This window comes from Heterocephalus glaber, unplaced genomic scaffold (assembly GCF_053883595.1).
Source record: "Heterocephalus glaber isolate CG9 unplaced genomic scaffold, H.glaber_assembly_v1.0 deba00001600, whole genome shotgun sequence".
NCBI lineage: Eukaryota > Metazoa > Chordata > Mammalia > Rodentia > Bathyergidae > Heterocephalus > Heterocephalus glaber.
In genome coordinates this window covers 35,368,395-35,512,573 of record NW_028258372.1, presented here as the reverse complement: position 1 = coordinate 35,512,573, position 144,179 = coordinate 35,368,395, and the positions used below count along the sequence as shown (strand labels likewise).

Genomic DNA, 144,179 nt, shown 5'->3' with positions numbered 1-144,179 from the left:
ATCCGTTTTGTGTATTCCATTTGTTTCCTATGTTGGGATTCCATCTTGTTCCTCAGCTCCTCTATTTTTTTAATCTGTGTCTGTTCTAGATTTATTAATGAATTATTGTACTATGAGCACAATCTCTGCTGTTATCTGAGAAAATATTTCTGATTTCATTTTTACCAGGTCCTCTTTTGTTGCCAGTTCAGGGAGTCCAGGTGGTTGATTATCAGATTGTTCTATCATGTTGCCCTTTGGGGTTGCCTGAGGTGATCTTGAAGTCTGGTTTTGAGACTTAATTATGTGTCTTCTCATTTCAATAGATGCAGCCTACTTTACCTTTGTTGAGGCAACTTTTTGCTCAGCCAGTGGTCTTGAATTCTCTGCAAGCCATGAAGCAGTCTTTAATCTGCTGCTTACCAGTTCACAAATTCCTGGGTTCAAAGTGGTGGCCTTCTTGATCCCTGAGCTGACTTGTTGTCTGGGCAGGCTTCTGGTTGGGGCCTATGCACACTTGGAATTGTATCTGAGCCTGCCTCTCACTGGGGCCCCTATGTAGCTTTTGTCTGGGAGGGCCTTTGGCTGGTGACTGTGCAGCCCAGTTCCTGTTGTCTGCACAGGCTTTGGCTAGGGTCTCCATGCACTTATCAGTGATATCAGGGTGAGCCTCTGGGTATTGCTTGTGTGCCAGTGTAGCTCTTTTCCAGGTGGGTCCTTGGCTGTGGCCAATGGTATGGCAGGTCTCTGGCTGAAGCTTCTGTGCCTGTGCAGTTCTTTTCTGAGGAGGCCTTTGGCTTGGCCTGGTGTGCAGGAGCCTCTGGTGTTGGGGTGGAGCTCTGGCTGTTACCCACCTGCAGCCACACAGGTCTGGGCCTCACAGCTGCTCCCTAGGATCTTCGCACACTGACCAATGGAATGGAAGGGCTCTCCCAATCATTTTGTAGCTTCTACTCTGTATCTCATTTGTACTTCAGGTTCACTTGGTGGGAAGGACTTTCACCAATTCCAGAAATATCATCTTTCTCCTCAGGCCATTTTTCTCCCAAGATCTCCCAAGTGTACAGAAAGTGACATTCAAGGTATGTTATGTCAAATTGTATACCCTGTTGGAGATGCAGAGGTCAACAGATTCACCACATGGACACACTGGGCCTCAGAGGTCCTTATGCTTCAGTGGACTGCCAGGCATGTGGGCTCTCTCCTCACGAGGTCATCCCACAAAAGAGCTCCTCAAGGCACACACAAGGAGACTCCGAGGTGCAGAGGCAAACTGCTGCCATGTGGCAGCACTTCTCCAGTGGCCCACTAGAGCATTGGGAGGTTGAGAGCACAGTCAGGACAGCCCTAGCCTTTGCACGGTCTCCACACACAATCACCCTCCAATTGCTTCATTTTAAACAAAAAGAAAATGAGACCTGGAACTGTTAAGTAATTGGTGAAAGGGACCAAAAGTAATAGACAAAGCAAAATAAAATCCAGGAATTTTAACTTCTGCATTGTTGGCATTCCTTTTCAGTGAAGAATTCTGTCTCCAAATCAACATACTGTCTTCACAGTTCTTTGTCCATGTCCAATTCAGACCACTTCATACAAATTTAGTTCAAATCAATAATACATGTTTCATGCTAAATAGGAAAATAGTTAAATTTCCAATTTGAGGGAGATAATGATTCAAGCTAAAATTTAGAACTTTTAAGATATTTCCAGTTATTTACTTCACTTGATAGAAAATATGATATTCATCTACTTATTATTTAATTTGGCATAAGAGGTATACTTTTTATTAAAATGTCAAAAATTCTTAAGTAAAATGATATTTATTATTTAGAAACCCTTTGGGCAACCATAACCATCTGAAAACTATTTTCCATAGGATCTAACAACTTTTAATTAGGTCTTTTTCCATTTCAACAGATGGTCAGAAATATAAGTAGTCAGAATAAGTATTGTATATGTGTGTTGATTGTGAAAATCTGGCATGCAATTTTCAACTTAATCACTCACATATCTTTCAATGCTAATTGCTTTGATCATGGTTAAAGAGATAAAAATGGCAAACACAGCTCTTAATTTGGTGGCTACATATAGATGCTGAAATTTTTGTGAAACCTTGTAGTTCTCTCAGTGGTGAATCTATATTCACTTTTTTAAAAAATACTTTATTTCAATTTATTCACCTTTAAACTTTTCATATTCACTTTTAAACTACAGAAAAGTACACTTAGAATATACATAGACCTCTGTATATTTCAAGCATATGCTTTTATTTGTATGTTACCATAATCCAGGAACTGCCAGACAACAAAGTTGGCTTTCTAGTATGAAATGTAGCCATATTACACTCTTGCATTGAATGAGCTGAACATTTATATAATTCAGATTTAATATTTTTATAAGAAATAGATTTATTTTAGGTTATTGAAGATTTGAATATGTGAAGTTTAAGGTCAAATTGATTACATTGTTGGACCAATTTGTATTAAGGTTTGAACAAAGTAATAGAATGGAGAAATGGCTCTTTACATTATTTTAGCCACTCTAAATAACTAAATTAGTTTGACCATATGGTACTCAAATGTCAGTTATTAAGTATTCATTGATGAGCCATAATACTAGATAAACTTAACCATATTGGCTATTTGGTCCAATTTTAAACACCGCTATTCTTCACCACCTATACTATCTTTTTTAAAGAAGCCAGTGATTGATCTCAATTTTATTCTCACTTTCAGTATAACTAATATGAGTACAGTTAAGATATTAATCAAAGGCCAGTATGATTATTAGTGTCAGCAGATACCTTTTTATGCATATTAATTATATAACTCTTACTAATATAACTAAATGCATGCTAATATGAAATTTGGTACAAAGAAAATTGTCAAATTTTCCACAAGTTCTCCAATTGGTTTCCAACAATTATAATCTTCAGTTTTTAAATAATTAAAGAGCTTAATATTTCAATAAATATTTGATATTAATAATGAGAAAATATCAATTTTTACCCTTAATTTCCATGCATTGATTAGGATTAAAAATTAATCTCACTATTAATGCTTGAAATGCTAGTTAATCAGATGGAAAATAAGATTTGGTGTGTTACTTTTACTAAATCAAAAGTTATTTAGTTTTTATGGTGCACAATACTGTGGAGCATTATGGAATAATGCATGGGACATATTTAAACAAATTACAAGAATTATTCTAGTAAACTGCCATACACTAAAGAGAATAACCATACTAATTGATCTTTTCTTTGGAGAAATGAAATTAAAAAGTTTATTGGCATGGTGGTTTCCTCATCTTTTTCCAAATGCAAAGAATAATAATCACCCATTTTCTTCATTCTTTTTCCAGTTTGAAAAGTAATATGAGAGGAAAGACTTGGCAGATTATGTGGAATATAAATTACATTTACTAATTTTTCCTCCCACCCGCCTACCCTTCAAACAGAGCCATTTCTTGATTGGTTATTTGAGTACAGTAGTAATTCAAATGCAAATAGAGATCCTCTTTTGTACTTGAACTCACAATGACCCACTTCAGAGCTCTTAATAAATGGGGCATGATGTCAATTCTTTAGAACCAAACAAAGATAACCATAGAGAATCTTCAATTTTAAACATGGCTTTCATGTTTGCAAGTATGTAAAACTTTTATGTCTCACTATTTGGGCAAGATGTAGGATTAGAAAAAGGTAGCTATTGTTCCAATCTTTTTAACTTTGACTGAGTTGAGGTTAAACTGTAAAGAAAACTGGAATAAAGCAAATCCTATCCACTTTATTAGCAGTGTGTTTTCTTTATCCCACACCCTCCCTACCTGTACAACATGTCATAACACAGTATATTCATGCCAAAAGAGTTGCAAAGACTGACTGTGCTATATTGAAATGGAAAGTGCTTTCTTATAAGATATATGTAAAGCAAAGTATGAAGCATATTAATTTTATTGATCATATAATACTGATTTATAAGCATTTGTTCTCTATAATTTGACAAGACTACTTTGGGATATATAACCATAGAGGATATATAAGTATTGATAAAGTTTTGAATCAGATTAAGAAAATATACATGATTTTTCCTAGTAAATTTTGGGGCAGAGTTGATGACATAGCTTTGCGGGAATGCAAGTGCACATAAATAAAATGGTGGCATAAAAAGAGCTAGCAAGATAGCCCATTATAATATAATAATGTATTTTATGACAGTTTTCAAATGGATAAGCTTCATCTAGTCTTTTATCAGACAGAAGAGAATGTGAAAATCTTCTACTTGATAATGTACATAAGAGAAACAAGGAAAATGGTTAATGTGAACATCTCCTATTTAATTTCCAAATAATCTATTGCATGCTAAGATTCATTATTTTTCTTATAACAAAAGCTATGACAAGATTTTTAGTTTTTGATTAACATGGGATTATTCACATACTTGTGTGACATAGTGTAATATTTCAACAGATATATGCAGCATGTACTGATCAAGGCAGGGTAATTACCTTTTTATTTTCTGTCCTGTTTCACATAAACTATGTGATAGTTTATTGTGAACTTGAGTCATTCACTGTGGAACCCTGGACCATTCTTTCTAATCACATTTTGGTACCAATTATCAAAACTCTCTCTACCATTCACAACCTCTAATAATATTTTACATTCAGATATACTTTTAAAATATTCCATCTATGAGAAACAACATGTAGTATGTGTCTTTCATTGTGTGGCCTTTTTCACTTAACATAATGTCATCTAATTCCATTCATTTTCTTGCAAATGATAGAATCTTGTTCTTTTTTACAGCAGCATAATATTCCATTATTAACATACACCACATTTTCTTAACTCATGCATGTGTTTATAGACTCCTAGATTGTATATTTTAGCTATTGCAAATAGTAGTGACACAACAAATATGTTTCTTTGATATGCTGATTTCTTTTCCTTTGAATATACACCTAGCAATGAAATAGATTGTTCATATGGTAGATTTATTTTTAGCTTTTTGAGGACCTTCTACACTATTTTTTCATAATGGCTGTGCTAATTTACTTTCTTATAAACAATATATGAGTTTACTTTTCTTCACATCCTCTCCAGTATTTTTTTTTTTTAACAATAGTCATTCTAAAAGGGTTAACATGATGACATCTTTTTAAAGTTCTGATTTGCATTTCTCTGATGGATAATGATATTTTTTCACATTTTAAATGGCCATTCATATTTCCTTTTAAGCTACAGTTTTATTCCTATTAATTTTACAAAACAATGGCTTTATCATTTGTATTTATTATTTTGAGAATTATCTATACATATTATATGCCATTTTTAAACCAGATGATTTGGTTTGGGTAGATTTTTTAAAATTATCTACAAATTCTGGATCTTTTGTCAGATAGTTTGCAAATATTTTCTCCCATTCTGTAGATTGTCTCTTAATTCAATGGTTTTCTTTGTTGTACAGAAGCTTCTTAGTGATATAATTCTATCCATCCAATTTTGCCTTTGTTGCCCTTTCTTGTGAATCTTATCCAAAAGGCTTTGCCTATACCAGTATCATAAAGTGTTTCTTCTATGTTTTGGGTTGGTTTTTCCATAGTGTCAAGCCTTATATTTATGTATTTGATTCAGTTTGAGTTGATTTTTTAATATCATGAGAAGTAGGGTCAAGCTTCAATCATCAGCATATGGATATCCAATTTCACAGCAACCATTTATTGAAGAGGGTGTCCTTTTCCCAATGTGCACTCCTGACATCTTTGTTGGGAAGATGCATGGGTTTATTTCTTGAATGTCTATTCTGTTCCTCTGTTTTCTGTGTGTGCATTTCTAAAAGTACTATGCTGTTTCATTACAGTAGCTCAGCAGCATATCTTAAAATCGGGTATTTGATACTTTTACCTTTGTTCTTTCTGCTCAGTAGTGTTTTGCTTTTGGGGGGATTTTTGTGGTTCCATATGAAATTTATGATTTTTTTTCTATTCCTGTGAAAAATGTTTTTGAAATTTTGATGGAGACTGCATTGAATCTGTAGATTGCTTTTGATAATATGGCTATATTAGTGATCTTCTATTTTATTGTTTCCTTTTTAATTTCTTTTATTGGTGTTTTGTAATTTTAATTTTAGAAAATTTCACTTCTTTGGCTAAATTTGTTCCTAGGTTTGTTTTTCCCCACATTTTTGTAAGTATTATTGAATGGGATTCTCTCATAATTTCTTTCTCAGTAATTTTGTTATTAGTGTATTAATGAATTTTTGTATGTTAATTTTGTTCTCTGCAAATGTACTGAATTTACTAATACTTAATAGTCTCTTGTGTAGTTTTAGAGTTTTCTATACATTGAAACTTAGCTGAAATAGAATTAATTTGACTTATTCTCTTTCCATTTGTATGCATTTATTTTTCTTGCTTACTTACTATAGTTAAAATTTACAGTATTATAATGAATAAGGGATATGCTTTTTATATTCTTAATCTTACAGGAAACATTTCTCAACTTTTCTCCATTTGGGTGTAATACATAGCCTTTATTATGTTGAGGCATGTTTTTCTCTCTATATTTTTTATGAGATTTTTATTATGAGAGGATGATGACTTTCATGAATGTCTTTTTCTGCATCTGTTGAAATGATCATGATTTTATCCTTTATTCTCTTGATGTGATGTACTACCTTTATTCATTTGTATATGTTGAGTTATCTTTAAATCTTAGGGTAAATCCCACTTGGTCATGGTAAATGATATATTTGATGAGCAGTTGCTTTTCATTTACTAGTATTTTGTTGAGAATTTTGGCACCAACATTCACCATTCTTTTTTTGTTTTGTTGTTGTCGTCATTGTGTCACTTTTGGGTTAAGGTAGAAACGTGATTTTGGCTCCATAGAATGAGTTTTAAAGGATTCCCTCCCTTCTAATTTTTAGAATAGTTTGAGAAGAATTGGATTTAGTTCTTCCTTAGTGGTTTGACAGAATTCATCTATGATTTTAGGCTTTTTATTATATTTTCAAAAGTGTAAATCTTTTCAGACTTTCTCCACCTTCATGGTTCTATTTTGATAGGCTATATGTTTCCAGAAACACATTTTTCTAGGTTTTCCAATTTGTTGGCATATACAGTAGTTATTCACAATAGTCACTAAGGAACATTTGTATTTCTGTGGTATCAGTTCAAGTCTTCACTTTCATTTCTTATTTTATTTACTCTGAACTTCTTTCCTTTTTTTCTTGGTTAGTCTAGCAAAAGGCTTATTAATTTTTTATATCTTTTCAGAAATTAATTCATTTCATTAAATATCTATTTGGTCCATTTTTTCTCTGCTATAGTTTAATTTTACTTGTTCTTTGTTGATTTTGTTTTTATCTGCACCATCTGTTCATTGATAAAAGAACCTGAAATCACATACTATCATTGTATTGGTGCTTACCTCCCTCTTTCAAGTTAGTACTGTTTGTTTTATAAAGTTTTGTGCTATTGAATTAGATTTGTGTGCATTTACATTCATCTATTATCTTGTTGAATTGATCTTTTGATAGTTATCTAATTACCTTGTATCTTTTTACAATTTTTGTCTCAAAATCTATTTTCTTTGACAAGCACAACTACTCCTCCTCATTTTTGGTTTTCCTTTTTATGTAGTACCTTTTTCCTTCCTTTCACTTTCAGCTTCTGTGTCTTTACTTGGGAAGTGAATTTCTTGTAGGCACTTGGTTTTTGGTGGTGTGTTCAGTTGTTATTTATCCACTCATAAAATCTACATCATTTCTTTGTGGAATTTAGCATATTTAATTCAAGCTTATTACTCATAAGGGCTTAGTCTTATCATTTTGTTGATTTTCTGCTTTCTTTGTCTAAAATACTTTGTTCTCTTCTTTTTGTTGTTGTTGTTTGTCTTTGTGTTTGATGGTTTAATATACTGATGGGATTTTATTGATTTTTTTCTTTTTTTTGCATCTACTCTTCTAGTAAGAGTCATACTTTCTCATGCTTTTCTGATAGTATTTATTTTTCTTTCACGTCTGGATGTAGGGTTCTCTTAAGCATCTTTTTGTGAGGCTGATCTAAATAATCGCTTCAGATTTGTTTTTTTTTTTGGCAGAGGGTGGCAGTGGCTGGAACATCTTTATTTCTTTTATTCTGGGCATATCTTAGTTGGCAATTTTTCTTTCAGACTTTGGAGTATGTCATTCCATTGGCTTAGATGCTTTCTGCTGAGCAATCTACTGTTAGTCTAATTGGATTTTTTTCAAATATGATTTGGCACTTCTCTCATTTTTAGAATTTGCTCTTTGACTTACTCATTTCACAGTTTGAATATAATTTAATGCCATCATCTTTTCTGGCCATGCCTACTTGGGATCCTGTGGGCCTTCTATACCTAGATGTCCCTATTTTTTCCAAGATTAAGGAAATTTTGCCTTATTATTTTATTAGTTTCTTATTCTTTTTCCTTTTTCTTCACCTTTGGCATTTAAGGCTGTTCTATAGGTCCCAAAGGTTGTCTTCATTTTTTCTTTTTTCTTTTTCTTTTCTTTGGGTTTTTAAAAAACTTGACAGGATATTAAAAATTACTATCTTCAAGTTCAGATATGTTTTCTTCTGCACAATTTAGTCTGTTGCTGAAGCTTTACTGTATTTTTATTTGACTAAGTTCTTCATTTCCAAAATTTGTTTCTCTTTTATATTTTTTTCTTGCTTTTTTCATTCATATAAAATTGTTTTCCTAACTTTTTAAAATTGTCATTCTGTAGTCACTTGAATCTCTTTGAGTTTCCTTGCAATCATTCTTTTGAATTCTTCATCAGACATTTCTTCAATGTCTTTTTCTTTGGTTTCTCTTACTAGAGAATTATTTATTGTATTATTCTTTTGAAAATGTAATGTTACCTCATTTTTTTCCATTCTTCTTATCCTATGTTGAGATTTGCTCATCTTGTGAATCAATTGTCTTTGCCAGTTTTTTTTAAAGGTCAATTTGCAAAATGATTTTCTCTCGACGATGTCCTAGGGTGCTAAAGGAGTAAGTCCTGTGAGTTTGATTCCAGCTGGGTGCCAGTGTAATCTTCCTATGGTTTCTAGCTACACTTGATGACCTTGAGCCTGGTGAAAGAGGCAGCATGGGCAGAAAGCCTTCTGTTTCTGGAGATCTGTGGGGAAGGAAGTACTTTAATATCCCAAGTCAGTGTGAAATACACAACAGTGGAAGTGAGAAGTCCACCATGTGGCCACTCCAGCAATAAGAGTGGTGATGCTAAGTATGCAGAGGAGCAATTGTGGGCTTTTCTTCAGCAGGGATGTGTAATGAGGGTATGATGTGCCTATGTCTGAGCAGACTGGAGGCACAGGTAAACTGTGAGCCATCCTCAGGAGAGGCCATGGGAGAGATTTTAGTGTGGAGTGCATGGCCTAGGGCCCAATGGCAGTGAGTATTGACGATGGAACAGTGGCATGAGATCACGCTACAACATATTGGCCCTTAGGGTTGGGGAGCAGGAGACAATACAGGTTCTTTCTCTGAAAGTAAAGCTATGTACAGACTCTGAGTCACTGCTGCATATGTACTCTGAGCCTGTGAAAACTGTAGAACTCTCCTGTTCCTAGGGTTGCTTGTATCCATGATGATGGAGCCTGCTGGGACTGTCTTGTTCAATGTTTTCCCTGCAATGGAGAGTTTCCTGAGCTGAGGAACCAAAGCTGTAGTTGCCAGTGTCTTCAGATCTCCCTCAATGGGTTTCAGTGTGACTCACTTTGAAATGAAATTGTATTTCTGCTCAGGTTCTTGGTGGAGGAGGAGGCAAGTGCTGGGTACCTCTATTCAACCAACTTGACATTTCTCAGGAAATTCAAGGTCAGTATTTTCAAGGGCTATAGTTTATAACAGCACAACTAATACTACAACTATAAAACCTACATACAAACTATGCATTTGTGGTATTACATCAGAGCAATAAAAGAAAATGGAGTTTTAAATGGTGGTCTTTTAAAAAATCATTCTATTAGAGTTTATAATCCTCACACTCACCAGCCTTGTAAAAATGTCACATTTGATAAATTTATGTTTAATAAAAGGAAAAATCTAAACTTCAAAATAGTTATTTTTTTTCTGACTGGTAAAGTGTCTTTCCCCCCTTTTCCTCATGATAAGGAAAACCTTAGATTATTAAATTTGATGTATAGTAGCTATTATTATGAATATCCAAATATTGATCTTTGGTTTGAAATGCTCATATAAAGAAAAAGTCTACCAAGCACTGCTCATCTATCCAGTTCTTCTGCTTGACTGTAAATAGTAAATAGTAAAAATCTTATGAGAAAAACTACTTCCTGTTCCCTGATGTCATCCCATACATCTTTATTCTGTGTCTACTTATATTTCATGACTTAACCAGGGAGATCTGACTTGACAGTCTCAGTAAGAGAACAAGAACAACAACATTTTAAAGAGTATGAATGAATAAATCTACTACCTAAAACAAATAAAATACTAATATAACAACTAAATATCTGATTCTATTCCCCTGCAGTTAAGAAATAATTTTTTCTGTCATATCTGGTCTTACCTATAATCAGAGACACCATGTACAGACCACTTCCCTACAGATAATGCATGCTCTTTATTTACACTTGATTGCATTGATTTATATGCTTGTTAAGTCGCGCAGTTCTTACATCATAGAACAGTAATTTCTATCGACTGGCTATTGCTACACTTGAGAATCATTAATCTTCTCCTAATTGACAGCTCATTGGGGTCCTCTGAGATCACAGATGGACCTTAAGCTTCTAGTGTCTTGAATTTAGCTCTTTAAACATATTTATTTTCATTAGTTTGTATTTTCATTAATTTTTGTTTTTTAAACTTACTTTCTTCTGATTATTAATAACCCCTTCCCAATTTATTTCCTTTATACGTCTCATTGAGTAAAGTATGTTAGTTTGTGTGAGTTAAGATTTCAAACAGACTCAGAGTAGCAATTTTTGGCATTGTTTCTGATTTCTTGAGTCCTCTGCCAAAATATAACTAAATTTTTACTCTGAATTTACTAATTATTCACCATTTACCTAATAGATCTATCATCCCAAATTTTATCATACTTCTGCAGAGCAATAAAGTTCTTTATAGACAACAAAGGCACAACACTACAAATCAATTATCAATTCAGTTGCTGATTTCAGATGTTTTATTAATTGCTTATTTAACAAGAATATGTGTTTTAGCATTTTTATTGCTTTTTGATACTTCATTAAGAAACCCACTTAGCATTGTGGGTTGTGGATGAATTTTATTTCTTATTTCACTGGTTACTTACTGTATCTTGTAACATATGTGATTATACTAACAGCAAAATTTCTTAAAGGTATCTTTAAATATTTATTTAAAATTTTAGATTCAGCAAAAAAACTGATGTCCTTGGAAGTCTGTTGCTGTAAGAATTGTGAAGTATAACTTATATATGTAATTAATTTTTAATAAATGCATTGTAAAGATAAGTATGAGGAAATTAACTTTTCATTAGTCTACTGTGCTTCCCATGTAGTAGGTGTTTCTACCTTAATGAGAATTTTTGAATTGAATACCAAACATGAAACTGTGTTTGCTTCTTTTCTAATTACCATGATATTCAATGGATTCTGTGACCATGAGTAGACACTTTCTTTCAGAAGCTGGTATAATTTTTATGTAAATATATAGAATTAATAAATTAAGAAAAGTCTAAATTTTGCATATCACCGAGGTTGTTTCTACAGCTTTACAAAGGAGAATTGGTTTCAAAATCAGGTTGAGAATAGACAAAATAGTCTGTATACTCTGCCTTTCCAGATCTACACATTTCTACACATTTGTCACACCCGGTCCTTTTTAGTTGTTCTTGAAGGGCATGGGTGTACCCAGGGCCTGTGTAATATTTTACCAGCTTACATGTATACCATGCATAATATTACATGCCTATGAACTCATTTAGAATGAATGTTTACATGTAAATATAAAAACAGATCTGTAAAAAAACACATCTGTAACATGGCTTTCATTAGTATAATTTTAAAATATAGAAAAAAAGCCACAGCCACAAGATTGAATTTAAAGCTTAAATCCCTTCATTTATTTTAATACTTTATTTTCCAACTGTGTGAAGAAGAGACTCTATGTTAGAGAATTGAACTGCAGAGAGGACTCCCATTAGTAAAGAATTTAATCTTCTTTCCAAAGCAGCAGCCCCAGTGGCGGGTTCTCATAGAGGCAGAGGGAATAACAGACAGAGCAAGAGGCACCTACAGTGTCCTGCAGGCTTCCTGCACACATTTAGCTTTATCCCTTTCTAAAAACCAATAGATGACATTTAAATGTACTGGATTTAAACATTCTCTATCCAAAATAAAGTTTTACATTAAAAAACCATATAGCTACTCTTTCTTAAACACTGGTAATATTATCCTTATCCTCATCACAGTGGACGTTTTTCTATCCCTATTTCACAGATAAAGTAATTCAAAGGAGATTTCTTCATGAGTCAGACATATAATATATGCAATAGAGGATATATTTAGGAACCTGAGCCAGGTAAACTGGTTTCAGAGAGTACATTTGATTTTCTGCTTAATAGCTATTGAAATTAAATTAGGAGGTGACTAACCATATGCATGATAATTTTCCAAATCACTGCTCTTGTCTTTAGAGTCTTTGTGTATGATTGGTACTGAACTTGCCCGGGCTGGATTTGAACTTGTGATTCTCTTGCCTCAGTCTTCCAGAGTGCTGGAATTACAGGCAATGCACCACCATATCTGGCTTGTCTTTAAAGCCCTTCATAACTTATTCATTTATTCACTGAATGCATTATGGATGACCTGATAAACTAGGCACCATGATGCACTTGTTCCTCTGCCCTGAGAAGTATGTCTGTGTTTAATTCTCACTGAAGAAAATATTTAACTTAACAATTGAAATCTACAAATTCCTATTCTCTCAATATAATCCAATATATAGTAATAAAAGGAATGGATATGAGCTGATAACTCTCTGAATATTTATCACAAAGTCTGAAAAGAATACATATATTCTTAAGCCATGCAATTGATACACCGTAAGTCACAATTATATCAAATATTTTAGTCATAAAAAGGAATATATTTGTGTCTTTAAGAAAGGATCATATTTCTTTTAATAGAATGATCTGACAATTTTATTATGAATTTTGTTACTTAAGTGAATCTCCTGTTCCTTTTTCTGCAAATAAAGTGCTTTTAGAAATAAATTACTTCAATTTGTGTGTAATGGATGAACACATTAAGCCCTGTACTCTAAACTGTTACTCATAACTGCAAGTCACTTATTTTTTACCCAAGAATTGTCTCATAAATTTTGAAATTGGGCACTGGCCTCTAAGTTCAGTTATACTTCTCACTATAAATTCACATTAAATCAATGTATTATACTAAGTTAAATGTTAAATTATTGACAATTGTGAAAATTTTCTCTATCAACTATTTTATAGTTTTTAATTCCAACTAATATCTTGCTTAATCTCCAGGATTGTATTAGACAATGAATTTTGTTTCAGGGAAGGAAATAGCTACATTTTTATGGTCAAAGATTTAGAAAGCTGTCAGTTCACTCAAATGTTCTTGTAAAACTATTCTAAATACTAAAGCAAAGACCTCAGTGATTCCCTTCCCAGTAAGTCTGAAAGAATACCGTGGCACTAATTTGCCAAGAAAGTGGTGAATTGCAAACTGAGACTGCAATTGTAGAATCTGAGAGGAGTTAACTTGGCTGTGATGCAAAAATCAGAAAGCCAGACTCAAGCCCCCACAGGAAAACTGCTTTAACCCTGAAAATGTAGTCTGGTCATTGGAAATAAGATGTCATTAATATACAAGAAAATAGAATCTAGACCCTGATATGCCAGTACTTGTAACACCGTCATGATCTCTGAATGTCACAAAGCTGACCTCCACATCTCCGTTACTTGCCAACAGGAAATGTCAAACACAGTATGATGGTTTCAGGCTTCCGGTACATCCTATGGAAGGAGCCAAATTTGCATTACTAATTTATTTGCAAAGGGAGATTGAGAAATGTAGTATTTGACTTTACACATTCTTCAGAAAAGAGGTACACAAAAGGCTGGTGGAATACTACTCTGTCAGCTTTAAATGAGAGATTGCGGTAGGTAGTGAGTGAAATAATTTCTAAATATTGTCTTGTGAGAAGGGGAAAAATAGTGTTCCAATGTAGCAGTCAACTTTAGCGACAGGAATGATGACAAATAGCAAAAAGATTTTTTAAATAGTATATGTGATTTGAAGAGTGTATGTTTTCATACATTATTAAACTATTCAAGCAAGGTAGGGCTTATGCAAAACCATGTCAGTTTATTTTAAGATGTTTATATGTTTTTGGTTGTACAGGAATATTAGAATGAAATTATAGAGTATATATAAATATATTTTTGGAGCTGCTGAATGTGTTATTATCTTAACAGTTTTTCTTCTATCTCCATGTTGTTTTACCAGGTTACGTCTTCCATTTCCTTGCTTTAAATAACAATAGTAGTAGTTGCTTTAAATAGTAGGTGCGATACTGACTCTCAAATTAATATCTCCAGCCAAGATTTCCTCTTTGCATGTCAAATTTACAAACCCACACTCACATTCAACCTCACCTCTTGACTGTGTCATTGACATGCTCCTAAAATAGACATCTGATGAATCTATCAATGGAGGGTGAGAACTGAATCTGTTTCTTTCTTATTTCTCATCTTGGTGGTAAATGGTACTGCCACCCATTATTAAAGAAAGAAACATGAATCACTCACTTGAACGCTACATTAAGCATATCACCAAAGAATTATATTAATCTGGCTAAAAAGATATTTTAGCTGGATTTACTCTCTCAAGCCCGCTTCTTCCTAAATTCCTTCAATCCAATAAGTACAAATTCCTTCACCATCTAGCTGGTTCCTCAGGCTAAGTGTTGAGGAATCACACTCATTCTCTTTCCCTTGCACCATCCCAGCGAAGTCCTGAATGCTTAATCCCCAAAGTACACCTCAAATTCACCTATACTTTTCTGTCAATGCTCTTCCTTAATTTAAGCCGATGTCATATCTTCCTTGCTCCAAAGAATTGCACTTGAATCTTTCTTTCCAGCTTCTACTCTTCATTCAGATAATCTATTCTCAAGGCACCCAAAGTAAAAATTTTACCAATTCATGAAGATGAAATTTAAAAATCATTCAGTGGTCTAAAAAGCTGCTTATAATCCCTGTGTGCCTAGACCTCCTACCCTTTCCCATTCCACTCTTTCCCTCTATCACTGCAACACAGTCACATTGGCCTTGGATAGTTCCTGGCTATAGAACCTCTTCTTGTCCAACTTTAAGCCTTCTATCTTTTTTTTTTTTTTTTGCATTTTTTTTGCTTAAATTATTTTATTGGTACATTTTAGGTTTACAATATGTTTACATTTAATATTGGGTACTTGTACCTGTAGATGTTGCATCTTGGTTCTTATTTTTTCCACATTCCCTTCCCTCCCTTCACCCCCTCCACCCTTTCCTATTTGCGAAGACTTTGTTTCCATTTTTTCCTTTTCTCATGATTTTTCCTTTCCCTTCTTTCCTTTCCCTCACCCTTCCCACTTCCCCTACCCCTTTGGACCTTTTCTTCTTATTTCACATTTTCAGTTATTCATTCTAATCCTTATTTACACTTTCAGTTTCTCACATCAGAGAAACAATTTGGTAGTTACACATGTGTGTCCTATTCATTTCTCTTAAGAGTATGGCCTCAACATGCATCCATTTAGCTATCTCTAATTTCTCATTCTTTATGGCTCAGTAGTACTCCATTTTATAAAAAAGCCACATCTTCTTTAGCCAGTTTCCAGTTGATGGGCACTTGGCCTGTTTGCAAACTTTAGCTATTACAAACTGTGTCACTATAAACATGGATGCACATATATCACTGTGGTATGATTTTTTTTAACTCTTTTGGGAAGATATCCAGCAGGGAAATAGCTCGGTCAAATGGCACCTCTAGTCCTAGTTCTTTGAGGTATCTCCATACTGATTTCCACAGTAGTTTCACAAGTCTGCACTCCCACAAGCAATGGAGAAGGGTTCCTTTCTCCCCACACCCCTGCCAGCATTTGTTATTGGTTGATTTCTTGATAGCAGCCATTCTTTCTGGGGTGAGGTGGAATCTCAGCATTGTTTCCATCTGCATTTCTCAAATGACCAGTGATGTTGAACATTTTTTCATATGTTTATTTGCTGCTTTTACTTCTTTGTCTGAGAAATGTCTGTTCATTTTGGATGCCCATTTTTGAACTGGGTCTTTGAATTTGGGGGGTCTAATTTTTTTCAGTTCTTTATATATTCTAGATAGTAGTCTTTTGTCTGAGGTACAGATGCTAAAATTTTTTTCCCACATTGTAGGTTGTCTCTTAGCTCTATCATTGGTTTCTCTTGCAGTGCAGAAGCTTTTTAATAAGATGAGATCCCACTCGATTCTTTGTGCTAGTTCCCATGCTACTGAGGTTTTGTTCATAAAGTCTTTTCCTATGCCAATGTCTTCAAGAGTTCTACCTAACTTTTCTTCCAGCAAGTTTAGTGTTTCTGTTTTAATATTTAGATCTTTAATCCACTTCAACCTTAGTTTAGTGCATGGTAAAAGATAGGGGTCTAGTTTTAATCTTTGGCAGGTTTAAATCCAGTTTTTCCCACACCATTTATTAAATTGGGTATCTTTACTCCAATGAGGGTGATTGGCTCCTTTTTCAAAGATGAGGTGGCTGAGGGTGTCTGGAGTTGTTTCTGCATCTTCTAATCTATTCCACTGATCCTTGGGTCTGTTTCTTTTCCAGTACCATGCTGTTTTTATCACAGTAGCTTTATAGTATAGTTTCAAGTTGGGGATTGTGATACCCCCAGTCATGTCTCTGTTGCCTAGAATTGCTTTTGATATTCTGCCTCTCTTCTGGTTCCAAATGAATTTTTGGATTGTTTTCTCTAGTTCTGAGAAATATATTGTTGGAATTTCAATTGGCATTGCATTAAATCTATATAGCAGTTTTGTAAAGATGGCCATTTTCACTATATTGATTCTTCCTACCCAGGAACAAGGGATGTCTTTCTATTTTCTTATATCCTCTTCAATCGCTATTTTCAGAGTGCTGTAGTTTTCTCTGCAAATGTCTTTTTTTTCCTTTGTTAGGTTGATTCCTAGATATTTCATTTTTTTGGATGTTATTGTAAAAGGAATTGTTTCCTTAATTTCTCTCTCAGTGAGTCTGTTATTTGTGTACAAGAAGGCTATTTTTTGTTGAGTGTTGACCTTGTATCCAGCTACTCTACTGAACCTGTCAATTAAGTCTAGAAGTCTTTTGGTGGAGTTTTTGGGGTCTTCTATGTAAAGTATCATATCATCAGCTGTTGGGAACAATGCTACATAATTTTAGGGAAAAATCATTTGATTAGGCCTAGTTTTCCTGTCTACAGTGCAGCTATGACATTCCAAGACATAATTTTATTTTGGCCTTGGTCACAACTGAGACCTCAGTGATCCTGTGATGTGGTGATGTTCCAGGACAAGACCACACCTGTGGGAGACACCCTGGGAGGAACCAAATCTTTATCTCTGTATAGTTCCTGGGAGGAGCCAAATCTTTATCTGTATAATTCCTCATTGTTTTTAGATTTCCACTGTCCCCCAGTCTTTTGTTATACTTTGTTTATCCCAATGTGAAGTACTAAACTCTGTATTTTCTTTGTTATATTTGTTTCTCCCCATGTACTGAATAAAAGGTGCTGCAAGCTAGAGGGTCTTTGTCTTTGCTGCCCAGAGCAGCACTGATCAGACTCAAAGCTCAGCTTCTTCTCAAAGTCTCATTTTTCTACCTTTCCTGTAATTTACTATGTGTTGTCCTGGCTCACAGGAGACTAGGACTTATTGTAGAGGTTCTAGTAACATCCCCTTTCCCTGTTCCCTACATTTGGCACCCAACTTGGAGGTCATGACAGTTAACTTCTTCCTTTCCTATCTTTATTCCTTTTATTTCTTTCTTTTTTCTAATTCCTGTGGCTAATGTTTCCAGAATTATATTGAACAAGAGTGGTGATAGTGGGCATCCTTGGGTTATTCATGATTTTAGTGTGAAAGTTTTCAGTTTTTGACCATTTAGTATGATGTTGGTTGTTAGTTTTTCATAGATAGTCTTAATCAGGTTGAGAAAAAGACATTCTATTCCAATTTTCTGTAGGGTTTTTTTTGTCATGAATGGGTGTTGGATTTTGTCAAATGCTTTTTCTGCATCTATTGAGATGATCATATGGTTTTTGTCCTTGGCTCTGTTAATATAGTGTATTACATTTATTGATTTATGTATGTTGAACCATCCTTGCATCCCTGGGTAAATCTGACTTGCTCAGGGTGTACAATCTTCTTAATGACCCTCTATATTCTTTTTTCCAAGTATCTTGTTGAGGATTTTTGTGTCTGTGTTCGTTAGGGAGATTGGCCTGTAGTTCTCTTTTTGGGTTGGTTCTTTCCCTGGTTTTGGAATCAAAGTAACACTTGCTTTGAGGAATGAATTTGAGAGCCTTGCTTCCCTTTCAATTTCCTTGATGAGTTTAAAGAGTAATGGCAATACTTCTTCTTTAAATGTCTTGTAGAATTCAGCAGTGAAGCTATCAAGATCTGGGCTTTTCTTTGTTGGTAAATTTTTTATTACATTTTCAATTTCATTCATTGTAATTGGGGTGTTTAGAATTTCTATATCTTCTTCATTTAACTTTGGCAATTCATATGTATCTAGCAATCTGTCCATTTTTTCTGTGTTTTCCATTTTATTAGAGTACATGTTCTCGAAGTAGGTATTGATGATCCTCGGGATTTCTGCTGGATCTGTTGTGACTGCCCCTTTTTCATTCTTAATTTCATGGATTTGAGACCTTTCTTTCCTTTTTTTGATAAGGTTGGGTAAAGGTTTATTGATTTCATTTATTCTTTGGAAAAATCAACTCTGATTCATTGATTTTTTGTATCATTCTCTTAGTCTCCATTGCATTGATTTCTGCTCTGATCTTTATAATTTCCTCTCTTGTAAGAGCTTTGGGTTTGTCATGCTTTTCATTTTCTAGGAGCTTGAGGTTCAGCATTAGATTGTTTATTTGAGCTGTCTGTTTTCCTAATATGGGCATTCACTGCTATGAATTTCCCACATAGAACTGCTTTCATTGTGTCCCATAAATTCCTGTATGTTGTACTGGTATTATCATTTACTTGTAGAAACTGTCTAATTTCTTCTTTAATTTCCTCTGTGACCCATTGGTTGTTCAGGAGAGTGTTATTCAATTACCATGTGTTTGTGGGGGTTTTGCGGTTTCTTATGCTATTGAGCTCCAACTTTATTGCACTATGATCTGATAATATACAGAGGATAACTTCAATTCTTTTACATTTACTTAGACATGTCCTGTGAGCTCGTATGTGGTCTATTTTAGAGAATGACCTGTGTGCAGCTGAAAAGAATGTATATTCTGATTTAGTGGGGTGAAACACTCTGTAAACATCTATTAAGTCCATTTATTCAATAGCTTGGTTCAGTTCTAGAATTTCATTGTTGATTTTTTGTCTAGATGATCTGTCTATTTGTGATAGTGGGGTATTAAGTTACCCCACTACAATTGTATTAGTGCTTATTTGGCTTTTCATGTCCATTAATATTTGTTTTGTATAGTTGAGGGCATTTGTATTTGGTGCATGTACATTTAGGATTGTCATCTCTTCAGACTCTTGGATTGTTCCCTTCACAAAGATGTAGTGACCATGTTTGTCTCTCTTAATTAGTTTTGGTTTAAAATCTACTTTGCCTGCAAATAATATTGCTACTTCTGCTTTTTTCTGGGTTCCTATGGCATAGAGAACTGTTTTCTATCCTTTTACTTTCAGTCTATGAATTTCTTTTTAGGGATGTTAGGTGTGTTTCTTGTATACAGCATATTGTTGGATTTTGCTTCTTAATCCATTCTGCCAGTCTATTTCTTTTGATTGGTGAATTGAGGCCATTAACATTGATGGTTATAATTGATAGATATTGACTCATCCTTGTCATGATGTTTTACTGTTGCTGGCTCTTTTATTTTTTATTTTTCTCCCTTTCCCTTTAGTTTCTCACCTTGCCTGATGGCTTACCTCTGTTGGGCCTCATGGAGTTGTGACCTTCATTGTCTTTTTCTAAGATATTCTTTAGAATTGTTTGGAGTGCTGGTTTGGTGTTCATGAAATTTCTCAAGTGTTCTTTGTCATGGAAGTATCTAATTTCCCCATCAATTTTGAAAGATAATTTTGCATGATGCAACAGTCTAGGTTGAAAGTTATTTTCTTTTAGGGCTTGAAATACTTCACTCCAGGCTCCCCTTCTTTTGAGGGTTTGTGTTGAGAAGTCTGCTGTGATTCTAATGGGCTTTCTTTTATAGGTGATTTGTTTCTTTCCTCTAACTGCTTATAAGATTTTGTTCTTCTGTTGGGTTTCTGGGATCCTGACTACTATATGTCTAGGTGTAGATTTTTTTAATTGTGGCTAGTTGGAGTTCTATATGCCTCACTTATCTATATGTCCAATTCTCTACCTCTGTCTAGGAAATTTTCTATTATTTCTGTGAACAGATTTTTTTTATGTCAATTGTACTTTCTCCTTCTTTTTCATGGACTCCTATCAGTCTTATGTTATTCTTCTTTACATCATCTAGCAGCTGCTGCATTCATTTCTTGTGGTCCCTTACTATTTTTAAGAAATCTCTGTTTTCATTGTCCTTAACCACAATCCTGTCTTCTATATCTGATATTCTATCTTCACATTCCCTTAATCTGCTGTGAATACTTTCAATGGAGTTTTTAATCTCCTGGATATCTATTTGAATCTGTTTCATGGATTCCATTTCTTTTTTGTTGGGCAATCATGGTTTCCATTTCTTTCTTATGCTGGGCATTCATGGCTTCCAGCGTGGTTCTGAGCCCATCTATTTTTTTTAATCTGTTTCTGTTCTAGAGCCTCTATTCATGTCTTTCACTCTGCTCACCATCTCTGAAGTTATCTGGGAGATTATTTCTGCTTTGAATTTTTCTAGAGCCTCATTCTCCTGTTTTGTTACTTCCTGTGCTATCAGTTCAGGGTGGTTGATTATAAGACTTTTCCACCTCATTTCTGCCAGAATTTACCCTTGGTGGGGTGGAAGTCTGAGTTTGTGCCTTGCTTAAATGTCTTCTCATTTTTTTTTTGGTACTGTCCTTGGTTTAATTCCTGGGTTAATACTTCAAAATTGCTTATTGTAAGTACCTTTGTTGCTTGTATTTAGAACCCTTATAGAATGATTGCTTCTCAGAGGTGTCTTCCAGATATAGCTGGTCTTTAAGTTTTGAGTCTCTAATGACTGTAAGGGTATCTCATTTTCATTATACCAGGAAGGACAATTATTAGATCAGTCACAACACCTTAACCCAAGTGATACAGTTAGCAACACCATAGCATCAAGCACAGCTTAGTAAATGACAATTTGTGGTAGTTATTAATCTATCACCTTTAATTGTATGAATTAAATCAAAATAGAGGACCAACCCAACATATGTTTATAGTGAATAAACTCTTCAGTATAGCAACTTTACCCTTCGGGATGAGGAGTTAGAAGAAGTTGGGGAGGGAGATATAGCTAGGTAGAAGGATAGGGGAAGGTTAGCAGTGAGGCCAGAGGACACAGGAAGATCACGCAAACTCTAAAAAACTGTTGATGACAAAAGGAAAAGACAGAATGAAAGAACAAAGATGAGAACAGAACAACCTAACAGCAATAAGGAGGCTAGAAAGTGTATTTACTTTCCTTTAAAACTAATGATAATAGAGAGAAGGAAAAAGAGAAGAAAAGGAAAATAAAGAAGAAATCCAAATTAGGGCCAGAACATGAACAAAAAGGGGGATGAAGAACAATGTGGAACAGTGAGAGAGCAAGTGTGAGAGAGAGAGGAAGAAAAGAGAAAAGAAAGAAAAAAAGAATAGAAAAACAAAAATTTGAAAAGAGTAGAAAAAGAAAAAACTTAAAACTAAGAGCAAAAAAATACTAATTTTGAAAATAACTAATAAAAAATAAAAATGAAGGGCCTCCTTCAGGGTATGTCTCTGCTGTCACAATAGACATCATGAGCAGCAGTGTGCAGATATAAGTTAATGAGTCTCAGCACGCCAGTAGCAGACCTGTGAGATTCAGGCAGATTTCTGCATGCAGATCTCAAGTTAAGCTCCCTGTCTTCCTGCAGGGTTAAACTCTGCAAGGGTCTACTGCAAGTTCCAGCTGCCCTTCCCCTGAAGATAGTCCAGGTTATGATGAGAGGTGATGATCCCTTCAACTTACCAAGTTAGGTGGTCTGGTGTGCCTTTATTGCAGAGATTCTCTTCACTTTTCCAGTGGGCTTCAGTTTTCATCAAGGAGCCTGGGAGAGGCCCTTTTTCTGTCGTTCACTTCTGCTCTGTCTTCTGGAGCTCAGGACAATGGCCTTTATGATCCGTTGTGCCTCTGTAGTGTGGAACCAGGTAGCAGCACAGCCCGGAGGCCAGGGCAGGGGAGGGCTGTAAGCTGGTGGCTGGGGTGGCAGGGTGAGGGCAGGATGGATCAAGGCTCCACACGGCAGGCCGAGGTCCTCATTGTCCGCTGGCTTCTAAGCCTTCAATCTTAATATCTTCGGACTCAGTACCTAATATTTCAGAAAACCCTTACCACTAGTTCTTCAGTGAGAGCTTTTTTGACCACCACGTCTGCTATTGAACTCATTAAATTTGCTTATTTCATTTCTGCTTATTTCCTTCTTGACTGTTTGCTTATCCGTCTTCCACATCGGACTTTATAACTGCCTATAGAAAACTGTGTAATGTTATTACTCATCATGTATTCCCAATGTTTAACACAGTGCCTAGTACATAGTGAGTGTTCAGGGTCTATTTATTACAGTATTTTCAAAGTGAAATGCTCACATCTGAAAGTGTAAACAGGATTTTATGCTGGGTTCCATTTAGGAAAAATAAGCAATTGTCATATATGTAGATATATATCATAAATACACATTGATTAAGTATAAAATTGGGAAGACATTAGGCATCATTAATATTCATACTGATGTATGTTAATACACTCTGTCAGACAACCTCATGGCTTTTATGGTCAGTGACAGCATAGATTCAATGGAAGGTAAATGAGCATTTCACAATGCTAGCTGGTTACAACGGATACTGTACATACTCTTGCATATAAGCACATTGTGACATGGTTTTTTTGGTCTGGTTGTGTAGATTTATGGATTATATTCTCAAGTTTTAAAAACACAAATGATTAAAAATGGATACATGACCAAATTTGCAATCAAACATGTACTGAAGATACAAAAATAGAAGTAGAGCAAACACTAAGGAGAGTGCTAACACTTTTACTGTTTAGAACTATTCATAGTTAACCAGTTGAAGTAGTGACAAACTAATAAGTCTGAAAAAGAGAGCAGACAAACAGTGTTATCAAGATAATAATTTGAAATATAGATTTGCTTTTATTATGTTATGTTGAGATTTTTTCAGAATTTGAATGTTCTGACATCTAGCTTTGAATTCAGTCTTTAAACCTTCCTCTTTGAAAGTCTCCTATTTATATATATAAATCTACTATATATATACTAAAATATATGATATTTTTCTTCTAATGAAAGAATACATTTACCTGAAAAACCTAAAATATTGATAAACAAGTAAAATAAAAACACATCTCTTGTCTCTCCATCTCGAGATAATATCCATTCAATATTGCTGTCTCCACATAAAAATGAGATAATTTCAAACTGACCAACATATGTTGATGCAAACACAGCATATTTTTCAAAAATGCCAGGAAAACATGATTACAATTTTAAAAAATTCAGCTTATCCATTTTAAGTAACCTATATTTAAAAAGTTAGATAACTTTATTAAATGCTTATTATACCCAGGTTCTCAGCTAAAATATCCACAAATATTTTCCAGCTTAATCCTTAATTCATCATTCATTGTTCTTAAGTGAGGGATCTGATGCTTAGAGTGTTGAAAAAACTTGCTGACATCCCTGAGCAGGTGAAAAATGTCAATCTTCCTTCACAAATGCAACTTTCCTCTACTTTCCACTACAATTATCTAGAATGAATGTGATTCACAAGGACAATTTCTTAAATCACAGGCATTTTATCTGTGAAGGGCATCAGATTCTAGGTCTTCTCACAATATTCTTTAGAAGCTAAAGGTAGTTATAATCTTCTGGGTTTCAATTTTCTCATTTATAAAATAGCATAAGGTTACTTATACTTTAATGTTGTTCTGACGATGAAATGAGATAATATATATGACAGCACTTATACCTAGGTATGGATACAAGAGTTACAAAACACACGTGTGTGTCTTTGTGTGTATGTGGTATATACAGAGCAGCAAAACAAAAATAGTGTACAATATGTACCTGTGATACAAGAAATCTTATATCTTATGTAAATGTTTTTAAAAACTCCCAAACCACCCATGGATAGTGTTTTAGGTGTTGAATTTCTCAGATAAAGAAAAGGAGGCTTAAAAAGGGAACCTGTGTGTACTCAAATGTTAAGAAACAAAATAAAATACCAACAAAGCAGAACCAGGACTCAACATAGCCTGGCTGACCCCAAGCTTTGGGTATGGCTGAAGCTGATTTATTAAACCTGAAATAGTTTATTTTTACCAGAATAATGTTGAAAATGTATTGTGTGGGGCTGGCATGACAACACATCTTGAAAACAAAAAACAAACCCAAAATCCCTAAGATCAATATGCATAGTTGTAAACATGCACATAGAGACAGACACATGCACAAGCCCCACGAAACTGTGTCTATAAATCATGTTTTTTCTGAATACATATTTTAAATAGCAAGTTATCTTACAAACTTTACATGATAAAGTTTTACATTTTCAAATTGTTTAAATGCTGCATAGACTTATTCTGCTGAAGAAAAAACAAAAGCCAAAGCTTTATTTTATTGGCACAGTTTCACAGGGTTGTTATGTGCCACATGTTCGTGGGTTTTGAAACCTTCCTGCAGGGGAACATTACCTCACTGTAAGTATTTTTAAAGACTGTTTATAAAGCAAACACAGATACTGTGGACTGGAGTGTAAAATTTTATAAACATGTACATATATATTTATACATTTCAAGTATAGATGTATTTCAGGTAACACAAGACTTTAAAGAACTCGACATTCTGATGATCCAGTTTTAAACTATGAGTGGGCGGGGAGGGGTACACATTATTTGCCTGTGTGGTTAAGGGACTGCATTAGTCAGATTTCTTGAGGTCACACTGCATTACAAACAAGCTAAAAAAAATTCATTGGTTTACGACAACTATTTATTATTCACATAAATAAATTGTTCAGACACAGCAGTTACAGGTCGGCTGCTGTCTTTGCCTCTGGCTGTGAGTCAGGAGCAGCTCTGCTTCCCCCAGCTTTTTGTTCGGCAGGATTAGCCTTTGCCTGGGACATGGTAGAGGGCACATGAGCAGGGACATTGCCAGAAACTCGCTGTTTTTACAAGCTTCTAATGCTAAAGGCCTTCAGAGTTTATCACACTCACTGCCATTGGACTTACAAAAACGAGCCACCTAAAAGGTATGTATAATCCCCTAGTAAGGAAATGAAGGAGTCAAAACTTGGGAACAATAATTCAGTCCACCACAGGAACTTGGAAATAGTAAAATACATCCCTTTTTACTCCCAAGAAGCCAATAATACCTAGTTTATTAGTGCCCATGTAACAAATTGAGGAGCTGTGTCCCAAATGGGTTAAGTGGAAAATGCCAGAGTCTCCACTTTCATGTCTCCTATACCATAAAGTAGATGGTGTATTCATTTCTGTACTTCTTTCAGTGATTAACACTTTTGAGTGTTTATGGTACTGATGGATTATGTTTGATGAAAATAGAGCTAACATTTATTCATCAAATATGTTGTACTCTTTATGTTGGCCCAGGTGCTATGCTAGATGATGAGGATAAATCTATGAATAAGGCAGAAACATTCTTGGCTTTCAGTGAACCTATATGAACTGGAAAACATTACAGTTTTTAAATACAGAAGTTTACCCCCTTTCTCATAGTTTGAAATGTCTTTATGAATTTTTGTTAACATTAAGTATATTATTTGAAATGAAAAAAAAATCCTACAAATATTGCATTCCATTTTTTTCACAGAGAATGATAAACTTGGATAAGAGAAGAATATAAAATATAAATCTTATGAAAAGAAGACCATGATCTGGAAACCTTAGGTAGTTAGCCTACAGAATCATTGTCTTAGACTTTTTCTTCCTGTCATTCTCGACCCGTCTGTGTAAATCTTTGTAGTTTTAATCTTTCCAGGAACAGGTGATTAGTATTTACTTTCACATCCTCATACTTAAAAAGGAAGATTAATGATCAATAAAGTAGTCAGATGTTGGCTGTAGTGTGTCTAGAAATATCGTGGTGTCCTGGGGGAGACAGCCTGAATCAATGGCTAAAACCAAAGTAGAAACTCAGGTACTGATCATTGTCTTGTCACTAAATTGCCCCAGGGTCCAAGGCTCCAGTGTGGAATCTTTACAGAGAGGTGAGATTAATCTTCAAGTTGGAGGGAGCAAGTTGTAGAAGTTCTAATGTAGTCTTGTGAGGGAAGATAGGTAAAACAGAGATTGTAAATTGTTTCAGTTCAGTTCTGTCTTTTGCTCCTTCTTTGAACCACATATCTACTTCAATTGTTATGCATTTATTTACACTATATACTGTCTTACTGCCTCACAAATCCTGTCAAGCCACTGTAACCTATCTCAAGAGTGGAGCAGGTATTTAATGAGTATCAGTATAAGATAGGCCCGGAGCAGAAGACAGAGTAGCTACAATGGGCACTGCTTATATTCTTCTCTAGTGTGCTTCATCTGTTTCTACAATACTTCACAATTTTCTCTACAATTATATATGTAATATATATACTCTGTATAATATATATATATTAGAAGTTATTACCCACCCTACAGTGTTAAATGATGTCTTCCTCAAATTATCCTTACAATGATACATACAGAATCCACTCAAAAAATGTATGCACACTTCAGAAATTCACTGTACTAATCCATGTCTGGAAGCTCATGGCCACTACTTTGAGGACCTCTTGTATTGTAGAGACCAAAGGCACCTTGTATTAGTCTCATGATGTCTCAATAAATTTAATATTAAAATATTTATGAGTTTTTCTTTTCCTGCTGTATACATTTTTGGTCATCTTTCTCTCTCTAATTATAATTATTAGAATTAGAATTATTCCTCACCCTAATGATATCCCTACAGTTATATATTTACAGGGATGCATATATATGTATAAAATGTATAGATAAAAATATAATGACTATTTCAATTTAGAAAAATATATTACAGTTAAAGAAACATTGCCAGTAATCCCCCTCCAAATACTCCTGCTTGCTTCAAATACACATAGCTCGTGGCTCCTGCCACTTTTTGAAACAACTCTGGAAGTCTTCATGATTTAATTCAGTTGGACTCTTTAGGCATTAGTCTGACCTATAACATTAGTAGGGTAAACATTTTAAACCATTATAAGCACATAGAAATATATCTGTCCTGCTGGGTGTGGTGGTGCATGCCTGTAACCCTAATACATTAGGATGCTGAGGCCGGAGGATATCAGGTTCAAGTTCAGCAAGGGTTACACTGCAAATTATCAAGACCCTGTCTCAACATTTAAAAAGGAGAAGAAAAATACAAGAAAGGGATTGAGGATGTAGCTCATGGTGAAGGGTTTGGTTTCAATTCTCAGTACCAAAGCAATAAACAAATGAATAGATAACAGCTACCTCCCTAGCCCTGTGTTTTTCAGAGTGCTGGGATTGGAAGCATGCACCAGAACATCCAGATATGTTTTCTTATTTTAATATTTCATTGCCCCAAATTAATGCATTCCATTGTAACTATGCTGACTCAGAGCTGTGGCTATTACAGAAGGAAAAAAATAAGCACTACAGATACTTAAGTCCCTGGCAGAAATAGCAGTGTAACTGTGGCACATCAAAATTCTTTGTGTTCCCTGGCACTTTGCCTAGCATGTAGCAAACAAACTAGGAACTTCACTGTCTGTCCATAATTCCTTCTTTTGGGTACCATATCTCTATTTTAGTTAATTTTATTTCATTTTTATCCTTTATGCTCAAAACTTTCTACTGACAATGATAGCCTTTGTAATTCTGTCAATATTTTTCAGAATATTGAGGCAATATATAAATAGAACAAGAAAAAGTGAACTTGTAAAGTGAATAGAGATTAGAAGGCAGGATTCTAAATAGAAAAACACAGTTGTGATGAATGCCATTATATTGTATAAGTTAAATGTACCAATATAATTAATAAAATAAAATTGGGTGGTAACTGTGACAGAGACCTAGCTTTCAGCAAAAACAAAACAAAAAAGTTGTTCAGAGAAAATGATCAGAAATCTCTCTATAAGGCTCCCACTGCTTTCTTGATCCAGATATTAGTGTACACGAGCAGAGGAAGACAATTGTGAGGTCGGGGATAGGACAGCTACCCAGAGAGCTGAGAACTGACACAGAACCTGGAGACTTCACAGTGTCGATGACTCAGCGTGGGAGAGCGCACTGAGCAGCGCAGACATTGAACGAGCCGCCCCCAGAATAATTACATATTAGACGTAAGGCTGTTCCTCACACCAGAACTAGAAATCCACTCTAGAGCCTTCCAAGGCTCCAGCTCATCTGCCAACATAGTAACTGCTTCCAGAACTAAATTCAGCACTCCTGTTATCTGAGAAGAAAAGAACAATAGACTTCCTGTAATTAATCCACAATGTCAGCAAGAAGTCAAAAATTATTGGAAATGAGGAGAACTAATAAAATGTGAGCCACTAGCAGGCAAGGACTTTAAAAAATCTCATTAAAGTCTGTTTAAAATATAGAGAAGAAGAGTATAACAAGTGAAATGATGGGCACTCTAACTAGAGCCATGGAAACTATTGAAATGAACAAGAAAATTGGAATGAAAAATGATAACTGAAGTAAAAATTCATTACATATACTTAATAGAAGGTTGAGACTCCAGAAGAAAACATATTGGTGAATGTACAGCACAGAATTAATTACTCAAATTGACATTCGGTTGAGAAGAAAAATAAAACTATAAAAATGAACAGAGCCTCAAAGATCTGTGAGTCAGTAACAAGCAGTCTAACATATGAGTATATAAATGAACAGAGCCTCAAAGATCTGTGAGTCAGTAACAAGCAGTCTAACATATGAGTATATAAAGAAGAAGAAGAAGACAGATAAATGGGGGCAGAAAATATTTCAAATATTTTATACTGGGGAGACAAATTGCAACGAGTCCTTCCTAGAATGCAATCAACTTTTCCCTGTAATAGAAAGCTTCCCCTCTAGTTGTTTGGAAAAAAATTCTTCAGACGATGGTGTAGTTTTCTGTCTTCTCTTCTTGTCTTGTTTCTTATCACTGATGTTCTCACATTTTGCTTACTTTATAACCTTTGCTTAACTCTCGTTTTAATGCATTTTAGTGCACATCTGGACTGAGAACTGATACTGTGGCGATCATCTCATTAATCCTCACACGTAGTGCTCCATAAACCATCATCATTCTCTAAACCTTTCCTGCCTTTTACCCTAGTTAAATTAAGAAATTATATATGAGGAATCCACATCTATGTACTTTTGAGTGTTAGATGAAGGATTAAATGTATATACCCTTTGGTATTTAGAGTTGCATTTGGTTTAATATTTCGGTGGAGAGTTGACATTCCATGGGTTTCCCCTTAGTCTTGCCTAAAATATTAGCTTTTAATCTATCAGTCAGAGATGCGATTTACAATTTTGTTAATTTCTGAAAATATTTCAACTCCATACTCAGGAATTGAGTTGGAAGCCATGAATTCTGTTTGAAAATCCCATGAATTTGTGTGATGTGAACTCAGATTTTAAAATCCATTAAAAGACTGTCAGAAGCACTGGTCCCTGACTGAGGGTCCTAGAGGGATTCTTGATCATTAGGCATTCGTGATATCTCAGGTCCAAAGCCCAGTAATATCTGAAAAGTTCATGCATTTTTCTTTTCTCAGTGTATAATTCCCTAATGGATTAAAGTCAATCCAGGAGATGTTTGGTGGAAAACTTAGAATGTGCTCTTTGAATATTATTGCAGAGCCTTTCTTTAAGGTACTTGATTCTAGAAGCTATATACCTTGTGAATTGACTTACTGCAAAAGGCATGAGGGGTGAGAAATTTCTTGGTGTTATCTCAGGACTCCTACCAGGTGAATTTTCTTTCTGAAACAGATTTTTGTATACTGCCCATCTCTTTTGACTCTGGAAACTTTCTTCTGTCTAATTATCCTATGCAATCTAGTAAGCAAACTCATATTGCTGTCATGGTTATCTATCTCAATTTGTATTAACACTTCACCACCACTATATGGCATTGCCAATATCTCCAGTTATTTTTAAAATCAACTGTGATGTCCACTATCACAAAGCTTAGCCTGTAGAAAATTAGTACAAAATTATTTTTTAAAGAAGACTGTGCACCCATTACCATGTTTTTCCCTCAGGGTCTAGAGGAAGGAAAGGGGAATTTAGGGCTTCTAAGAGGGTATAACCTCTAAAGTCTTTCCATTCTTTCTCTACATTATCACAATAAATTTCTGCCACATCAAATGTAGTGAGTGTGGTCACTACATTTGGTTTGAATTAAACAAAAGTAACAAATAATTCAAACTATTCATAACTGTTTGTGGCTAGATTCCCTGGTAAGTGAATCAAAGTTGATAAATTCATTCTGATTTACAATTACTTCAGCCTTCCTCAGCCTATCACCTCAGAATTAATTCCCACAGGTATCCCCCAGAGATTTGCCTATCTAAGCCAGCCAATTCTTGCATTTCTTCTCTAAGGGGAGCTGCTTATCTGACACTGCACATTAGGTTAAGCAACCACACATTTCTCTCTCTGTCTTAAAGTCACAATGTGTCAAAACCCCAGCCTTACACAAATATGGAGCTATAAATGGCAACCGTGCTTTTTCACACTATTTTATATGCTTTATCTGAATAACCAAGGAATCATGCTGCAATCACTGCCAGATAGGTGTTCAAGTGAAACATTTATAAATACATCTTTATAGTTATTAGTTAAATGTTTAACTTGCCATTTACAACACATTTTAGGAATTATTATTTATCATTATATAAACAATATAATTATATTTCTATCTTTTATGTTATTTCCTCTAGAGTAAAAAAAAGAATTTCATCTTCAATTAAATTGTACCGATATTTTCTTACTTAAAGGTTAAAGTCTATTTGATGAACAGTGTTCAAAGCAATTAGTTCTCCCCTCACTCTGGTTCCCTAGTGCTTCTCTACTTCCACTTTTAAAGTTTAAAATCTAAGATTGTTTTCCAGACTTGTGAAGCTGTATTGTTGGAGAACGTTGCTCTTCTCCAAAGCTGTATCACAGCACATTCCCATGTTGTGTTCTAGTATATAAAGTTCTTGATTTCTACAATGCGTCTTAGTGCTTTCTGCCTCCTTATCTTTGTATATTATGTTAGTTTTTCATCGCTGTAACAAACTCTTGATCTAATCCACTAAGAAAAGATTTGTTTGCACTCACAGGTTTTGAGGTTTCATGGCATGACTGACCCCATGGCTTTCTATCCTTGGGGAAGCTGTGCTCATGGTGAGGAATTCAATCCAGATCAAAACAGCTCACCTCCTGGCCATGGACTAAAGAAAGAGGAAGAGACAGGTATCTCATAATGGCTTCAAGAGCAAAACCCTAGTGACCCCAAGATCTCCCATGAGGCCCCGCCTCTTCAACATAAGGGCCTTTGGAACCATAGCATGTGCGCTGCCTCACCTTTAATGGTCATCCCATCCTTGACCTCTTTTAATGGGCAGGTAGCACTGGGCACTCACTGGTCAATGTACTTCCATGCTGTATTCAATAAATTTGTATTATCTTCTCCTACCTACAGCTTAGTAGTGGTGAAGTTTTAAAAATATTAGTCCATAAAACAATGGTTTAAGTGGGACGAGGAAATGTGAATTAAGTAGAATTAAATAGAAAAATGAAGATTAAGCCTCTTTGCTATTTTAACATTACTATAACAAAATAGCTATAATTTTCAGAATTCAAGGAGGGTTCACTAAAGTTCTGATTACTTTTTTTTAACTTGCAAATCTGGAAATGTGTTTCTGTCTTGCTTTTCAAGCAGAACTCAATGTGAAACAGGTGTGCTGCTAAGGTCTTTTGCTGATCCTTCCACTTGGTAAATCCCTAGAACCAAGCTCCTCCCCTCCCTCTGTCCTCCTTACTGCTGTAGAAGTTGACCTTTTATCAGTTGTATCATGACATTCTCTGTTGGCTGTTCCCAGTGGATTTCGACCAACAATCTCCATTGATGGACTATTTGGGGTTCATTGATTGGAGATTGGGGAGGGGTAAAGGATGAGATCAGGTCATTTCTTCCCCTCTCTTCCTTCTTCTGCTCACATTTCCAGCAGTGACTGGAATCTCTACTTGTCTGCCTGTCTACTTGTCTTTTGCTTCCACATCAGAATTCACTGAGCCTTGTTAGCACAATGTTCTCTCCTTACCCCTGTAGGTCAGGAGGAGATTAATTTTTGAAAATGTCTAGCTGCTTCATATTTTCTTGGCTTTTCAGTTTTTAAAAAACTTTTTATTATAGTCTTTGAAGCTATTTTAATTGTATTCTGTTCACAGTATTTTATTTCCACATTTCTTGTCTGCTTACTAGTTTGTGGCTCACCTTCAGCTAATATAAGCCTTTACTTATCCTCTTTTTCCTCAAAAATGGATTAGTAATTTATCTCCTTGCTTCTATAATGGGAGAAAATCTTAATGTAGTTAATTTATTTATGACCTCTGGAAAAATTATAATAATTTATAGCTTTTCCCCAAAAATCTTGTCGTCTTTCTTGGGACTAGTAAAAATATAGATGAGTCAGGATTTTTTCTTTAAAAAAAAAATCTATAAGTTTACCATATATCTCCCAAGCTTAAATTTTACTTTTAAACTTCTTCCAATGTTGATTTACAATATATTATATATGACCAGTGAAAACTCCACAAGCTTTATTCTCCTTGCAAAGTTGATCAGGAGCAGGGCCAACTATATTCATGTTCAAAAGTTTGGGTCACTGATTACTTTTCTTTCCAAGCTATTAGCAAGTCCCAAAGTATGTCAGAATTGTAGCTTTTAATTATTATGCCAACATTATTAGTGATAATTTAAAAGACACACAATACCTGTTACCTGATAAACTGTACAAAACTTGATTCTTGAGCACTCAAATGAAATAGGACATGCAGTCTTTGCTTTTAACAATAGTCTTGGGCTCTAAAAAAAATCCAATCTGAAATATACAGAGTGATTTTGTTAATCAGTGGGGAAACTCATACCATTCTATGATTTTTAAAGTTACTTTTCTAAGATATTAAAGTCTTATCAGTTATAAATGTAGGGGAAATGAAAAGAAATAAGAAAATTAATATTTATTTAAAACAATTGTGATTTTAAACATTTAGAAATATTGAGAATTACAATGTTTATTTCATTGCAAAAATCTTATCTAGACAGTATTTGCCATCTCATTTAATGGAAGATGCTGAGCGAGCATCTCTTTTTATGCCTTATGTGACTGATATGTTCTTTTCTAAGTTTGGAAGAGCTTTCAACATTTTATTATCCTTTGAATTTTGAAACTCATGAAATATTGCTCTTAAAATAATTATATGGTGGCACTGTGGATCAAACCTACAGCCTCACACCTGCTAGGCAAGTGTTCTAAAATTGCTTCACATCCTCAGGCCTTTCACATTCAAATACAAACATGTACAAAGAAAGGACAAAGCAATCAAGAGATGCGTGGAAGAGCAAGGGAGGGAAGAGAAATGGAATGAAAAAGGGCATTAAGGTATGTTATGTACATGTACCAACTCCACACAAAGAATGTAAACACTGTACTACAAACATGTAATAGTAAAAATACACAAATAAATGTTTTAAAATGTCAAAGAGAATAACTGTCATATAAATTGTTTTGCGAGAGTTCCTCCTGCTAGAACGTCTCCATCTTTATCGTGCTTTTCTTCATCCTCTTCATTTATGCTAACAACTTTGCCCTCACTATGTTCCTTTGCATACACACAGTCTCTTTTCATAGCCAGGTATTTCTTCTATACTGCTATTTATTCAGATTTCACTTCTGGTATCATCACTTTTCATTACTTTCTGAAACATCATCTTTGTTATCCAATTCCTTCTTTCATTTCATAGTATGTCACATGGGTTTGTCATTAGGGTACAAGGAGGCAACACAACTACTACTTTTCCTGTCTGTGTATGAACTGAACAAGAGATACGCAGTGACCATACACCTGCAGACTGCGAAGGAGTGATGCGATTGACTACTAAACGGGACTTGCGTCTGTTATTTACAAAGCGATTTGTGGTCGAAAGAACTAGCAGAAAATTTTGTAGTTTGTCTAATTTTCCACAGATAACATGCGATGAAAAGGGAAATATGAACTATGCCCTTGGGCATATCCTATATCTAAACTGTGGTAGCCAAAATCAGTGCCTATTAAAACTTCGCAGAAAGAGGACTATTTGGACTGTTATTTGAATTTGAATGCACAAGGTTTCTTTTTGCCATCTGAAATTGTCCAAGTTCCTATTAAATGTCACACATATCTTGGCTTGTACAAACATCATGAAGATTTGTGAATTTCAAAGAAAACACATTGAAATGAAAATAGGTAATATTAATGTCTGTTTTTCTTTCCCAAACCACAGATGTTATCAGGGTTTACAGCTATTCCAACAAATACCCATCCTGGAACAAAATAGTATTCCCTCAATCACTTATTGTAGACTTATTAATATCAATGTTGTGGAAAAATTATTTAAAACCAAGAAATTCGAGATCTACTATCCAAACAGAAGTTAGTCTGCTTCTTCAAACTAATATTAAGACTCCAAGTAATTCACCATAATAAATATAACAATTAGGGGCCGGGGATTTAACTCAGTGGTTTCACCGTCTGCTGCGCAAGCGCAAGGACCCGAGTTCGATCCCCGATACCAGTACCAAAACAAACAAACAAGCAAACAAAACAAACAAAAAAACCCATAAATATAACAATTAAATCCTCAAAGTTCTGAATGGAATAGAGAAATTCAATAAATTATAAAGCTAAAATAATGTTGTATCTTAAGTAAATGAATTAATTATTCTTATGAGTTGGACAGAAAATACATAAAATAAATGTCAATTTCTAGGTCTATTTAGCTATTGATGTATTAATTACACTCACAAACAGAATTTAAAATTCTGTAACAGCACAAAAAATACCTTAAATTGTGTGTCTGAAACATCAAAATCTGAGGACAGATTAGAAGTACCACCATTACAACATTTTATACTTTTAAATGGTGTAAAAATGTTGAGGCTTTAGGCCTACTATTGTCACTGATGGCTTGTGTTCATACACTAAGAATCAAATGCTAAAGAATTACTGTCTTCCTTTGCCTATTAATTCAGTTACTTACTCATCCATTTTTATCCTTGATTTTATTCATTCCATTAGTAAATATTGCTACTGTTAATATACATTATGGATGTTGAATTAAAGACCTACAAATCTTGCCTGTGTGGATAGAGTTCATAGTCTAATGGGGCAGGTTATTAGTGAGGAAGCTTGTAGCAGTAGAAGCAGCAGCAGTAGTAATAAATATATAATTACCAACTTATTGGAAAAAATAGAGCAACATAAGTTGATGGAATAAGATGGGGGAAATATTTGAAATAAGGGGCTCCCCTCTGAAAAGTTGACATTTGCACTGAAACTGGAACCTGCCTTAGAGTAGTGTCATTCTGTACAAAAACACCTCCATATGTAAAATCACTGATCCGAACTAGACTCTGGTGCATATAAGAATATGAAAAGTCCATTGTCCAGAGAGTACTAAGAGGGAGAGCGGTATGGTACAAAGATGGAAAGTGGCTATAGACCTGAAACATGAAGAGCCCTTGAAGTTATATATTTTATTTTAAGCCCTTTGAGGATTTTCATAAGGGACAATAATATGAACCGATTGACATTTAAGTTATTCATTTGGATGCTTTGTAGAGGTGTAACAGGCATGTCCACAGTGAGCACAGAGGTCAGTGGAGTAGATCAAGATAGGCTGTCATTGTGGCAAATGTTGAGTTTAATATGCCAGTGTGATTTCAGCAGGAAGAGGGTACTATTTCCAAGTCAATGAAACCGAAACTTGTGACCGTCATCCTAGTTCTTGCTGATGTTTCTGGGTATAGCTTACTTCCAAGACAAAGGGAAGGTTACTCAAGGACTGACTCCATCTATTTACATCTGCAGCTATACATGGGTCATCAAATTTAGCATTTTTACTGCACCCCACCAATTATAATCTATTATCAGCTGCTGTAATGCATTCCTGACCGTGATTTGTTGGCCTCTTCTTCTAGTTGTGTATGGATGTCTGTGCCTACCAGGAAAAAATTCTTAGATTCTGCAGTTTGGTCAGTGTCTCCTAATACCAAGCTCATTCAATTGGGCCATTTGTTTTTATTACACTCTTAGTTACCTTAATACTTCAATGTGTCCAATCTTGCCAAATTATGTCCTAAATATTAGAATTCTTCTGTGTTCCTAAGTCCATTCAAAAATGACTGGCTAAGAAATTAGCACTTGTCATCAAACTCTTGAACAAAATTTATTTCCCTCCTTCAGATTCAACTCTCATTTTCTCATCACTTGGACAAAATTCCCAACACCCACAATTTAAAGGAGGAAAGGTTTATGTTGCCTCATATTGTAGGGAATTCTATCCATAGTCAGCTGGCTCCAAGCTTGAAAGGCCATGATAGAAGGGTCTGACAGAAGAAATTCCCTCATGTCATGGCAGCCGGGGAGCAGAGAGAAAAGGGAGGCGCTCCTGGTGGAGATAAACTCTTCCAGGCCACACCCCCAGAGACCACCTTTAACCAAGCTCCACCTTTTAACAGTGCACTCAGCTGCTAAATTTATTAGGGGATGAATCTCCATGATCCATTCACCTTCCCAAGCCCTCCCTCTTAGCACATAAGACTTTTGGGGAACATTCCAGATCCAAACCATAACTGCTGTAGGAAAATATGTGTTAGCCTTGTCTGTCCATCTTTTCATAGGTCAGCCTCCACTTCTCACTGTCTTTTGCTAAATTCTCCTAGATAATCTAATTCATTTCTGTAGCTTTAAGAGCCACATAAATATAAAGATTTTACAATATTTTCCAGCCAAGACAATTCTTTTAAGTGCCAGACTCTTGTATCTCCCTTGACATATCCTCGTAAATGCCTCACAAGCATCTAAAAAGTCACATGCTCATATTTGATCTTGCTTTCCCTCCAGCCCTCAACTAAAAAAAGCAACAACTGTCCTCTCTGCATATTCTGTTTCAAAAAACGATTTTCTAACACAAGCTTAGCTTGCAGCAGTAATTTCTGACTCCTTTGCTTCAAGAACACTGATGGTTTGAGTGTTTCCCCCCCAAAATTGGTGGGTTGGAGCCTAAATTTCTCAGTGGACAATGTTGCTAAGAGAGACCTAGAAGGTGTCTGGGTTATAAGGTTGGAGCCTTCAGGAATGGATTGATGCTTTTCACACAGGAGTGGGCTAGCTATTGAGAAAGTTTAGCCATCTTTTCTCTCTGGCATGAGTGCCTTCCTTCTCTTCTGACTTCTGTCATGTTATAAAGCAGCATGTAGCTGCCTAATCATAGACTTCCCAGCCTTCAAAACTGAGCTAAATGAACATCTTTTTCTTATGAATTATACAGTCTCAAGTATTCTGTTATAGCGAAAGAAAACAGGCTAAGTCACCTCCTAGAGAAAATAGGAAATTTATTTTGATAGTACCTTCAGAAATTATCTAGAATGTATTCACTTTTCTCCTTATCATATTGCTTTCCTCATAATTCTTATTGTTTCTGCCTTTGCTACTACAGTAGCTTACTAATTGATTTACCTGATTACCTCATTACGTTCTTCTACTTCATGCCAAAGAAAAGTGTACCCATGGTGCCTTTTCTCCAGAGGCACAAATAATCAAACACAGCAGGATTTCTATTTACATGTAGCACTTCCCTTTAGCTGATGCAAAATTTATTCAATGCTACAATTAATTCAGGGAGGAAGTTGTCACAAAGTCAAATCTCTACACAGAAGATAGGCATCCTGTGGTCCTGTGAACGTGTAAACATTTTTTCCCTTCAGCCTAAAGCATTAAAAATTCTTATAATTATTACATTTAAATTTATATATTCCTTACATTTTAGTGAGTTTCGGGAGAAGTGATAAAATTGAGTATTTGCTTGGCGTATTTCCATTTCCTACATTCTTATTTGAGGCAGCATGAATCTTTATACAAGTAGCAGATGATCCCCCTGCCACACAAAGTATTTTTGGGGGGAGCCTCTTTTATAAAGATATGAAAACCTAGTTATATGTCCCTTAACTGCTAAACTATAATCTAGACTTAATATGATACATTTAAAATCTCATTGTCAAAGTGAAGTTAATGTAAATGAAAATTTAAAGGACTAGTACAGCCTCCCTCATCCAACACAATACACGAAGATTAGAAGAGGAGGAGACACAGAGGCTGTTTCATTATTATTTTAAAGCATATGTGACAGTGTTCAGGTTATACTTAAACTCCAAATGACTGGGTGTATATTATTTTATATCTTAGCACATTTGCAAATAGCCCATACTATTAGAAAATCTATCAGTGTTTTGGTCCATGATCTGTCCATTAGAATCATTTTCCAAATCTAATTCCTATGCCACCTAAGCTCTTAATTTTTAGGCAAACTCCTACTCTATGTACTATTGCATAGTCTTTCTATTTCGACTTAAATTTTAGTTATTCTCTTCTACCTTTCTTTGTGTGATTCTTCATCATCATTTAGCATTTTCTGGGCACTCATTCTTGCTTATTATTGGAATTCACATCAAGTTTGCAAATCTGTAGTTTTCATTATTTAACCTCTATAAAACAAATCTGTATGATGATGTTTTCTCGATTGTATGGAAACATTTTTACTCTGTAAATTCTTTCAAAGTTTCTGGAGTCATGTTTAAAAGTTATTTCGGTCTCTTTATGTGGAATTCTTTTGATCGTAAAAATTTGACCTCGTTCAAAGCAAGAAGAAATTCCTTTCTTTTTTGTCATAATACAATGTGAGTTCCAGTTTTCTTTTAATGATATTCATTAGGCCTCTCCAGATTGAAGATAAACCTAAATTGAGAGGAATCAGAACAAACATGTGAATAAGCAAAAGCAAAACCAAAAAAAAATTTTCATCAAAATCACTATCAAAAGGTCCAAAGGTGTAGGGGTTTTGGGAGGGGAAGGGGAAAGGAAAGAAGAGAAAGGAAAAATTATGAGAAAAGAAAAAAAATGGAAACGAAATTATGTAAATAGGGAAGGGTGGAGGGGGTGAAGGGAGCACAGGTAATGGGGAAAAAAATAAGAACCAAGATACATCTTGTACAGGTACAAGCACCCAATGATAAATATAAATGTACTGTATATCTAAAATGTACCAATAAAAGAATTTTAAAAAAAATCACTATCAAAGTGACTTCACCCAAGTGAAATTTTAAAATATCCAAATAATCTTTTTTTCTATTATATTGTAAGATGTTTTGCTAATTTGTTCTTCATGAAAATTATATGTAAATAGTGGAGTGTTCCAGAAACAAATGTCTCACTTCATAAAATACATAACCAGATTTTCGAGTAGTTTACATAAATCCATATATACTGGCCTCAGTTGTATAGCACTAACAAGGAAAGGAAGAACAACTACAGAATGCACATTAATCTGTAATTTGTGACCCTTTCCTAGGCCCCTCGTAATGAAAACCTGAGATTTATTTTCTTACCTAGCAGCAAGAGGTAACGCAAGTGGCTCTCGGGAAGGCGGGCTCACAATGAGTGTTTCATATCACTGGCTAGTAATGCTACATATTATATTTAACCACCTCATCTCCTTCATATAGTTACCACATGAAAGAGCTTCAACAGCTTTTTTTTCTTGGCCCTGCTTATTATGGAACAGATATTACAAGGGCTAAAAGGGGTCGTACATTAACTGGATGAAATCCAATAATAGGAAAAGAAGAGCGGCACTCCTGGGCAAACGGAAAGCGGTGCTAAAGCGATCACATGACTACACATTAAGAAGCCTGAAAAGGTTCACTTTTTTCATGATGATTTAATATGGGTATGTCAGTAAAATTACAATTAAAATATTCTCTCATGAGATATAGATACCAGGTAACCAGAATTCCTAGAAAAAAGAAAACATTATTGCCCTTAACAAAGTTATTTTATGTTAAATATATGCCAGTGTGATTCTTATTTAAATTACGGTAGAAAGGTACAGTTGGTAAATGACTAATTGAATTATTTATTTGAAAAATAAGTGAAGGATGCTTTCTGGATTTTCATTTATATTTTTTAAATTTAATTTTATTGGTACATTTTAGGTATACAATCTAATGACACGCATCATTGGAAATTTGTACCTTTACGTAATCTCTCTTGGTTCTTATTTTTTCCCCATTTCCCTGCCCTCCCTTCAACCCTTCCATTCCTCCCTATTTACAAAGACTTTGTTTCTATTTCTTCATTTTCTCATATTAATTCCATTCCCTTCTTTCCTTTCCCCTACCCCTCCCACTTCCCCTTCCCCTTTGCCCCTTTTCTTCCTATTTAACATTATCTATTATACCTTTTAGTTCTTATTTACCCTTTCAGTTTCTCACACTAGAGAAACTATTTGATATTTACACATGTGTGTCCTATTTATTTCACTTAAGAGCATCACCTCAATGTGCATCCATTTAACTATAAATGTCTCTAATTTCTCATTTTTTATGGCTAAGTAGTACTCCATTCTATTAAAAACCACATTTCCTTTATCCAGTCTCCAGTTGATAGAAATATGTTTTTATTTGAAGTTACTATTAGTAATATGATAGGAATATTGCTTAGGAGAAAATTGAAAAGTGTTAAGTCACATTTCCAAATTTGTTGGAAATACTTAAGTAGATAACCATAGCCAAATCCACCAAAATTCTTGAATATAACATCTTTTTAGAACAGATACAAATAACATAAAATTCTTACCTAACACTGAGGAAACTAGAAAGGTAGCCTGAGGCTAATGAGTTTGGTAACCACCAGTTCATCCAACTGTAGTCACGGAAGTTGAACATACTTGCTTACAAATGAAAACAAAGTTGGTTTAATCATTAGTGTACCCTCTATCCACTCTCTGGGTGATTCACATACACTTGAACATGGAATCTATAGTCACAGAAAATGAAACTCAATTCATATTCTGCTAATTAACCTGAATAACTGTTGTGCAAAGAAAACTTCTCTAGGTACAAAAATCTTTCCATATGGTTCCGTGGATGCTGCATGGGGAGGGAGGCTGTGTGGAACAGCTTGAGAGAAAGAAGACACCTACTTAGCCATGTCTTTTCAGCAAAATCAACCCTGACTATCTACAGTCACTTTACCCCACAGTGGTCATTTTGGCTAAAATTAAATATGAATTACTGGGAAACATTACTATATATTTCTCCTCCACCTCCAGCTTTGTGAAAGTGCAGCCAACAGGAAATTGTACATATCCAAAGTACACATTGTGATGTCTGAAATCATCAAAACAATCAAGCTATTAACATATCCATAATTTCACATAGTTGCTCATGTGATGAAAATACTTAAGACCTACTTTCTTAGCAAACTTTAAGTACATAACATATTATTAAATATAGTCCTTACATTCTATCTTCAGAGGGGATTCACGCAAAACTCATAGTTTATCCTCTTTGCCCAGTACTTTATCTCCACACCTTGGTCCTTGCAAAACCACTCTTCTATTCTCTGTTTCCAGAACTTCAAAATTTTAGATTTCACATACAAGTGATGCCATGTAATATTTGTCTTTCTGCGTCTTCTTTATTTCACTTAGCATAAGGTCCTCCAGCTTTATACATGTCAAATTTCCTCCTTTATAAAAGTGAATACTACTCAATTGTGCGTATATAATATATAGTGAACACAATATATCATGAATATCACTTTAATAACATAGGAGTATAGATATCTTTTTGAAATATTGATTTCATTATATATATGATTTTATATATATATATATGAGATTGTTGTGTTATATGGTAGTTCTATTTTTAAGTTTCTAAGGAACTTCCATATTGTTTTCAAAAATGGCTATATCAATTTACATTCCTTCCAACAAGGGTTACCTTTTCCATATCCATGACAACACTTATCTTTTGACTTTTTGGTAGCTGTACTAACAGGTATGAAGTGATATCTCATTGTGGCTTTGGTTTGCAATTGTTCAAAAAAACTCATATGGAGAATCTTTGAAAAAAATACCTATCTAGGACTTTTGCCAATTTGTTCATTGTTTATTTTTTACTATTGAGTTTTATGAATTTTTAAAATACTTTACATGTTGTGGTTTAATCAGATATATGCTTTACAAATATCTTCTCATATTCCATACTTTTTCCATTTTGTTGATTGTTTCTTTTGTTGTTCAGAAGCCTTTTAGTTTGATATAGTTCTATTTTTTTTATTTCTTGCTTGTGCTTTGTTGCCATAACCAAAAAAAGCATTGCCAAAACCAATAAAAGGAAGTGTAACCTTATGTTTTCTTTTAGCAATTTTATAATTTTAAGTCTTATAGTTATGTCTTTAATTCATTTTGAGTTAATGTTTATCTATGATGTAAGAGTCTAATTTTGTTCTTCTGTATGTGGATCAATTATTCCATTTCTATATATGCTAAAGATTATCATTCCCCCAATGTGGCTTTTTGGTGTTCTTGTTAAAAATTATTTGACATAATATACCTGACTTTATTTCTAGGCTTTCTATTCTCCTCCATTGCTCTACATATTAGCTTTTATTCTAGTAACATACTATTTTGGTAACTATAGTGATATATCGTGATATAATTTGTAGCAAGGATGTGTAAGGCTTTCATATTTATTCTTCTTTTTCAAAACTACATTAGCTTTTGAGTTTTATTTTTGTGAGAGGTTTCATACCAATTTTAGAGGGTTTGCTTTTTCCTGTGAAAAATAGCAACCCAATGTTGATCAAGATGATATTGGCTTTTTTGATCATTGGGTTGTCTAGAAGTTTGAAATTCCTCCTCTAATCCATGAATGTGATGTATCTTCTTGTTATAGCTGGGTCTTTGATTTCTTCCATCAGGATTTCATAATTTCAGTGTACAAATCTTTCAGCTATTTGGTTAAATTTATTTCCAAGATTTTTTATACTATTCTTTACTGGAATTTGAAAAACATTTTTGGACAGTTTGTTGTCAGTGTACAAAAATGCAACTGATTTTTATATGGTGATTTTTGTATTTTCCAACTCACAAAATTTCTTTAATAATTTTAACAGTCTTTTTCTTGGTAGTTTTAGATTTTCTGTATATAATGTCATGCCATTTTCAAACAGATATTGGTTTTGTATAGCTGCTAAAATAAATTGTAACAAACTTGGTGGCTTAAAACAACACATTCATTCATAGATCAGAAGGCCGAAGTCCAGATTATTGGGCAAAAATCAAGGTGAAGAAGGCCATGCTGTCTGCAGGGCTCCAGGAGACCTCCTGACCACTTGTCTCCGGTAGTTGCTGACATTTCTTGATTTGTGCTCAGCCTGCTTCTATCATCACGTTGCCTTCTGCTTTGTATGTTGTATCTTTTGTCTGTCCCAAATAATTTTATTAGGACACTCGAGATTACATTGGACCTACCTGAATAATCCAGGACAATCTCCTCATTTTAAAATTCTTAATCACATTTTTACCACAGAAGGTAATATTCACAGGTTTCAGGGGTTAGAACTCCGTATCTGTCCACTGTATCATGTATCATTTTTTTATTTATATATTAATTGGTACATTTTAGGTATACAATACATTTACATTTATCATTGGGTGCTTGTACCTGTACATGAAGTATCTTAGTTCTTATTTTTTTCCCCATTACCTGTGCACCCTTCACCCCCACCACCCTTCCCTATTTACATAGGCTTTGTTTCCATTGTTTTTTTCTTTCTCATAATCATGTATTATTTTTAAAAAGGCCTAAATATTTGTCATAGCCACATTGAGAGAGCCTAGGTATTTTAATGATGTTTTGGACACCTGAACACGGTTACCCAGAACTATTAAGCTCCATTCAGAAGTAGCTAAAAAGAAGACCCAGGCAGCAACGTCACTCATATTGATAGTTTTTATTACTGTTGTATTTCAGTGTGTGAATCTCTTCTTTTTTAAAGACATATAGATAGATATAAATATAGATATAACTGTCTTTTGTAACTGTAGTACAATGTCATGTTTATTTTTAGAGTGGAGTTATTTATTCATGGAACAATTTTTTTTTTTTTTAGTATCCACTATGTTTTAGGAACTTTTAAAAGTTTTACCTGAGGAGTTTATGACAGATGTTATTAGTTGTATATTTTTATAAATCCAAAATAAGTGAATCAAGAAAATTTGCCCATATTCCTTGTACTCATGGCTTGAATTATCACATTGTCAAGAAAATGTTTCTTTAGAATGCGAAGTATGTCCTCTGTGTCTCCGAATCTTCTTTGAAAAATAAGAAAGCATAAACTAATGTCCCAGAAATACAGAGCTTTGTGGAAACAAAGAGAAGCGATCTAGTCAGACAGACAACATAAACCCCAATCAGCACAGCAGGTTTAAAACAAGGCATGTACTCATTTAGTTCATATTATTGTATCCTGCCAAGGTCTCATGGTTACTTCCTCATTTAATACGTGGAGCTTAACATTCAGCAAAGAATCACTCATATGAAAGAGGCAGTTTAGTAGGGTGAATAGGCACGAGTTTTTGTATGCATAAACATAGGTTGGCTTTGTGACTCTGACACATATGTAAGATTGAACACATCATTTGTCCTTTATATTCATTTATATTATGACTAGATATTGTAAGCCTACAAGTATTTAATGATATCTACTATTGATAAAGAACATAAGGCTATGGTCAGAGATGATGTGTACCTGTGTTTGAAGGACTTTTTAAACACTGTAATTATTTTTGAAGGGATTAGAAAAGGTTTTGGAGAGGAGGATTTTCAGCTTCTAAAAATTGAAGAAGTGGGAGGAATAAGGAGAAAGGGAAGCACACACAAAATGGAAGAAGAGGAGGAGGATAGAAGGAAGAAGAAAAAATATATGTGAGACTGTCATGATATGCTTGTATGACAGTAAGGGCAACCTAATTACACTAGAGTGGATGTTAAATAACACTAGAAAATCATGTTTTAGTTAGAAGAAGGCCCAGAAGCTGTAGATATTGAAACTCGGAAACAAATGGTTCCATGTGACATGACAGGAGATAAGGGACACAAAGACTTTCAGAAAAAGAGTGACATGATGGAAATAGTTGACAATTTGCATATATAATGAAAGTGTAAAGAATTCTAATCAGATGAAATTGGAAACAGAAAAATATATCTTCTGAAATAGACAATATAATGGAAAATTGTGACAGTATCCAAGTAAATAACACAATAAGAAAAAGATTGCAGAATATTGATTTAATGCATCATTTAAGCAAGAGAATATCTCAGACCTGCATTATCTATGCTCTATTTCCTTGTACCTTGAACAGCTTATCTATCTACTTCCCTCCAAAGAACAGGCACAGTTTTCTACATGAATTGTTTGCTCACAATGTATAGTATTTAACAGCATGATAAACCACATCTTAAAGAGAATTCAGCACTTTTAGTTGTGCTATGGGTTAGAATATCATGAATAAAAATGACTAAAATTAAATTCAGACCAGAAAAAGACAACTGCCATCATCATCATCTGTTGGAAACTTATCACTGCCAAAGAAATCATTTTCAATATGCACAAAAGTTTGTAAATTGCAATTTGACCCCATTGTATAAATTTCAATAGTCATCTGAAACATAGAAGGAACCCATTTAAAATAATTATGTTGATTCTAAATTGTGCATTCAAATGATATGTTCTGTTCACAGTTTGGGGATATGACAAGAACATATGCTATAAAAACAAGACGAGAAGTTGAAGTTAGTTATCAAGCCTATTGTTAATTTTAGAAATAGGTAAGGAAAATTTACCTCTTTAAAAAGGCTAAAATTTAAAACACCAGAAACGATATTCCTATATTTATATATTTATCATATTAGATATAAAATGAGCCTTTATTACAATGACAGCTCTGTGGAATTCTTTAGGATAGGAAAATAAATGTCATTCTCCATTAAAATGAACCAAATGCCTTATTTGGTCAAGACAGCATGCATAATTTAATTAGATGCCCTAATATTCTGGAAAATGGCATGAAAGGGCAGCTCAAATATGTCTAGCAGCTCTGAATTTTAGAGACATGATAGCTAAGTAGTGTGAGTCCTTAAACAATACTCCATGTTCACATCACTTTTGCTTCTCACCTTGAAGAGTGTTAGAAAATTCTAACTTGGGCATCTCTGCAAAGCCACAGGAACCCCTGGATGTGAAAGTTGGAAGGGAGCAAGCTTAGTGAACTTTGTAACACACATCTGAAGGGCCAAGGTTTGCAGCCATCTGAGCTGGTAAGAGCTGCAAGGAGTGCGACTTCGGGGAGTGGAGAACAGGAGCAACGTGGTTGTAATTGAGATTCTTTGGCAGGATGAGAAGTTTGATCTCATTTTTGCTTTGATGAATGTAAGCAAATGATAAGAGTGATATCTTATTATTTGTAAAACTCTCAACATTTGAACAATCTCTTAATTTATAGTTGGAAGGCAGAATGAGATGAAACCCCTCAGTGTTCTGTGTTTACCTCTCTCCTTTGAGAGTTGACAAGGCCCTTGCTCAAGGAGAGGATCACACATGTGAAATGTTGTCGATGAGGTAAAAACATCAAGAAAAAGCTGACCCGAAGAACTTAATGAAATGAGACCATTTACAGGCACCAGGGACCATAAAACCTCAAAGGGAAACAGTCATGAGAATTATTTTACAGAACACAATTTTTGACAGCTTTGGTGTTAGTGTTGACTGGATGTTTATTTCCTTCATGCATGAGATTGTTTTCTTTTTCATGGCTCTCATATACATAGTATACTAAATAGGGCAATATATACATATATATTCTAATAAATATATACATTAGAATATATTAACAATATTAACAGAATATATTAACAATGTATGCTGTATTTGTCACTTTGAGATGCATTTCAATGAGTCAACAATGGATTTGCTACATCAGATTTAGCTGCCTTATTATTTCTTCCCATAAAGTAAGAAAAGATCATCATTCTTACTTTCGTTTTCCTAACTGATGATAGTGCTGATAAACAGCACCTTCTCTGTAAATATTTGTTGACTAATTGTCTGATTCAATCTTACTCTATATATTATAAAAATTTTATTTAAGGCTCATATGGCACCTGAAACAAACAGACTTACCAATTACTCCAGAAAGATAGAAGTGATTCAAAGGAATGGAACTACTTTTCCATCAAAATGCAATGAATTACAAGAGTCAGAGGGAAAAGGAAGCCTATTTACATACAATGTGACAGTAATGATTAGAAGTTACCCCAAAACCTGTCTGTTTCTGTAACCAGGCTGTGTCATGCCTGAATCCTTGCAATCAGTGTCTTTTGGAATTGAAGGAAAGATGTCAGGAAACACAAGACTATAAACCTGAAATTAAAACTGAAATCTATTTAGCTAGAAATGTCTTAAGCTTTTCTTTCTTTATGGCAGAGTAGTACTCCACTGCATAAAAAAACCACATCTTTATCCATTCATCGATTGATGGGCATTTGAGTTACTTCCAAGATTTACAAACTGTGTTGCTATAAACATGAATATGCATATATTGCTGTGGTATGATGCTTCTACCAAGAAGGGGACTAGCTAGGTCAAATGGAACCTCTGGTTTTAGTTTTTTGAGGAATCTCCACACTGATTTCCACAGTGGTTGCATTGCTATGCTCCCACCAACAGTGAGGTAGGGACCCTTCATACTCACAGCCCCACCAAAATTTGTTATTGGTTGATTTCGTGACAGCAGCCATGCTTTTAGGAGTGAGATGGAACCTCAGCATTGTTCTAATTTGCATCTCTCGAATGACCAATGATGTTGAAAATTTTTTCATATATTTATTTTCCTTTTGTACTTCTTCATCTGAGAAGTGTTTATTCATTTCATATGTCCATTTTGGGATTGGGTCTTTAAATTTTGGGGGATTTGATTTTTGGAGTTCTTTATATATCCTAAATATTAGTCCTTTGTCTGAGGAACAGCTGGCAAAATTTTTTCCCACTCTGTGGGTTGTCTCTTTACTCTGTTGGTGGTTTCTTTTGTTGTGCAAAAGCTTTTTAATAAGATGAGATCCCAGTTGTTGATTCTTTCTGATACTTCCTGTGCGATTAGGGTTTTTGAGACCATAATCTTGAGTGAGATAAATTGGACACACATGTTTAAATCCCATATTGTTTTTCTGATGTGAGAAACCAAAAGTGATTTTTATTTGATCTCATATGTTTCACACATGATTTCAACTGAAAGACTGGTTCTAAGGTTTTAGCCATTGCTGGTTTTTGTTCACCTCCTACCTGGACCTGAAGCTCATTTTCCAGCATGCTCTTTCCTGAGTGCATTCACTATGCAATTGTTCTCATTCCTACTGGATGAGAAGCATATCTGTATCATTTGCTTTTCATTCCTTGACCCACCTCTAATGCCAAAGCTTAAACAAAAATTTCAATGAAACAAGCATGGGCTAAAGCATCCAACTGATGATCCTATTCCTCTCACTCCTATCTCTACCACTTTTAAGTATTAAGTGATGCAAAAAAACAAAAAATGGTTAGATGAAAAGTGCAACAATTGTTTGGGTGTAAAGGAAGAATAACCCCATTTTCTTTTTATCTTTGTTTCAAGACTTATGTTGTCTCCAACATATATTTTTCACAGACAAGTCGCTCCCTAATTTTAGTGTTTTCTATAACAATCTTTTAAATCTTATATCCAACAACACATTTTCGAACTGATATTTTCACTGCTTATTCTAAAGCTTTACAATTTTAAGCTTCACTGGTAGAACTTTCTAGTTAAATTATTAATCCAATTTAATTTAAATTTTCATAAGTTATTAAAGATGATTGCATGTGCGTAGCCAATTTTCAGATTTGGCAAGTTCTAATTCAAGACAGTGCTAATGTGCAGCCTTTGGGTATTAACTTTCCTTGAGTAAAGCATGAAATAATTTCTTTCATCCAAGACAAAATGTGGATGGCAGATGCTTTTCATAGTGTTTAATTAATTATCTCAATTATAGGCCACCCAAAAGTTGGAAGTAGAGTTGGAATTGAATATATAGATACAGAATAAAAGTAATGTGTTATCTAGTATGCTTATCAATTTTCATGACTAAAAATTTTAGTAGATAATTTGACATATATTTGAAAGCCATATATTCACCTAAGTTAAGAAGCTTGAGTTGTGGAATATTGTCTCTTCTATTTCTATTTTTTCAGAGTCAATAAGCTAATTACTTAAATTTAATTTGCTGTAAGATATTTGATATGATTAAAGTGTCAAGTCAATCATTATCATGGCCTCAGGATAGTTTTTAAAAGAAATAGGAAATAGAAATTAAATATTGTAAAAAGACCCAGAAAGTCTAAAAGAATGTTCAATGGAAGTTTCTGTATATCCAACTCCCCCCACAAAAATGTCAAAAGTTTTACAAACTTGACATTTCATTGTGCCATAACCACATAAGTACTCAACTTCTATTAAGAAAGCTAAATCATCTCAAATTAGTCACATGCATGATACCAGAAGAAATATATAAATAAAACAAGAATGGTACAAATAAACATGTAAGAGAGTTATTTGAGGAATATAAAATAATCTTACTTTTTATCAAAGCAGTTTCTCCCCAAGTAGTCACATTGCCTAAAATTTTCACCACTAGATATATGAATGAATAAATGTCTTATCTAATTATATTTACTCATATGGGTGCTGTCTAGTAGAACAACACTACTGGAAAATATTCTTTAAAAAACTAATCTAGCAGAACACTGATCATACATTTCAGAAAAGCAGCAGGTTATTTTCAAATTTATTTTGAAAAAATTAAATAAACAAAATTTATGCATCATGTTTGTGAACAGAAAAAAAACATCATTATCTAAGTGAAAGCATACCCAAGATACACTTGTGTATGAAAGACAAATATAACACTGTGAATAGATAAATGAGATAGCAGGAAGTGGGAGTTAGAGTAGGGATTGTGGAATTGGTCAGTTGGATTTTTACAGATGTGATTTTGCTAGTATATGGCTAATGAAGACATAAAGATTGTTGTAGTCCTTCTAAAAGGTCTCACCTGCATAAAGTCTGCAACATGTATGGGCAAGTGACAGTAGGGTATGACAAAACATAGAGTCAGGCCAAGCACTGACAAAGAGGACAAGAAGGGGTAAAAAGGATAATGGTACAGGTGCATGGAACTTTTGCAAAAAGGGAAGTGGAGGAGGATGGGAGTGGAAGGGCATGGAAAAAGATAAAAAGAATTAAGATGTGTTATGTTCAGGTACAAACTCCCCACAGTGACTGCAAGTGTTATGTATTACAAACATGTACTTATAAAAATTCTCATTGGAATGGTTATTAAGCTAACATTAAGTGGTTGTTTTATAATATGATTTCTTCATCTAAGACTTCTGAATACTATATAAACTTGCTAATAAAAATGTGATCTTGGGCTGGGGATTTAGCTCAGTGGCTCTGCACCTGCCTCACAAACACAAGGTCCTGAGTTCAGTCCCCAGTACCAAAAAAAAAAAAAATGTGATCGACTGATCAGCAGCTCAACATCACCCAGGAGATGAGGAGGAAAAGTATATGATAAGGCTCAGATCTACAGAATCAAGATCTGCATCTTAACAAGACCCCAAGTCCTTGGTGTACACAGTAAGTGTGTGCCATGCACATTTTTGGTGGGCAACAACGCGAAATTCAAGCTCTAGTGAGATCATTTCATCTTATATATAACTATAATTTTGTTATTAAAATCAAAAATTAGGTAGTAATAATACTTTTTTTGGTTTATTTAATTCTAAAAATTAGAGTACCCATCAATAGGCTTCATATTATATGCATAGCTATTTCCTTAACATTAGAAGAAAGCAGGAAATATACTTTACTTCTAATCGACTAAGGCATAGGAAATTGGGAAATTCATCATCACAACAGTAGGCCAGCCTATTTTTCTTCCGTTCTCTACACAATGTGAAATTGGCCAGATGAAAATGAAAACCAAAATATCGAGTTATTGGCTTTGTCCTACATGAATTGTATGCATTTTTAGGAAACTATGTCTAAATTCCTTAACTTTTACTTATTTGTAGGAAATGTGCTCATCACACTTAATAGAATATAATAAACCCAGGAAAATCAAAACCATTTCAGCCATTTAAAGCTAAAAATCTAGTTCACTAGAAGGTTTATTTCTTACAGAATTTAGTGAAAATAAAAGATCACTTCTTTCGTGTGTCTGGCTCATCTTCTATAATCTGGCCACACATCTCAGTACTTACTCATTGCAAAATTCAGAAAGTTTAAGAAACTTCCTGCTCAGATAGCTCTCATTTTCATCTGAACCCAATTTTCCCCCATGACAAATCAGACCACCCATGACAAACAAACAAAAGTACTACCGAAAGCTAATTTTGTAATGAAAACAGTTTGTTCGTAAATGTGTGAAAAGCAAAAATTTTCTATTCTTCTTCTCCTTTGAAAATTGAAGTTTGAAGCCAAATTAAAAGCCTTAATTTAATAATTTGTTTCCTTGACCAAGATACAATATATTTTACAATTTTAAATTAGTTGTAAGTTTTGGAGATGCAGGAGCATGATGGTTTCCCTATGTTGCATTGTAACTTTTCAGAAATCATGTAATTTTGCAAATTTCAGTTTTTCTGTATGTGTTAACAGGGTAAAAACACTCGTCCCACCTTCCTCATTGTGTGTGTGTGAACATCATATATAACAGTGGGAGTTAAAGAGCTTTGAGATGTGTCAAGTGCTGCATAAATACCAGATATTGCTATTGGTGTGTTTTCTGAAAGACATTTTTAAAGATTTATTATATGGTCTACTGTGGGTTTATTTAATAACATGTAATTTAAGATGTCCAATTCTACCATCAATAACATTTATTTTCAAAAAGTTAAAAGTAGAAGTCAATCTTTTTTCAGGTAGAAAAAAATATTTTTATAGGTCAAAACATGAACGTTTTACAAATTTTTATTTGAGTGGCCTTGAACAATTATGTTTAAAATGCTCATAAACACAACTTTAAAAAATTGAGGCAAACATACAATCAATCATAAAATGAATGTATTGGTATTTTAATTTTATTTCATTGCTACCAAGAGATAATTTTGTGGAATTCACAAGACTGGAGACAAAGAGGACATTTAATTATAATTATTAGCCATATTGAAGGATATATACTAGGAATGCCATGGAGCATGGTGGATGGATTTAAGGGATCTTTGGGGCATGCTGATTAGTTGAATATAAAAGCCTGGGTAAAGGAAAGTTTGAACATTGGTCCAAAGTTGACCTTCTTTGGTCACTGGTGGATGATGGTACTATGAACTGAGACAAAGGACAATGAAAGTAATACAATTTGACAAAAAGATGACGACTTTGGTGTTGAACGTATTGACTAGGGTGAATCAGGTTGAGACATTCAAGGGGAAAGATATTGTTGTATCTACAGTTGTGATGTTTAAGAGAGAAGTCTGCACTATAGATAAATATGAAAAATCATTTGTACAGAATTTTATTGAAACCATGGAGGTTAATGGGATGACTGAGAAAGACTCTGGAGTGAGAAGTAAATAGGATTTGTAGGATATTCTGAAAAATACAAATCCTTAAAAGACAAGAAGAGAATACCTCACAAAAGAGAACAAACATGACCAGAAAAGATGGGTAGAAAATCAAGAATGTATGAAGTCAAAAGGGTAGAACATTTCAGAAAAATGGAGTGACTAACCACATAAATGTCTTAGAGAAGTCAAATAATTAAAAGACCAGAAATTGTCAGGAGATTTAGCAGCAAAGGGGTATTGGTCTTGTCCATGAGAACTACAGTGATGATAGAATCCAATTGACTGGGTAGAGAAATGAGAAAAAAGAAAGACACGGTGAATATTATGCAACATTTCAAAAGGTTTGCCGAAGAAAATGTAGAAAAGAGGAAGAGTGACCTGACGTCTATAGAGGGGATTTTTAATATTGAAGAGAAGAACGAAGCATTATTGAATGTCAATAAGGTGTTAGTAGGCAGAAAGTTGTTAACAATTTTAGAAAGATAAAAACGTTGAGCAAAAATCTGTAAACAGGTAGGAGGGATAGATATACATGTATCCAGTGGGTTACCTCCCTCAAATTGGTTGAAAATCAAGATTTTATTGGAATGAGATGGAATGAGAAAATGAGGAATGTGCATATTGGCAGGTTTATTGGTTTTCCTGGGAATGAAAAGGTAAGGTGATCTGGTGAGAACAAGGATATGGGAGGAGGAAACCAAGAGCAGATAGCATTGTGGACAATGATGGAAAGGGTTGGAAAGGAAATACAGCACTTTCATATAGCACTGCGCAACTAGTCGAGTCTGGAGATTATCAGTTTACAGCAGCGTCCTTCATAGGTTTGAAAATTTTACCCAGCTGTTCTTAGTAAGCCCAAAATAGCACACAGAAGATTATCATTTATATTACTCCCAAATCAAATTTTGACTTGTGGGATGGAAAAAGGAAGGAGTATTAGAAGATGAGCAGGGGCAGAAAGTGGAAGATATTGGCCAGACATTGCATGAAATCATAAACCATGGACTCTAAAAGAGAATGAATTATAAAAGGAAAGAGAAGAACACAAATCAACTGGATTCTAGACAGAGAAAATGGAGGAACCAAAGAATTGGAGGTCTCAAAAAGGCCACTAATCAAGCACAGTTATAGAGTTGGAAGGACAGAAGATGAATGAATAGTTAGAGACTAGGTGGCTTGATTTTACAAGTTCAAAAATGTGATCTTCCAAACCTTAAGTCTAGGGTCTGGCTTAGTCTAATGGGACTGGAGGTGAACAGAGTTATCAGAGTTCTGGCTGGATTGCACTTGTGAATGCTGAAGTAGATCAGGGTGATGGCTAGACCAGAGAGGAAGTGGAAATCTGAGAACCAGATGCCTGCTCTTCAGAAAATGCGCAAGACTGAGAAGTTGGTAGATGACAACAGAGAGGACTGAGATGACTGTACACTAATGTTGTAAGTGTACATTTAAGTCAGCACGAATGTTGCCTGTAACTGACTTAGCCTAATGCTGAGGAGAATCTGTGGTCTCATAGATTTCTGCTTGTTTCCTCCTTGTCTTTCATGGTGTGATTTGTCTACTTTGAATTCACTTTAAAATATCATTTTTAATACTTAATATCTTACAGATTAATTTCAGATCTGATGGGTACTAGTAAATAGGTCACCACAAGACAAAAAAAAATAAATACTAATCTCATCTTTGCTGTGTTACACATTATGAATTTTTAAAAAAAGGTATGACCCAATCCCTGGAAGATTTTCTTTATAGTAGGAATGATTATTTCATGAAAACAATGGCATAATGGTATCACATGATGCTGTACAACAGGGATGACTCGCAGCATTTTAGGCAGCATGAAATAATCAAATAATTTAAGAAACTATGCATCACCTGTGGAAAGAACAAACAGTTCAATAAAGTAGAAGACTACATTTTATCTTCAGTTTGGGGTGGTGGCATATGTGTAATTCTGATACTCTGGGAGGCTTAGGCAGGAAGGATCCTAAATTTGAGCCCCACCCTGGGCAACAGAGTGATTTAGTGAGACTATTTCAAAATAAACACATACCAATTCCCTGCAGTGGATCTAATCAATATATACTGCAATCATGCACTAACAAAAATTAAAAGTTAAAAAAGAAGAGTAATAACAATTTTAAAAAGCTGAGGATGTAGATCAGGGCAAAAGCCCTTCAATCAATCCTGACTATGGCAAAACAAACACAAAACAAAACACCAAAAAACCAGGTGTGGTGGCACACACCTATGATCTCAGCACTGGGGAGGCTGAGGCAGGAGGATTACTTCAACTTCAAGGGCAGCCTGGGCTGCATAGTGAACTCAAGGCCAGCTTGAACTACATAGTGAGATCCTGTCTCACAACAAAACTAAAAAAACACCCAAAATAACATCTGTAATTCTTCCTAAGACGTGTTTCCCTTACCACTTCTCTGAGGTACATAATACAGTACTTTGAAGGAAGCAATGTGTGCTTCAGAAAACACAGGTGAACATTCAGGTGTATTTACTCCCATAATCCCGTCTGCTCTCCAAGGAGACCACACAAGGCGAAGAGAGTGAATGGAAGTTTCCTGTGTGCTGAGTGCTTTATACTGCAGGAGGGGCTCCACTGAGGAAACTTTCTCGGGACTTTTGATATTTCTCTGGCTGAGATGGAATTTTTGACACCATTTTGAAGGGGCCCAGGATACATTTATCCTGCTATTTGATGGATTTCAGGCTTTTTAAGCAGTATTAGGACTGCTGGTACCCAAAGGAATGTTCTGGGACTATGTTCCTTCAACAGATGTAGAACCTCCTACAGTACCAGCACCCTGTGGAGCCTATTGCAGGGACCCAAAGGTAAATATGGTTCCACAGATGTCCCCTAATGCCTACGTTCAGTCCTATCAGGATCACTTAATGGGATGGTCTGGGCCTGAACCACACATAAGTAACCATAATGAATATTTTGTATTTATGCTAAAATTTTAAATGTCTTCTATCAGCAAAAAACCAAAAAAAAAACCCAGCCAAGACATACAAACCTTGTTCAATAGCATTATAAGAATCTATGCTATGGTAAGTAAAATGCATGAGAATTGATCTAACTACCATGACACTTCATTTCCTCACCTCTGAAATGGGGATAACAGAATAAATCATGTTAGTTATTAACAGTTGTCAAGATTTACTGAGATGTGAAGTACTTTGCCTATTACCTGACATCCAGCAATAAGATACATCCAAGTGATAACCATCACTATTTTGGAAAGCAACACAGGTAGCTGAAAAAATAGGCACAAACCATAGATTCAAATCTAAACTATTTTCATGGTAGTAAAACATGTGCATCTGTTTATACCATCGAGAAATGAAAGTCATGAAGCAGATACTGTGTGTTCTTGTAATGATTAAATTAAATACCAGTGTCAGGCTCTTAGAAAGCACGTAAGAAAAATCAAGCTAATTTTAATTTTGATATTTCCTTCGTTTATTTTGCATAACTGGGTCAGTGTTGTGAAGAGAGTCATTATTTGTCAGACCCCACTGTCCTCACCTTCAGTATCTAAAAGAAGAGATTTAATGATCCCTAAGGCCAATTACTCTGTAGCCCTTTACAAACGTTCTAGAGGTGTGGCAAAGAATCAGGTGAATTAAGTAATCCTAGAAGAACCAAAAAAATACCATCTGATTTTCAGAGTTGTAGACATTTTACATTACCAAAATAAGTAAGTGAAAGAATGTCTTTGAGTGGAAATTTTCTATTTCCTCTTTATCCACACTTAGTGGAAGATATTTCTTTGATTTATTGGATATTTTGCCTTTTAATATTTTCCAGAATTATTTTCCCCCTGCTTTCTCCAAAATGGAATAACTACTCCAAAAAGTTAATTCTGTTTCTGGTGTCACTAATGAGCAATGTATCATGTTAGCGTGGAAATGCAAGAAAGGCTCTGTAAAGATCAAAATAAAATTTAGAAACCCATCTTTCAAAAAAAAACTTGACTTTCTGCTTCAAAACATGACTGAGTTCCATGAAAGAATGCAATGGGAATTTATTTTCCCTCACCTCTAAAGTGAACAGAGGGATTTAAAAAACACAAAAATGTTTTCTGACAGGCAAACAGGCAAATCACAGACAAAACTGCAGGGCAGGGGAATGAAAAGGAAAAAAAATCTGGAAAAAGCTGAGCTTCCAGTCTCCTCCCACTGGTCTCTGTGAAGGATGACTTCAGTCCCTTTCTTAACTAATTCTGTCACTGTAAAATCCTACAGTCATTCTTCCACACATAAAGGACAAATAAGCTCAAGAGGAGGATCTAGATGCTTTCAGTTTTAACTATTCACCAATAGTGGAAAAGGCAGAATGTCTAAGCTATGGCTTGGTGACCAATAGGGTAGCTGTGTATCTCTCACATGACTCACTGCCCCTGTCTTTCACATGGGCTGTAATTTAGTTCAATTCAGAACTGCAGATAGTACGGCTTCCACAGGAGCAAGGGATGCCTGAGCAGAAGTGGCTGAGTTCCTAGTGACTTTACGAAGGACTTCTCCGCCTTCCTGCGGCACGAAAACAGGGATTCTGCACCTGCACTGGGGACGGGCTGGTAAAAGCCTCTGCTCTGCCTCCGGGGACCAGGAACTACAGCAAATAACCATGTTGAAATTGTAAGTATACCTTTCTTTCCCTCAAGTGTACTGATTAAAATAGTTTTCTGTCATAAGCATCAAATATTTGAAGATTTGTTAGAGACCTCTTTTGTGTGTATATCGAAAGGGAGATGTTGACAGGAAAACTGTCCAGAGGCAATTGTTGCGTGCTTTATTATGTTAGAGATAAAGAATTAAAAATAAAAGTCAGGCATTCCAAAGAGTAGCTGCAGGAGGCTGTACACGGGAGCATTGCTCCAGTGCGCTGCTTTGTTCATAAGAAAAAAGCGAAGGCACATACATATGTACTTAGTTCACTTCTTTTTGCTCTTTATGTCTAATCAGATTTGATCTGTCCCCAGGAAAAATAAAAGACAAACTTTGCTGACTCCACTGACAAGGGCACGGCGGACTTTCCAGACATCTGACAGTTATTATAATTAGCTATGAAAGACTGCTAAGACACTTGGAGGCAAACAGCTCTTAAATTCTGAACAATGGCTTCAAGCCAGGGCTTTCTTTTTATTTAATTTCTAACCACAGGTTTAATTTTATAATTGTGATATCGACTGCACTGGTTTCAGGGTTTTCATCCACAAAATGTGAAATGAAGTCGCAGCACAAGTAAAGGCGACCGAAAGTGGCCAGTGTAAAGATACAAGGAAAAGACAGCTTTCTGTCTTAGGATTCAGCCTTCCATGTATAAAGATTTTTTTTTTTTTTTTGAAATTCCTAATAGGGTGGAGTGAAGATGTGGGGGTGGGGAGGAAGCATGCGGAAGCTTCTTTATAGAAGAATGCTTGAAGAATAAAATAATTTGGGATTTCTTCTTGCCAGAGGGCAAAAGATATGGTTAACATCTAAGTTGCATTCATGGTAAGATTTTTTTGATAGAGTTTCAAACAGAAGCTAAGTACAAAACAGTTTTTAAAAAAAAAAAAATGTATACAATGATTGGAAACAAATGGAGGAGACTGTTCCTATATTACTGCTTCCTTTTATATTCAGCTAGGGTAATCTAGCAATGCAATATGCCTGTACTTCTAGAATCATCCAAATCCTTAAAAAGTTATAAGCTAAGTCTCATAAGAAATTAAAAGGCAAATCAAATCAATGTGATTATGACTGGTGAAGATTTTTGAATGACAAAGCCACCAACAAAAAGAGAGTTTATAAGAACACTCTACCCTACTCATTTTTAAAAGAGAATATTAACTCCATCAATTATTGAAAGGAATTATTCAAAGGCTCCAGACATAACTAATTATGGCTTAGAGAGCTGCCAGAGCAGAGCCTGTGTTCTAATTATAAAAGTCCAAGACGTTCAGAATCATTTTTTAAGGAGGACTCTGACACAAATTTTTGTATAATCTTTTAAAAATACACCATTTTTTTTCTTTGTCTGCTCTCATGTTATCTACACCTCCCCCACCACCGCCCACTGTGTGTGGAGACACCTGAAGGCTAGACATAATGATCAACAGAGCTCCAGCCTGTCTGGACTCCAGCCAGGTTTTTTTTCCCCCTTCTACAATCAAGGAGCTTGCACGCAATGCATGCCGAGCCTATTCCACTGCTATGTGCAGATCTGGGATGGAAGTCTTACACATACTGCGGAAAGATTAAAGACAACAATATCCCCTTTCTCTTACCCTAGACAGACTCAATGTTTAACCCTTTCATTACCTTCAAAGCAAGGAATCCAAGCCACTCAAAGGCAGGTCTCAGGGGACCCTGCAACTCCTGCACCGTATTACATAGAAGCACATGCCTCATTTGGTGGAGAAATCTCATCTCGACCGATCCCATCAGGATATTTTAGGATTAGCAATGTGTTAAAGAAACAAAACATAATTTGCTTCTGTGGGCAATACATTTTTGCAGGAACTTAACCTCGATGAAATGTGGAAAAAGTCAAAGGTCTATGGAAAGGTTCTTGCAAACCTTGCAGAAGGTTATGTTCCATTTCTGATGATGCTGTTCTTTAAGTGTCTCTGTCTCTCTCGTTCTGTCTCTCATATGCGCACTCAAGACATATACATCAGCCAAGCAAGTACATCATTATATTGTAGGAACCCAGGTAGCTGGTGATGTCATCACAGATAGAATTTCTCCTTTGTGGGCTCCCTTTTCAGTCATCTAATCACCAATGTCAGTTGGGTGTGTGCCCAAAGGAAGTTCGTATGTTTGTGGGGTTAACCGACACCCAGACAGACACCCACAGGAAAGGACTATTTTATTTGTAGCTCTCTCTCTCTCTCTCTCTCTCTCTCTGTCTCCCCTCTCAGATGTGTTTATGGAGCAGTAAGGATATATTTAACAAGATATATGTAGTGAGGCAGAGTTTTCTGGTTCTAGGAACCTTATTAATATGCTGGTTGAATATTTCCAAGGTGGCTGCATTTCAATATGAATAGGTTGTAGAAATGTTGAGTATTTTGAAAACATTCAGATAGAAATGATACAATACTGATATTTCTTATGAGTTGGTGTTTCGCTATTTAAAATTTTAAAACTATCAAATTATTTTATTATGAACTTATTCCTTAAGCAAAGAATAATTTTATACTAACAAATTAGAAGTAATGCTCATTTCTTGTGCTTTTATTGAGGTATATCTCTGGATTAAATGATGGTTGGATTAAAATTTTTGTGCACTGGTTCAGTGTATTTATCTTTCAAGTCTGTTTTATGGGCCTTACCGTTAAGAAGTCACTCACCAAAAAAAAAGTGTTTAGATGTACTATTAATGTATATATTTAAGTACAGTACTTTCCTTTTCTTGAATCAAACAGTTTAGTACACTTACTAAAACATATTGTTGGATTTGAGATAAATATATAGAACAATTATGTTTACATACTGGATCTTAACTATGAAGTTTTGATGTGTAATTTAAGTTAATCTTCATTAATATAAAATGATTGGGTGTACTTAACAGCTCTTATACACCAAGTATTTGGTATGTAATTTTTTTATGTTTTGGAATTTGCTCTCAATACTACTTCATTGTTATATACTAAAAAAAACTCAAAATAATTCAAAATAGAAAGTCACATGAAGAGCACTATTTAGATGTTACCATGAAAATTAATAAAATTTATTTTGCTAGGCTATTATATCATTATTTTTAAACAAGGAATTTTTTTCATGTTACTTTTCTCCAGAAAAATATATAGCTTAAAGAACGGACATATTTTATACTTAGGAAAAACAAGCTACACGATTTAGGTGGTGCTCTGTGGATTCACACTCTACTGTGAACTGATAAATAACTTTTGTGAGAAATTCTGGGTCCTGGCTGTATAGTTTCTCCATAACTATTTTGTCCAGAATATAGTGGAGTTCTAGCCTGGTGATGAATTTTATAATTTCTTTATGAAAGTGAAAAATAAACAAATAGTTGGATTTAATTTTCACCTACTTTCTAAAAACAATGCATGACTTCGCCCGCTGGGATACAGGTCACTAAAAAGGCAACTTTCAAAGACAAGAAGATAATGGACTTGATTGAAACAGTTGAACTACGTAATGCCAATTCAAGAACAAATGGTTTTTCAGAGCATAACAGAGAAAGAACAATTACTATAGTACAGTTTATTCTCCTTACACAATGGTAATGATTTATTTGAAATGGCAGAACAAACAGATGTGTACCAAAACAACCAATGGCTCTCTTATTTCAGGGGTATATCAAGATTCTTGTGTTTCACAGGATATTCTTCCAATTACTTAACTGAAGACTTAGCTAAAACCAATACTGTAGTATATGGTGATGTCATGATCACATATATCTTGTATGTGTGTATATTATACTCTATGTAATATATTTGAATATGGTCTTATGACCCAAAATAATTATTGGTAATATATTACAACATGAGGTCTTCAAATGTTTTAGAATATTAACATATTTAATACAATGAATTTCAGATGGCAATATCAACTAGCTATGTGTAAGCTAGCAGAAGGAGGCACTCAAGATTTTGGACAAATTAATGTATGGATGTTATAACTATTGCCCCACATCAAAAGCATTTTATTCATATCAAAAGATATGAGTGTAATTTGTTGAACAGTATAAAATAATACAAAAAAACTCCTATTTCTTACCACTAAGAACCTGATTTCTAAAAGTAGACTCAACACGTGTGATCTCTGTGAAAAGAAAGAGTGGATGTTTTAAAGCTTAGCCTTTAGGCATAGGGCCTGACTTTATTGTGGACAGATGCCTGAGCCCTGTGCTGAGAAGGCACGGAAACCTCAAGTTGCACTGAGAAAAGAAGGGAAACTGGTTTGGTTGCTTTATGTTTCAGATTTTATTCCTTCGACTCTACGTACACACAACACTCAAAATCAATTTGTGTGAAAACTATCCAAGTTATTTTTACAAGTTTCCAGAGCCAGGGTTCTGTAGATATTCCATGAGGAAAAGAGTTCTGAAAATGATTGAATGTCCTCCTGCCTGAATCCCAGGGAGGCTCAGTGAGGCACTGGGGTCAAATGGGCTCATGAATCACAGATAGGAAATGAACTGTGTATTGCATATTTGGAGGTTTAAAAAGAAACATTTGGGATATTTTACCATAAACAGATTTTGGGGTTGATTTTTGGCACATCTTTTAAAACATCAAGACTGCAGTTCAGCTGAAATAACTTTTTATATGTATAGCTAGGACCAGATGGCCACGTGCTCCTTTCTTATTTAGATGAGACTTTTCCTTTCAATAACATCTTTCTTCCTGACCTGTTTAAAAATTCCAGCGAATGAAATCAGCAGAGGATTTTCAATTCTAATTGACCATGTGCAAAGGAAGGGCCAGTGGAGAAATCACTAGAGGCATTGTGAGGCTCAGTGACTCAGTTTTGTCTTTGTGTTTTACCCTTTACCAGCTCATTTAAACTAATTGCAAATGTTTGATTTTGATTAATATTAATATAGCTGCAAGATTTTTGTCTTCAATGAAAATTATTTGAGTGGGCTGTTTCTATCATTTCATCACACACAAAGGAAAACCCAAAAAGTTACGCACTGATACAATTTCAACTTTCTGGTAAACCATTCATTCATTGAAATGCATTTAAATATTGCCATAATAGTTGAATTATGATGAAAGAATGATGCTACTAAATTTATTTTATCTTCTTTGCCACTTGAATAAATTATCATTAATAAAGATGCCTATATATTTCAAGTTGCCATGAAAATATCCACTGTCTAGGATATTTGGTCCATTATGCGCATAAGAACTATATAATAAAAAACATTTTTTAAAGATTTTATTTGGACTTGGAAGAGTAAAGGACATCAGGAAGAGAAGGTTATCTGCATATTGTCTATATGCATATGCTTTAAAAATGGGCATCTAAGTTTTGAGGTTTTCTCTCATCAAATATGTTATTACTATTATTAGTAGTACTGTGTTTATTAGTAGCAGTGCTAGGCATTGAATCCAGGGCCTTACACAAGATAAGCACACCTCTGTCACTGAGCTACAACTCCTTCATTTGTTAACAAACTCTTGCCTCAAATAATTATCTTCAGAATTTATTTATCACTCCAGTAAGATGTTGTTCTCTTTTAGACACTTTAATTTTAGAATGGTAAAAGGATGAGGTGAAACAAGTTATCTACTACTGACATTAGTTTGGCCAATAAAGTTAGCAAAAAACCATGAAACAAACATCATATTTTAAAAATAGGTAATAGGAATAAAGAAAACTTCAAATTAATTGTCAGTGTTTTGAAAAATATTGAAGTGGTTTTATAGCAACACTATCTCGGGTGTGATATTCTTTGCCCCATATTCTTCAGGTAACCTTTTATCTCAAGGAAATCTACTAATCAAAAAAGTGATGTTTCAGCAAAAGCTTCATAAGGTCAATTGTCTGAAAAATGCATGTATTATAAATGATAATCATAATTGATTAGAATTTCTTTGCATCAAAATTTCCCCAAAATTGAACTGGATTGCCCATGTAATTTACAATTCTGAAATTACGTTCCAAGCCATCAACACATTAAAATAATTTTTAAGAACCTTATGAAATTCAAATTTCTGAGATCATTTTATATGTATCTGTCTTTAAGTCAATTTGTGCTACCATGTATGAGAATTATCATCATGCCTAAGTACATGTGTTGATTAATACTTCTCATATGGGATGAGTTTTCCCACTGATTTATAAATCATAATAACCTATTAGAAAATAAAATATATGGTGGTGATTTCAGTAATTCTTGTTCTCCTACTCCAAATGAATAAAATATTTAGAAATTTAAGAGGTCAAAAAGTATACACAAAAACCCAGTAGTAGTGTTATACCTAAGGTATTAAATTATAAATATTTATAGCTTAGCATTACTTTTAAAATGAGATTTTAATCAGTAATGAATTTAACCCTCTATGTAGAAGATGGTAGATAATGGGATCTTGGGAAACACTGTACAATTTACATTGGTATTGTAATCTCAGATAAATGATGATAAGATGTTCTAAACAAGTAGATCTAAATAAGAATTAAACCTCTAAACTACTGTACTTCCATTTTCTCCCTCTCGAGTTTACTCTGGAAGCATAGGAAGATCTTGATTTTGCAGTATCATGGATGATCACAAATACTCAATGAAATGAACTCTTTTTATCTATCATTGAAAGGAGCTTTGGTATTTTCATGTGTGTGGGTCCCATGGTGGAGATTTCCTACTTGATCTTGCTGCATCCTGGATGTTTAGGTGAACAGCACAGGAGAAATTGTGATCAGTTATGGAAGCCATGCAAGCTGTGCGAGATGTCCGCTCTCTCACGCCATATCCCCTTTCCTGTTCCCTAAAACAGGCGGTGGTGCTGGGCTCAGGCAGAGCCTTGAGACGCTCGGGCCTTTGACTCTCCTGAGACTCTGACTGTGGCTGTTTCCACACTCCTTCCACAGGACCTGCCTGCAGAGCGGCGCCCCCCTCTAGTCAGTTGATGCCTCCGCCCCCTTTGCTGTGCTCTCAGCCATTTCTGCTTAGTTAGGACTTTGCTTCATCCTTAAATTGTGTGTGCAGCTTGGGGTTGACACGCAGAGCCAGTGTGTCTCGGTGGTTGTTTTCTAATTTTATATTTTTAATAGTAAAGGAAGTAGAGTTAACAGGACAGACGTGACAATAAATAGAGGCAGATGCAGATGTCTGGCATTATGAAAATCGGCAGTGTTGCAATAGTAAGATTGCTTTGAATTTGGGCAGCTCTTACTTGTAACTCCTAAAGCGAGCTCTCTTTAGTGTGGAAGGTTTTTCTCTCTCTCTCTCTCAACTCATCACTGAAGGTGGACTCTCAGTTCATTCTTGCGGTTCTTACTTGATTTGGTATATTTCCTGTAGGGAAGTCACTGTTTTAATTTAAAGGGACTAACTTCTCTTTCAGCAAACGTTGGAGTAGAGAAACAAAGCACCAGTATGAAAAAAGAAGATTATGTCAGTAAAAATGTGAGGGTATAAAGTGTACTAGATAATCTGAAATTAGAAGAATATGTCAAAAGTTTGGTCTAGACATTTTTATCATCGAAATGAATTATCTAAAAGCTCAAATGTAATCCCTGTGTGATTAAAAAACACAGAAATAAAATTTCCTGTTAAGATTTTTAAGTATTTATTTAAGTCTATTGCTGTAGAAACATTTATAAAAGAGACATATTTCAGTGATTTGTGTAATTGCTTGATTGCCTTGTTACTGTTAGTCATGTACCAGGATATTATTCAGAATATACTGGAAGAAAATGAAACACTCAATCACTATGCTGGTTATTGTGAGCCACTTGAAAAAGTGCCTCTTGTCTGGGAAAGAGTTAACAATTTAATCTAAAAACAGTGAGAAGGGATAAATTCATTCTTTGGAAAGGCTGAGGACAGAAAGGGGTTAATTTTTAAATCTTTGTGAAGGGAGGGGAGGACCCTGGAAGATAGAAACCAAACTAAAGACTAAGCTGCTAGTGATTTGGTTGTATTTATGGATTATACTACATGTTGAAAAGAGGAAAATCAGAGCTGTAAGATGACGCTGCAGGGGTCGTCTGGACTTTTCACTGAGTCTAAAGTCTGTTTAGTCAATGCTTATTAAGGCCTGGTTTTGACCTTTGCCCTCCGCAATCTTCCTTGTTCCAGGTGCAACATTTTTGAAAGTGCTTTACCATTTTTGGACATTATGTGCAAGCATGTATGTTGGGCATAAAAATAATCCACAGTAGTTATGATACCCACATCTTTACACAGCTGTGTAATCTTACACCCACTTCCTTCGCAAATAATGAGCAGTGGCTATGTTCTTCTTTAAGATAAAACCAGGGATATTCAAGCATCTCATACATCTAAAACAGATTTATTGGTACATTTGTTGTTATAATTTCTTTTGTAAGAATATATCTAAAATAATTATTTCTATTTTGTAGTGGATATAAAAATTTTTATATAATTATTTGTTTTAAATTTTCATGCATATGTGCACTCTCAGTAATTTGTGCTCTGGCTTTTCAAACCTGTGTTTTTAGAGGATTGTTTTATTTTATAAATTTTTCCATGAGAAGAAAATACAAAATACTGTATTATTTTTTAATAAGCTTAATAAGCTTCTTCACTACAATATTCTATAAAGTCTATTCATTTATTTACATAGTATTTGATAAATATAAACAAGTTTATTTTACAGATATTGATACTTTGAATAAAATAGTCATCTTATGCCTCTAAAATTTTATCATGGAGAACATACATAAACTATAAAATGGCTCAAATTAATTATATAAACATAAGTATGGGAAATAAAGATACACTTGAATTACATTAAAAAGGTTTAGGTTTTTGTTTTAGTTTTCTGAGCATTTTGCTTAGCAAACAATTTTCTAAATTCTTTAATTTTAAATATATTTTTTAATTCTGAAGAAAATTATATCTATGTTTTGAGAAGAGTGATTTTAAAATTTCACTAGAGCAGTAATATACAAGCATTTCTTAAAATAAAAAAGCATAAACTTCATTTTAAATTTTGAAGTACTCCAATCTACACAGAAAAATAAAAACAATATGGTATATACACATTTCCAGAACAAGATTAACAGTTTTTAATATCTTGCTCTATTTACTTCAAACCATTTTAGAAACTGTTTATGTACACTTGAATATCCTAAACCCCATCCTCTATCCAGATTTCCCTGGACCATGGAGGTAATTTTATCTCAGAGTTGGTAGGTCATCTTTCTTATTTCTGTTTTTACATTCAAATTGTTTATGAGTCAAAAGCAATTTTAAAAGAGTGAAATTACTAATTAGATGATGTAAAATTTATCTTAGCTATTGAAATTAGAACTGTTATTTACTGATATACTTTTACTTTGAAAACCATAACATTGATTAAATATGAAGATTTAAGTTAAAAGATATTTTTCCTTGCCTCAAATAACTTCTATGTTTGAAGAAATTGAGAAACTATGTCTCCTGCCTCCCCTTTATTCAAATTCCTTAGAATTGAGTCTTCTAAACTTTAGCTGTTTTCATTATTGTTAATATTGCTACAATATTATACTTTACCAGTATCTGCTTCCCCCATTTTATTGTTTTTATAAAAGTTCATGTATTATATTTAGCTTTCTGCATGGACATTAATGTTTTACGTTTCTCACTCCCATATTTCAAGGATGCTTATTTTGAAATATTCTAAGGAAATTCAAAAATTGCTTTTGGATTGGTTTGCTAAGAAAGCATCAGTAATATAGCTAAAGAATTGACCATTGATATTAGGATTGGTTTTTGTCTCTTCATTTGGAGCCATATTTGCCCTATAAAATGAGCAAATGCATTTCTGGAAAAGTGTACTAAAACTAAGGTTCTTATTTCCATGCAGTATTACTACAGATTTGTATAAATGATGTGGTGATACATTGTCATATAGGCCTCTTAATGCTCCTGTCTCTGACTTGGCATCAGAGTATAAATCTCCACTAGCACCTTTAATCTTAAGCATAATCTGCAGAGAGAAAACTTCAGTACATAAAGGTAAGTTCAAATGTATTTTATAGGAGTATAGTTTCCTTTCTAATTCAATTATTTAGTTAGCAAAAAATCAAGAGGCACTATAGTCAATTTAGAATTTAAGTCAAAATCTTAATGCCTAAAGGGAAAAGATTTTGAAACTACAAGTACTTTTGTTAGAGAGTTGAGATTGCTATCCACCTAAGCTACTTTCAACTTACATTTATGAACTACATGTTATTTCAGATTGGAGAATTATTATCCAGTGGTAAATATTTACTCCAGGCAGTATTTGTGCGATCGTGGTCTAAAGATGAAAACAGATGAGTACGAGAGATTTCAGGGGGGTTTTTTCAAGTTATATTCAGAATGTATTACACCAGTCTTTAAGTATAACTTCTAATCTTCTATGCTACATGTACATTTAAATAAAAACCCTAATATTTCAACTATAGCATTTCTTAAAAGAACATATTGCTATACAATGTATTTAAGATTATTTTTCTATAAGTTTTATAAATTTATTCAAAGACATCATATTTTTACTAGAAGGAAACTTCAAGAGTATGGAAAACTCTTTAAAGGTTCTATTTTTAATAATTTGGCCCAAAGAATTATAAATTATATTCATTGTTATTGAACTTTTCTTTCTTTCCTTTTTCACAGCCATTTATCATCTTCACTAGCCTTTAAACTACCAATATTGTTTCACTCCAGATAATTACACAGTCAGTGTCACTCATTTGGGTCTTTTTTATTGTTGCTTTTCCAAAATGCTGGTCAATTAATTAACAGCCTTTCAAAATTCTTATGTCTGTTTCTCATTATAACCACACAGAAAAAAAGAAAAAGCCCTATGTAAAGCCTCAGGTGATGTGTTTCTAAATAGGGGGGTGACTCTCTTTGGACCTCTGTTTTCCTATCAATGATTTAGAGAGATAGGGCTGGTGGATCTCCAATATCCTAGGACATATATCTGAATGATTAATGAAATATGAGTCTGTTAGCTGAGTAATGAACTCTGAGATCCCAAAATACAGTAATCTCTGTGTGTTACACATGCGCCAAGTAGCCTATCATATTGAAAATGTAGTCCCACATTTATTCAAGACTATTCCCTTTAATAATTTAGTTTTCATTTCTTAAACTCCTCTGCATATAAACTTGCATTCCCACATGAACCTTCTTACGTGTATTCATCATCTGAATTTTAGGCTTTCCTGAAAGAAACGTCATCTGTAAAATCCCATAGCAGAAAGGATATTGGATAATTCTGATAGTGCATTTTACTGATAAGCCAAGTAAAGTCAAGAAACAATGTAGTCACTTATGTGTAAAGATTCTTTCTGAGTAGGAATCATTCTCCACAAACTCCGTAATAATCTGGGACTACTGAGTAACTCAAGGAAAGAAGGAATTCATTGTAAAACAGAGCTTAACCATTATTTCTAAAGCCACATGATCTGACCATGGGGATTTCCTAAATGCTGGTGTAGACAATAACAGTAAGAACTCTAAGATGGATGTTTTCAAGGTACTCTCAAATTTATTATGTTTTAAGATAGCACTGTCACTCTTTTTGTTATAGGAAGTTGATTATTAAGTGACTGCCGAGGAACTTTGCCAACATCTTTACCTGAATTTTATAAATGTATACTTACTGAGATTTCTTATTTGTGAGCAACTTAAACTATAAATTCTCATACTAAGTCAGACTATGTTCCAAATTTAAACTAGTTTATAACTATGATGTATTCATATCAACTTCCATTGGAAATGAACAGAAGGAACTGAATGTACAGTTTCAAATGTCGGAAATGTTGAAAGAATTAAAAATAAAAAAGAGTGAATAAGCATGAGTAACAGGAGCCAGTGGAAGATAATATCACATCAAGTGTGTTAAATAGTGAATGTAATATGAATTTTAAAATGTAGTTGAAATATAATGTTTTAACTCTATTGAGAATAGTTTTTACTCAAGACTATACAAAAGATTTAATTTATTCCTGTAGGAAATTGTAATCCACAACCAATCACAACATGTCATAAAGCAGACAGAAACAAATTTCTTAAGGCTGTTTGCCCACCAAAACTATCTCTGCTCCTAGAACATCCTATAAACACAGAATAGATTCAAATTAAACTGATTTAGCAGGTATCCATAGCATACAAAAATCAAATATCAACAATATTTTCATAACATTCATAGCGCACAGATGTCTGTGATTTTCTTTATTCTTTTTTAAAATATTGGTTTATTCAAATAGTCATATGAGCTAATCTTTAGATGGGGAAATACAAAAGAAAAAATAAATGATTCAAGAGCAAGTATACTAAATTTAGAAAGTAGTTTTCTAGTTGAAAGTGAAATAAATTATTTAATGAAATCATGTAGAATTTTAGTGATTTTACTTACATCAGGTTTGACTATTTCATGCATCTATACAATCTGAACATGTCAATACACAATACATTATTAACGATTACATTTGGACTCAACAGGGAAAATTTTAATTCCATCACAGCTGTCAATATTGAATTTATAGATCCAAATTCCCTTTCCATCATTTTTGAAATGAGATACTAAACAAGGAAGAATTTACCTAGGAAATACCAGTGTTTACTACATGTACATAAAATAACACATCACCTGTTTTATAATCACAATGTAGAGTGTTTTTCCTTCAAGTAAGGCAGCTTATTATTAGAGTCAAATCTCAGAGTTCAAGAGTTTCATGATCCAGTTGGCAAAATCTTATAAAATTTATTTTCTGCCACAAAAAGGTCTCAGTGGTTACTAACAGACAAAGAACCTGAGGCCTGAGAACAGAGACAAGTAATCCAAATTTTGGATGTCTCCGAAAAATTATTGGATAAAGGGAAACATCAAGGGCACAGTGTGTCCATTTAGTTGAAAATATTAGCTTTGATAAAAGTCTGAAGGATAAAGCTGAGAAATTTGCTTTCATCAGAAGAATCAAACTTCTTTCAGAAGTACTTAACCCCTTTGCTTTTCGGTTTTGACATCTGGACAGAGTCACCTGTAAACAGGCATCACAGGACTTGCCCTTTATTTCTGATGACTTTAGGGATATGCGTTAAATATTTACCAGCAGTAAATCATGGTACTATGTACAGTGCAGCTAATTTCATCAAAATTTCTATTAGGGAATTCGCATTATCATTTTAGGAATGAAAAAACTGACACAGAGTGACCGAGCTTAATGTGAAATAAGGTCTATGGGGTGGGACTGGGTTTTGAACCCAGAGAGGTTCTTCATCACTGTGTCTGCTATGTTTCATGGCTGTTCTCCAATTTTGTCTTAAAATATAGGGTAATAGTGGGGAAAATGTCAAAGTAATAGTGTCTTTTTCAAATGCAGCTTAGTATCTCTGCTAGGAATGAAGCTGGACTTGTCATCATCTTATGGGTGATCAATATTGGATGCACAGGTCATATGTCTCTGCTGAGTTCCACTAAAAGAACTTTGAAATTGAACATATATAAGCCCATGGAAAATCTCATTTGTTTTTATTTATTGCTTTAAAATTTCTGCATTTTTAACTCTCTTAAAATTCATTATAATAAAATTTAACCTTTGTAGATAATATACCTTTTATTTCCACAGCAATTTTTATGAAATCAGTTTGTTCCAAACATATTTTCCTGGTTCTTCAGGTTTTTGTTTTTATCTCCCTTACTTATTCAACATGTTCTAATTTGCTATTCCATCTAAACAGAGGCAGTGCCTCAAAAAGTATATCGATAATGGTAGCAAATTCAAAAATTAACCTCGTAGGATTTTAGTAACTGCACTGAGCTTGGTACATGTCATTCACAGTATAGTAGAAGTCCTGCCCGCAATGGCTCCCATCCAAATGATATAAAGACCAGTAATCCCTACAAAAGGACAAAATCGAATCCAAAGATAGTGCTATCAACTTGTTACAATATAGTCATTTCCTAATTCATCTCAATGTTTATTGAATGTTAGCTCTGTGGGAGTCATTGACCATCAGCATAATTCATGTTCCCATAGTTAAAAAAAAAATCTGTAGACAACCTTGATTCAGGGTCAATGGGGTTTATCAAGGATTACATGTGTATTTAGTAATATGAAAAATATTAACAACTAGATTTTTATGCTAAATATTTCTTTAAACTAAATTCTGATTCAGTTACAGCCTTAGTTGGATTCATAAGATTTTTGCTCTTGTGGCCATTTAAGCATTAATCAACTGAATATTTCTAGATGTGAAACTGTGACTCACATCAACTTCTCCCATAGAGAAGAAATGTAAGTCATTGCCAGAAAATCTACTTGTTGATTCTCAGCTTTCTAAAAAAATAGTTCTTGATTTTATGTCAAGTAGTGAAGTTCACTACAGAAACTCATTTCATATAAAACAGTAGAGCAGTTTTTCATTATATGCTAGATCTGAAGAGATTTCTGCTACATACATTTTTCATTCACTTGGAAATATCTCTGGAGATGTCCACTGTTTTCAAGCATGTATCAGGGGTGGGAATGTGTAGGCTTCTAAGTAGAACTTTTGTTAAAGGTCAGGGGTGACATAATAGCTGGGGACTAGAAACTATTTAGGCAAAATCATCAGTCTGCACCATTGCTCTAACTTCTACCAAATTTTACCATAAATTTGAAAGTCATATTGACTATTCTGAAGATGTTTCATTATTTTCCCCTCATGAACAAGCACTTTAGTCAGTCTTCCAAATGATATTGTGTAATCATTAGTAAAATTATGGAAGAAAATAATAGAAATTCTTAATTTTAAATATTTGTTCGCAATATTTATAGAATTTACTCTGCAACCTTAATATTTATAAGTGCTTTCTGAGTAATTCATTGAGGTATTTATGTGTGATCATGGACTTTTGACATATAAATAAACCACTAAAAACAAAACAACAACAACAAAAAATTACCACCATGTCCTTGAGAACCAGAAGTGAAAGAGGAATTACTAACCAAATCTCATAGTTTATTGTCAAGGTCAAAATATAGAATCATTGTGCTACTTTAATTGCATACCAGCTTATTAAGGTTTTGTTTATTTTAATATTGGGCTACATAAGTAGAATTAAGATTCAAAATAAAATTATAATTACTCCAGGTAATTAATTCATATTTTAGTGAAAAGATGCTTCAGTTTAAAACAGAAAATTGTCTTCCATATGTTTGCAGAATATTTTATTGTAAAAACCTTAATTTTGGGAACAGCAAACATTTATTTTTGCACAATACAAAATGAGCAGAAATTTAAAGGAGCAATATTTTTAAATGGTTCTTATTCAACATTTGTAAGCTAATTGATGCATATAATTGTCAGAAGAAATATCCTAATGTCTTAGAATTATTTTAAAAACACACTGATTTGTACTTAGTGTTGTTTTGCTATAAAATGTATTTACTGATTTCTAAAATTTTTAAAAAGAAAATTCAAGAATCAATCAAATATATTAGTTAATTTTCAGAAAAAATAGATATTTCTGTGTAAATATTTCTTGTTTATGTAGTGAATGGGGCATTTTATCAAATCAGATAGTTACTACTTGCTTTGGTAATGTATAAAAATGGTATATTAGTTGACTAAATCATATTTCCCCAGGTCTTAAAGTATGCTTGTGCCATGATAAGAAAATATTACTAAGCAGGAATATCTTCTGTGTGATCAAATAAATAGCTTCTGCTATAGGGTTTTTGTCCCATAAATCTATAGGCATTTGGAAGAGCTCAGATGTACTCCAAACAACAGTGAGGATCTTAAAATAATTCATTTCATTCTCTGTGTTCTAAGATTTGTTCTTCAGCAAACCCATGATTTTATTGGGTTTAGATGGGCACAGCATAATCACAATTAGACTAAGTATAATTATCATAAACGCTGACCACATGGTCGGGGTCAATTTAGTCTCACCTATGATTGCCTCAAGAACCTTTAAAATGTGCACCGACCTCCTCTTGTGACTTAATGCCCTACACCACAGAACTTTTCAGCAGACCTGGACCAAAAAGTAGTAGTCTTAGAATAACATCACAATAGTAGTGATGAAGTACCGTAATGCTGACAGATGATGGAGACTGAATAGCCTCATCAAATTGTAATTTCCAGAATGGATTGGAATCTCATAGCTATAGCAGCTCATGGAACCATTGATTGTAGATACCTGACCATCTGACCACCTCTAATAGGCAGATGAATCCTTGCCCCTTGCCACTTTGAAACATGGGCCTATGTTTCTTAGATTCTTTCTCTCACCTCTGAAGTTTCATTTTAATTGCATCGGTATTGTCATTATCTTTCTACTTTCCTTCTATATGCTGAACAAATGAAAGTGGTTTGTTTCAACTTTTACGCATCAACAATTAACCCTAAGAGTATTTGACCCAAATGACAGAATCATACCTCTTAGAAATTGCCTGTGAGTGTTCTGATTCTACCCAAGGATGGAGTTGGAAGGAGATAAGGCAAATAAAATTGCAAGAAGGATTTAAACCTAAGATAGTTTTCAAGATGAGGTAGATGGAACTGTTTCATAAAGAAAATGAAATTTTAAGAAGGTAACAAAAAACACCGTGAGAGCTAAATGGAGTCGTGGATGGTACACTTTGACTTTGGGCGGGGGGGGGGGGCAGAGAAAGCTGGGAACTATTCAGGAACAAAAGCCCTATTTCCGTCTTGGTCATCCAGACTCAGGTGAGCAGTGCTGCTCTTAAAGAGATTTCAAGTGCCATGAATGGCGACCCTTCTCATTCTCTGCTCTTCTCTCATTTTTGTGAAAATGACACTTGGGTAGGATTTCTAGTAGTTATAAGCGTTACAATGATGTTCCCTCAGGAGTGCTGTCCCTTCTTGCTGACACTTCATTGTCCCTAATGATACTTTCAGTATTAATGTGGTTCTTTATTAGCCATCTCTACACGACTGACTGTGACGTGTGTACATTGTCAGATTATGTTCTGTAGTTCATTATTATGTTTCTTTGCCATCAGTATAACTAGTTTCAAGAATTTTGACTAAATTGCTACAGCTTTTGTGTAGCTAACTGTTAGATGCTAGTGTGGTGTTAGACGGATTTGATTACTGAAAGAGTGAGAAGGTAGGTTTGTTTTGTTTTGATGCTAGAGATTGAACTCTGAGGCTCCAAAATGCTAAGTACATGTCCTACACTGGACCACACCCCAGCCTAAGAAGGTAGATTTTTGTCCTGCTTTTGGTTTTCATGATTTTTCTTATTAGAAATATCACATCTGAATTAATGAAGACACTCAAGGAAGGAATAAATAGATCATCCCACAGGAACAGGGCAGAATATTCATCCTTTCCTACAACTTATGTGTTTTAAAAGTTAAGAGTTAAAAGACTTATAATGGCAGCATATGTCAATTCTGTAAAATAGCTTAATCTAGCAAAATATAAAAAAGAAAATGTTGTTACAGCTGTTTGGTTTGTTTTGGGTCTAGTTTGTATTTCCTGATAGAGCAAGGGAAGCTATAACACAGGTGTTTGCTATCCAAAATCTTAATCTATATTCATTTATCCTAATTTTAGTACAGATTTATCATTCAATCTCAGAGGAATGAAATGTCATGACAACCAGTTGAAACACTGATTCAAATTTTTTGAGGAGAAAAATAAGAATGTTTCCAGTTTCTGAATCAAAATTTAAACAATAAATACAGTATTGCAATAATAGTATAAAGTGAAGTGTGTGTATGTGTGTGTGTATGTGTTGATAATATCTTGCTCGAATTCAAGAAACAAAGATATGTTAATTTGTTTCAAGCAATGCATTAAGGACTGTATTTGAAGTTCTTGAGGCAGTCAATAAATAACACCATTTTTCCTCAGGTTCTGAATGAAAATAAAAAGTAAAACAATTGGAAATATATCACCTTTATCACTGCTACAGCTGATCATTTTGCAGAATATGGATCACACCTTCAAGCATGTGAGCTGAAAAAAAAATCACAGCATGAAGCCCAACTGAGAATATTTACATTCTGCAGCCAGGATATCTCCTCAAGGAAAGAAGCATAGAAAAATGAGACATGGAGAGAGAAAGAGAAGGAGAGATAGTGTAAAGAAGAGCCAAAGGGGGGTGGAGCTCATAGGCCTAGTTTTTCCCTTCCAAGCTTCCCAATTAAATGCCTGTCTGGAGTAAAATAAATAGGATAGTTAAGTGTGTTCTGCTAGTGGAGTTCATCACACAAGAAAAGTCAAGAATAGGATAAGAAACTTTCCCCCCAAAAGATACGTATGAAAGAAAGAAAAGAGAAAATACAAAATAGAAAAAGTAGCAAAAGACAGCTTTAAAGTAAAAAAGCAAAAATGTAAGTATCAATTCTTTCAGTTAATATTTATAAAGAGAATTAGTAAATAATATATACATATATGGTAATGAAGAATTTCCAAAGGGAAGAGTTAGAAATTGTTGAAATAGCTGCCAGAAATTTCCATTTACCAGCATAGGTAAAGAGCCCCCAGAAATTCGCCCTAGAGGAATATGCCCTTATGCTCTAAGTGCGTAGGACTTCAAGCCACAAAGGGCAGAGCAAGTTGATCTGCCACCCAAATCAGCCATAAGAAAATTGTTCCTGAAGCTCTCTTCCACAACTATACCAACTTCTTCAACTCTAATTTCACTATCAAATTTAATATACCCCTTTGGATAAAGAATTTCACTCAATATTTCTACAGAGGCTTCTACTGTAACTGCCTATCATAAATAGATATTTAAAATAATAGAACATATTAAATATTGTCTCTAGAAATATCGTTTTTTCATGTGAAAAATTTTGTTGCCTGAGATTCATATTTGATAAAAACTTTCAAATAACAATTTAAAATTCTCCATTATCTAATCACAAGAAGAAAACCTCTCTAGCCATGTCATTTCACCATATTATATTAATTTTTACACAGAGTAGAAACAATTTTGCTCAAAATTTAAATAAGGACATGGAATTCTCTTGTATTTTCTCTCCTTTATCTTCTCAACCCTTTCGTGTTGTCAGCGGTTGGCCTCCAAGGGCTGTTAACAACAGGTTGGCCATAGTATACAGCAGAAATAATTTTCAATGTGGATACCTTTCAGCACATTATAAAGATGTTGTACTGACCAGTGGGAAAACCTATCCTGCTTGTCAAAATAATTTTATTGCAAAAGTAGAAAAGTGAAGGTGGCACATCTAACACATTTCTACTGAGGTAGCTCAAAAACTATTTTATAAGGGAGTCTATGAGAAGCTTTAGAGAGGATTTATATAGCAAAACATACCTGAAGAGGCTGGTGAGTATTCAGTATTCAGACAGCCATCTTCAAGATATATAATCTCTTGTATAGGATTCTCTAGAGAAATAATCAGTAGGATACATATGTTTGTGTGTGTGTGTGTGTGTGTGTGTGTGAGAGAGAGAGAGAGAGAAAGAGAAAGAGAGAGAGAGGGAGGTCATTTTTAATGATGTTTTTAATGTCTTGAGCAATGAAAATTTCTTTTTCTCTCAAGTTATAAAAATTAGCAATAGAAATTTTTATTAAGAGAGAGACTGATTGAGTTGGCTCCCACAATCATAGAAGCTGCAAGGCCAGTCAGTCTACAGCATGGGCCCACAGGCTGGAAACCCAGGGGAGAGCAGTTGGAGTGAAAAGTCAGTCTGCTGGCAGAATTTCCACAAAACATCATGGGTTTAGAGACCCATTTCTCCACTCTCCCATTCCCAAAGTGAAACTAACTGTGTGGGGATCACTTCATCCTGGGGATCCCATCTAACTTCTTGGCGAACACTTTTGTTTACACAAGCACTTTGATCCCATAGTTGCTGCAAATCAGGCAAAGGACAGTTACTAGAAGATTACAGACACAAGTGTGAAGGGATCAAATTTACACCTTAGAAAGATAACTCAGGTATTAATTCAGATGAGGTAATTTATCATAATTTCCAAAAAAACAAATTCGGGTTTGAAGTGTGAAATACAAATTGTATGTTGCCCCAACTCTTTATTCTCTAAACAAGGACTGCGGAAAAGCAGCTATTCTTCCAACTCCTTTTCATTCTTATTTACACATTAAATCAATGTAAGTTCTAGCCCAGATATAATTTTTTTGTAACAAGCAAATGCAGGCCACACAGAAAGAAGTCTTACCTGTTAATCCCCAACCTCCCTGGAGCTTGTGCCTGGTCATTAAGAGGCAGACTTCACTTGGGTCTCCCAAAACCTCCCACGTAACTGCTCTGCCTTGCTCAAAATTCACTTTGCACAAGAACATTGGCCTCTCTCCTTTAAAATAGAAACTGTAGAAAGAGAAAGATACTTTCATATGTGGGAAATAAGCAATGCTGACATTCTAACTGAACATGACATTCCCTTCCTTTGCCATGTACTTGAGTGGACAAGAAAGTTACAGTGAATTCAGGAATTATATATGGAGATAAAATGTTGGTTATCACTAGAAATAAAAAAATATGGAAGAACATTTTCAGGGTAAGGTTTTCTTAGCAAGTTCTTGGTGTTTATACTAATTAAGCCTATGAAACATGTGAACCATCTCACTGTGTGTATGCAGACACGATCTTACCTTTTCAGCAAAGGTCTGATAATGTTAACACTTTTATAGTAACCTAATGTGAATATATTCTGATTATATTGAATGTGAAGGATGATTTAAAATTTATGTAAGTTTTTTATCTGCAAGGGCTCAGCTAGATATGAGTATGTTGCTTATAATAGTATGTAATTATTACTTAATGATTTCTAATATGCCTTACCACTGAAAATTTCTTTTTGCCTCAAGATATAAAAGTAGAGGAAAAATGGAATTTTTTTATTTTTAAGGGCATATTGTCAAGTCTATATACAAGTGCATTTAACTTCAGGCCATATTGTATACTACAGTTACTACCCTCTTATATAGAGAATTTAAATATATAAACAATCATAGACCATAGTTTCCCATTATTATGTGAACCTATTGTTTGTTTTCTATATACTTCCCAAGTTTGCTTATGCTGTTTCCTCCTATTGACATTATTTTTCCTTGTTCTTTCTGAACGTCTGAATTCTACTTTGAGTCCAATTCAAATACCACCTTCTCCAATGCATCTCCCCTAACTACCACTGCTGAGCATAGTCTCCTCTTCAAATTCCAGTAAGGTTTCAGTTCTGTTATGCTCAGGGAACTTACTGCTTTCCCCCGTGTTACTGTCTTTTCATTCTTAGGATAAAAGTAAGGTCTTAATTACTCAACAGTGCCTTTGACCTAGTAGGTACAAAGTGTTTGTTGAAATACTGAACTAAATGGGTAAAGACTTAGAAAAACTCCTGCAGAAGCCCAAGAATGGCTTCTAGAACTGAAATATCTCTAGAAATGTTAAGAGTACTAAGTTCTCTGTGCACAAATGGTGACATCTAAATAATCCTATGTATTTTCTAAGCTGAATACAGAAACCCTTGGAATTAAGGGAAGTCAGATAAGAGTTTGATTTTTTTATTGTATGACTTGAATTTTGTTTGATTCCTATGACTTTACAAATGTATGCTCAATAAATGCCCAGTACTGAAGATAGCATTACTCTTACAGATTTAATGGGAGTGTTCTCTGTCTTAATCATTATAGAGTAGAAGTAATGAGCTCTTCAAAGAACAAAACTTGGTAAGCAAATGGATTACATAAATTAGAAATACTATTATAACTCTAGGAAAAGAGGTAACTATGGAATGCAATAAGTGTAATCCAAAGAGATCTTATGGCTCACATAACTCTGAGACTGATTGCTATCCTTTCATTCTTTTATTCAACAAATATTTATTGAGCAATTATTTTATGTCTGGCACCATTATAGTCAGTGAAGAGACAATGGTAAGCAAACAAATTCTCTGCTCACAATGAACGCGTGTAATCAATCACGTCACCCTAAATACTAAGAAAAGAGTAAAAGGAGGGTGGAAGTGGAGTATGAAGTTTTATACAAGGCTATCAGGAAAGAGCTTCATAAAGTAGCATTTGCTCTGATCTTTAAATGAAAGAGTAGTGGGAAAAACTTGAATATTCAAAGAGATTTCTAGAACAGGGGCACAGCAATTCCAAATGCCCAGGATGTCATTAGGATGTTTGAGGAAGAGTAGGAGGCCAGTATAGTCAAAATAGAGAGAACAAGGACACAGAGACAGGCAAAACCACGTGGCAGGAGGGTGCACAGTCCATGGAGAGCCCTGACAGGCCATGGGCAGTGTTTGGGCATTTTATTGTCAGGGAGATAAGAAGCTCTTGAAGAGTCTAAGCATGGACCAGTGGACATATGTGCCTTCTTTCTAACTCTCAGGAGGTATGGTGGTTTCTGCAGGAAGCGTGGCTTAGGCTGGAGTGACAGTACTCAGTAAGGATGAAGCCAGGAGACTGCTTGTGGCCGAGTGGCTATGATCCTGGCAAGAGATGCAGGTGTCTCGTTGTAGGAGGACAGTAATTAATGGATATGGTGAGACATAGCTATAGTGAAACTTGTAGTATCTACTGAATGTAAATTAAAGACAGACTCTTTTGAGAGATTCCAATGTATCATATTTATAGGGTAATTATTGTTACACTTATTCTCTCAGGAGCTCATCTCTTAGGATTTACCCCAGCTCTCAGAGGGGTCTGTATGACATGGTTTATGTTGCAGATCAAGCTAGATCTCAGAGCTCTGAGGCTATGGTTCCTTGCCAGTAAATATCACATCTTCTCCATTTTTTTTCTTTTTGTATATCCAAGAGTTTGGATTTAAAATATATTAGCATTAAAAAATTCTAAATATTTGACCAAATGAGTATTTTCATAAAAAATTAGTATTATTTTCCAAAGATTAGTGTAGTGATTTTCAGCCATATTTTGAATATTGTAGGCTGAAAATGTAGTAATTCACATATGAATACATTTTAAGCAAGATGTTAGCTGGGGGAATACTTGCATTCTATTAGCCTTCATTTTAAATACTATATAAGTTCAAAATTTACAAATTCTTAAAAACATGCTAGAGATACATAGTTTAACAAACTATTTCTAAGTGTCAATTGTAAGTTTATTTCTAGTCCTGACCATTCACATATTTGTTTAAGCCAAAACATGATCCAATGACCTATTTTTTTCTTCTGAAATATTTCTCAGCTTTCAAATACTGATCAATCTTCTAACATATTTCATTTTAATGATGGCATTGTGCCAGAGAATACTTATTATTGGAACATTAGCATTCTAACTTACACTGTTTTCACTATTCTTCAACAAGAATTTTAGAATTCTTAGAGATTCTTAGCTGCCTTTATATTTCGAATGCTAGGACATCACACAAATGCCCATGTTTTAATCAGAAAACCTAGGCCCTGGCATTAACATGTTCCTCCTCACATACATCTGAGTCATTTTTCCTCTATAAGCTTCTTTTCAGCATATTTCCACCAGACTCACACTTGACTCAAATAGACTCTCTGTCTTTAGTTAAGTATTCATTTCATTCTTTACCCTGCCCACTTCCTCTGGAGAGTCAGAGATTTTAATGCATTGTGCATTTATTGCCAGAGCCCCTCAAATACAGTACTTGATATTTTGACTGAGAGATAAGAAAAGCAACACAGAAATAGACTGAGCTCTGGCTTCTGAGGATCTGACTTCTAAATAATCATTTAAGTAAATACAACTAAGAGAAAAGTCTACCATTAGTCTTGACATGGTAAATAATTGATAATATAATGATCTCTATCAATTTCATATTCTCATGGAAAAAAATTGAGCATTTATTTCGGGTGCCCCCAATTTTTTTTGGCCTTTCCTCTGTCCCATTAAAGAAGAATTCTGCTATCTCACTTAAGGTATTTTCTCTTTTCATTTCAATCCTCAGTGTTGTGTTCATCCTTGATCATGAAGCAATTTATGAAAGTAACACTTGAGGTGGAAGAGTATAAGAAATAAGACACACTAATCTTCTATCCAGGGTTATGCACCATGTTAACATACAGAGGGAATTGTTTCTGCTTAAGAATATATGGTTTCCAATGTGTAACCAAGATGGTACCAAATATTTGTTAGGAATAATTGCATTAGTTAAACTGTGTCTCGGTCCTTCAATAATACAGTTTACTTTCTATGTTCCCATATAGAAGTGAAAGGAAGCAAATGACTTTTTTAAACCTAGAAAATGCTGTAATTGTTGCATATAGAATTACTAAAAGTGGATACAGTAATTTATTCTATCAAAGTTATTGATGCTTAATTCTATTTTTTTAATTAGATTCACTGAAAGTCAAGCATGTTTAAACCTTGGATTTCAAAGTTTAGAAGTTTTTGAAAGCTTATGTAAGAGTGGAAATTGGTTTGCATTCTCCTCTGTCTTCTATTTAGTGATGCTCTGTTCTGCTTCCAATAAATATAATAAATATGATGAGAGAATGAAATGAAATGGTTATTGTTTTGTTAGTTTCCAGAGTTTAAAATGTTCTAATTCCATTAACAACAACAACAACAACAAAAATTCTCTGCCCCTCAAAACCACAACTATCTCAAATATTTAGGTTTACTAAGCTTATAATTAGCATAAAAATACTTTTTCATAGATCTTCAAGACCATAACCAAATAAATTTTCTTGAAATTATACATGAAAATCTAATAATATAATAAAAATTGTTAACTTTTTGTAAAAATAATATATTGTTAACAAATTTCATAATCTACACTGTCAACTTAGTGAAAGCTAACTACTTTAGAAATGATATTGCTACATGGCCTATAATAAAAATTGTGTGTTGGACTAAAAGAGAAATAAATAATGGTTAAGCAGTTTTACTTAATAATCATTGTTAAAGAAACTGAAAGATTTAATTGAAATTGAAGGATTTAAACTCATTCAGCAAATTTAGCTTGACCACTGTTGTCTATCAAAGAATACACAAGAGAAAATGCAAAATATACCAATAACAAAGAAGAGAAGAAAAAGGGGAAAAAGAGAGAAGAAAGGAAGGAGGAAGGAAGAAAAGAAAGACCAAAAGATAGATCTGTGATTTTCAATCTTTATTCCCAGATATATAAATAGCTATTGATCTCTATTCTTTCCCCATGAATTGCGGAAACCAAGGAAAGAATAGGATCTGCCAAATAAAGTGAAACACACTTGGTTTATATCAGCAATGTGTACTCATTTAGAGAATGAAGAAACAAGAGAAATAGGCAAAGCTTGTTTCTGTCTTTGTGTCTGATTCTCTGTGTAACATCTGACAGGTCAGTTTACACACTTCAATGAAAGGAAGCTGAAAACTTTAGGAATATTGTATCTCACTCAGAGCAAAAGTGAAAACTCCAGCCGCATCAGGTCTCAAAAAGTGCATGCAACTTTTGAGACCTGATGCTGCTAGAGTTTTCATTTTTCTTCCATAGAGAACTCATGTCCTATATTTAAGGTTTTAATTATTTATATGGAAGCAAGTAAAATTTAACAAAATTCATGATACACACTTGGATTTTCTAGTCAATCTATGAATTAATCCATAGCTTCTTAAAAGTCAGGAATTTTCTCAAATAACACCATTAAAGCTTTTTACTTAAATAGAAATGAAACCTATGTCAAATATTATTTTTATTTATGCTTATTTATGCTTAAATAGTCCCTGATAATTGTAAAACAGGACTCAAAGAGTGTCAGAGTATAGAATGAATGAGATGTATCATGAACACCTCTTAAACCACCATGGCAAATGTTATGCTTTTATTTTTTAAGATTAAAATTTAAGAACATAATTTTCCAGCTAGAAAACCACATTGTAAGCAGTCAGAAAGAAGAGAGAAGAAAGAATGTTAATTGGGTGGCAGTAATAGTTTTAGTGTTTAACTCTGAAAGGCAAAAAATTGATCTTTCTAAGGCAACTTCTGTTGTTTCTTACAGAAGAAATTATGATGAGAGAATGTAATGAAATCAGCATTTCTGATACTTACAGACAATATGCATGTCCTGGCCTGGTCTATAATTACAGTACAATTAAAATTTTGTTGCTTCAATGTAAGTCCATCAAAACCATCATTTCTTTATGTTTGAATGGACTGTAAAAACTGTTCTTCGATCTTAATAATTTCTGGCATTAGCACATTATTAACAAAATAACATGTTTTACTCCTGTGAACTAAGTGTGTACTACAGGTTGCCGTGTTTGGAAACATGGCAATGACAGGAAATATATAGGGATAGGCTAACTAAAGCACACAAAATGCAAGACCCAAACATCTCCAGAAATCTGGATCAAGTTTGAAAGAATTTCTTTGTTATAGAAAGTATGGGAGAGTCTTACAGCTTTGATTATAATAATGAATCTTATGAGGGAGCAGGGAGGAGTTGTTTCAATTGCTAAATTCTCTGTGAAAGAATAGTACCTGTCCTCCAAGTGTTTCTTATCTCCTGGGTCAAGTCTGAATTTGTTTTTGTCTTTTTGGTACCAGGGATCAAACTCAGGTCCTTGAGTTTGCAAGGCAGGCGTGGTGCCACTAAGATAATTCCCGGGCTCCTGAGTCAACTCTGTAATGGGGATTGGCCAGTTTGTACCTAACCATCTTCTTCCACCCTCTGTCCAAGGTTTGTTAAGTACCTTTCTAAAGGTATCAGGAGGCAGGTCCCCCCAAGCAGTGAGAAATACCTCTGCAAGTTTCAATTCATACTCATATTTTATCTCTTTAGAATAGCTGTTAGAGAAAACTTACAAATAACTGTATCAGTAAATTAAAGAGGGAACAGCAGAAGTTAGAAAATAGATTGTCAGTTTTTCATGAGACAAGTTCCTAAAAATTTGGGCCGGGGATTTAGCTCAGTTGTTCCAGCGCCTGCCGCCCAAGCACAAGGTCCCGAGTTCGATCCCCAGTACCAAAAAAAGAAAAAAAAAAGTAAATGGAAACAAGAAGACTATGTGACAGAGAATTAGGTAAGCATGCACCCAGTTGAAGAGTGAAATTCATGAACTATTCACAAACCCCTAGCGTGACCATTTGGACAAATCTAAACCTAACTTGGAACTTTGCTTTATTTATTGTAGGTCTTCATCAAAGCATTTTTTCCTTTTTCTTCCTTTGTTTTTGAGTGCTAGAGACCAAATCTAAGGCTGTTTGCATGGTAGACAAGCACACTACCCATTAACTGTGCCACCAGCCCAGAGTGACAAACTTGGCCCAAGTTCAGTGGCATGCATTTTATTGAAGTTTACTCATCTATATTTTTTCTTCCATACCTCACCTTCAAGAAATGAATCTTAGTAATTCCCTACACAAGAAAGTTGATTTACTAACTCTGTGATAATTATGCACAGAGTTCATTGTTGTTCTCTTAATAAAATATGCCAAATTTTTCCTATTAGTTTCACCTAAGGACTAGCACATTGTGCTCTGATGGAGCCAAAGAAAAGAAAGGAAATTTTCTTTCTGCCAAGCAGTGATAGTTCTATTGAATCTAATCTACCTGATAAATAGGCATAACCAAATGTCGAGTGACTGTGAGATTATTCCCCCAAACAATGGACCTCATATCATCTACACAATCTATAACACAAATCATTTCCAAGAACTTTATGTATGATGACATAAGTGTACAATATAATGTCTTCCTGGGAAAATAGCCTCATTGATTTCTCACTTGAATTGTTTTCATATGAATGTGTGGTTAATAGTTAAAAATTTATGGTATGTATCTAAAAGTCTTCCAAAGAGATCTTTACCTAAACATTTAAAAAAAAATTACATGTTTTCCAAAGTATCAACATGCAAATTACACAAGACTCCTAAAACCTAATGGTTTTTACTGTTTTTAAAGACAAGGATCTAAGAGAGGACAACTACATTGAAATTTTTTGTAATTTAAGATTTGATAGTTTTATGTTTATAAAAATGTTCTCAATAACAGATATACTTCTAATAAACACTGCATATATAGTCCATTCTTAGCAAAAATTCAAGTAAATACACTTTAAATTTAATCATTAAAGTTTTGCATATTTTCTTAATCACTTAGAAACTTACTAAAACTGCACAGCTAGCAAATGTTTTATTTTTACTTGCAATTAGCTAAGTTACAGTTTGATAATTTTTCCAATTCAACTCTTTCTTTAAATTCATTTGGTTGGTTCCAACTTCTACAGTAAATACAAGATTCTGGAGATAAAATGTATCATATATTTTTTCTTCACTCACGTGTATATAAAACATTAACTAATAGAGGTTTACTTGTAACTAGACTCAGCCAGTTCTGAGTAAAATCTCCCAGCCTTAAAATTATAGCCACTAAAAATTTGGCTAAAACATAAATTTCATTTCCAATTTCTAATCAGTTACCCAGACATACGTTACACATGGTCAAAGACTGCTGCCTTCCCACTCAGGACAATCTCTATGCTCATTTTCTAGTGTTACAATTTACTGAGAACCTACAAGAAAGGCACATAATTCTAGCTATGTGACAGCTTAAGTTTATACGTGTATATGTATATGTATATATATATTTATGTATATGTATATATTATGCTAGAATAGTAAAAATACATTCTTTATTTTACAATTAAAGTGCATCATAAAACAAAAACCTGTCTTACTTTAGCCACCATTTATTATTCTATTCCTTCTACAAAACCAGAAATAAGCATTTAATTGTTTGGTTTAATATTTAACAATTCTTGAAAAATCACCTTTAACATATTTTTTTAAAAGTCACTTAGGGATCAAGTACTTTATTCATAGAAATTAACTGTAAGTAAAGCAGATAATTCAGTTTTTAAAAACCCAAAAATTAAATCCTTTTTGTGTTTCTAAGACACACGGACACCACATGTCATCTTAGCTTATGGTTTTTGAGGTCATTACTGAGATCAGACAGTCTGCACTTTGTGATAAAATTAGATGATAAAGACACATTACTTGCAGGGGGAGGTTTTGTCCAGAGCTTTAAGCACAAGTGGGTCACGTTGCCCAGTGATCTAATTAATGACTATTGCATTTAGTTTGCCTGAGATCCCATGTATATATGCTCACCAGCTCCCAGCCCCCACCCCAAGTTAAAAAATAACTTTATACCAAAATTATCCTACTCCGTATACTCAAAAGTATGCAGCAAGAATAAACTCTTCAAATCTCATAATAATGTTTAAAGAATATTCTCTTCTTTCATGTTCACTTGTCTAGAAAATCTGGATTCCAGGAAATGATTTCCCACTTGACTGTTCAACATATAAGAACCCTGAGATCACTTGTAAATACTAAGCAGGGGGAGAAATGATTGTATTCTATAAGCATGTGCTTAAAAAGTCAGAAGTGTAAAATTGATAATCATTTACCCTGAAGTTTTGCACGAGTATATCTTGCATGAGTGTATGTGAACCGAACCACTTTCCTGGTGTCCCCATACACTGTCCCTTCTCCTTGTTTCTGTGTATATGTTAGTATTTCCATTTCATTTGTCAGCAAAAGTCTGTTTACCCAGTTTTCTGTTATTAATTATGAGAAACAGGTTTTCCAAAATATATGAGACTCTTTTAACTCTTGTCTAGACACTTCAAGGCAAGATATGGATGATTCTTTTAATGTTTGTCCAAAGCTGGAAACTAACTTAAAATACATTGTTTCTTCATGTAGCTTAGAACTTATCTCTCATAGAAAAAAGATACAAGTAATGAAAACAACAAATCACAGCAACTTCTAATTGGTTACTCGAGACTGAGGTAACCAAGTTGGATGCTTTGTTTATTTGCTGAGAATAATGAAAAAAATCACAATGTGAATTCTGAACTCTAATATTCCACAAAAATGAGTTCAAAGACATACTCACATAGTAAAGTGCTAATAGACAGTAGATGTATTCTGATGTAAACATGTCCGTAAAGAGACAAAAATAGTGACCTGAATATTTTATTGGAATATCAGAAGGCTTTTCATTTTGAAGCATCTGGTCAGTTCATCTAGCTCTCTCTCAAATAGAATGCATGTATTAAAATCATAAAGAAGCCAAAACATCTGGAAAGAAAAGCAAAATAGTTATGGAGGAAAATCCAGATTTTAAAAAAATGCAGATGTTTAATTGGGCTGTCAGTTTTGTTACGAGGAAATAAGAGCAGAAATAACCAGAAGCCACTGGTGGAAAATTAAAATAGTTTTGTGAGCCCTTGCCAAGCTAAAAGCAATGAAATCGGTAACACAATATGGACAGGGGCTTTCTACACTGAGATCTGAAAATGTTATCATGTGCAATTTTGTAAATTAGCCATTTCCAAAAAATCGTTTTCATTAAAGCACAGTAAAAGTTTTTCAGACTCTGCCTTCTCTTTTTAATCATTAACATCGGGCTCTGAGTTTGGCTTCCACCAATAACGAGCTCTGGCCCCCACCCTGCTGTCCCCCCTCCTAAGACCCTCTAATACTGCTGAGTGGCCAGAAATTACAGATGCAAGGAAGCTGACAAACGACAGCCAGGCCCCTCCCCCAGTGCCTCGACGGTCAAAGCCCCTGCCAGAACATGCCTGAAAGCTGCACGCCTAGAGACAAAGACACAAAGATTCCATTTTCTCAGTGAAAATAGATTTCATGTGAAAAACACTAGTGAGAAAAATTGAAAGCTGACACATATGTGCAATCTCAGAGAGGCAAGGCTGAATATTTCAAGAAGATTGAAATTGCGTTTGATTGCATCAAAACCTAACAAATGTTGTTTAACCTAAAAGTCTTTTCAGTCTGTAAAAAAGACATTCAGTGGCAAGATATTTTACGTTTTTAAGCACATGGTTAAAAAGGAAAAAGAATCTTGAGCTCAGTAGAAAGATGTTGATTACATACTACTATCGCATAAAGAATTAACACTGGCACACATTATAGGGTCTACAAAATAAGAGGGGAAATTTTTCAAAAACCCTATTGAATCAAAGGGTTCAGAAAGATAATATTAAATCCTTATGAGTATGTTTCCTATAAAAAGAATCCCCTCCCAGCAGCCCCAGGGTATCATTACCAAAGAGGCAGAGAGTGTGTTATTAGAGATGTAAACCTTGGCATCGGAGGTTTGCCAAGCATGCAAGTTTCAGCTTGTTGCTCGGGGCCTTGGCTTCCACCGTCCCTTCTGGCATCCCACAGTGAGGGCTGCCTGCTTGGCCCCAGTCTATGCCAGGCAGTGTGTAGGAAGCTCAGAGTAGGAGGCACACAAAGACCCTCTACTAAGGAGATCTGCCCTTCTTCTGGCCTGCCTGCACACCAGCCTACTCTGTAACAAACTCTTCTTAATGGATGAGCTCAACACTTGAAGAAACTTGGCTTATTGTGCTTTAGAGAAAGTGTTAGACCCTTAACAGGTTAAAATATAATTGATAGTAGCTGTCAGGGGTCATACAACCAAGAAATTGCCCCAGTGATATTTTAATTTTAAAAATGTTTTACAACAAATGAAAAAAATAAGAACACATTTTGTAGTCTCCCACCACCTTCTAAGATCTTGCAATTTTTAAATTTCTTTAGCCAATAGGAACATCAGAGAGAGAGAGAGAGAGAGAGAGAGAGAGAGATTAACAAATTACATCATAGTTCAATAAGAGATAACTTGGAAGATACTGACAATCTTACATAAACTCTAGTATTATTAAAATGTCTTATACACACTTTTAATTCAAACAACAATATTCTTGTTAGGTTACATTCTACAGTCTAGCTATTCCCATCCAAGGAGACTATTATATAGCATTTAAAGATGATATTTATGATATGAATTAATAAAATTTATATTTTATTCATGGTATTAAAAACCCTGAGTCTACGGGCTCAACACATCCATCCATTTGTTTATCAAAAGAGAGCACCCATTCAGCAGTTTACTAGCATAACTTTTTAACTTTATTCAGCCACGTGGAGTCTTAGTCTCAGCCTCAAGGTCGCTATCCATAATATGAAGAATTTTGTCAGTTGCAGGAAATTTTTCTCTTCAAAGGCAGCATCAACCTTCAAAGGGAGCATTGATTTCAGGTTTCTAGAAGAATATCTGATGTATTTATTTGTGCAGATTAACTCTCCCTTTGTTAGTCATTTGGCTACTAAACGGACATGCATAGGACAACAGAGTGAAACAGAGTGAACAGGACCTAAAACTCCAGGCAGGAAATGCGGCGACCATCATGCCCCTCCCCGCATTGCCCAGCCCTTTGTCTCCATAAAAGACCAGCGTGGCAGTGAGCAACTTGGGAAGTTGTTCAGAGCACATTCCTTGCAGTTTCAGCCTACAGGGTCTTTGGTGCTTTTGTAGTCCTGGAGCTGAGGCACCCAGGTGCCAGGACACACAGAATATCATGGGAAGAAAACTTATTGCCCTAAGAAAGACACTCAAGAAAACACCGATCATCTTCTGAGATGAAAATAATAGAAATGCATGCCTAGGAAGAGATCTATAATGACTAACCTAAGGAGATCAGCAAATTTGCAAATCCTAAACAATGTTTCTTACAGTTTGTTTTCATTTCTCTTCTTCCCTTTTGTTTTTCGAACAAAATATTTTCTATTCCAATATTGAAACGAAACCCATTTTCTGGTCTTCATGTAACCTAACTGAAAAGAGAAAAATATCACATTGCTTAATCATATTCAATATTTTCTTGGTGAATATTTGAAAATGCAATTATTATCATGAGCTAGAAAAATGATATAAATGTGACAGTATTAATAGATAAGTTAGTCTCTTTGAGAATATTAGATGACAAACACAAAATTAATACACTTAAGATGTATAAGAATAAAATTTAGATTTTGTAACTAATTGAGCTAATATTACTTAATATTTTAAAATTTCTTTACCTATGGGAAATACATACGAAGAAAAACTAATCCTTAAATTAATTAGCATGCTGAAGGTAACCAAAATTCTTAGTTTCTCTTTTCAGAGATCCCTGGTTATTATTTGACTATGCTTATTTATGCAGGAAAAAACCCAAACAATACTTTCCGGGGTCTTATAAAAGGGAACATTTGAGATGTCAAAAATTGACAGCTCCCTATGGATTGCGGGCCTGGAAAACACCCTGGGAAGGGATAAAAATCAATTTTAGCTAATTTGCTTAGTGTGGCCTGAGTTGCACATAATATATTTTTCTGTTTTGCATAGGGATCTTGGCAAAATGACCAACAAATTCATGAAGGAAGCTGAAGGCAATTTGAATAATGGTTCTACCGAAATTGAAGAAACATGGATATCTCCAAAGGATAGTAGAGAGCTTGGTTAGTTGTACCCTAAAATTAGGATGTGATTAAGGTATGTCATTTCTTTGGGTTCAATTGAAATGCTTTGTTCTTTCCATGTCAGAGAATTTCTTCCCTTTTTTCCTTAGTCTGTCTCTCCCTCTCTCCTCTCTTCCTTTTCTTCCTCTCATTAGCAGATGTCTTTTATAATTGATGTTGTTCACGTCCTTTCATCAAATGTATGCCACATCACTTAGGCAAACCAGCAGACAGGGCACCTAAACACACATTAGAGGAGAATGGCATCTCGGAGACGCTTCGACTGTCTCATCAGGGCAGTTATAATAAGCATCTTGGTGCCGCTGAATGCAATTCTGTATTCAAATAATAGCTTTCATCTTTGCTCTTTTTAAATATAAAAGTAAACCTTCAAGCCCTTTGAAGGACCTAACCAACAACATACATATGAAAATAGATCAGTAAGGCTTTGAGAAATGTCCTTATGTAAAATCTTCAAGAAAGACCTCCAGGTAAATGATGGCTTTTAATAAGACACATGGCAATCTCAATTATGAGAATCATTATTGTGTACCCTGTGTGCCATTTTATGTTCCCAGCAGGATACCTTTTTTTTTCTCTCATGAAGAATTTCCAGGGCTGTCTACTGTCTACTGTGTAAAGTACATTGAGTGTTTCCCCGAAGCTGCACTATTCAAAGAAAAAAAAAAAAAAGCTAAACACACAGCAACAACAACAAAAACTTTCTCAAGTGGTCAGACAAACTGGAACTATTGGATTATAGGTAAGAGGAATAAAATGAAAGGTTGAAAGCTATAATTTCTGCCTCTGTGGTGGTAACTGAATCAGCTGTCAGGCAATTAAAAATATGGCAAGTTGAGTTCAGAGACTGGAAGAGGACACTTCCCAGCTGCAGCCGGTCAGGCCCTGGCTCGGAAGACATGCAGTTATTACATGTTGGACCCCTCTCTCAGGCGAATTCTTCTCTCCTCCTACCTGTGTCCCTATTTTCCATGAACATTATCACTGGCTTTGACAATTTCTTATTTTACTTTCCTCCTTCTCATTCCCTTATCTTTAAAACAAACAAAACATAGTAGTTGTGTGGCCTCTGGTGATCCATGGTTGGCACCCCTAGAAACAAAGAGGGAGTTTGGGAAGGAGATCCTGCATTTCAGTGTCCCCTTCAATCCACCAGAGGCTAGTTTGCTTTGGAACATGTAGATTTCTGGAAAAAGCCCCTCCTCTAGAGGAACATCTGTACACATATACATATCAGGCAGCCACTTTCGTAAATGTGCTAATTTGAAATGTGGATTTTAAGGATGTTACTATTAAACAAAATGACAAAATGGCTTGCATACTCACTATGAGTTTGGGAGACTCAATTCATAATTGAGCCTTATCCTTTTAATTTAACTGGAATTAACAGAATTTTAGAGGTGATAGAAACTTGGAACTGTCATAGTCACATGAAGATGAAGAAATCTAACAAGCAATTTGTCTTAAAGTCATTTAACTTATGTGTAAGTGCCATTAGGGTAATTATAGTTTTGCATTCATTTAGACAAAGAAAATATTTTCTCAAAAAATATATTTGAGAAATATTTTCTCAGAAACACATCTGGGAAATTTTTAAGGAGAAATCTAAGTTTATCTGTATCTACCATCCAACGTAAGCAATAATATGTATTAAACTGTCTGAGCATATTACTTATAATATAACTTACTTCAATTGTCAATGTATTTTCTGACTTCTATATATATCTGACATACTTCCAAATTGTGTACATAAATTAATATATTTTGTATTTACATATAATTCTCATTTGAGTTTATTTGTATTCTGATTATTTACTACTCTCAGTCCTGAATTTTAACCAGAACAAAGAGATTTTCTCCAAGGAAAAGAAGGTAAGTTATTTCATAAGTTCTACCAGAGATTCAAAAGTTCTTTTCCTATTATTAATATTTTAAAAATTTAAAAATTAATATTTAAAAAAGAGAATAAATCTTATTTTCTGATTTCTGAGTAGTCCCAAAAAAAAATGGCAGAATTCCAAAAAGAATTGGTTGGAGTATGCAGATATTTATTGCATGTCATCAGCCATATCCTTTCATTTAAAGTAATTGGCATACCCTATAGAAAATAGTTTGTTCTTGAAGAAATGATAGACCTCAAGTATTTTTAAGACCAAGATATTAAAAATAGCAATAAATATTTTCATCAATCAAATTTTTCAAAAGTTTAAATATACTCCTTAAGCATCTTTCTAGGAAAATCAAACCATTTTTAAAAAGAAATACTCAGATGAACATTTTAAGCACACAAAAAGGTATGTGGTGATGTTACTGGAAATGAAATTTTTTGTAAATTAGAAAAGTAGGATGTCTTTCCTCCAAAACCTTGCTACATTGTTTTATAGTTAGCAATGTGTGTCGTAAGATGTATTTTAAAAATCAAAACTTTTTAGTTATAAGTATGTTTTCACTTAAGTATTTAAAAGATGATCTTCTCTTTATTAGAGATGAAATTTTGATGAGATACTAATACTTACATAGTTCTCAGTTTTCTCAATCAAATACTCCTTGCTACTTATTCAGAGCATATGTCTCAAAACATTGAGGTCACAAACAAATAAAATAAAAGTATTATAACTTTAAAAAAATAAAATGATAATTTTGTGCCAGTTTATAGATTTTTATTTGCATTTTAGGGGTTCCAATTTAACTAAATACATCAAGACATACCTTGTCTCCATGACTATCTTAATTTAAATAATATAAAAATCTTAAGTACTATAGTACTATGTGAATTCAGATTCCCTTAGTCAATTGAGTAAAGGGAAATCAACACAAATGAAGGGAAACTTGGTATCCCCCACTCCCTTGGTTATTCTGTAGACTAATTTGTCACAGTTGGGTTTGATATTTTTCTCAATGTTACATGAAGAGATCCATGATTTATACTGAAGTTTAGAGCTATATGGTGGTATCTGTAAGCTTAGTAAAAATATACATGATCAAATGTTGCAGAAATAATTATGTTACATACCAAACTCCTACTCCTAGAAGTTTCAAGGACAGGAGTGTAGCTGTGTACCACTTACCTAAGTATAATCTACAAGTAACACTAATGAAACTCCATGAAAATTCAAATATTATTGTACAAAAACCATTATTTTCAATCTATTTTTTAAATTGCAAACTATAAATACCAAGAAACATTATCGTTAACTTTATGTTGAAAAATTATACTAAATTTTCAATGACATCTTTAGCTAGGGAAACTTAAAACCTATTTTTTAGTTCGTAAAAAAAATTATATCATATACATAAGAAACTATTTCCAGAACTAGTATAGGAGTTTTAAAAGTCATATTGAATGGTATATATTGTTCAAAATAAATTTTGTTTGGAAATTGGGCCGCACTTTGGTATCTTATCAACTAATTTTCAGTCATTAAAAAATTTAGAAAGAGATGAACTCATAAGTTTTATTAGAAGGAGCAGTTATGTAGAATGAAGTGACTACTTTTTATAAGATGCAGTGTAATTCCAAGAAACAACACGTAATGACTTGTCTTAGGAGAAAGAAGTTGATTAACAAAGCTGAACATTCACACAAGGCAATGTGACACATAACTCAAAATGCCGTTGCAAAAACGGTAGTTTATAAATGGAGATCTGATGCTGCTCTACCATAATTAGTGCTGCTTTCACGACTGAGAAGAAAGACTTTCCAGGCTTGACAACAGCAGTCGAAGTAGAGAAAAAGGCTACGCAGCTATGACTGAGGGCTTAATTTTCCCAGGTGGGTAACACAGAAATTGTAGTGACTATGGCCAGTTTTTAGTGACTAAACAACGCTTTACTTTCCTCTAGCCAGCTTTGCTCAACAGTGGCGTTCTTGTTAACTTTGACCAGGTGATTCCTTGTCATGCAGATTCCCTATGTGTCGAAGGATTTCTATCACCATCCTTGACTCTCCGAAGCAGGTGGCATTAGCTCCTAACCCTACCATGTTGATACCCAGACATTGCCTATGCCCTTGAGAGAACAAAACTGCCCGTTTGAAAACCAGCTGTCCAGATGTTTTTGGTTTCTTCTTTAGAAACAAAAATTTATGTACTAACTGGAAAATATAAATGTTCTAAAATATAAATAATATAAATGTTTCTATAATATAAATGTTTCTTCAGGATATAAAAACAATTTTATAGGATATATAAAACTATCATTTCTTTTTTTTTTTTTTTTTTTTTTTTGCTATCAGGGATCGAACTTGGGTCCTTGCGCTTGCACAGCAGGCGGCGAAACCGCTGAGCTAAATCCCCGGCCCTAAAACTATCATTTCAGTGGTATATTTATCACTCGTGTTATTTATTGGATAACACAAGCATTCTAAGAGATGTGCAATGTGTACCTTTATTTGAAAATTTGGAATGCTAGCCAAGTATATCAAATAAATCATTTGCTTTTGATTGGACATGAAAAATTTTCCTGTGTATTATAGCTAAATATAGTAATATTTTTCCAGAGGAATCATTTTTCTGTAGAAAAGAAAATAAGATCCTATTCAAATAATTGCATATAGAACTGATTTTAGCTGAAGAGTGAGTCTCATTTGGCTTTGTCCATGTGTTAAATCACAACTTTCCTGGCTGCACGTGAAATATTGAGAGTAAAAGAAAAATCTTGAAAAGAACCTGGAGATTATCATTAATCATTAAAATGGTCTGATATTTGTGGACTATCAACTTTTGAAAATTAACAACAAGATGGTAGGGAAGGTATTGACTTCATACTCCTCTGCGTGTGTGTGTGTGTATGTGTGTGTGTGTGTGTCTATTGGTGGAAATATATTGATATGAAAGAACAATACACTAAAATTAAACATCCTGTATTTCATTTTATTGTGTTTTTAAAATATAAAGTCTTAATAAGTTCTCTGGATCTATGAATAGCGAGATAACAGGTTTGTCTTTCAGAGACCCTAAAGATAGTTACAGGTTCAATTCCTTTCATGTATTAATTGTAGTGTCACTGAACATATTGCCATGAATCTGTAGTGTCAAGATTTAAGGGGGCCTGGGATTTAGCTCAGTGGTTCTGGCGCCTGCCTTGCAAGCTGAGGACCTGAGTTCGATCCCCAGTACCAAAAAAAAAAAAAAAAGATTTAAACATAAAACTCAGGAAACTTTAAACTTTATAGCTCAAACTTGTAGTAAATATATCCTAAAATGGCATTATTCTTATAGGTTTTCATGAAAAAAATAGGGTAATGATGTTTTATTTCTATATGTCACATTTTTAATTACAGAGAAGGATTTGCCTGGTAATAACTAGTATGACACACAATAAAAGGGAAGTGTTGATATAAGAATTTATCATTGCTAAGGCACTTGAAATGTGATAAACCACTTTTTATCCTGAATCTATACCCACTGTGAAGAAATAACAATTTCATTTAATGATGTACTGTGAAGCTATTTCTTGATACTTAGTTACTGAAACCAGCATTTCCAACTATCATAGATTTTCTAGGTCAATGTTTCCCAAACTGTAGCTGCATCAGAAATACTTGCAGGGTTGTTAAAACACAGATTGCTGGGCTTCATGCCCAGAGCTTCTGATTCAGAAGACAAGAACTGAGACCCCACATTTCTAACTAGTTCTAAGGTGATCCAAAACCAAAGAAGGCTTCTTAGTTTGATTTGATAACATTATTTTTGGTGATACTGGGGATTGAACCTTCACATTGAGCTACATGGCCTTGATAAGTCACTAAATTGCTCAGGCTGGATTCAAACTTGAGATCCTCCTGTCTCAGCCTTTCTGTTTATTAAAAATGGCCAAAGTGTGTAGAAATAAATAAGTAAACAAATTATATGAATTTTGATTTGCTCATTTGCCATAATGACTTATGAGAGAGATTGCTTTTAGTGAAAGATTTCTTATATGTATTGAAATACAGGAAACTTTAAAAGAAAAAACATAAACCTCTCCTAAACAGAGATTTGAATTAGCTTTAAATTTTTCATCTATATTACAAAGCAATATTTCCTAGACTAACAAAACTTTATTAATTACTACTTTGTTCTTACTTTAATTATCCATATTCCACTTGCTCCAAAGAATTAATCACTGTTCCCTCTCAGTGCTCAGCCCTGCCCAGAGTAGCCTTTAGCTGGTTTTCTTAAGTATCTTTTAAATTAAATGCACTACAAGGCCTTTCTAATTCAATACCTCCATTTGCAATTTTGTCCAGATTCTATCAAATGTAAGATGTCACTAAGCTATAGGACCTCTAATATATTAAACAAATCAACTAGGACTCAAAAGAAGAACAGTTACCCTAGAAGCTTTGCAAATGAATGATGCGGCTTTGATATGGATGACAATCTGAGTGGCACTGTCCAGAACCCGCTGTCCCTTGGTCAGATGTCATGTGCCAGGTATAGCAAGACAGGTGTATAGTTCCAGTCCTAACTCCCAAATTCTGCAGAATGTGGGGGGGGGGGGCTGGCACAAGAATTACACAAGTGATTTGTGGCTAGGTAGGTAACTGTTACACAGTGTGAGTCAATAATTTTAAGTGACTACCCATAAACACTTTGCAGAGGTTGTTTTTTTAGTACAAGTATAGGGTAGGTGATATGAAGATGAGAAGTCCTACTTGCATGGCTGGTATAATGAATTCAGAATTGAATCACAACTCACAGCCTTTTCAAACCTGGTCAAGGTACCAACTATTCTACTAATTCACCAAAAAAGAAAAAACCTTAAACTAATATTTATGTACTTAGTAAAACAAATCATACCTATCCTTAGAAAGAACAAGAAATTGTCAAGTTGAATTGATATCAAAATAATTTGTGAGCAAATGTACATTGATTTGGACAGAGAAATATGGATTCTTCATAATTCTGATCTAGAATTATGTCCCTTTGACCTTAGCTTCTAAATGAAAGCTTACGGAGTTTTTAATAACTTGTATTTTCAATATTATCACAAGGGAGGTTGAGAGAGAAATTATTCTTTATTGAATAATGGAAATCATCCTATCTTATCTATTCCGTCACTAGTATCAAATAACAGCCTTAAATAGAGGTGCCGCTTAATTTTTCTGTATCCAAAGATTTCATATTCTCTCAATGCAATGGATAAGCTATGTTATTAGCACACTTAAATTAAAACTGATTCTTGGAATTTTTTATCTTATAAAGCAAACTTATGGTAACACCAATTTAAATCTTGGAGATGCTTTATAAACTCAACGATGTTGCTTTGAAAGCACTAGCTCTCTTTTTCACCTGCATTTGAATAATTCTGGCCTTTCCCTTTCTGCAGATGCAAATGCAGAAACCTCCACACTTTAGCATGAACACTTCCAGTTCCTAATGTGCATATCCAAGCACCGACATTAATGCCATATCAAGGGTTTTCAATGGGCAGGGTAATCTGTGATAGCAAAATTGTATCCCTTCCTTCCTGCAATTACCTCAATATCCTTACAGCCCTGACATCTGGAGACCCACTGCTACTGTAGCAGCTGGGATTCCTGTCCCATGGCAGGAAGTTAAGTACAGGTTCCAAAGAGCCCTAATTGTTTTGATGTTTTGCGGCAGCTCCGGAAGCTTGGCTATTGGTGAGCACTGTCTTTGATTACTAATCCCCTTTTTGGAACCGTACACAAATTTACAATGTGTCACTAACTGAACCATTTAGAGCAGTTGGACACTGTCTTCTCTTAATAATCTACAACTTTACATTGTGGTCATATTCCACATGTGACCATTTTAAACGTAATGTATGTTAGGGAATTAAACCTCTCTTTACTCATGTTCACAGTACTCTTCATGTTTTCTTTGGTGACTCCATTTTCGCCTCGTTGCCTCAAATGATCGAGAGAGAGGGTAGCTTCCCCAAATATATACTCCTATTTGTATTGCTGAAAGAGAATCAATTGCTTCAAGTTAGACAGCATTGGAAGAATCATTATGCTTTGTAGTTGCTCATGTAGCACATCAGCGCGATTTTCAGACACCTGTCAATTTTGTAGAAATCAAGAGACTTCTGATAGAAGTACAGAATTAAATTCTGGGCAACCACAACTGTATTTCTGCTTCACTAAATATCGAAGGCTATTTTGTGACTTTGAACTGATAAAATGTATAAACTGTTTGTGTAGATTGCTTCTTTCTTTAAAAGTAACCAGAAAAGAATACTGATGAATAGACTGTTAAATTTATATTTGAAATGGTTATAAATAATTATTTCCCTCATTTTAAGAGCATTAGTGTTTTCTGTTCATCAAATTAAGAATAAAATGGATTTTACTAATGCCCTATAATTACTTTGTTAGTCAAAATTATAACAAATGATCTCCTAGAATCTAAACTATTTTGCTTCAGAAAAGATTGGGATTTGCTGTATCATACCATCACTCTGCAAAAATACAATTGCATACAATTTTTATTTAGTTACAAATTTTATTTTTATTTCTATTTTTATTCTTACCTACATTTCCTCTATAATATGGTAATAGTCTCCCTTGTATAATATTTGCCTTAATTTGCTATGTAAGTTACTATTTCTCTTCACTCAGTTATTTCTTTTAAATTTTACATTCATAATGATTTAACCCCAATATTCTCATTTACTCTCTCTCTCTCAACATATCAGTCAATTTCAAATGATTTTAAAAGCTTATGCCTTTTATTCAGTTTCTAATATCTAAAATCTTCTAGTTAGAGAATATTTTGTACTATATTTGTAACATTTTTAGGAAATTGATTTTATGTATGCTTAAGCATTTTGTCAGTTTTAGCTAACTGTTCCTATGACAGCCAAAAGATACTATGAATTCTCCTAATGTCTTACTGCCCCATTATATGCTGAGGGTTTAAATCACCATAAAAGAAATATTTGTTTAGATAGAGACTGGTTTGTTTATCTTTACTGCCTCAGAAAAACTCACTAGGCAGTCTTCCTGGAGCTGATACTTGTAATCATTAGCAATTATGGATTCTAGAAGGATGCAGATATGAAGTTTTAAAAAGCCATTTCTAAATCAGATACAAAATATATAAAACATTCTCCAGAATTGTTTTTGTTGCCCTTCACACTGTCACCTTCTTATCTTAACTATAATGTACTTTTCATCAGCTTATTCTTCATCAATCTTGGGTGGTTCCTGGACATTCATAGACAGATGAATTATTTTCAGAATCGATAAAGCAGAATTGTTTTTATATGATGGTCTTTTTCATGTCATTGATGTGTTGAGGGCTTCTATTAAAATGTCAGGAATATGCTTTGTATTGCCAAGTGATTCACTTACACAAAACACCATGGGCACATCAGTCTGCAATTAGGATTTTCATCTTTCAGCATATGCTTTGAGCTCAGAACATGCTGAGACTGTTCTCTCAGGGTGGCTCCATTCGAGGGCTTCTTCTTATAACAGGCGAGAGCTGGGTAACAATAAACACCAGGCAAAGGCTTCTCAACAGCCCCAACTCTGGAACAGAAAGCAGAAGAAGCCTCTGTTTCAACTGAACACAAAGCACTCTTAAGTATGGAGATAACCAGATTGGTGAAGAATTCAACCACAGGCTCTGCATTTCAATGTTTGCTTGCCTGTTGATGAATATTTTGCACAAACACCTAATGAATTTGAATTGTTATTCTTTGCACATGATTTGTATCAGAAATAGTATTTATTAAGTTTTTTTCTCTGTCTTTTCACACTTTAGATCACCCTTAACTTCTCAAAGACCTCTAAGTCAAAAAGTTAACTTTTAGAATTTTGCTATGCCAATATATAGTAAAATGTAAAAAGGCCAAAAAAAAAAAAAAAACGGGAAAAGGAACAGATGATTTATGCATTAGATACTGTGCCTTTCAACTATCCAAACCTAACTTAGTAAAGTTTACTATCAAGATTTTTCCCACTTGATAACATAAATTTCGTTATTATTGACCACTAAACATACTGCTTTCAATTATCGCCAAATTAGAAAAGAAACTAAAAGTATTTTTTACATTTAATGAGAATAAATAAGTATAACAAATGATATTTTTAATATTAAGTTAAATCTTGGCAAAATAATCCTAACTCAGTATTTATATTTAAAAAGACTATTGCTCATTAATTTTTAATATAAAAGATAACCACTATGTAAATGTCTAAAATATACTATATTCTGGATTCATAAATATGCTGTCATCCAAAACTAATATTTTTTTACATAAAATTAATGGAATCATATATGATGAGCCATTAAGACTGTGCAAATTACAATACCTGGTTCCTTTTGTCTGGTTTGCCAAAGAATAAAGACATAATGGACCTACTATGAAAATCTCCTATATCAGTCTTTCCACTTAAAAATGTAGTATGCCTTTAAATTAAAAGTTAAAACTAAAAAAGGTTAACATTTCACAAATTTTTCAGCAAATTAGAAACTTGACCTGTATTTAGTATGATTTCCAAATAGTATAGCATATATTTCATTACAAATAATTAGCTACGGCATTTCCTTACACGTCAAACATGTGTTTATGTTCTGTTTATTCTTACAAGCAAAATATCTCCCTATTGTTTCAAAAGACAAATGTATAAAGCTGAAAAGAGAACTACAATCCTTTTAATTCCCAATGTACAAATGCCACTAAGTGATTTATATCAAGACATTTTTGAATCGACTCACTGTCAACCCAGATGGGCATATTTTGGGCATATTGTTTTCTGCACTATGCAATGTAACCAAAAATAACAATGGAAGAAAATTAAGCTCTGCTTGATAAAATGTGCTTTACTTTTTATGTGGTGTTAACAAAATGCCTTAGATGGAAAATGAAATCTGTCTTAGTTTAAGAGAGAAACACAAAGACATTTCCCTTCTGGACAGCAGACTTTGGCATTGCAAGATCAAAGGAACAGTTTTATCTGCATTGTGACTACAGACCAAAAGATTTCAATGTCCTTGTCTCCGTGCAAGATCTTATGTGTCTTTAATAGCATTTAAATTATAGCCCTCTGTAGCCAATGCAGTCAAAACACCACGTCCTCTAATGGGACACCATGTTATAATCTGTCAGTGTGTCTCACATACAAATTCTCCTATACTGTACTTGCCCTCATTTTTCTTTTTTGCTAGAAGACTTGAGCAAAGTATCTTTTAAATGAGATGTATAAGTTGACTCAGTTAAGATGGACAAAATGCATACTTTGTTTTCTATTATTTTAAATTAACCCATTTATAGAGGGTTTTTCCCCCCTTGCAATACACTCCCTCCACATTTTTGTTTGTTTTTAGGGAGTTCATCTATCTAATGCACCACGTGGTACATGACATACTACAGACACATATTACAAGAAATTAAGAATGTGTGTCTATCATAGAACTATGGGTTATTCTTTGTTTCTCAGAAGAAAAGGTATTCTCCAATAAATTCATTTGTAGTAGAATGACTATTACACCTAAAGTAAAGACACTGGTTTCTGCATTCTAGTATAGCACACGATACAGATGGCATGTTTCAAATGTCACCAGAGAAACAAGATTTAGTTTGAATATCTACTTTTAACATAGTGTTTATTATACTGACTTAATTTTCTGAAAATTAGCATTACTCTGAATATTCCTGCCTGCAAATATAAAAATCAGATGTTACATTTTCTATAAAAGCATTGAGTTTTTATCAAAGAAAAATATAAGCAAGAATATATAATCATTTATACTTTCATGTTATTCAGTGTTACATACTTACGTGTATATAGAGAGAGAAAGAGACAGAGAGAAGTAGTTACAGATATTTACAGTTACAAACACATTTTTTTCTAGGAGCATATGTTACATTAGTAACTGGTAGTTAAGTTTGCCTTCAAGCTTCAAAATATAACATGGAATTAATGATTTCCCAGGGGTAGATTTAGATATTTTTAAAAAGATAACGAATTTCTATATCACATGCATACTAAGATTGAGCTACCATATGCTTTTTGAAGATATGTGATGGTAACATACCCATAGGAGATTCTGTATAAATTAATATAACACCATCTCAGATCAGCCTCACCTGAGAATGTTTATACCCAAATACGATTTTTGTGTTGGAAGAAGCCAATGATTACAAATAAATTGATTCTTAAATTTCTAAATTCATTGATTAACTTTTAGTCCAGTATTCCTACTACTGTTCTGTGGAAAAATCACATCTTCTGTGTGTTTCATGTAGAATAGAAATAAAGGGGAATGCTGGGCACATAATAGTTTAGAGGAATAAGGGCTTTTTCTCAACCTGGAAATGTCAAAGATCTTTCAACACATTTCACTTACCTGAGGAACCAGGTAAGCAACATGAAAGATATTTATTGAGAACAAGGACTATGTAAAGTATCACTTTCTCATTGAATTAAGATTTGTATGACTACATTTAGCTGGCATTTGACAAGAAATCATGACAAGTTTTCTAATGGAAGAATTTGAAATTGCTAGATAGAATCATGTAATGCAATGTTTTAATTAAAGATATACCTTTTCTTTTTATTCAAACAAAGGAAAAAAGAACAGTAATTTTCAGGGGCAAAAGAATAGAAGAATAAGTTCTCTATCTCGGGAGAAGAGTTGATTTTTAATCTTTATTCTCTTCTACCCCACCACCCTAGGATATATCCTAGAATTATTTCTTGGAGTCTATTATTTGATAAATACTACCTAACATATAAAATGTAATGAACCCTTATAAATCTACTACCCAATTTAAGGAATTCAGCAGCACCAATTTCTTAATGTAGCACTGAAGATTGAAGCCAGGCCCTTCACTCTAAGCTAATCATTATCTCTTCTAATTATTTTTAATATGTTGAATATTTCAAACGTGGAAGTCACTAAATTCCCAGGTCTGAGAGTAAATTTATGATACTTCTCGATCAGCCTACCATAGCTCTGTGATTACAGGTGTGTACCACTATGCCCAGTAGCAAATGTGAGGAAGCGGCTGTACTTTTCCTCCAGCTGCCTCTCTCCCTCAGCAGTTACTATTATAGAGGTCAGAAAGCACCTATGGAATGTGACCTTTACAAATTTAACCTCTACCCTGACTTCCAGACCTGATAGAAATGATGCCTCTTGAAGGATGCAGCATGCCACTTACATATGGATTTTCACCTACCTCTGCCATTGTCCTGAGCTTTGAGTTTACCTTTTCAAGATAGTCTTGCTTGTTTTGTGCTTTACAAAAATATGATTTCATATGTAGTCTAATATAAGTTTGTATTACATAGCTCAGAGAAATCTACATTATTGCATATGGTTGCATTTTATTTACTTCATGCTGAATCATATTCTATTATGTAAATATCCTCAATTTATTTATTCATTCTCCTTGACATTTGAGTTGTGAAGCTCTTTGCGCATACATGTAACTATTCTTGTATATGTCTCACTGCATATAAATAATAAATACTACAAGGTGTATACCAGGAATTCCAAAATCTTAAGGTTTGTGGATGAGCTGAGGCACACATGTGAAAACCCAAACTTTAAAACTCTAGTAAGTGCATAAATAAAATACTAAGTTACGAAAAAAGACAAAGCTTTCCTCAAAACATCTAAAAATGTTTGTAATATATTTAGTATTTAAACAAGTCTTTTTTGTGAATAAGTATCAATTCTACTTATGGGTATCTACTTTAGTCATTTTATAAAATATCTGGCTTGCTAAATCAGTCAGTCATTTTATCCAAATCCATTATCTAGAAGAGGAACCAAAGCCAGAAACCATTTTGTTTGTCTTAATATTGATTACAGATATTTATATTAGCTTAAGAAATGAGAATTAAAATTAAAAGATATAGCACAAGTTACCAAGTTTACTCCCCTTTCCATACACCTTTCACATTATTTTTGGAAATACCAAATCTCAATATCCAAGCTAGAGATTATGATTACAAATCAAAGTAGAGGAAGAGAAAGGCATAGAAAATTACTAGATAGAAAGACTTTTATTATGTCAAAATATATATAGCTTAAAATTTAGCCTTTTAAATGCACACCTCGGGAGCATTAAGCATCACTGTGGAGCCATCATTAGGTAATCCTGGCCATCATCCATCTCTAGAACATCGTCATCTTATCAAGCTGAAATTCCATACCCATTGTACCCTAACTTCCCTTTCCTCTCTTTCTGTCCTGTGGTAATCACCATTCTGCTATCTGTGTCTATGAATCTGACTACTCTAGTTACCTCATGTCAGAGGAATTATACAGTGTGTGTCCTTTGAACGGCTTATTTCAATTAGCATGATATCTTTGAATTCATCCACAATGTAGCAAAATATCATCCATTGTTAAGGCTGAATAGTAATTCATTGGATGTGTATACCATATTTTATTTATCTATGGACACAGGGCAGTAGATCCTTCTAGTCATAAACTACTGTGAATACTACCACTGTGAATGCAAGTGTAAAATCAATTTCCAAATCCCACCTTCAATTATTTTTAGGTATGAACATTTTGAAGAACTCCCATCAGTCACCCTGGGATATCTACTTCTTAAAAGTTAAAGCTCTGAAAATATTTTCCTTAGATTGGCACATAAAAAAGATAGAGAAGATATGCATTATATCCTATTTTCTGTTTACCTTCTTTTTGTTACTTGAATGCATTTACTTTTTCAAGTGAAAATTTAATATTGAAATAGTACCCAAGTTGTTATAGCCTAACAGTGATCATATAAATTGATAATTTTAACTCAATTATCTAAGAATTGACATAAAATGGCTAATTTGAAGAGCACATTTTAAACATACAATTTTTATCATGCAACACTAACAATGGGTCACATTTGCATGAATTCTTACCTAAAAATACTTTGATCTACTTTATCAATATTTGCCAACACACATGGTTGGCAGGTAATTATACCTATGGACTCATAGACAGATATCCAGTCATTTTAAAGCAGTTTGGTCCAACCCCTTCTTGCCCATTTTAAAATAAAGGAAAGTGAGATTTCAGGAGGTTAAATATGATAAAATCCTTTGATTAGTCAGTCAAAGTTCAAACTCTTATTTTCCTAGTGTCAATTCCACTTTAGTCATTATCGATTCTGACTTCCCTTAGCTAAACTAAACTCTACCAAAACACTGTGAAGTAGATTGAAGGATTGGCACTCTCTCTGTTTTCTCTCTCTCTCTCTCTCTCTCTCTCTCTCTCCCAGTTTTTCTCAGACAGGGTCTCACATTTTTAAAGCTGGCCTTGAACTCACTATGGAGCCCAGGTTGGCCACCAGCTTGATTTTCTCTTAATGAATGGCTATCTGAGAGGTTAAATCAAATTTTTAGGATTTCATAGCTGATATGTGGTATAGTCAAACTCGTCTTCTGATTATTTGGATTTCCTTCATAACCTATGAACCCATGGCCACCATTGTTTTTTATTGATGTTAATATATCATTTTTTCCAAAAGATTAAGTGAAAGCCATGGATACTGAATGCATAGTAAAAAAAATTAGGTCAGATATATAACTGCCCTATACTATACTTTTATTGGGAGAATGAATGGCACATTTTATATTTATTGAGTTTGAAAATAGTTCTTAATCATCTGGACCTTAATTTCATTGCTTTCAAGAATTATTCTTAGAAATTTCCTCAGACCCAGGCAGAAAGAACAGGAATGTTTGTGTAGTATTAAAAATACTTTATAATCTTAGATAGAAATACTACTAGTCTCAACCTGACACAGGAGGAATTGTGTAGGGCCTTCAAGTCTGGACCCGCAGGCTTAACTGACCCAACTCATCTCTATGGGTAACTCTAGATAATAGCATGCTTCAATATTTTTCCAAAGTGCTAGTTATCTATCTGTGAAAAAGTTCAGTAATTATCACCAGAATTGTTTTTAATTTAACCACGTTTGAATTTTTGTGAATAAAAATATCACTTCTGCATGAACTTGTAGAGAGAAGTCCCCCCAACGTAACTGCTCATTACCCTTTGGATCAATCCAATTCTCTGTCGTAGAACTGGACTACCATTTTCACACACTCGTGTGCAAATGAGCAGGCACAAGTGTCATGAATGCACCTTTCTCCTTCTATGGCCTGGAAATTTCAAGCCCTAGTCACTTCATCAAAATATTTTTTCCTTTTCATTACAATCTGTTTTCAAATTGGAAGAAGGAAATACATGGTAAATTTTAAATAATTTAAGCAATACTAAATAACTTATCTAATAAATAATTCATAAAATATGTAGGAAAAATTCTTTTTATAATAAAAATCCAGGCCTATACCTTCTTAGGGGCCTATTAAGAAAATACATATTTTAGGTATACAATATAATGACATTCATCATTGGAAATTTGCACCTTTACATAGTCTCTCTTGGTTCTTATTTTCACCCTTGCCCAGCCCTCCCTTCAACCCCTCCATTCCTCCCTATTTACAAAGATTTTGTTCCTATTTTTTCACTTTCTCATATTAATCCCATTCCCTTCTATCCTTTCCTCTAGCCCTCCCACTTCCTTCCCCTTTGTCCCTTTTCTTCCTATTTCACATTATATTGTATACCTAAAATGTACCAATGATTAGAATGAATAATCGAAAATGTAAAATAGGAAGAAAAGGTCCAAAGGGGTAGGGGTAGTGGGAGGGGCAGGGGAAAGGAAAGAAGGGAAAGGAAAAATGATGCGAAATGGAAAAAATGGAAATAAAGTCTTTGTAAATAGGGAAGGGTCGAGGGTGTGAAGGGAGGGCTAGGAATGGGGAAAAAATAAGAACCAAGATGCATCATGTAAAGGTACAATTCCCAATGAGAAATGTAATTGTGTTGTATACCTACAATGTACCAATAAAAGAATTTAATAAAAAAAAAGAAAATACATATTACATCTTCCTTATTAGAAGTGTTTTTTATCACATCTGAGACTACTGGGCTTCCCTTCTACCTAGAGAGAGAGAGAAGCAGTATGATAGAAAAATAGAGTGAACATTTAAATTTTTGAAATGTATTACAATAAAAGACACATTGCCCACAAAATACTTGCCTTCACTTTGAGCACATTCATCCCCTCATTCTTGCTACTTTCTGAAACAGTTCTGGAAGTCCTCTTTTTTAAATGTCTTTAGTTCCACAGTCAAGGCTGCCTTGCTGTCTTCAATTAATTGAAAATATTTACTTTGCATGGTCATTTTGACTTTGGGGAAGAGCCAGAAGTTGTACTGTGCCAGTTTCAGTGAGGATATACTGCAATGTTTTTAGGAGACTGCCTATCCATTAGATGGCCCTTAGCAGCAGCATTCACTGAATTTTTATCGCATCTAGGAAGAACGGTCTAGAACTGCTTCAGAAAGTGGCAGAAATGATGGGAAATGTGTTCAAAGCAAGATGGAGTATTTTGCCCAAAATTCATAGCGATTTGTCTTTTAGTGTAGTAAATTTTTACTTAAACATTTGCTGTATATTTTGATCCCTCCTTGTACATACTAACTCCATCGGGAACACTCATGTTAAAATAAGCTGTCATTAATGCCCACATCATCCCTGGTCTCTGGGACATGAATTATTAGGTCTGCTTTCCTTTTGTCCAAATGATTGTTTTCCTTTTGTCCAAATTTTGATTTCATTAGCATAGTAAAGAACAGAGTTTAGTGATTCCTAAAGCTAAAAAACAAAACATTTCATTCATGGGCCAGGGATTTAGCTCAGTGGTTCTGGCACCTGCCTAACAAGTGCAAGGTCCTGAGTTCGATCCCCAGTACCAAAAAAAAAAAATCATTGGCAAAAGATAATAATAACATTAATATATGTTCAGATTAAGACAAAATAGTTTACTGGGGGAAAATAAAAAGCATATCTGTGTTGATATTTTTGATAAAAGTATTAATATAAACATGCAAACATTCTTAAATATTAGTATGACAGATTTATTTCCAAAGCAAATTGGTTATTTGTTCTTGCTTTTTTCTCTCTCAAATGAAAAAAGTTGGCTTTTCTTAATAGGTCAACTAATTGCATATTTATTTTCCAAAATACGTTGATCTCTCAGATATCATCTTTGTAAAAAGTCTGCCGTTGGCCATGGATACAGCTATGTACTTGGAAAGAGATGCATTTTGTTAATCAGGAAATACTAATCTATGGGGTCAATAAAATGACTCCTTCTCTCAGTTTTAAAGATTTATTTATATAGACACACAAATAACAAGACCCAGAACATTTTAAAAACTTAAGCAGGGTACTTAAGACATGTATTCTAAACTCTTATAAGGGTAGATGAATTAAATATGTGTGTAGTCAGTTAAGAAAGGAAAAGGCAATATAGAAAACAAAGAGGGATTCTTTAGTTGTTGTTGCTTGTGAAATAAGCTGCCTATTGGGATGGGGAAAAAAATGAAGCTTGTAATTGAACTATTCGCTTCTAAAGAATTCACTACTCAACAGAAGATTATATTATTTTAAAAGTATGTGTGCTTGCATTTATTATAATATAGGCATATGTAAATTAGATATACTAATATGTATAAAAGTATGTAAATTAAAATCCATGTAATAAATTCTTTACTTTTCGGAAACAATCACTGTAGCACACAATAAATTTTATTGTTAAATAGAGTATACTGGTGGCTTTATAGTTATACATTTGTCACTTCTTTATTGCAGCTTGGTTTGGCATAATTTATTTAATTTAACTAAATTTTATTCTGTATGAGTTGATTTAAAACAGAATTTAAAAGTAGGTGCAATTTTCTAATATGGGCAAAGTCTCTCCATGTCTATACATTTTTGCACTGTGTCATACTCTTCTCTTTTCCACTCCTCTGTTCAGAAATGAATTTCTACTGCATTTTGTCTTCATTTTTATAGGTGATTGGTGGAAACCATATGTTAACTCCTTTATATGGCCTATATTGTAGATGTACTAATATACTGCTGATCATATGAATTACATCTAGCATTTCTGAGGAAAAACGTAAGATCCAGTTAAAATGAAGGTCAGACATAGTTTATCCCACATGTGAAATGCTAGAAGTGCATTACTGTACAATGGTTGGTGAATCCCAGTCTCTTAAGGAAGGTTTTGGAATCTCCACAGAGATGGCTGCTATAAAACATAAATAAGAATGAGAAGGAGGATGAAGTGAGCAAGAGAGAAGGAAGGGAAAACTTAAGTGCGGTGAGAGACATTTTTATAAGCAGTTTTTATTGTTCCTTAATTTCTTGACCATGAACCAATGATTGCAAGGAATCCTACTCATTTTCTGCCATTGACCTTGTCATGTAAATTCTAAAATTGACCATCCTTGATTTAGAATACTTTTTTGAGTCTTACCCTTTCTGTATTTTTTTCTTATTAATTTTATTGGTACATTTTATTGGTACATTTTAGGTATACAATTCATTTACATTTATCATTGGGTGTTTGTGCCTGTACATGATATATCTTGGTTCTTATTTTTTTCCCCATTACCTGTGCACCCTTCCCTATTTACATAGATTTCATTTCCTTTTTTTTTTTCCTCATAGTTTCTCCTTTCTCTCTTTTCCTTTCCCCTTCCCCTCCCTTCACTCCTTCATCTTTGGACCTTTTTTCTTATTTCAATTTATTAATTATTCATTTTAATTTTAACCCTTGTTTACACTATCAGTTTCTCACACTAGTGAAACTATTCAGTATTTACACATGTGTGTCCTATTTATTTCACTTGAGTATGGCCTCGATATGCATCCATTAGCTATAAATGACTCTAGTTTTTCATTCTTTATGGCTGAATAGTATTCCATTTTATAAAAAAACCACATTTTCTTTATCCAGTTTCCAGTTGATGGGCACTTGGGCTGCTTCCAAGCTTTAGCTATTACAAATTGTGCCACTATGAATATGGGTGCACATGTATCACTGTGGTAAGATTCTTTTAATTCTTTTGGGAAGATACCCAGCAGGGGAGTAGCTGAGTCATAAACACCTCAATTACAATGAGTGAAATTGAAAATGTAATAAAATATTTACCAACAAAGAAAAGCCCAGGTCCAGATGGCTTCACTGCTGAATTTTACAAGACATTTAAAGAAGAAATAATGCCATTACTGTTTAAACTCATCAAGGAAATTGAAAAGGAAGCAATACTTCCAAATTCATTCCTGGAAGCAAGTATTACTTTGATTCCAAAACCAGGGAAAGACCCAACCCAAAAAGAGAACTACAGGCCAATCTCCCTGATGAACACAGATGAAAAATTCCTCAACAAGATACTGGCAAACAGAATACAGAGAATCATCAAGAAGATCATACACCATGACCAAGTCAGATTTATCCCAGGGATGCAAGGATGGTTCAACATTCATAAATCAATAAATGTAATACACCATATTAACAGAGTCAAGGACAAAAACCATATGATCATCTCAATAGATGTAGAAAAAGCATTTGACAAAATCCAGCACCCATTCATGATAAAATCTTTCTGTATTTTTAAATGACTTTCAGAGTAAGTTTCTATGTTTATTCAATGCCGCTTCACTTTCTATGATAAGCAAAATGAGAGTAGAGAGCATATGCTTTGCACTGTACAATATCCCAGTACAGGGTAGAAAGAAGAAGACAGGAAGGAAGGTCTTCCAGTGTTATTTTTACATCTTTGTAATCTACTTCAATAACTTTTTAAAGCTTTATCTGTTCTTTCTCCACTTTGCATTGTAAAAATTAATAACAAAGAAAGTATCTTAGAATAAGAAACTGATTAATTATTTTCACTGTATTTCATCTTATAGATGTATCACTGGCCACAGGAAATCTGTACAGCTCTTGTGACTGTAGAAATTGTCCATGCATCCTGCCTGGGACTCACAGACCATGTCTACACTTCTTACCCAGTTTCTGGACTCACATATTTTGAGCTCAAGAAACCTAGCAACTTCAAGCATCCTCCTTGTGTGTCTACCACTTTGTGTTCTAGCCACACCATTCTAATATTTATACACTCTTTCCCTAACACATGAATTGATTGCCCAGTTGCTTCCTCTTAAAAACCCAGTCTCCTTGGAGTACTTCCATTTCTCTTTGTGGATAATTTCTATTCATCTTTTTAGTGGATAAAAATTATTCAAATTGATTAGAGCTATTCAAACATTGTTAAACTTTCCAAAGAGGTTTTCAGAGAGTTAATCTTTAGAGAAATATATGTATCAACTATCTCTGAAAATTCCCCAAGGAAGACTTAAAAATAACTGTAAAGAGTAGCCCAACCTCTTCACTTTGCACCCAAAGAAACTGAGACACAGAGTAAAAGCTACTGCCCAAAGCCATACTATCCTAGGTGACAGGGTCAAGACAAACCACTCATCTCTTGCCAATCTCTGTAATGGTGTCCCCATTAGCCTTTCATTCAGACCATTCTGGACAAATGTGCTAATCTTTCTGAGTCTAAATTTACAATTGAGAATAAATGCTGGCATGGTGGTGCCTGGCTGTAACCCCAGCTACTCTGGAGAGGGAGGCTAGCACAAGAGAATCACAAGTTTGAGACCAGCTTGGCCAATTTAGCAAACTCTACCTCAAAATATAAAATGTAAAGGATTAGGCGTGTAATCCAGTGTTAGAATACCCTGGGTTCAATCCACAGTATAAAAAGTGGAGAATAAAACTGGATAATCCAGATTAGTGCTTATCTTTCCTTTTTTCATCATTATTTGATTCTCTATTCGGCTTTCTTGTCTGTACACCATGAGTTCCTACTTTCAGAAAGAGCTAACACTATAATTCTTAAGGTGTGCTCTGTCTTCTTCCTAGAATGTTCTTCCTATAGGTGGTTAAGGGTTAACTAACTCCCCTTGCAATACTTTTTGAAAAGTCACCTTCACTGTCTACCTACTTTAAATTTCAACCTCACCCTCAGCTCAAATTCCTACTGTATTTTTTCAATCTTTAGTCTTTATAACAGTCCAACATACCATATCTTTAACTTATTTCTGTTATTTTTCATTTTTCCTCACTAAAATTTAAACTTTGTGAGTGCACAGAAATTATTCTACTGTGTTCTCTACTATATCCCAAAATCCTAGAATAGTGCCTGGGATGTAGGAGATTTGTGCAATTGACTTAATAAATGACTAAGTTAATATCTAATATAATGCCTTTTAGTGATATTTGCAATTTAAGCAAAATAAAACTGTAAATAAATAATGATGAAGACACTGTCTTATATGGAGTGGTGAGGGAATGCTTCTCTATAAAGGTAACTTACTTTTGAATAGAGACATGAATGAGACATGAATGAAGTGAAAAAAATGAATCCAGCTAATGGTCAAACATTCTAGACAGACGAAGGCCTGATCAAAGGCCCTGAGGCCACCTTGTATTTGGCAGACTCTTTTAACATGAAGAAAGTCCTTGTGACTGACGCAGAAGAGTGAGGCAAAGAGAGTTAGGAGATAAAATGAAATAAATTATTCAGCCCATTCCAGAAAAGCCTGGTGAGGAATTTGAATCTGATAACCAGACAGTCTACCAAACTGAAATGTTGGAAGATTTGCAGAATATTGGAAAGTGCACAGTATTCACTGTAAGTCATTTATTATATACCACAGATTGATTCATATTTAGAAGTTACAAGTGAGTGCAATGAAAAGAGAAATGAGCATTCAATTTTCTTCTTCAATTACATGATTAATGATGATGACAGCAAGATACACAGAGATAGAAAGCAACTTAAGTTGAAAAGGGCCATACAGAAAACTTTACTTGAGAGAGAGGAGAGACTAATAAAGGGTGGAAAAGAGTCTTGTTTTTTTAAAGACACATCACATGTAGCAGCCACACTAAAAAACAGTGTAAAAAATTCCCCTACATTATGCATTTTTCTGCATTCATATTGTGCTTTTATACTGTATAGTGGAATTTTAAAAAAATAACTGGACATTGTCAAAAAAGTGTTTATTTTAAGCAGCTGTTTGATCTCACAAACATACCAAAACATGAGCCAGGTCATTCCACTTCTGTAAAACATACTCTCTTGACGGAAATAATCTATTATTGTTGATAACCTCAATCCAAATTCTGTATATTTTTATATGCATCCTAAGCAAGAGGGTAAGTGGTAAAATTAAAGGTTGTGCTTTGTCATGTACCTTATTCATGAAGATTTCCTATTATTCATTTTCTACATTCAAGCTCATTCTCTCAATGTTTAGTAAATATGATGTCATTTCTAAGAGAAAATTTTCAAATCATCTAGCGTCTCCCCTTAAAGATGAGAGTCATTTCAATATGACACCAGAACATCTTCTCTCAGCTCTTACACAGAAAGATGAGGTCGTTTGTCAAAACACTCAAACTGTGTCGGAGGGTTTCTAAAACTAGAGGTCATGCTTATACTTCACTATTTAGTTCAGGGTTTGTGTCAGTGAGCCTCTAATATACTTAACAGGTTTTAACTTGTCAAATTAAAACCATACACTATATGTAATGGAACACAAAAGCTCTAGGAATTAGCTGAAGAAATTCACATGGAATTAGTAGAATATGTAGTCTCTTCATCATTTTACTTGTCCAAAGGGCACAGCAATTGGGCAGATCGCCTACCATACATTGTAAATTAATTCCATTCATTCTGAAAACTTGTTAGTTATTTCCTTACTTTGAATTTTGGCCGCCCTAATTAATCGCCGTTGGAGAATTCAGGCACTTGAGCCTCTGCAAGGGGTGCACTTTTTCCAGCTCGTAATCACAAACTCCTGACAGACAAGAGCCGAAAGCAACGGCTCCTTCACACTTTCAGCTGCACCTCGAGTCCGAATCCTCGGCGACAGACTTTCTGTCTCTGATTCCTGGGCTGAGTCCTCCTTGAGAGCAATGCCTGGGTGAAGACTAAGACAGATGACTTGCCTTAGTCTGGCCCTTATCACGCTGAAGCTCTGGCTTGAACACGTAGAGAGCTACGCAGCCCGGGAAGAGTGCTTAGAAGAAACAAAGCACCCAGGGCCACCTCTTCAGGTGACAGCTGCTTTTCCAAGCCCCAGCTCTGTGACACGTGCTGCACTGAGGGACTCTGACTGCATCACCTCACGGGGGCAAAATGAGCCTGACACAAAGAGACCCTGGTGGCCTAGCGCTGCCAGCTCAGGCCTTTGCAGTTAATGCAAGACAGCAGGTTGGGTCCGTAGGGGGCGCCCTGCGATTTGTTATCAGAGTAAAACATCATCGTTTTATCTCAAAGGAATGGAAACTGATTCTTAACCTGGTCTATTCATCCAGAATATATATTCATTCTGTATTCTATCTGACCGTTACTGATTACATTTCTTTAAGTTCATGTAATGATGCAGGGAAATTACTTTTTACCATCAATACTGTGTTTAAAAATGTAGACACTCAAGAAAGAATTGCCACCCAGAAATTCATTTTATTTCTGGGAAATTCCTAAATTATCTCATGAAAACAATCATATACACACAAACAGCATTTTTTCTCTTTCTTGCTTCTTCTGGCAAGGGTGCTGACAGGAGCACAGCCTAGACTCTGTCACAGAGGCGGATGGGCAAGCAAAGTGGTTCTCATGTTTGACAATTCCACATATCTGGAATGAGCTTTGTACCTGGCCAGACAAGGACGCAGAAACTTTCTTTTACATGTACTTCGCGCTTCTTATTCTCCATTGCTCAGTAATCTTAGAATAGCTTTACTCCAAGGATCTATGTGCTTTAGTATCTCATATGGCCTAATAGAACTTGCATTTGTTAGGGTATCAACATAGCAATGAAAAGGTAGTGAGAAAATACAATTTTAAGGTTTGACATCTAGGGCCGGGGATGTAGCTCAATGGTTCTGCCGCTTGCCTCACAAGCGGAGTAAAAGTTATTCCACATTAGTCTATTTACCCTTCTCTGTTTCAAATGTTGAAAAATCCAAAAAATGTTTCAAAGAAGAATGAGGTGGCAAAGGAAAGGAAAGGAGAAGAAAAAGAAGAGGAAGAAGGATAAGGGAAGGAGAAAAGGAGGAGGCAGGAGGTGGAGAAATATATTAGGATGTTTTAGAACTAGGTAACAGCTATTTCATTTATCACAAGGCATAAAGCATTCAACTAACTCTTTGTCCCAGAGAAAAGTAACAAAAAGAATCCATTAAGGATCTCTGCTCTTCAGACAAAAAAAAAATGGACATTTATATTTTATGACATTTTGAGATCAAATGTATTTACCTGTGGGCTCTCTGGAAGAAGTAGGGGGAAGATCTGGGCCGAGATATTGCTTTTTAATGTGGCAACAATGTGATAACACTGGTCTGAAAGAACTGCGAAGTTTTAGCTTCTTAAAAACATTTAAGTAAGAAAAAATAAAGAGAGAAAAGCAAAAGAGGAGATGTGTATTGTTGTAGTGAAACATTCTAGACTCTACATGTTATCACTGAACTTAGACAAATAAATTTAAAAAAGGAATAAGAGCTAGAGCAACAATAAAAGTCTTGAAAGTTGAAAAGTAACTTTTAGACTGACCCAGGAACTTTGCTGAGCCCTTGAAAGAAGAGCAACTGCTGATTTGAAATGGTGCTGGAATGTGCATTGGCACCTGGCTGTGTCTTTAAATTTTTATCGAGTTTTAGGTAAGTCGTGTGTATTTTCTCTCTCCTTTTCCTGTTTCATGAATAAAGTGACTTAATTAGACAGGATGATAAAAATACAAAGAATTGGGCCAAGGATTTAGCTCAGTGGTTCTGTTGCCTGCCCTGCAAGCGCAAGGACCCGAGTTCGATCTCCGGTACCAAAAAAAAAACAAACACAAAGAATTGGAAATTTAAGCAATAATCTATTTTGACTCAAAATAAAATCTTAGAATATGACATATAATAAGTAGAATTTACTTGAATACTTTTCTCCATTTATTTATGAGAAAATTATTGTTAGTTACTTTAGTTTTTATCAGAGAATGTGCATATTTATGTTTTAACTAAATGGAAAATAATACAAATCTATACTCATTTTCAGCTAGTAATCTATATTCAAAGTAGTGTCTATCCATCTAAAGTATAAGTAAACTTCACTCATTGGATATCCACTCCTCATATTCATATACTCTGAAATTAAACCATAAACTTGTATAATTTTGCTTCACAAAGGAAAGCAAAGATAAAGCAATTTTAAAAGGTTGTTTTGTTGGCTTTTTCTCTACTTCAGATCTTATTGATTAGTGTATATTTGACTTAGATGAAGCCTATGCACAAATGGACGTGTATTTATACATCCAGTTGTAAAAATATAAAATTCTACATTAGTAGAATAATGCAAGAGTTAATTCTAAACCGACTTAGGTCTAAAAATCTCAAGAAGGCCATCATTGAGATTAAAGAACAAAACAAGAAAACTCCGCTCAATAACTGCAACTCAGCGCAAGAGAAATGATATCCTCTCATCTAAGGCAGGAATTGAATCCTGGGAAACAGAAAGGTTTAGGTGATTCCAAATCAAGCTTGCTTTTGGCCCCTATACGCCTTGCGCTTGTGGATCTCTCCTGACTGCCTCTAACTGTACCCATCTGTGGCAGTGGCGTCATGCCCACTTTAGAGGTCTCTTTTCTGTCCATCACTCCCTCCCCACATCCCTCCCTCCCTTTCTTCTCTTCTTTTCTCCTCCTTGCTACTTTCTTTCATTCTTGTTTCACTTTACTAAGAAAACTATTTAAGCCAGAGCAGCTTTACATGGAAGTTGGGATTTCAGAAAAATATGTATTTGTGTTTGGGCTTTGATGTGAAATTTCTAAATGATCAGTGGAAGAGGAGGAGTATTGGAGTTTTCAAATTTGCTTCTGAAACTAAGACAAAAATGGGCGTTCCTATCTGGATATTTGTAGTTCAGATTCCAAAGACTTCCTTGTGTTTGCCAGGTTTTGTTACAACTCCCTGCTCGTACTCTCTTGCGAATCCCAAAGCAAACTACAGAACCATAAAGTAAGACAACTGAGCCAGCCTTCAAGTTCAGCTTTACTCCTGCAGAAAATTCCTTTAAAACAGCTCTGGTGTATGTGTAAGGATTTTAGAATCCTGAAAAATATTAAAACAAAGAATGAAGCCTTGAGTTAATATTCAATGGCACGTGTACAGAAACATAAAAATAGGTCAGTTTAAGCAAATCATTAAACTTCACTCACTCACATCTTTCTAAAAAAAGAAACATTCTGTCCCACTTGGAGTCATTGCAAAGACTCAAGGTTATGTAGTTTCAACAAATCTGGAACTTTAAATAATATGTATTCCCCCTTTCTCAGCTCTGTCAACCAATGGACACACACTGCTGTCCTAAGAAGAAATGTCGTGTTTTGGAAACTTATGCTATTTACAAGCATGTAAATATACTGAATTTTAGGAGACATCTGTTTTAAATTTCTCAGTATGCTGTGTATATTTTAATTTCAGTATTTCTCCCCAAGTATTCCACATTTAATAATTAAAGTATATCTAATTTTAGAATTTTACTGCCCATTCCAATAAGATACCTTTGGTAACTATAGAGACTTTCAAACATTATGCTTTTAACATTATATTAGCTTTAACTAAAAGGCTATATTTAAAGGGAGAGGAAAATTGAACTCCTTCCCATTTCTTCTGCCATGTGCCTCAAGCTATTTCCCGTAATAGAAACAAAAGCTTATTTGCCGATATCTTTTTTCTCCAATGGACATGTTTAGCTTTTGGATATCAATTTTCTAATCTCTGAGAAATGATAATATTTTTTCTGGAATGCCTCAAATGTTCTCAATTTAGTATAAGAAAATTATGATAAATTAAAAGTGCTTAAAAGATTTTTCATGAAGCCAATTTACCTTATCAGAGACAGTCTTGCAGTGTGGCTTCACAGAACGGTGTGTTTTCTCCAAGCTTTCAAATCAGTATTATTTGCCAAATTTTGGTGTCATTCATCTGACCTTAATAAAAGTGGATAAAAACTAGAATTGAGAAAGTAAAAGAAACTATAAATGGGTATGTAGGTTAAAAGTTCATGTTTAGTAAACAATTTTTATTTCCCTAAATATGTAAAAAAGGATGTTACCCTCAATTTTTTAGTACAAAATAAAAGCTAAAAATAGACTGAAAAGTAATATATTTTTGTGGCTTTGTTTTCCAAGATGACAGGATTTCTTTGTAAATCACATAAAATGTGCTTGCCTTGTAGTTAAATACAAGCAATGAGGAGAAACTAACTGGGTTGTTTAAATCAATCAATGTGTTTGAAATTATTTTGGGAATGCTGAGACTTTTAAGGTGACTATAATTCTTTTCATTTGTTTACAGGTCAGAATTTCTTCATTTGAGGCATAAGCAAAATCCAATGTAACATTAAGGAAAGCAATTTTAAGCAAAATATGATGACCATACACTAAAATGTAAATAGCTATCTCAAAGAGAAAGCTGCGTTGGGCTATGAAGCTAGAGGCTACACGTCAATGAAATGTTCATCAACTTTTTAGACATTGACATAGTGGAAATTTAATAAAAGAAAAAGATGTAATGAAAAATTGAAGATTCTAAAATTATTTTATGTTGCTTTTAACAATCTTTCTAGTGGTATCTTTTGAAGATAGCTAAAATTATTTCAATAAAAACACACAAACGAGAATGTTAGAATATTTTTCCTTAAGAACATTACAATTGGCAGCTTCTTAGTGAGTAGTAAAGAAGCTTTTGGGGTTCTTTAATTTGGCTAAAGAACAAATTTTCCATTTGTGGAGAATGTTATATAAATATCAATATTTATGTTAATATGACTGACTTTTGGATAAACATATCCTTATACATACATCTGAACACTATTTGCCTCTTAGAGTTAAATGCTTTTGAAGTTGGCACAAATCAGGGACTCCACCACTGATCAAAACCTTTTCGGAATTGCCTTAAATCCAACCGGAGGCATTTTTTAACCTTGCACTTAAAGATACTCAAATAAGAAAATTTCCATCCTTTGAGAATTTTTAAGAATAGCTGAAAAACACTTAATGTTACTAAGTTTGGTACACAAAAAAGCTGATTAGAATAGCTCACAAGACTGGAATATAAAACCAGACTAATTTTATCTGTGCAAAATTAGATACTACTGAAAGTCATTTTTGTGAAAACTGTGTTTCCTCCGAAATAAGACCTAGACAAAAAATAATCAGCCTTGAAAACTAGAGATCAAAAATGCTTGCCCCAGGCAGCCTGTCCTTACCATGCCTGCCATTGCTATTCCCCTGTTCAGAGGCCGCTCTGTCAGCAGGTAAGGTGAATAGGCTGACTGGGGCTGGCATTTTAATCTCTAGTTTTTCAAGGCTGATTATGTTCTAGTTAGGTCTTATTTTCTGGGAAACAGAGAAGAGTAAGATTAGCTGGATTTCTGTCCTGAACACCCAGCTTCATAAAATATGAAAAAGTAATGAGATGAGGAATTAATTTTGTTTACTAGAACTTTCCTGACTGGGTGAATAACATGTGCTTAAAATATTTCGATACCTGGGTGGGGTGAAATACACTACTAAAGATATGTTTTGGTAATAACAGAAGTAGATAAATACATTTCTTAGGAGGACTTTGGTCTACCAGAGGTCTTTAGTGCCTCCTCTATTCTCCTCCATTTTGTCTTTCACTAACAATTAACAAATATGTTCTGTATGAGCCCCAAATTATTGTAATTTCCACATGTCTTGCGGTAACATACAAATATTTTTAAAACTTAAAATAGTATTAGAAGTATACAATTTCCAAAAAGTAACACTATCAATAAAGTTTTTAATGGAAGTTTTGAAAATGTGAATAACTTTGTTCATATCATTAAAAGAAAATATATAGTCCATTTGCACAGAAGAATTCAATTCCTAATTTAATAAAGCATCTTATTAAAGAAAAGGCAGAATTATTTGTCCAAAATTTGGTCCTGTGCATTGCTATATTTCAAGGATTGTGGAGTAAGCTGAGATCATGAGCATTAAATGTGTTTAAACTTTTCTGTGTCTGAACTTTTGTGGGTGACTAGGTTCTGAGACTCAGATTGTAGATTCCAGGACATCCACAAGCATGGGGACCCAAAAGAGAAGTTAGCAAGCTCTGTACTGTTTAACATGAAGTTGGGTAAGTGTGGGACAGGGGGCGAACAGACTGTCAGATTGAATCTCCAGGTATCTACGTGTGCCAGGGAATTGAGGAAGATCAAACACATGTGGAGCACCTACTGTGTCCTAGGAAATACATTAGGTCCATGAGGTCTACAGACTCTGATTCCAAGGGTCTCACTGTCTAGGGAGAAAGATAGACCAAGAAAGAAAAACTTTGATAAGATTCTTAGCATATTTTTTTTCATTTTTAGAAAGCATTTCAGAATTCTATATTCACTTGGTGGACTTGTCTTGAATCTTTTACACTAGCATATTCTTCCCTCATGTTGAAGATCAACTGAAAATATAAGGTGGCCCTTAAGTCTCAGAGTGCATACATAGCACATGAGTTATATTGTTTTCTGGTACAATTTTAAAAAATGATCTTTGGTTAGTAAATATGTGGTTAAAAATGTTAAAAATAGAAATTAATATATCATATATGGAGAGAAGAATAAAAAATAGCTTGGTGGATAGTGACCATAGAATTCTATAACCATATCTATCATAGCTTTTACAAAATTATGCAAAGTTTTTGAGTCTGTATGCCAAATTGAGTATGTTACTCAGTTTTTTATGAGTAAATATTTCTGTCTTCACCCTATGGCTGTGTGACTTGCCAGTTTGTTTAGTCAGCCACTAGGAGGTACTGCATAATTGTGGGTGTATATATATTATTAATGTCTGAAATTTTTGATAACTAAACTTTTTTTTTTCAAAATCTAATTTAGGTATATTTTTTCAGAAGAAATTTAACTCTTTGATCCTATGTGATTTACTCATGGCTAAAAAGCATTAGCTTCATTGCTGGAATGCTGCAGCTGTTTACCAGCTTCCAGCAACTCTAAAGACTAGTTTTAAGACAGGAAACCAGAAAGAGTAGTGTATTTAATTGGAATTTCAGAGGATATTTAGAAAAGCATCTAAATGACTTTGATACAAAATTATCTAGTTAAAACTCTCATGGATTAAAAAATGTAAGCTATAAAACTACTGTATTATTAATGGTACATTAATTGTTGAAAACAGTTCTGCAAATGGGTGATTGTATCAGTTTTTCCTCTGTATTGATTTCCAGTAACCATTTATAATTAATGCAGGAGAGAGGCTGCTTGTAAATTAAATCCAAAAGGCATAATTCTGAAAAGTATAGTACAATTGTATCATGTCTTTGCTAGACACCGGGGGGTTCTACGTGAATTAGTAATGGTGGGAAGGTGTCGTTTCAAGGTTATATGTAATATATTTATTAAGACTGTTTAAATCAAATCATAGTTTTCTGCTTTATTTACCTAATAATATCAAAGATTGTCTACTTCCACTCTAAGCAGGCTTCCATTTATCATAGGACCTTTTTTGAAAATGTAAGTCATTCAATTTTCTGCAAATATGTAAATATAAGTGGGAAACATCCCAAAAGTGAAGATTTGGACATTTGGATGGAGGAAATTTTTCTTACTTTCTAATTTATCCTTATCTATGGAAGCAGATTTTATCAGATAATTTTTAAGTAACATTCCTTGGAGGAGAAACATTGTTAAGAATATAATGAGTAGTTTAAATCTGTATTATGATATATATATTTAATAAAGAACATCCTCATGTTTCTCTTTTAGAGAAATATAGAGTAACATCTGAATAAAGTCTTTTTCTTTAACCTGGTTTCAGTGACTCAAGGAATATACTGCATTATTAAAATTTTTAAGATAAAATTACTGTGGATTATTAACTAAATATTGACTTGTTCCTGTTCTTTTTTAATGTAAAATGGAGGAAATATAACTAAGCTTTCTAGAATTATTCTCTTCTACTAAGGGAAATTTAAAAATAGAAACTATAAAAATTACAGTCTCAGTAGTAGAAATCATTTATCAGCGTACAAATCAATGTATAAATCTTTTAGACAATTAATCCAAACATGACATAATGACATATATTTGATGAACTAAGGTACTGTATTTGTATAGGATTTATTAAGAAACATAATTTTAGCTGTAATGAAATCTTTTGGCTGAAATCCTTTCTGGTCCACACATCACCTGTGGAGAGAATAGTCACACGCTAGTTACATTAGATACGGTTTTTAAGATATTGCACATCACATCTATTTAGATTATTTATTCTTAAAAGACAAGCTCTTACAAAGGCAATTCTGTTGGGATAAACCATAGTCCATGTAAAATGTATCAGAGTTCATTATTAAAAATTATCAATTTTCATATTTTCTAAATGCAACATAAAATATTACAGTGGTAAGAAATATGTTAATAGAACTGCAGATTTGTACTTTAATTTTCTCAGGTTCTGCTAATTGCATTAAAATTTCAATGTAGAATAGATATCTAGAAAGATATAACTGTTTTATTCAAAAATTCCCACATATCTTACTTTACAATACATTTTATTTACTTTTTACCTTCTTCTACCATCTTAATCATCCAAACATTTCTTTATTACAAACTCAGTGCTTAAGAAAAGCTCATGGGAAATAAAACAGTATTATATACATTGTTTCACACAAATTGATGCAAAAAACATTTGGCATTAGTTGATTGAAAGGACAGATGTTTGTATAATTTATGAAGCCAGAAATATATCCAGAATATTTTCCCAAAATAGTAAGGCATTCTAATAAAATAGTGGAGAATGCAGTTTAAAAGTTTGGGAGACACTAAGTTGTATATTGAATTTTGAATGGAGCAAAGAAAACTTGAAATATACTATTAATATTCTTAAAATTATAATCACTTGCGTCATAAGGTAACCTGATATAATGAAGAAATAATAGTACATTGTTTCTCATGAAACTTTTACAAAACCGAAAATATTTCTTTTTTTATTATGAATTTTAGCTGTCCTTCACTGGAACACTTTAGAAAGTTATTTTATTTTTCTTTTACTTTCCTTTCCTTTTATTTTGAGACAGGCTCACACTATGAAACTTATAATTCTCCTGTCTCAGCCTTCCTAAGTACTGATATTATAGGTGTGTACCATCATACCTGGCTTCATGAGAAAATTTTAAACAATTTATATAAGTCTGTTTCTTTTCAAAAAAAGTATGTTTGTTGTAGAAAAATACTTATTTTTGTAACACCTATTACTCTTAATTCTCAAAGATTAATTTTCATTTAAATAATATAAAATAAGCTGTCACTATTACTAATATAGTATTATTACTAATATGGTAGAGTTTACATGGAAGTAATTTTAAAACTATCTCAAGTATAAGTCAACATTTCTATTCTTTTTGTACTGTAGAACTAATCAACCATTAGTGCAAAGTCTTGCATCAAGGACATGACCTTTTATTTCTTTTTTTCTTTGCTAAAAATAAATGCTTGTCACCATGGCATTGGATGAGTCTGTAGAAGTCACAGGGTTACTGTATTTACATGGTGGAAAAAGTCCTAGTTTCAGCTATGATTTGAATTATTCATTATATTCAGTTCACTAAATTTCACACTATCATTATACTTTCTATTAAAAATATTTTTTCTATCAAAATTTTTTCTCATAAACTAGCTCTTTAATTGATTCATCATTCAAAATGAAATAGTTCAGGATAGCAATATAATTTATCTGTAATACAAACCCATGCATTGTGGAAAAATGGAGTGACATACACATTCTTACTTCCATTTGTCCTTCCCTCATTTTTGTTTCAGACAGCAGTCTAAACTTCAGAGGAAAAAACACTGAAATAGTTTTCTAATAGATAAACCTTCAAATATACATTTTAAATGAGAGTTTCATAAATTTCCTAAAATGAAATAATATTTAAACATATATAATTCAATGTATAGCCAATGACACCTTGACTTTATTTAAAATAATTTATGAGCTAAGCTAAAGTTAAGAAACTATCTTGGAAAGCGATTGGGAATAACCACCCTGTACATACCTATGCATTAGGTTAATCCAGGGCTCCTGACTTTAGATCAGTGAAAGAGTAATTGTAACTTTTAAGTAGACATCAATTTTCTTCAGAACTATCTTCCCTGAAAGAGCCCTCCTGCCTGTCAGTCACAAAACCTACCAGGTAAGAAAGCTATGCAGCAGAGTGGAGTATATTACTAGGAATGATACCATGCCCTTTCATAAAAAGTCATATTTTGAGGGTAGTTGGAAAGAAGCCCATATGAAAGCAGCTGTTTTAAAGGGAAGAAGTGGTTTAGAATCTTTGGAAACCTGAATATAATGTCTGTCCCCGAAGTAATGAGATTCATCCTACATTTTACAGATTATCTATTACAAAGGGTTGTTCAAAAATTGAACTAGTAATATGAGGATGATTTTATTTTATCCGGAAAACTAAAGTTCATAAAGGTTACGTAACCAGTCCAGTGAGTGAAAGAACCTAGGTCTTTTACTTCAGTTCTATTCCTCTTTGAGTATTGATTGTATCATGCTGCCAATAACGTGTACCTTTGCAATTGCTGCAATTCATATACATAGAAATGCTTTATAATATATAAAGAAGAGTTTATATATATACATATTATATTTATTCTCTACTGAAATAAAAGTTTTAATCTAGCAGGTGAAAAAAATGGTTAATATAAGGAAAAAAAGGTAAGCAAAAATATTATTAATTGTACATTATTATTAAAATTATTATTATATTAAAATTATTATAATTGTACATTATTATTAAAAGTGATATTCATGTTGAAGTTCTGGTGTTTTTTAATCTTTTATATTACAATGTAAATATTTGAGCTTTTATATAATTTTCAAGCAAACAGCACAAAAATTGATTTATATTTATTTTTGATAAATACATGATGTTTTTAGCATGTAAATCCAGTTAATACATATATTTTACATCATCAATTGATTTCTGAAATCATTGGTAATTTTGCTAAATAGTGCAAAGGTTGTGCTGGGAATTTTTTCTCCAAAGTGAATTCATAAGACATTTTATGGTTTCAGTAAGTAATCCAGATTCATTTTCACAGTTTTCTGGGAAAGGAAACCAGAAAGTTTTCAGACATTTTGCTGTCAACAGGAATAGGACTATCAGTAATTACAAAACTATTGGAAAACAAAATTATACTGCCCTCTGGGGTGCCAGAATTTCAGTAGTAAAAGACGTGTAATCAGAGCCAAGCTTTGGAGTGACTTAACCCTGATTTTCCTTCTAGCTCAGTGCAAGTCCACACTCAAGTACTCAGCTGGGCTCTTTATTGCATTCAGTCTGTTTTGACCTCTTTGATGCTGTTCTCTTCCTATAGAAGTTGCCAGATCCCTCAGTAATTACAATTACAATTGCCCAGAACAAATGAGTGTTCTGTATTAGACACTTTAACTGTGGTATCTGCAAGTAAAAGTACTAGTGCTGAAACATTTTACTAGATTTCACATCCTGTGTAGAGAAATAAATCCTCTAATAAACAGAGATGGATACAAGTGAGAGGGCTTGGAACCCCAAATAACTGGTTAAACTGGAATTTCACATAGGATGACTTTCAGAGATATTATTATTTTCTTGGAGAGGAAGGGAACAGTATATATATACACATACATATGTATAAAATTTTTCATTTCTTACATTTTGTAAAGGTTCACTACTTGATTAAGCTGTAAGTCTATTCATAGGTATGCACTGCCTGGAAAACTTCCAACTAACTAACCTGAATGAAAGATAAAATGGATTGTGATAGCAGAATCTTGCTCCCTCTAATTAGTCCAGATCAGTGCGCACATGCCCAATTTAGGTCAATACATCAGGCAGAGGAAAGGGCTGCAGACTGACATTGAGATGCTCTATTTCACATACTTGCCCTCTGGAAGGACTGGCAGAGGCAGTCACTTAGATTAAATACAGGTCATCAAACAAGATATATCATCTATTTCTAAAACAGACAACTTCAGCATCTCAAATCCCTATGGCCTTTTACTGGGACACATTGCATTACTTCTTCATCTTCTTCTGTCAATTTACGTTAAAGTTTGCTTTGTTTAAAAGTGTATTTCATGTATTCTGTGACCTTCTTGCTCAAAGCAAAGGAATTTCTTTGGTTTATTTATGACCTACTCACCTTAAGCGAAACTGAAATGTCTAATGTTCTCACAGGGCGAGGAATGAGAAAGAAAAGCTAAAATAAATTTGGACTTGATGCAAATTAGTCTTGTCCTGCCCGCACAACCCCAAAATAAATATGTGGAAAAGATAGGATTAGAGGATATGAAATAACGACTAAAACCTCACATGAATTAGCAGAAAATTAAGTTGAATCAGCAAGCAGACAGTTTTTCTCATGGAACAAAAGAAATTTAGAAAATAGAGCCAGATCTGATTTTCTGTTGTAGAGAATTTAAACTATTAAGAGGCCTTTACAGGACGGGATTTAGCTCAGTGGTTCCGCCGCCTGCCTAGCAAGCGCAAGGTCCCAAGTCCAATCCCCACACCAAAAGAAAATAAAGAGCCTTTTACTGTCAACAAACTATGACTATTTCAAACATACATTCAGTTTAGGCCTGGAAAAGAAGAAAATTTAATTGCTACACTTATTTCTATTTTATGTATGTATCAATAAGAGTAATGTGATTTCTTATTGTAAGGAATGAATCATTATAAGATGTAAGAATGTTAAAAATATTCAAGATTTTTATTTTAAGAACTTGAGAAATTTAGGCTTAACTTGATTATACTGTGCAAAAAATTTCTAGGAGTATGTTTTGAAAAACAAATAACATGTAATTGATTGTAACTGCCCTATAGATTTGCTTATTAGTAGGTTAAATACATATTTTGTGTTAAGGCAAAATAGGCAGTTTGGAGTCTTTCATCACAGTGTTCCTGCTATTCAGATGTTAGCCTGATGTAGCAAGAGATGAATAAGATGATTGAAAAAAGTTGTGTATCAACCTGAAAATAATGCCACGGTAGACTGGCAACAAAACTGGAGCGGTATGCTTTCAGGTGTAATTGATAAGGGAAACAAGTGAATCCTCTGTCCCAGGATGATATTCTTTCTAGCAGCAACACTGAAATGTCTGCTGATAAAGCATTCTTCTTTTTTTGTTCTTTTTGTTTTTGTTTTGTTTTGTTTTTTTGGTACCAGGGATCGAACGCGGGTCCTTGAGCTGGCGAGGCAGACGGCAGAACCACTGAGCTAAATCCCCAGCCCGATAAAGCATTCTTTTAAGGAGTTGTATTCTGTAAGAAAATTGCTTATTTCAAAAGACACAAGTGCTACAAAATTTAGATTAATCACTGCTTTACCATAACTGTTTTTGTCTTCTCGGTACATATTTTCATAGATCCCTAGTCTCTGATTTCCCCTAAAAATTCAGAGAATGTTTCTTTCATGAAAAATTTGTCTAGAATGTATTTTTAAATTAGTTTTTAAAATATGGTTTTCTGAGTGAATGAAATATCAAAATGTATAGAACTTGGAATACATATTTCCCTAATATTTTTACAAATAATTGCATTGACTTGACTAGACCATAAAGTAGTATTCCAAATTAGAGTGATTACAACTATGTTGAGTGAAATTAACTGTATGAAATACTGACTTTGTATCCTGGATTTGAAATATCCAAAGGGATTTTTGTTTTAATTGACTATAGAAAATTATTGAATGTTGTTATAAAATATATTCATTAGAGTTCACAATAATTTAAAAACAGGCCTTGTTCATAAAACACTCTTACAAAAAGGAGATATGAAAAAATGTCTCTTTTATCCACCCAAATGTTAGAAATTTTAGATCCAAAACAATTGAAAATGAATAGTTTTTGTAGAATCCATAGATTGCATTTACCTTTCACTGTATTAATGAAATATTTGTGGTATAAAATAAGAAACATGGATTGAGCTGATTACTCTTTATTTGTTCAGTATTTTCTAAATATGATTGTTTCCAAGAAATGATACTAATTTTTAAATCCTATTTTAAAATCAAATATATTAGATATATATAAATATGCATATATAGTGTTGACATTTTTAAATTAAAATTCTCAAATTAGAGAAAATCCTGTTCAATTTTAGTATACCCTACATGCAATCTATATACCTACTATAAGCATAGCAATATTGAAATTATAAAATAATGTTTTGATTTGATACTTGGAATTACTCTGAATAACAAATTTCCCTGTCTTTAACTGCTAGATAATTGTTTGGGATTATGCCATGATAGGCTTTTTTTTTTTTTTTTAACTCAATGAAACAGATCCTTTCTTTCATATGATATTATATGGACACTTGCCGACCTCTTGGTTGGAGGAATCAACCTTCTTTCTTATTCTTTCAAAATTGATTGAAAATAAATTAAGTGTACAGCTAATGTGTGTGGATTTTTTTGTCTTCCAACCCCTTCAGATACTTACAGAGGCTGTAAAGTCAACAGAATTCTGAGTTTAGAGGTTGCTTCAGTGAACATTCAACGCTGTCGGTGAGTTTGGAATTAAAATCAAAACCATCGACCGTTGATTGTACCCTAAGGCCAACCGTCATCTACTTCCTGGTTCCCAGAATTTGCTGAAGAAAGAAAACCAAAGCCGAACCCATCAGAACACTCTCATCCCTGTGCAGAGATTGTAACTGAAAAGGTCACAATCAACATTCATTGCTGTCGGTGGGTTGAATTGTGTAGACAAGCTCACTGGACAATGAATGCAACTGTGGCCCCACTTTTTGCTATCACAATCAACAATATTCTGTCTTTGAAAGATGTACGACGTGGAGTAGTATCATCCTGTAAGTTTTTCAGTCTGTCTGAGTCTTCAGGTTTATTTTTCCAATTTATATCATACATTCAGTGAGAAAGCAGTAGCTTAAACAAGAATAATGCTTCTTTAACCTTCCATATGTTATAAATACAGCAATTTTTTATAAAAAGTAAACTGGCCCGTAGAATCTATAACATAACCAACATAACCATCTGGGTTAGCACACTGCCCACTGTTGCAATGTGGGGAAAAGAAGACATGAAGAAGCTAGGAAAAAAAAATCAGCACCTATGTCATTAGCATCTACATCTCCAACACTTAGAGATCTCCTCCATTCTCTGTGTTTCTGGTTAGACCGCCTGGTCAAATGGGGATAGAAACACTAGGTAATTTATCTTTCTGCTTCTCTGGATGGGAACTTACTAAAATACTTTCTCTTGCCATGGAATTTACTAAGAAAGGAAAAAAAATATTTGTAATCAAGTATTTGAAAATTTATGGTAATCATATAGTACATTGATTTCCTTAATTAAATCTCAAGCTTAGGATGAAATTTACCTATTTCTCCTTCCAAAAACATGATCTGACTCATTAGACTTATGACCATGTCCATTAACTGAATCATACTCATCACATTTTATAAGTAAAGCTATACATGTGTATATATATCATTTTTTCTTATGTAGTTTGGTTCTATATTCATAAATAGAACATTTGTTATTAAATTTGATCTCAGTGGCTTTAAGTTTACCATTTGTAATGGTAATAGTAGTTACATTATTATTTACAGTAATAAAATGTTTCTAATATATATGTTTGGAGTATCTGGTATCTGGAATACTTCAACATTTATTTTTAAAATCTGTCAGATATTCTTTTTCATTTTTTGAACTTTTAAATTTCATTTACCTTTAACAACTGTTATAGAAAGCCATTCCTGGCTCCTTTCTCTACCTTTCATCATAATCCTAAAATATTTTGCCACATCCAATACCTGAACTCCTATAGCTCACTCTCTACCTATCGCTTCCTACCTTTCTAGCTTCTCAGTTTCTTATCCCCAAGGCAATATCATTCAGCTTCCTTGCTGCTGGAAAAAAATCACACACTCACATGGAAGCATGTTGGCACATGTTCTTCAGCCTCCAGGTGCCTGGGTCTCGCAGCCCTAATCTAGAATTTCTTCCATACCACTGTCTAGTAGTTAGCCAAAATGTTGACCTCTTTCCTCAGCTGCTCCTCTCTACCACTGGACTTTGAACAGATGAGCTGTACTCTTCATTTTATTGACAAGCTTTGTCCCTTTACAGGCTTTTAAAGTGAATAGTCTGGAAATACTATGCAGTAGCCTGCAGCACTGTCTATATGTATTTACTTAGCATTTTATCTCAGTGATCAGCACTTTGGCTGCTTCACCCATTTCTCTCTCCTACTTGTGTATAGTTTCATTTTTCTAAAGCTGTTTGACCAAATTACTAGTGTGCACCATCTTATCAAGTAAATATCACAATTCTCTAGCAATTACCCAGCTTGAACTCCCATTCAAGTCTTATGCTACTGAACCCATCTTCCTGAATGCCCATCTCCATTGACTTTTGTGACCTTGCTCTCTTGGCAGTCTATAACACTGATGTACTGTTTGGTTTTGCTTTCGGGGTTTGTGGGGGTTTTTTTCTGTTTTGTTTTTCAGTTGGTTTAATCTCTGAGTGCCGAGATCTTTATGAGACACACTTGGGCCTTCTGGCTTTCTTCACACATTCCTTATAAGCATTGATGGAATCTCAGGGACATGCATGTTGTGTATATCTGCTTAGATGATGCTGGCATTCAAGTTTTTATCTCCAGGTTAGCTGTCCTAAGCCTATTTATCTGTCTTCTGCTCACAGCATAAGGCCAGCCATGACCACAGCTAACGCATTTTCTCTTCTAGATCACATTAATTAGCAAAGCCATAAATCTTGAAATCATCTCATTCTCCTGCTTCTGTCCTTTTCTGCAAGTATAATTATGATTACAAATTTTAAATACAAATTATAAATACAATATTTTCACTTATTATTATGTTAAAATTTCAATTTTTCTCTGTACTTCTACTACATTAGTTTTAAATAGATAAAGTCTTACTTGAACTATTCCAATAATCTCCTAATTAATTCTGTATCTACTATCACCTATCTATTTAATATCTTCTCCTTATTATTATTAATTATTTTTTTTTGGCACTGGGGATCGAACTTGGGTCCTTGAGCTTGCGCTGCAGGCAACGAAACCACTTAGCTAAATCCCCGGCCCCTCCCCATTATTTTTGAAAGGAGAATTTTTAAAAATCTACCCATGTTGTAAAACCCTGTAATTCACTCTACCTGGAGTATTCTAACGTGTTAAGTAGATGGATTGTTCAAATAGAAAAATGTTATGAAGATGAGATAAATAAGAAAAGAATGAAAATTTATATGGAACTTCATATAACTTCTCAGAATTTTTCAGTACATTAAGAAATTAGGTGTAATTTTTTAAATTTCTAAAGAGTAATTAAAAATTTATTGTTATTTAAAATGGTAAAGACAGAAGATTAATGTACTGAATATATAAAAATATTGATGCAAAAAAAGTAGCGAGGAAAATATTAACAACTCAAGAGATAAATGAACAATGGGCATGAACTCTAGTCACAGAATAAGTACAAATGAGTGATACATATATGATATAAAATTCTGCTTCACTCATGAAAATTCAAACTTACTTAGATGTAATATATCTTCAGTGAAGCTTACAGATGAAGGAAATGATGGGGAATAGTGATGCTGACATGAATGTTTTTATGCTATACTAGATGTGCATATCTTTGGTTTCTGCTTAAACTTACTTTTAGGGTTCCTCTCACTTCTTTTTGAACATGTCACTTTACACCCTCCTGTCTAGGATGTGTTGGACCAGCGTCACATACCAGCATCAATTACTAGGGAAAATTGTCCATAAGACTGGCTGAGACTTCCATATTTCTCTTGTTAGGAATTTGAACTAAAATATACAATCAGGAGGTAGTAGATATGTATCGTGACTATAATATTATAAAGGTATGTGATAGATTAACATTGTATTTTGTTTATGGGTCTATAAAGCAGAAGTAGAAGATTAATAAAGAACAGCAATGAAAACAAGACATGACCTCCAGGTACAGACCTCCTTGTCCCAGCTCTCTTTGCTGTGCTCCTTGATGCCTGTTTTGGATATCTATATACTTTAATGTCTCGAAATAAGTCTGACATTGTTACTTATGACTGATGTCTCTTTGCCTTTAAAGCCATACAATTCCCATGAGAATATAAGGTGAGATGAACTTTATGGAAACAATTTGCCCCTCTTTAATAAGAAATTCAAAATACTTTTAAGCTTTTAAATAACAATTTTATTTCTAGGATTCTTATTTAGTCATTATGTTAATGGACAAATAATAATTGTATATACTTAGGGAGTAAAATGTAATGTTTGATGTATGTGTACATTACAGAAAGATTACATCAAGCTAATTAACTTATCAACACTTCACCAATTTATCATTTTTATGGGGTGATAATGTTTTAATGTCTGTTAACAATTTTAGTGTATATGTTAATATTAATCGGTAATCACCTTTCTATTCTGTGTCTATGGGATTGATATTTTTAATTTGACATATAAGTGAGAGCATGCAGTAGTTGTTTTTCTGTGCTAGGCTTATTTCATTGAGCATAACATCTTTTACTTGTATCCATGTTGAAAATATTTTTTCCTTAAGAATACATAGGATTCTGTATTGTATGAATAATGGCAAAATGAACAAGGTAGGGTAGATATTGCTTTGGCAAACTGATTTTAATTCATTTGCATATATATACCAAGGACAATCATTGCTGGATCATATCTTAGATCTGTGTTTAGTTTCTTTGAGGAACTTTCATACTGTTTTCCAAAATGACTGTATTAACTTACATTTCCACCAACACTGTTCAAGGGTGCCATTTTCTCGGCATCCCAGCCTATCCATGGTTGCCACTTGCTGCCTTTTGTCTTTTTGATAATAGACAGTTTAACAAGTGTGAAGTGATATCTCATTATATATAGTTTTAATTTGCATTTCCCTGATAATTAGAGCTGTTAAGGATTTTCATGTATCTGTTGGCTGTTAATGTATCCTCTTTTAAGAAATATCTAATCAACTCTTTTGCCTGTCATTTATTTATGTTCTTGCTACTGAGTTGTATGAGTTCCTTATATATTTTTGGATGTTACTCCCTCATTAGATGTATGACTTGCAAATACTTTTCCTCATTTCCCAGGTTATCTCTTCACTATGTTATTTCCTTTGCTGTTCAGGAGTTTTTTTGATTTGAGGCAATTCCATTTTTCTATCACAACTTTTTTGTCTGTGCTTTTAGATTTCTATACAAGAGATCTTTTCCCAGATCACTGTTGCATAGCTTTTCCTTATGTTTTTCTAATAGTTTTATGGTTTCAGGTCTAGGTCTTTCATCTATTTTGAGTTTATTTTTTGTGTATGGTATGCAATAAGAATCCAATCTTATTTTATGCGAATATTACTTTTCTCAGCATCATATATGGAAGAGATTGACCTTTCCCCATTACGTGTTCTTGATAACTTTTTTGAAAATCAATTGGCCATAAATACTTGGGAAAATTTCTCGGCTTTCTATTTTGTTCTGTTGGGTGACATGTCTATGTTTGTGGTGGCAGCATGCTTTTTATTATTGTAATAGCTTTATAAGACATTTTAAAATTAGGAGACTTTTCAAATGTATATATGATGTATTTGTGTATTATGAGGATATCAAAACAGCATGATTTTTTTAAATGTAATAATTGAAGCAAACTACATGTTCAAAGGTGGGAATATCATGAATTAAGACATATCATATAACAGGAACTAATAATAACTCAAAGGTGTTTTAATGAAAGAACTTGCTTATATTTAAATAAAATGTTTTCAGAACTCAGACTGAAACTTAAATCCCAGCATCTTAACAGAACAGCAGTGAGGAAGTTGACTTTCTTAAGCCTCAGTTTTCTCAACTCTGTAATTGGTATGTTGCTTTTAGGATAAATGAACTAATTCACATAATAACTCTAGTATAGTGCATGGTATTTAGTAAATATTTAATAGTAGCAGTAACTTCTACCCTTTGTACACAAAACATTATTTCTTTAATTAACACTTTGTGCTTGAAGTTTGGTCATTTTTGTTCTCATATTGATTATACTTGTATATTTCTGAGATTTAAAAATTGTTGCCTTTCCCTTTACATAACAACAAACCACTAAAAGATTCTTAATGTACTTTAAAATATATTTATTTTTAATATTATTAATAATAATATTAATGTTATTAATATTATTAATAATATTAATATTATTAATTATTAAATTATTTAAAATATATTTATTTTAAAGTTCCTTTGTTTATTAGAATGAAAGACCTCTTGCCTCCTGGAATTCCAAACCCTACTAGAAAGATGGGATTGATGACAGCATTTTAAATTATTAGATGTTATAAAGCAAGTATTTATTTTGATTTAAACAGGCACATATAAGGACAGCATGATGAAATATTTTATAAAAGTACTTTATTTAACTTCATCTTAATCCCAAATCTGAGGATAAATTAAGGTCTGAAACCTTAAGATAAATTAAGGTTAAATATAACATCAGGATAAACTAGTTTGAAATTTTTAGTCAATTCTTTCTTTATATTACTTCAGATGAGTTTAAGTGCACTTTATTTGAAATAATATAAAGCTCATTCGTGAAAATTTGTTTTAATAATGTACTTTTCATGTACATAGGCTTGAATTCACAGCATGTTATGGCTTGTGTCTAGATGTCTCCCCAAAGCTGTGTGCTTTTTCAGAGGTGGTTGAATCCAGAGTGTGTGATTGATTCACGGTGGGGTCAGGCCTGAGGGAACTAGGATTAAGGGCATGAGTGCTACCTGCCCTAATAAAATAAGATAAAAGGGGCAGAAAGATGCTGTTAGGGTCATTTGTTCCCTTTGGTACATACTGCCCACCTTGTCGTTTCTCCTCCGCCATGCCTGTCTGCCACCCACCCTGCCTTGAAGCCAGCTGATTATGGACTGAAACCTCTGCAAACTGTGAGCTAAATAAACCTTTCCCCCTTTAACTTTGGCTGTTGGGTATTTTGTCTCAGCAATGAGAGAAAAGTAAACAAGACACAGAATAAGGAAACATTTAAAATTTTAATTAACTATTCATTTGGCTTTGAATGTTGCCTTTGATTTTCTGTAAGGAACATGTGCTTTTTATTCTTTCAAATTAATAATTGAATGACTAATACTTCTATAACTTAATTTTTTTCTATTTTTTTACTTTTATTAGTTCATGTTTGTAGTACATAATGATTACATTCACTGTAGGAAATTGGCACATGTACAAAACATATTTCAATTCCTTTTTATTCCCCTGCCCTCCAACCCCCTTTTATTTTTTCCAGCATCAGATTCATTTATTTATAAGACTTTATAAAGTTAATTATCATATATACAGATTGACAACCAGACTAATAGGCCAAAGGACAAGTAAAACATGGAAGACAATTGTATTAAGTCAAGGTATACTTTTAGATACATTGTCCACACTGGATTACAATACTTATTTTTTTTCTTTCTCAGAATGTCACCACTGACAGGTTGCATTGTGTACATTAAAGATGGTATAAAATTAAACCTGAAAAACTGATGCACCTAAAAACAATTATGGGAAGTTATTTTATTTTAAGTTATTTTAATTTTCACTTTGAGTAGCTTTAAACTTATAAGTATGTTAAGGATTTTAAAGGGTAATTGTAGCTTCATGTGATTATTTTTATCCTAAATACAATCTTTGAAATCTAAGTTTCCCCTTGACTTTAAAGTAAGAATAACTTCTAGGTACAAACTGATTTTCCTTCATTTCAGACTGTAAGTTATACCTAGTAAGAGAGATAGCATTTAAGTCACAGTCAAATTTACATATTTACAAATCTTTTCTCTTACTTTCCTCAGTGCCACCATAATCTATTATAATCTTAATGGATCTTAATCACATTTTCCAAGTCATTTCTTCACCTTTTTAGAACAAATTCACTCATTCTTCCTGTACCTTCTAAGAAAGCACATTGTGAATAAGTTCATTTTGTTAACCAGTCCTTTGCCATGCAAATTTCCCAAAACATCAACCCCACATGATAAGAGTGAAAGATTCCACAGTGTTCCTGGCCCACATCTCTCTAAGCTGTTCACAGACAGCTTGGACCCGTGAACAGGAAGCCTTAGCTAGTGGCACCAAGTCACGCAAAGCCATTTTTAAGACGCCCGGTCTGTGCTATCAATCCTCTTACCTTACACAACCCCTCCTGCTGGTTAAGTGCTAGCACATGCTGTACAACTAGCGGAAAGGATATGGTGTCCAGATTAAAATTAGATGCAGAATTCAATTGCTTAGACACAGGAAATAGGAGGGAGTAGCAGACAGAGTGGAGATGACAATTTGAGCACACTGATATTCATGCGCACTTAATCCCAGGACTGGATTTCCGTGAATTCCCATTGGAACTGTTGGGCTTAGGTTCTGTTTTTATTACTGAGAGTCATTTTTAGAGCAAAACATAGAATCTGTCAAAGACTATTCAGCCCCTTGAAAATGCATGTGCAATAAATTATAGAATTTAGAGCCATGAGCGTGATCTCTGAGTCAAACACTGGAAGTCCTATTACAAAGCCAAATGTAGTGATTTGATGACTATTAATGACATTTCTAACTTTCAAGCCACTGTAACGGAGTAATCGGATCTCAGGCTTCAGGTTGTAACCCGATCACCTGTGCTTTTCAGAAAGAAATTTCTGTACCAATCCAAGGTGAGACACAACTGGGCAAGCACATTATTGGTAAAGTCAGAAGGAAGGTATGGGAAGCTCACTTTTCTTCAGATTATTAAATGGCTTTTGCAAATGGTAAGCACAAAATAACAGCAATTAAGATCGATTCATCTTTATTAAGTAAAGAAAGGTGAGCTATTGCTTGAAATTCTAAGACATAAAACACTGAAAACGAAAGAAGTTTACAACATGCTCTTTTTTGGTTTTTCACATGAGATCATAAAACCAACAGTAACTTACTGATTCATTCAACAGACATGTATCAGGAATCCATTTTGTTGAATCCAAATTCCTTGCATTTTGTTAGGTGCTGAGGGATCTACCATAGGAAACATAGACATAGTCATTACCTCCTGGTAACTTAAAGTCTAGTGGCAGAAGATATCAATCACACAGTTATATATCTACAGGGCTCTAAAGTAAAGGGTTAGAGGGCCAGGGATTTAGCTCAGTGGTTCTGCCACCTGCCTCACAAGCACAAGTTCCCAAGTTCGATCCCCAGTACCTCCCCCTGAAAAAATAAATAAAACAAAGTAAAGGGTTAGAGAATAAAAAGTAGAACTTTAAGGACAAAAAAGTTAATGCTGAGTCTTAACTTGCAGAGCAAGGGAACACTTACCAGTGAAGAAATTTACTAAGTCACTCACTCACAGGGAAAAGTTACAGATTTTTCAATTCTAGAAAAGGATATTCTTGGTAATGTGCTAAGGATTGAAAGCTATCTCCCTGTTCAGATGAATGGGTCCATGGTCTATACAAAGTTGGCTAAATCTGGTTTATTGTTTCATAAAGAGTCTTAAACTAGGTTCAGTTAAGGTTTGAGGTAACAAAGTCATTCAAAGTTTATGGTCTTCCATGAGCTTCAACTTGTTAGGTCTGGTTATGTTGAAATTCAAGCAATTTCTGCTCTAATAAAAAATTTTCCTCTTACAGATGTAAAATGTAACTGCTGAAAAAGTTGAGGATACAGGGTTAAGGAGGAGACAGGGTTTCAGGCAGAGGAAATAACATGTTCAAATATCCAATACTGAGAAACAAGAAGCAAGAGAGGCCAGCCCAGTGACTGAAACAGGCCCCGCCTGGGAGTCGGCTATGAGTGGAGATTGAGGAGCTAAGCCATGGCAAAACCATAAGAGATTTTACTGGATACCCCATGCTAAAAGATTTGGTCTATGCTTCTAAAGAGGGATAGGAACAAATGAAGGATCCTAAAACAAAGTGGGTAGTGGATTCTTTGTTTTAAAAGATCACTCCAGATACAGTGTGAATGAAGAACTGAAGAATTTACTATTTGAGCTGCTTATACAACATTAATTGCCCAGAAGTGAAGAAGAAATCAAAAAACATAGGGTCCAATATATCTGGATGATTTCAACAATGATACAGAGTAAGAATATCAGGGAAGGTAATAATTAAGGCACCCAAATCTTAAAATGCCCAATATTTCATAATATTTAATCTTTGACGTAGAGGTTATGGTTGACCACCTCTAAAATATTCCCCTATGATCCTCATCTCCCAACATTGGTGCTCCTATGTAATCCCCTCTCTTTGGGTGTTGGTTGGACCAGTTGACTTAATTTCATCAGATGGGTGCGGCACATGGTCTCTCACAAGGTGAGGTTAAAAGACAAGATGTGGTTTCTGTCTTGGTTGTTCTCTTGCTTACTCCTGGAGCACTTTCTGTGGGGATGATTTACTGCTGTTTTATGAAGTAGAATTATAGAGAGGGCAAGACGTCAGAGGGCTGTGGCCTGCCACAGCCTTGTGAATCCACTTGCAATACAGCTTCCAAGTTCTACCGCATCTGGGTTCCATCACTCCCCTTGATCCCCTCTACTCAAATCTTGAAACAACTGGAGTCTTCACCCAAGTCTTCATTACAGTCAATCTAATGAGAGACCCTGAATTACAAAGAGCCCGGCAAAGCCTCATCTGATTCCTTTCCATGTCAGTCAGTTTTCTGACACTATGAGAAAATGTTCGATATAATCAACTTATGAGGAGGGAGGTTTTATTTTGACTCATGGTTTCAAAGGTTTGAGCCCATGGTTGGTTGGCCCCATTACTTTGGGGCCTCTGGGGAGGTGGTACAACTTAGAGGGAAGATGTGGTAGAAGAAGCTGCTCGCCTCATGGCACTGGGAAGCAGAAAGAAAGACTCAAGTCCCATAACTCCTTCAGGGACTGTCTCCAAGGACCTGATTTCTTCCCCTGAGGCACTACTTCCTAATAGAGGCTCACCACCTCAATAGCATCATGAAGGGGGACCAAGCCTTCAACATAGGGGAGATATTCAAGGTCTGCACCATGTAACACTGACCTGTAGGAATGGTCGGGTAAGAAGCCTTTGTTCTTTTAAAATGGTGACATTTGGGTGATTTCTCACACAGCATTCAATGTCTAACACAGACAGCTTGCTGGCTAATAAGCAAATAATCATTACATCATATTCGATCTTTTCTTTAAACATGAAGATGTACATATTTATCCTTTTTAAATATTTTATTCCTTTTCTCTTTCTTCATTAAATCTTTTACTCAAATCTTAGTTTTGCAGTAATCAGTATGTAGATGGATACAATAAGAAGTTTAAATGATTTCATTTTCAATGCTTTAAAGACTGGTGAAAACTAAAAGAAAGGAAGGGTGATGTTTTTATGGTTTTCTTCTGTTGATTTGGCAATGGTTAAACTCAAAGTCAGAAAGTATATTTGTACTCTAAATTTCATTAATTTTTAGTGAAAACTTTGATTACATTGTTTAGATAGAAATAACTACCTTCATTTTTGCAGTGATTTTGTAAGTATAGGAGAAAGACCTTTTATATCCCCTACTCATGATGTTTGACTATCACAAAATAAGAAGATATATATATATAATATATATATAATATATATATATATATATTCTAAAACTATTTCTGTGAAAGTCTTCCCACTGGATATAGCAGATATTCAGTGTTTCCTCTTCCCTCTCTATCTCAAAATCTTTCTGAATGGTGCAGGAGGCTTCATAAACCCAGTTCACCTTCATGCTATGTCAACTCTTCGCCTCTCTGTTGAGTTGAACCCTAAGCATTTCTACACAGCGCTTCAGTTATTTGGCTATTTACAGTCACGCCCAGCAGGCACTGCTCTGTTCTGCTACCAGAGAAATCTCCCTGGGTAACAGCAACACAGCTGCCAAGTTCTACTGTTTTGGGTTCCATCACTCCTGTAGTGTGCTGACTTTAACTGCCAGAATTTCACCGGATAGAGAAACAGGAGAGAATTTCGTTTATTTGTTGGTGAAACATGCCAGTAAAAAAGTACCAAAGAACAGCATTTTTCCCCAAGTGTCATATAAAATTTGAACAGAGTGGTTCTGTATATTCACAGAATAGAGCATAAGTTCATAATCTGAGGCCAATTTGCGGCACATGTACCTCTCAAGCCCTTTGCTAAAATCGTAACTAACCCTCGTGATAAGAGTAAGTCTTCATGTGTGGACTAAGCCTAATCCCCACTGCCTTTTTCCCCCGTAGATAAAGCTGTCTGTGAGGAAGTTTCCCAGTACTTCCTACAGTATATTCCTGGGAAGTCAGACTCATCCACATGATATGCAAGTCTTGGCCTCAAACATTCCATACTACCCCAGAATAAAACAATCATCTATCTTTTCATTTCTTCTCAGTAACAACAAGCATTAATAAATGCATCACTATCTCATGGTTAAAAGCCCTGAGTTAAGAAATTGAAAATCTATGTTTTAGCCCAGACCTACCATGAACTACTTCTTTAAGACAAATCAAGCTGTTTACAAATTTGGAAATTTTGTTACTACATGTTTGTAGTACATGACATTCATCATGGGGAGTTGATACATATACACAACACATCTTAATTTTTTTACTTCCCCTTCCTTTACTCTCCTCCCCCATTTAACTGACAATTTTGCTCCATATTTGTTTTATTGATAATTGGGATTTTTAAGACTCTTGTCAATTTTTAATCATGTGTCAACATATTAAGAAACAATTGAAAGTTTGCATTAACAATTAAAGAAACAATTGAAAGTTTGCATTAATAATTAAAATAATCACTTGGAAGTATACAGGTGAGGTGATAAAAACTAGAATTTCAAGAAAATGAAATAAAAAATATATTAGGAAGGACAAGTAAAGGAAATATGAAAGAAATCATAGTAAGAGAGAAGGGAACAAATGTAATCCTGATGTTTCCATTGTTTGTTCCATCTCATTTCCACTCTTTGAGGAAGTCTGCAGCAGGTTATGCTTCCTTGTTGTTTTCCTTCACAGTGGGAACTTCCAATGTAGTGGAAATGTCATTTGAGGCCAATTAAAAAAGAAGAGAGATTGGCTCAGAATTCTGATTTTTAGATTTGGCATTAAAGTTAATTCCCAATGTTTTTATTACCATCTTATATTTTCCTAAGAGTACCCCTGATGTAAATAAAAGAGGCCAAATGATTAAACAGAAAAATAGGCAAGAGAAACAGTGCCATTGCTAAATATTTATTTGGTCTGGTATGGCACTTGCATGGGTAACAAAGTCTCCCTAGGAAGTAAACACACTGTATGTCTTCTATTTTATTTGATTCGGTCCTGTCAAAAGAGAATGCCAAGCACTAGAAACAAGATGGCACTCTGATTCCACAGGAATAACTGGCTCCTCCTGCAATGAAGATCTGCAAGTCTTCATTGAAAAACCCAAAATTCACAGGGAAAACATGAGGAAACAGAGAAAGACGTTTTTCAGATGTCAAAATTTCTAAAGAATTCTTCACTAAATAGGTACATGAGCCTAGATGGAGAGAAAGCCTAACACCCTCATGATGACTGGTGGCAGTGCAAAAATGGCTCATTCTGATGAAAGGAAATCTGTCAACATCTAACAGAATGATATAGGCATCCACTCTTAGAATCAGCAATTTCACTTTTAGGAATCTGTTCCAAAGATCTACTGAAAAAATATCCAATAATAACAGCAAAGTTTTTTGTTGTGAGATCATGCAATAGGAATATACAAGGGGTGATCAAAAATACGGAAAATGTTTAAATAAAAGTATTTATTAAAGTAAAAACCACATTGCTATTAATCACCCCCCAAAATACTACCCCCTGCTTCATAAACACTTATCCCATCATTCTTGCCACTTTATGAAGCAGTTCTAGAAGTCCTCTTTTGTGAGTGTTTTTCCAAACTATGATCAAAACTGCAATGATGCTGCTGTCGAGTGCCATCCAACGGAAAAACATTACAGTGCATCCTCAACCACATTATTCATCCAACCTGGCACTATATAGCTTCTGTCACTTCCCTCAAATCAAAATGACCATGAAAGGTAAACATTTTGCATCAATTCAGGACAGAGAGGCAGCCATGGCACTACCACTAAAGACACAAAAGAGAATTTGCAGAACTGCTTCAGAAAGTGGCAAGCAGGATGGGATAAGTGTGTTCAAACAAGGGGGAAGTATTTTGAGGAGGATTAACAGCAGTGTGTCTTTTACTGAAATAAATTTTTAAATTTAAACATTTGCTACATTTTTATTTAATCACACACTGTACCTAGGAACAACTCAAATAACAATCACTAAGACACACAATGAATAAATGATATTCTGCATAATGAAATGACAGGATATATAAAAAGAGAAGAAAAATCATTAATGGAGTGGTGTGAGCTTCTGAATATTTTGTGAGAAAAAGAAAATCAAAGCAAACTAGATACAAAACATTGTAAATATATACCCACTATGTGTAAGAGGTGGTTAAAAAATATTATAAGGTGGAACACGTATGCCAAAAGAAACCCAGATGCAAAACCCGAAATCAGAATGGTTACCTAAAGATAGAAGAGAGCAGGGGCAAAAGCAGATTTCTCCTAACATGCCTTAAAACATATATTTGTTGACTCTGTAAATGTGTTTTCATATTCAAAAGAATAAATTTAAAATACAAGTAAGCAATTTATAAAATAAAAATGAACTAAGTAGATGAAATTAACTGTATATCGAGTTGTCAGTGTAGAAGAAACAATTACTTCAAGAGACTTTATATGATGTAGAAGATCATTGTGACTAAATCACTTCTACAGAATATATTCTTGGAATACATAAAACTATAAATAAGCATTAAAATTCATTCAAGAATTCTTCAATAATATGAGCATTATCAAACTTTTTATTTACATTATCGGAAAATGCAAATAAATGTTAATAGTGCACAGTAATGTTATTGCAACCAAAACTTTTGGTATAAGAAAAAAGAGATAGAAAAAAAAGAGATATAAATGTAGAATCAAAGAC

At 34.1% G+C, this 144,179-nt stretch overlaps 2 long non-coding RNA genes across 2 annotated transcripts; one reads left to right on the top strand and one right to left on the bottom strand.

Annotated features, from left to right (window-relative positions):
• The first annotated feature begins 57,170 nt into the window (after positions 1 to 57,170).
• Positions 57,171 to 101,042, top strand: LOC110344962 (uncharacterized). The gene is made up of 2 exons (XR_002387967.2): positions 57,171 to 57,893; positions 91,028 to 101,042. It is a non-coding gene; the product is annotated as an uncharacterized LOC110344962 (long non-coding RNA).
• On the bottom strand, positions 100,465 to 129,718 carry LOC110344963 (uncharacterized). The gene is made up of 3 exons (XR_002387968.2): positions 129,597 to 129,718; positions 118,950 to 119,051; positions 100,465 to 100,645 (listed from the first exon to the last, which is right to left on the bottom strand). It is a non-coding gene; the product is annotated as an uncharacterized LOC110344963 (long non-coding RNA).
• Between the last annotated feature and the right edge of the window lie 14,461 nt (positions 129,719 to 144,179).